Source organism: Amblyomma mixtum, chromosome 3 (assembly GCF_055824585.1).
Source record: "Amblyomma mixtum isolate Tamu chromosome 3, ASM5582458v1, whole genome shotgun sequence".
Taxonomy (NCBI): Eukaryota; Metazoa; Arthropoda; class Arachnida; order Ixodida; family Ixodidae; genus Amblyomma; species Amblyomma mixtum.
Window position 1 is genome coordinate 34,356,750 of NC_143014.1, and position 144,179 is coordinate 34,500,928.

At 45.7% G+C, this 144,179-nt stretch overlaps 1 protein-coding gene and 1 non-coding gene across 2 annotated transcripts; one reads left to right on the plus strand and one right to left on the minus strand.

Annotated features, from left to right (window-relative positions):
• The first annotated feature begins 14,770 nt into the window (after positions 1-14,770).
• On the plus strand, positions 14,771-71,236 carry LOC149349629 (uncharacterized). Its single transcript, XM_089576805.1, has 4 exons — positions 14,771-15,214; positions 61,421-61,514; positions 64,540-64,733; positions 70,845-71,236. Exons 2-4 carry the CDS (start codon positions 61,511-61,513, stop codon positions 71,097-71,099), a joined length of 453 nt encoding a protein of 150 aa, XP_089432931.1. The 5' UTR covers positions 14,771-15,214; positions 61,421-61,510; the 3' UTR covers positions 71,100-71,236.
• Positions 25,266-25,338, minus strand: TRNAA-GGC (transfer RNA alanine (anticodon GGC)). Its single transcript has one exon. It is a non-coding gene; the product is annotated as a tRNA-Ala (tRNA).
• Positions 71,237-144,179: the final 72,943 nt, after the last annotated feature.

Sequence of the window (144,179 nt, forward strand, 5' to 3'; positions counted from 1 at the left end):
CACGTGCGTCCTGTGCAGTAAAGGTGCTGTGCTGCATCAGTTACTAGCGGTGTTGGTGCAAGATTTTAGTTCATCTTTCCTCGCAAAAAAAAATTATTATAATTTTGCCCACAATAAAAAGTACGATAAAATAAGAAGCTAAATTATTATGTGAGACGTCTAACCGATCTAGTGAGAAAAAAACGGAAAAAACAACCCTCGCAATAAAGTTTTCTAGCCATTTTAATCGTAAAATTTCTTTTCGAATAGCACAAGCGTATAGTAAGTTGCTCTTATTAATATGTGGTCATTCTGAAAACGCGCGGAGGACGGGACATAGAAAGACAGGTTGGATTCTCGATTTGCACCTCGCTCTGCCTCCCTGCGCATCCTCCAAAGAGCCTGCATGTGATGACCTTCTTGCAGAAATATTTTCGCAGCTTTTTAATTACACAACGGCAAATACGAAGTATCCTTGTTTCAAGAAAAAAAAAGTGATTGTTGGTATTGTCTAGAGTTCGAGACGTTTCGCTTGGAATGGCACTACTAATAGTGATGGGAATTGTTCGACAAGCAATCTGATTTAATGAAGATTTTGTATTGCAAAACGTAACCGCCCCTATGTGGTTTTAACTGTTGTTTCTCAACTGCTTCTTGTGTAATGGCCTGAAACTGTCGGCCACTATTGCATTGTGCTTCAGGATGCGATGTCCTCTAAGATGCGCGTAAGCGACCTCGAAAGCGACTTTCACATCACATTGCACAGTATTGCGTTCCCAGCAATTAAAAAGAAATATTTTTGTTTTGATTCCGTATGACCTTTTTATGTTATTTAAGCCACCGCGGTAGCTCAGTGGCTACGGTGCTCGGCTGCTCACCCGATAGACGCGGCGGTCGCATTTCGATGGAGGCGAAATGCTACGAGCCAGCGAATACTGGGGGATGTAAGGGCACGTTAAAGAACCCCTAGTGGTCAAAATTACCTGGAGCCCTCCACTACGGCGTCCTTCATAGCCTGAGTCACTTTGGCACGTTAAGCACCATAATCCCAAACCAAACCAACCTTTGCACATTATGAAAGCCTTGTCGGCCTCTTGAACAATTGCATTATAGATCTCCATGTAGAGCCACCACAGTCTCTCTGTCGAAAGCAGGAAGCGGTGGTGAATAGCCTGTAAGAGGCGCAGTCAACCTCATGAGAGGTTGCACCATTATGACGCATGCGTTTCTCTTCTTAAGTTTCGATTCCGGCTCCCTTTCAGTGGGTGCAACGTGCGGTGCCGTAGGCGAAACCACTCCAATAAGGATGCGCCTCACTGGCATCCTGAAAGACGTGCATGGATTCCGACTTTGCTGTGGCAAATTTGTTTTTAGCTGGTAAGCCTCTTTCATTCCTTTACTAGAGAGGGCCCCCTCAAAGAATGAACTGCTGCGCCGACAGCGAAAGAGCCATGCACGCCTCAATGCGCGCTGCAGAGCAGTCGATGCAGTAAGCATTTCGTACTAAATGGGACAAAAATGCTGAACGCCTGCTCTTGAATCACTTCCGTCCGTCTATAGAACGTGCCCTTAGCGACAAGTCAGGTCCTGTCGCGAGAGGCATCATGTCCTACAGTCTCCTCATGGGTACCAAATTCTAGGGGCAAAAGAGGAAGAAAGAATTGTCAATCCTCAGTGGTACTCAAGGGGACGCCTAGCTAGAAAGTTTCGGAGAGCCGCAAGAATATCGTCCAGGGACAAGACTGCAGGAGACCACGCTGTACCGTCACAAGGCATCCGAGTGTTATTGAAAATTGTTTCAAGACTGCAAAGATTCGTGTAATATAATGAAAAATATTTTGAGAACATTCAAGGCTCAAAAACATTTCGCACTTCGTCTTTTCCAGTATCTCAAAATTCCGTTATCCCCCTCGAACACTAGAAAGCACTCGGAAGCGAATACTTGAATACGACCGAGCACACACAGAACTCGGAGACAAAAAAAAAGTAATTGAAACCTTTCTTTGCGGTTTCCCAACTTCATTCTTCCTCTCAGCAGCTGTGCGGGCTTTACCTTTGCGAAGGCAATCTCGGCGGATGACAGTTTTTCCCACTGTCGGCAGCCGTCTCAGACCACCGCACACGAACTCAGCGAGCTTAGCCCACAGCATAGTGACCGTTTCAGTGTCATATTTTATTTAGTTATTAACTTAATTATTACCCTAAGGGTAGGAGCATTTCAAAGGGGTTGAATACAAAAACAATACAAAAAATGCACAGCAAGAAATACAAAAGTACAAGCAACGTGCAAGTAACAGCTGAGGTCCACATTGTACGCAGCATTACTTGCTACTGCGTACAGGAGAGTTAAAGTAAAAATGTCATAACAAAATATGCAGGCTGTAAAGTTTCAGGTACGCAGCGTGGCGAAATGAAATACGGTAATGAACACACAAAAAAGTAAGGCAATTTTATAAAATATTAAGGAATATTTGTCCGCTAAACGTTGCGTATGTCAGACTAGAACATTAGGGATATATTGTTGTAACCGGAGAGGGAAATCGGTTCCATTCTTTGGATGTACGGGGTATGAATGAATTAGAGAAAGTTTTAGTATTGCACGAAATAGTGCCAACTTTTTGATGTGGTCTCTACGTATTCATACATAAAAAGGCGGAACGAGCAGTTCATCGCGTAAATTACTGTGGTAAAAAATCTTACGAAAGAGGTACAACCGAGGGAGCTTTCGACAAGATGCGAGAGGTAATAGTTTAGATTTCGTTCCATATAGAAAGGCAATACGGTGACAGAGAGGATGAAACGATTTGGATTGTTTCGAATCATATCTATCTGGTTAATGAGATCATTAGTGTCTGGATCGCAAACTGATGATGCGTACTCAAGCTGCGAACGTGCAATGGTTTTGTAAAAGAGAAGCTTGGTGTTAGCAAGGCCTGAGTGAAAGTTCTGCTTTAAATAGCATAGCACGCGGTTATCTTTGTTGACGATGAATTCGACGTCAGTTTCCCAGCTAAGGCTCTGTACTTGGGCCGCTTTTATTTCTGATTTATATTAATGATATAGTAGCAGATCTGAAATCTAATGTTAGGCTTTATGATGTCTTACCGATATGTCTGCTTTGCAGTGCGACCTAGATAAAGTAGCTGTCTGGTGCAACCGGTGGCAGATGGCCCTTACCCGAAAATGTTGTCATGTGCAGTTTGCCAAGAAAAATAAAAAGTTACCCAGTGCATATAACGTAAATAATATTCAACTTCAGACCACATACCATGTTAAATACCTCGGAGTTACGTTTACTAAAACTCTTGACAGGACCAATCATATTGACTTAGTTGCCGCGAAAGCTTACCGTCTCCTCCACTTTTTCCAGTAAAATTTTAAGCAGTCTCCGTCATCTTTTATAGCAAATTTGTATTTGACTAGCCTTAGGCCTGTTTTAGACATGCGTCACCTGGTATCCATACACAAAAAACCTCATGGCTAAAATAGAACGTGTCCAGAAACAAGCAGCACGATTTGTGACAGGAAATTATAATTTTACAGTGAGAGGAACCGCTATATGTAAAGGATTAGGTCGGAAAACACTCTCGTCGCGCAGAAAAATAGTAAGATTAAAATTCATTCACAACATATACAGGAACAAAACAGTTATTGACAAAAGAGCGTACATAAAGGAGCCGGATTACGTCTCCTCGAGGTGAGACAATACTAACAAAATTATACCTTATCAGTGCCGTATTAACGTGTTCCAATATTCACTTTTTCCTAACATGATTGATGACTGGAACGAGCTCCCGAACAAAGTGATGGATGCGCCTGGTTTCGAAAATTCTATATAGAGCCTTATTCATTGAATTTATCTGAGCATTTTTTTTTTCTTATAAAACTATAGCCTTTACTACTGTGTGAGCTCTTCATATGTATTTTATTTGTATTCTTCTACATCGTTATTGCACTCTCTGTATGTTTTCCAGTAATTTTGATTTTTGTCTTGTTTGTTGTTAACTGGTGTATTCATGTGCATTATCGCGAACTTTTTGCCATTGTGTGACCCCCATGTACTTAACCCCCCCTACAATAAAGATAACGCCTTCTGGCGATGTAGGTACCTTGAATAAACAAATAAACGCCTAGGCGCTTGAATGACGCAACAATTCGAGAGTGATATTGTTAAGGTGATATGTAGAAAGTTGCTAGTCGACCTTGATGCAAACATGAATTTACATTTACCCAGATTTAATGCCCTTTACCATGTTTTTTCGCCAAGAGAATGCATAAATAATATGAGTTTGAATTGCGCGTATGCCATCAGCAGTTATTATTTCATGGAAAGGAACACAATAATATGCAAATATATCAATTGATGAGGTCAGAGAATTAGGCAGGTCATTCATGAATATTAAGAAAGGTGAGGGCCCAAGGACGGTACTTTGCGGAGCTGTGGAAAGAACGAGGTGTAAACGAGTCAGTGCCATTAGCTGCTACAAACTGCTGACGTCCTTTTATAAAGTACTCAAACCATTTTAGTACACTAGTATCAATCCCTATCATGAGTAGTTTTAGTAGCAAAAAATAGTGACAAACCTTATCAAAAGGATTGGCGAAATCTAAAACGATGCAATCCGCAAAAACATGATGATCAAGTATTGCATACAACCTATGAGTGAATAGGACAAGTTACGTTTCACACGAATATGACTTACGAAAGCCATGTTGTGTATGATGAAAAAAACGAGTTTGATTTCAAGAAATTTTCTGTATGTGTAAAAGGATGTGTGCGTTAATCTTACAGGAGTTGCTGACGATTGAAATAGGGTGATAGGTATGAGGTGAGTGCTTGTTCCCAGATTTATGTAGTGGAATCACGTTCCCTACCTTCCAATCCGCTGGCATCGTACTACTTTCTGAAGATTTATGAAAAACTTCAGACAGAATGACTGAGGAATGTACTTCAGAGTTTTTTAAAAAAAAATTTCATCTAATGCAGGCGATGCCGGCAGTTGAAAATGACTTCAAGCCGCCGGCAACTCAGGCGATTCCATCCGGGTTTACCATAACAGAATACATTGGTAGAAAATTGTGATCGAAACTATCTGGTAAGTCGTTCGAGAAGGGCTGGCATCCGGTCATCGTGTGTGGCCGGGCGGTATTCCCTGGAAAGTTCCTCTAGCTTCCTTCTATGAAGTGCGTATAAGTCTATCACCCCACAAAGCAAGAGGCGAAATGCGCCACTATACCGGGTGTTTTTTTTAGAAGGTCCAAAATTTTTAAAGAAAGGCAAATTCCTTTAGATTTATTTTAACCCTGGGGCTATACTGAGGGCTACGGCGGATGCCAGGTAAGAGGCAAACTACTTTAATTAGTTCGCTTATTAAGTGAATACGTTAATTAACTTTTATAATTTTTTATTTTAGGGGATATGTTGTATTAGCAGAATTGGAGATCGTCTTCCAAACAGTACAGCCAAGAAAAAAAATTTTCATGAAAAAATTTTTTGCGCGCGTTACGAAGCGAGAAACAGTCACCCTGGTAGGCAGCTTCACACTGTAACGCAGCGTCTGTGAGCGCCTGTGACGTAGTTCGCTCCGCCCTGCACTTTTTGTCAGTGCGTTTTTGTTCCAACGCGGCATTCCGTGAGGCCGCGGAGCGAAGCGAGATAAGCAGCGATAGCGCAGGCCGCTCGTCCGGGCCTCAGGTGATATCAGCCGTGGGAGGCAAAGCGCAGGGCGGAGCGAACTACGTCAGAGGCGCTCACCGCCGCTGAGTTACAATGTGAAGATGCCTACCAGGGTGACTTTTCGCGCCTCGTAACGTGCGTGAAAGATTTTTAATTAAAATTGTCTTTTCTCGGTTGGACTGTTTGGAGGACGATGTCCAATTCTGCGAATACAACATGTCCCCTAAAAAAAAATTAGAAAAGTTTATTAACATATTTAGTTAATCGGCGAACTAATTAAAGCAGTTTTCCTCTTTCCTGACGCCCGCCGTAGCCTCCAGTATAGCCCCAGTGCTAAAATAAATCTAAAGCAATTTACCTTTTTTTTATAATTTTGGACCTTCTAAGAAAAAACACCCGGTATATAGACCACGGTACTTGTTCGCGCGAGACGCCAATATTTGACACTTCCGACAAACGGTCCGCACTGGTGCCCCCTCTCGGAAAGCGTGATGTGTCATCTTTCAACGAATTTCCGCGCAAGTGCCACATGAGTTTTTCTCTTGCAAAGCGCAGCCATATTTCCGCAGTTTCTGTTTTCCTTAATACGGAAACAACCGGAAATGGTAGAGAGGGAGGGCGCCGAAAAGCGAGGTTTTGCGAGCCCGTAGCGAGTGGCTCGAACAGACAAGCGGAAATGATAGCGTCACAACTAACGTCACTGCTGCGACGTTAGCGCAGGCAGATGTGGAAGCGGCGCCTGTTTAACCTTCCTTTGACGACAGGTGCCGTGCGGCCTTTTTAGTACGAATTTTTCCATTCGTTTCTGTTCCGTTTGTGAAAGCTTTGCTCCAAACGTGAGCCGAGAGAAACGCCGTGCATACAACATTCGCGCGTTGAGACTTCAGGCTATGCCGCCCAAATTTTTGGCAATGGCCTTTTAAAATTTCGGCGACGAATAAATCTGTGAAAATCGATGCCTGTATACTATGTGTTTGTTTTAGAGAATGCGTCAAATCAGGGAATTCCTTTTCGCTGCATGAGAACGAGGTGCATCCAACAGGCATATAATACAGTACATTTTTCTATTCAGTGAAATTTTTCGCTGGATCAAAAGTTCTAGTAGATAGAGTTTTATACCGACTAAAACCAATGCCGTGCTTTCAGGCATCCCAGCTCAAAAAAAAAAAAAATCAGGCCACCCTGTCTTCTTAAAAGTGCATCAAAGTCTAGGTATGTACAAGTGTTTATACATTTATGAATTCACGAGCCGCCGGGACAGGACCCGGGGCTCATGCGCAAAACATTGTAGATAATGAGACATCAAGCCCATGCGTCGAAGTAATATAATTATCGAGACAGAAACCACGAATTGTCAATTTTACTATTTCAAGGCGAAAATTTTCTCTTGAGAAAACTATAGCACACAACTAATCCTGGCCGCTGCGCCCCTCAATCCTTTAATCTAAAGAATATTTATTCGAAGCAACATTGAATGTTGCTTCGCCTAGATTGTGCAGTACTGCTTGCAATTAAGCATATTTTGGCAAAACGGCCGACATCGCAAAGTATCCATCCGTTGCGTTTCTTTTATGCCCGGCTTCCAAAGTCTCACGTAAGGCTGCGTTAGTGAAAATAAAAAAGTGTATAAAAATGAAATGCTTCAACACCACTCTCATTCAACACAGCCATACACCATGCGTACTAATTACGGAAACCGAAAACTTCCGCTCGCTTCCACAAGACCAACTTATGTCTGCACTGGAAGTCGGCTTGTCTCAGCTATACCCATTACTTCCGTTTCGTTTTTACTCCAGCACTCACTTGTTCGAATCGTTCCTTACGCATATGTTTTTATCTCGTTTTAATCGCAAGTTTTCCTTTGCTTTTCTGACTTTGCAGTTTGGTTTGTTTATTTATTAGTGCGACTCATTTTTGTTATCCGCTAGTATAGCAAAGAACAGTGCAAAGGACGGGACTAAAAAGAGACAATGGACGAGTGCTCGTCCTCTTGTCTCTTTCTTGTCCCGTCCTTTGCGCTGTTTCTTAAGATGAACCCACACCAACTAGCTGTACCCTTATAGCAAAGATTTAGCTACACAATTAATCAATTAATAATTGATTGCGCATCTCGGCGGCAGCGAGCCATATATCGGTATCCCATAAATAATTTCTGGGACATAAAATGCGTTCCCAATGCGCTTTCATCTTAATTTCTCCCACTATGGTTCTATGTGTGCATGCTGCGCGTACGCATACGCGCTCGCGCATTCGTGACAGCCCGGGTGGACGGTGCTAATTTCATCTTTTTTTCCGGTCACCAGAACCACGATGTTACAAGTTCTAATGCCTCTACTGTGGCTCCGCATCGAGTGAATAGCAAGAATTTCGAGCAAATAAAATCACACGGCAACTCAGAAACGCCTAAGCAACCTCTTTCAAACAAATAGTGAACCAGGACCTGCAGGTGAGAAACCGGTTCAGAACCAGACAAACGGTGGAATGATGATGATGATGATCATCATCATCATCATCAGTCTGACTACTCCAACTGCAGGGCAAATGACTCTCCCATGTCTCTCCAATTAACCCTGTGCTTCGCCAGTTGCGGCCACCGCATCCCCGCAAACTTCTTAATCTCATCCGCCCACCCAACTTTCTGCCGCCCCCTGCTACGTCTTCCTTCTCTTGGAATCCACTCCGTTACCCTTAAGGACCAGCGGTTATCTGGCCTTCGCATTACATGCCCTGCCCAAGCCCATTTCTTCCTCTTGATTTCGACTAGGATGTCATTAGCCAGCGTTTGTTCTCACGCCCACTACGCCCGCTTCCGATCTCTTAACGTTACACCTATCATTTTTCTTTCCATAGCTCACTGCGTTGTTCTTAACTTAAGCTGAACCCTCTTCGTTAGCCTGCACGTTTTGCGCCCCATAGGTGAGTGCCGGTAAGATACAACTGTTGTAGACTTTTCTCTTGAGGGATATTGGCAAACTGCTATCTATGATCTGAGAGACCCTGCCATATGCGCTCCACCCCATTCATATTCTTCTAGTTATCTCCCTCTCATGATCCGGATCAGCGGTCACTACCTGCCCTAAGTAGACATATTTTCTTACTACCTCCAGCACCTCGCTACCAATTGCGAACTGCTGTTCTCTTACCAGACTGTTGAATATTACTTTGGTTTTCTACATGTTAATTTTTAACCCCGCCGTTCTGCTCTGCCTCCGGAATGAAAACGCACCGAAATCCGGCTACATCATGAACACACGTAGACAAATCACTTGAGAACGTGACTTTCAAAGAGCAGCTTAGAATTGCTGTTTATTTCACATGACAAAAAATATCAAAGAGAATTTGGAAGCTCTCTTCTTGGCAGCTGCCGTCAGTAAAAGCACTTGTGGAGAACTTTATAGTTCAAGTTTGCTCTTCTATTAGCTCCTAGTCCCGCAATGCACAGCAGACACCGAGCGTGGGATTTCGTGATGTCCCAAGCATCGCTCCACTAGAGTCCGCATGAACAAGAAGACAGCTGCGATTTAATCCAGCCGCCCTAATTAGGCTTAATCCCGGGATTACATTGCAGCATATTTGGGGTTGCTTTGGGACTGCCCAACTTTTGTTGGATAATTAGTGAGTTAGTTTTAACTTTATTTGCATGGTTGGATGAGACCTCTCTTCGCAAGGTAACAGACAAGATTAAAGCTCATGTGAATGTCCGCATGAAAGGTCAAACTTAGCTCCGAAGTTGCTGGCTCTAGTGAATAAGAAAGACGCCGAAGAACACAGTGTGTGCGTCATTCTGCTTTACTCTCTCCTGTGTGTCGACTACGGCGACGCTATGTGTTCTTTCTCCTTGTTACAGTAAGGCCAGCCGTGTGAATGAACAACTGCCGAGAGAGTCTTCCGTGATGTTTCACTTTTTTACTGCAGCCAAGGATGTCGTCGGAAGATGACCTGAGGCATAAAACCGCAGGCCCCCCATGGCGCATGCGCAGGAATAACAAACCTTTGGCACGCGCTCCGATTAATTTTGTTTTTGTTTTTCTTTTGTGGCCCATTGTACACTTTTCAACAAAGCTATTATTGACTTTATTTGAAGGCTGCATTATGCACTGTCTTTCTAGATGCGACAGTTTAATTTTGGGGCCGTTGTTTCCGCAGGTGTTTGAAGGTTTGAAGGTTTAATAAAACGAAATACAAATGAGTTGTAAGTTTCATAAAAAAGTTAGTACAGTAGGAGGTCCCAAAGTGAAAACTGTCTGGGGGACCTCCCATCAGGAATACGTAAGGAAAGTGCATAAGCTTGGCAGAGGAGCTGGAATAAAAGTATACAATCAAGTTAAAACCTATTAGTGTAATTTGCGGCAATGAATAAGTTATACAATAGTTAGCGGGAACAAAAAGGCATAAAATAGCAAAACATAAGAGCAATAGAAAGAACATAAAAAGACATCCGATAACAATGGGCATTGAATAAATGCAGATATAAAACACAGGCGAAGAAAGAAAACAAACAAAAAAAGAGGTTCCAGATGATTAACAATATGACCGTTTGCTGTCAGAGTGGGGAACAGAAAATAAGATCAAGGCAACCTTAAGCATGGCATGAAGCTGAATGGGTTGATAGGAGATGTTTTTTTAGTAAAGTGTAGAAAGCGGGCTGCGAACGTGCGGATTTGATTGCTAGTGGTAATGAATTCCAGGTTTTGATGGCGGAGAAAAAAGCAGTTTGTTTTCCATAATTTGTGTTCACTTTTGGTAGAAGCATATTGTTTTGTTCAGAGAATCTAGTGTTATTGCTATTAGAAAGGAGAGATGCGGAAAAGCAGAGAAGTTGATTGTTATTAGTGCGAGCGCGGTAGATTAGAAGACCTAACCTAAGATTAGGGAGGCATTTCAATGGCAGAATGTTTAGGTCACAGTAAAGAGGTGAAGCAGTGGCTGTGTATGGGCTGAAAGATAAAATTCGAAGCGCTTGATTTTGAAGATGAGAAATACATGACATATGGCATGAATAGGTATTACCCCATGATGATAGGCAATAATTAAGGTGACTGTTAATGAAAGCATAGTACAGGGATAAGAGAACATGGCGTTTAAAGAAAAGTCTAGTTTTTATTAACACCCTTATTCCAAATGAAATTTTTTTTACTGATAGATTTCGTGTGTAGATGAAATTTTAGATGACAGTCAAGCGTGATGCCGAGAAATGTAACGGATTCGGAGGCAGTGATAATATGATGTCCCAGATAAATGGCTGGGCTCAGGATGGCATGCTTTTGATGAGAGCGGAATATCATGAAAGTGGTTTTTGTAGGATTAAGTTGTAATAAGTTATTTTCACACCATAAAACAATATTCTGTAAGTCCATGTTTAATTTGTTTATTAGGCTTGTGAAATTGCTATCCTGAGTGAATAATGTCGTATCATCCGCGTAAAGTATACATCTTGTGTTAATTAAGGACAAAGGTAAGTCATTGATGAAAATGAGAAAAAGAAGCGGACCTAAAATGGAACCTTGCGGCACTCCTAAATTAATAGTTAAAGGGGAAGACAATGTTTCTTGTAACTGGACAACTTGTATACGGTTAGTGAGATAACTGCGTAAAAGAGCTAAAGCAGGCCCACAGATGTCTAGAGGTTCTAATTTAGTGTACAGTATAGTGTGGTTAATTGTGTCAAATGCTTTGGTGAAATCTAAGAAAACAGCACCGGCAAACAACCCATTATCAATATATTGCTTAATACTGTCTGTGAATTCGATTAAAGCTAGTTCTGTAGAGTAATTAGGCCGGAATCCAAATTGCTGATCTGCTAACAGCTGGAATTTAATGAGGTAGTTCATTATGCGATTAACAATTAACTTTTCTCTTATTTTACTAAAGAAAGGCAATATAGTTATTGGACGGTAGTTACTTAGGCATTCTTTGTCGCCTTTCTTGAATATCGGCGTCACCTTACCTTTTTTAAGTTCAGTTGGAAAAACACCAGTCCTAAATACTAAATTAATAATGTGACTAAGAACATTAGACAGCTCACGACCCACCAGCTTTACTTTGAAAGAAGGAATTTCATCGATCCCAGGAGCGGTATTTTTTAGGCTAGAAATTATTTGGAAGACTTCGTCTGGTGAAGTAGGGCGCAAGTAAAAAGAGTGAGGGCATCGACGAGGGCCACAGTAACTACTTGGAGGCGGGGAACCGCGGCGCGAGAAGGAATTAAATGCATTAGCAATGTCAGTTTGATCAGTTAAAGTACACTCACCGTCAGAGACTTTCGTTAAGCTCGTTTTGTTTTCAGCTATATTCAGAAATTCCTTAATTGTTACCCAATTCTTACGAGTGTCATTTCCATTTCTAAGTATTTCATTTTGGTAGTAATCTTGTTTGGAGCGTTTAAGTGCTGCGGGGAGAGTATCCGAGTATTTTTGATAGCGCTGTTTTAGGTGCACGTTAAATGGCTGCTTTCTAACCTTTTTGAGAAGGTTATTTTTTTTGTCAAAGTCTACAATGCAAGTTCGCGTTATTTGGCCGTGCTGATCTGTTACCGGCAGCGCCCTCTCTACGCCTGTTCTGGTGATGACATGCATGAATGATGCAACACCACCCCAGTCAATCTCGCCAGTGTATTGTTCTCCAGTTTCTGCGTATAGAAAATAAAACATCCTTTTAAGGCGAAAGCCTTTAATGCCTCATACTGTAGTCCGTTAACAAAGCGTGTCACACGCGTTTAACTCGGGAACTGAAAGAGATAGAAGAAAACCAATGGTTGCTTCAGAGAGAGGAGGAAAACATGAATGAACATAGAAGCAAATTTTCATGACTGTAGATTAATTGGTTAATTAATTATACACAAAAATGCCGAAATTGCGTCGAAATAGCGCGGACGTCGATATAGCCACGAAAACGGCGTGACGTCACATCCACCGGAAGTCGTCACTCCATAGTGAAAATTGTCACAGAATAGTCGGAAAATGTTTAACTAAGCGTAATTAACACTTCAGATTCCCGAAATATGTATAATTTGGGTATCGATATAGCCACGGGAACGGTGTGACGTCACACCCACCGGAAGCCGTCACGGCATAGTGTCCTCGGCTTTCGCCTCTCAACACTCTAGTTGCCAGTGTCCTCTAAATTTTTATTCATTCCCCCGCTACTATTCGCATGCAAAATTCACTTTCTTACCCACCCTGTGATTCTCGTTTGAAGCATGCGAAATGTGGCTTAAGTGCACCAGACCACGCAGCTGCTTTCAGCGTAGCATTTTCGCTGATACTATTCCGGATATCGTCCTCAGAATCTATGACAGGTCACCTTCTAGACGAGAAACATTTCCAGTTTCATCCACTTGTCCCTGTCCAACGCAAGCCATAGCCACTATATTCCAACGACGCAGCCTACAAGACATCCTCCCCTTCCTCCATCCCCTTCCTCCATCCCCTTCCTCTCCACCTGGCCCTCCATTGACCTTTCGTTGGCATCCGCTTTGTCACCGTGAGAGACAATCAGTCACTTTCTTGAAGCATTGCACGTCTCATCTCAGTTCATTTCGTCCTCTAAGTTTCGGCTACATGATATCACCAATTCTCGTGTGGCCTACGATGCACAGTTCGTGTCTCAAGGCTTCCTGTCGTTTTCTTTCCCATTGCACGCTGACATGTACAGTCTTTGCCAAAAGTAACCCGGCAACTATGGTTTGTTTCCAAGCTTCGTAGCGAAGCACCTATGGCAGCCCTTAATCGCCGATTCTGTGCAAAGTAAGGTGAACCCTTGTCCTGACGTTCTGGCACCTTTCGGTCTTTAGGGGTGCCGTAAAGGCTCCGTTATACGGTTGAGAAGTAGGGGTGTGCGAATATTCGAAATTTTCGAATATAATTCGAATATAATATTTTTAGTATTCGTATTCGATTCGAAAACCAAGTATTCGTGTTGTCTCGAATATTCGACCCGACGCGAATATTCGTATCTAGCCGAATATTCATTGTGAGCACCGGCGTTCATTTCGGTCCGCAAGCCCTATTGACAGAGACATAACAACAAGGCGGCGCCCAGAGCAATGCGCATTCCTTCCTCCAAGGGCCATGCCGTAGCTGACTGCGCTGGTGAGCTTCTTTGTGGCTATACCTGTGAAGCTGGTTTAGTCAGAGCTGTGCACGAAGTACCTCGCAATACGTGCCAGTTCAGTGCCAATTGCGAGGGCATTTTCTGTGGCTGGAGGAGTCGTTTCAGCTAGAAGGGAACTACTTCTGCCTTACCATGTGGAGCAGCGGGTTTTCCTTCACGACAACCTTCTATGTTCATCCCAGGAACGCGCGTTCGTGCTGATGGCGAGCTAGCATTAATCAATGCTGTGTACCAGCCATCTTCTATGATATTTCCACTCTTCTAAGAATAATGTTCGAGTCTGATACTTTTTGTGCAGCCACACACACCTTTTGTGTTCATTTAATCATCGATAGTTGAACTGTGATGTTCTTGGGTGGTAAAATAAATGTTTTGTAGTAGTTAAATGCGTCTGTCCTTGATTATTCGATATTCGATTCGATATTCGGAGCCAAGTATTCGTATTCGATTCGTATTCGAAGAATTTGATATTCGCACACCCCTATTGAGAAGCAAAAACCTGTTGTTCGGTTACTTTTGGTAAAGGGGGTACTTGCTTGGTGTCAGCGCTTTCGCTTAGACCCCAATCTTCGGAAACATAGGTCCGTACTGAGAGGATACATTCGCTGCATACTTTCCTCTTCAAGCAATAGGGACAAGGTACCGTTTCGTGAATTCGGAGCTTTTGCCAATGCCATCGCATTCTGCCGTTAATGTCTTTCTTCAAGGCCCGAATCTGCCATGACGGACCGAATTACTTTAGATAGAATGTACTCCTCGTATACTTCTAAAGCTTCACCATACCTATCGTTAACTGATGTTTCGAGTATAATAACTCCCGAATAAACCGAACAGACAACTACCAGATGATGCCGCGAAAACAAGCTACAGTTGAGCAGGCGAAGGTAGAGGTCGCTTTCATTCACGCAATTCGCAGAACTTTTCATTTTTGAACGGAGCGCACGTCAGAGACCTTGACCGAGGCGCATTTTGTGTGAGGGAGAGGAGCAGCGGATGTGTTACGGAGCGATGGAAACAAAGCGGCCTTTCGGAACACGCGACTCGGTCCCGGGGCCCAGGTACGTCGGCGTTACGGAAGGGACCGCGTTGTTGGTCGCCTGGGGGCCACAGATGACGTTAACGCATCTCGGACGCGGCGCACACTCGCCCCTATTTTAATGCGCTGTACACCTACATACGCAGACTAAAAACAGAAACACTGGGCCGGTGACAGAGACATCCTCTCCCGACACAGCCAGTGCAGGCACGCGCCGATCTTCCCGGCACTAACAACCGCAGCTGTTCGAGAACGACGAACCTCATCGAGCGCGCCGTAGCAGACGCGGCAGCGGCGCATTTCTCTCGCTCGGCCCCACGTGGAGAACGCGCGTCGGTGAAGTTCGCTGGTTCTCGCTACACTTGGCGGCGACACCAACCCCTCAACTTCGGGCTTCTCCTACCCACACGGTAAGTCTGCCAGTGGACTGGGGAGCGAGACCTGGGGAGAACCGGTCTCTAGTGAGAGTTTAGCGCACGATTTTGTAGACTTGTATACACAGACGGATCGAAATAATGAAGCTCGCTGTGAAAGGCGAACTTCGTTAATCCGACCCGGGATAATTACATTTTTTGCTTCCCTAGCTCTCCTATATCTGAGCCGATGACAACGCATCTATTAAATTCACGAGTTCTTGCTGTTGAGACGAATGACATTGCAGCGTCACAGAACCCACCTAACCACCGCGTTGCCTTAAGCTATTCTGTCCCCACAATATTTTAACCACTTGGTCCTCAGAACGTTCTAACCTAGATTCGACGATTCTTCAAGCTATTTTCATTTCCTTACTCCGCGACCACAAAGTATGTTTCTTAAATTTAAGTATCTCGAATGATGATGAAAACGTTTATTAAAGCCACAATGCCTTAGTTGAAGGGAAGGCTGATCGGGTCCCTAGTCCAAGTATCTCGAATAAAAAAAAAAACAGATCAATAGAAATTTCAAGTACTTGACGGTGCTGCTCCAGCATTCCCGTTCTAGTACATGGGAGGCCATGGACGATCTTAAGTTTTGTTCTCGAGCGATTTCAATTAACCTTGTGAATCAAACAGGGATCACTAAGCTGCGATGAGCGCTGGCAAATAGCCGAACGAAGCGAAGCGCTAGAAAACAAGATTAGAAAGTGGTTCATTTTTCACTGGCGCACTGTTCATAAAATATTGCTTGTGCTTGATTGACGCTCCACAGCATGACCCTTCGCAGCGAGGTATGAAATTCTGAGCTCTGCGTCCTTTATGTTCGCTGGTTGATAGGAGTTTAACGTCTCAAAGTGACTCAGCCTATTAGAGGCGCCGTAGTGGAGGCTGCGTGTAAAGAACCACAGGGGGTTACCCTGTGGTTCTTTGACGTACACTGACATCACACGATACACTGGCTTGTAGCATTTAACCTCCATTGAAATTCGACCGCCGTGGCCGGGATCGAACCCGCGTCTTTCGGGTCAGCAGCCGAGCACCATAGCCACAGAGCCACCGCGGTTTTTTTTTCTTTATTGCATGAATTGGCGTAAATACATCAGTAAAAGATCGTAGTTTCCATGTCCCTTGGTAGACAACCGTTTCTAATCGACTTTAACCACTGAGCCAGCGCGGTGGCTGTCCGCGTCCTTCGTTAAAAACCCACTTGTAAATGTTAGTAGACATGCGTCCTCAAGGGGGCGCTGAGAATAAATCCTGTATAGATACAGTACCGACTTCGAATTACAAGAGGACATTTTAACTGAAAACGGAGTTGATATATTTACATAGAAGAGGGTCGAGAAACGAAATACAGTCGTTGCCCCAATAGACGTCTTCGCAAGCTACATGTGGTCACGGTGAAACACTTTTTTTTTTTACGGATCCTTAAGACGTCGGCATTCATTTACAGACTGTGATCACGGAGTTATTTCTTGTTTTTGGCTTCACGAATGTCGGAATAAAGTAGGGGACTAAAAAAAATTCGTATTTAAATACGATTTTCGCAGGCAGCAATAAATGCGTCTTTTGCTGACGAACAAACACCAACATAGCCAGAAAGAACCATAGAACCGATTTTTATCACGGAAAAAATTGTATGGAGTTGCCCTCAGTGTCAATTTGAACTTAAGCTTCAGCGTCAAGTTTTCGAGTCATTCAATCCGCAACCAAAAGTCCGGAACTTTCATCCGTTGCTTTGGTTGTCGCGACGAGGAATACATGTGGTTCAAAATCTATGAAGTTTCCTGCTTGAACTTTACTGCACAAGAAAGCGGTATCAAAACTGCGTTTTATGTACAACTGATAGCTTTGTACACGAGACTGCACTGTGTTAAGTACGTGCGCATTGTGAAGTGCCCATGGTGAAGGTGAAGTTAAATAGAAACATTCGGAAATGTTGCTTAAACGCTGCGCACCTGAAATGCTGCGGATGCTCTACGCTTCAGAAATTTGATTATGTAAGCCCACAGCTCAAGATTTTTCACGCGCCCCCAGTGTAAGGGCGGATATCGTGAACTGAAACAAAAATTCTACGCTTATCAGAAGGTACAACTTAAGTTTTCAATGAAAAACCTTGATTGCGTGTGGGGCTTTCCTCAGGAGAGAATGAATGCATGTCTGACAATAGATGCCGCAAGACCGACTGACACAAAAACAGCGCGAAGAAAAGAATCCTGTTACAAATGTAGTAGTATTTCTTAGTGAGACTGAACCAACTGACTAGTTGTTAACAAACTGAAAGACAGCCCATTGTTTTGACGAGTCGTTCGCGTTTATGACCAAAAAAGAATGAGATGGGCTCCGTTCACAGCGTTTTAATTCGTGCAGGCGCTGCGAAGCTTCTCAGCAGGACCAAAAAAGTATTCAAACGATTCTACAGCTTCCACAAATGAGTAGGAACAGTGTTTTAACTTGCAAAACCTCCTCGCCGTCGTATACACCCTGTGTGAGACTTTGTTCAGGGGTACGGTCACCGCAATGTTATTACAGCCTGCCACTGCCTCATGAGAGGAAATCCAGCAAATATCGAGAATGACCGCTAGTTTTGTAATGATAACGTGCCTACATTGCTTTTAAACTTTGTAACAGGCGCTGTACTGCTCAATAGAGTTGTTATCGCGATGTGGCTGACAGCCAATTTTGCCTGCTTAAGCGCCGGGAATTTTGTAAAATGAGCGGTGCTGCATGTCAGACATGGATCAACTCACGGCAGGTGTGCTTTCTATCACAGATAATACATTTTCCTTGATGTGTCACCAGGTAACCTAATGCAACATAGTGGTAACTATTCAGCACGGCCATGACTTTGTGTGGGTTATCTTACATACGCCGTGCAGGTATTCTCTGCCATGCGCTCCCGGTAACCTGGATAAAAACCCGCATATCAAGATGTTATCTGCATTGACTTATTCGTTCATGTGTTTTTTTTATTTACTTTCAAGCAACGCAATCATTTGTTTCAGTCGTGTGGGTGGGCCACTGCATATCCCCACGCATATCCGTTAATGTATATTTTTACAAGTCGGGGGAAAACGAGGGGGGGTGTACACAAGAGAAATGAAGCAGCTGCAAGTGTCTTGCCTCAAACCTGTCAATCCTGATTCGCATTTAATTTTAGTTACTTATTATTTTGTTGTCCACACTTAGCAGTGAAGTCTTTTTAACTTGCCTGACGATCATAAAATAACCACCACGGGAGTTCACGTTTCATTTAATTTTGGCTGCACAATCCAACACCCTATATAGCGCGGAGTAAACAGATAGTTTGGGGAGCTAAGTGTTTTTGAGATAAGCATTTTTGAGCAAGATGTGTGTCCAATCTGGCCGCTAGTATGTCACTGCCGGAGTGAGACTGAAGTCATTCGGCTATTTTTTTTTTAAATCTTAGTATTCACCGACACCTTGACTCGTATCTCGCGTTAGCCTTAAAAAATGTGGAAGCTTTGTTACTGACACAGGAATTCACGCACTCATTAAGCGCAGTTCTGGCCTCTCTTGTGTCGATGGGCTGTGAAAAACGTAACAATTTAATGTCATCAGAGTTACGTTGAACCGGAAAGCTGTTCGCACCGGAGAGATAACAGCTGCCATAACGCGAACATTGATCTCCTTGCTGCGACGGCTGAATTACTTTCGTGGTATAAGTGAAGAACAAAGAGGTGCTCGTTATGGCATACATGACAGAAGCCAACAGTCACCCTGTCGACAAAGCAGTGCTAGAAAGTGAGTGCTGTTCACGGAAAAACAAAACAAAAACTTCAAAAAGAGGCTCTTTGGGTTTACTGGCCGTTCGTGCAAAGTGATTAAGCGAATTACTGCTCGGTGTTTTACGGAGTTTAACGTCCCGAAGCGATACATGGGCTATGAGGGACCACGTATAGTGGAGGGGTCCGGATTAATTTAGACCACCTGGGGTACTTTAACATGCGCTTTAACATGGTACTTTAACATTGCATTTCGCCTCTATCTCATACCGGCCGCCGCGTTTGAGATTCGATCCCGAGACTTCGGGATCAACAGCCGAACTCCAAAGCCACTGCGCCACCACGGCGGGTCGAATTGCTGCTTGCAGTTATAACCTCTGTGCGGTGATCTGCTGGCTACAGCGGTTAGTTGAGCAGCAGCATCTCTAGACGTCCTGTATAAGTGGGCATATCTGGCAGTAGTTCATAATGAGGCTCCTACAATTTCCAATTTTTTCACCGACGATTCCAAGTTATTTTACAGCGACGTGGTTTCTGGGGTCTGGTCTTCCAGCATCCGTACTTCCGAGGCAGTCTCATAAAGGGCATAGAGTGAGCTGATGGGCTCGTTAATGCTCCGTTGTGACAACAGACTGCAGAGAACAAGGACAAAATTAAAAGACAAACACACGAGCGCTCGTGTGTTGTCTCGTCTTTCACTGTGTTAGTAGTAGAAATATCATTTGCCAAAACACCGGAGTCCTACGATTGTTTGAAGCCGAAGCCTCAGCGAAGGAGGGAGAGAAGGAAACGGAATGGGAAGGAGCGAAAAAAAGTTACCGTACTTGTTGCCCCGAGCAGGATTCAAACCGGTGGTGGCGCAAACAGATCAGCTTAGCTTCCCGCTGCTGTAGACTGCTCGGCCGTCGCCATTTTTACTCTTTTCTGCCTAAATTTACAAAAACATGTTGCAAAACAATACAGAGAATATAACAAATCAGGAAATGGACTATGGGACCATCATTATAGCTTTCCACTCCGGACAGCACCGCGGCGCACACATCATTGCATTGTGCTCTTCAACAAACGTGATATATACTCTCGGAAATACAGCCTCGCGGCCCTCGCGTCCGGATCACAATGAAAACCGGCTACGTGATACCGCTATAAAAGTGGAGGTTGGTTGGCAAATAAGATCAAAGTGAAGCCCGTCGTAGTTTCTATTGCCAAATACAGAATACCGTATTATCGAAAGAAAAATCTTTCTGGATTGTTCTCAGGAGAACATCGTCTTTTTTTTTCCTTAAGCATGATTATATTGCAGTGAAATAATGTTCCATGTACGTGAACTATTTGCAAAGTCTTTAGGAGGTAGTATTAGATCCAGTTGGAAAGAAGACATGCCCAGGCAACGAAGCCCTGGAAGTATTCACAAATTAACCATCGCCGCAGCCTTTCGTGCTGTGCTTTGGATATCGTCGTATTCCCCATCTTTCATCCAGTCGCTCTGCGCCACGTATGATTGCGAAGGCCACTAAGCAAAAAATTGGTTTTGAGGAAATGAAAAGCGCAGAAACTTATCTACTTCTCAGCATACACCTCAAACGCGCAGCACGGCCCGTCGAGCGGAGCAACAGGGACTTTGGTGCTAACGCCAATCATCTCGTGCAAAACCGAAAAGGTGGAAGAGCGAAAGGCAAAAGCGAACCTGCTGTAACCGCTAGGCACCCTGGACAATCCCCCGCCGTAGGTATGTGCCATTAAGCCTGAGGACGTCATCATCATCATCATCGAACCTGCTTTAGCAGGTCTGTCGCACCACGCTGCGTTATCACCTGTCTATGTTCTTTTTTTTTCTCCTCGTTCTTTGTGTTGCGCTGTCACAAGGTACCGAGCCACTGCCCTCACCACAGGCGCAGCGAAGACAGGGAACAATCGAAGCGAGTGCTTAGCTCTCCCAACGACGGCTGACACCAGTGGCCCACCCTTAGACGACAGGCATTCCTCTCATCTTAGTTTTTTACAAAACGCGGGACGCTTCAACTGTCGAGCCAATCTCGTGTTATTGCATTCGAAGTGCGGTGATGGTCCTCCCACAGGAAGTGCGGCGGTAATGACGATGAACAGAAAAGTGTAAACCATCCTTTGGGAGCACCTGTATGAAGGCAACGATCACGCTAGTCAGTGAGCAGATGAAATCTGACCCCGTATTTTCTTGTTTCATATTTTTTTTACCATCGCTATGTCGAAAATTTCTTCAAGCGTGTGGGCAACCTGTGCTGAACCTGATGTACAACGATTGTTTCCGACAGAAACGGAGCTAGAGAGTGCTGTTCTGAAATATATTAACACAGCTAACAGAGCCGCTGATTTGGACGGTTGTTTCGCACTAAACGTGCACACATACTGTAGAGTAAAGTACAAACCAAGACAAAATTTCGTCGCTTAATCTGTGTGGCAAGAACGAAGTTTGGCGCTCGTTCTCCTTAAGTGAGAAATGTGGAAACAGAACGGGTGTCCCAGGCATCTGCTCAGGAAGTCGAATCCTTCAATTTTAACTTTTACAGATATTATCGGCAGTATTTTAGTGAAAGTCAACTTTATGCTTCTTTCTGAATCAACTTGAACATAATATAATTGATTTATAGTGGCCTAAAAACATTTTCATCCAGTGCCGTTAATAAAAGCGCCTAAAATAAAAGTATGACGCAGTGTCAGTTCACGCATAGCGAGCGTGCCATGCAATGCCAAGAATATGGCAGTATATTGAAGCCAAGTTACCCCGAAATAGCTACATTTCCTGTTTCGTTTGTATAAGCAGCATTTAAAAGCACGACCACTACTAAATAAGTTGAAAAAATAACTCTAGTCATTACGTGCCTGCAAGCCATTGGAACTTGTATCTACTTTCGTTCGCGCTCGAGCGTATTTATTCCAGAACCAGTTATATATACTCGTCAGACCCGAGCAAAAGTTCCGCCTGTCAGCGTTCATCTAAACACATACGAGGGTCGTTCAATAAAGATTTCCCCTGACCCACTTCCTTTGGACGGAGAGCAACGAAACTTTGCAGATTTATTAGTCCTTCTGTACATAGGTGCAAGGGCGTCCGCAGAATTTTTTGCAGGGGGGGGCCCATTGGTTGTTGGCGCCGGAGGGGGGGGGGGGGTATATTCGTAGCGAAAAGGCACTATTTGCGGAGTAAATTTATTTCTTTATATATAAATAAAAAATAAGTAAAATACACACATGAAAGAAAATTACAAGCAGCAAATTAAAGCGCGGATTGTAGAGATACATTGGAGTTTATCAACAAAGAAACAATTAAAATTAATAAAAATGCAAAAAGATACTATCAATACTCGAAGTGCTCAGTCTTACTGCATACGGGTTCTCGACTCACCCGAATTGATGACCAGCACACAGCGCAATATGTTCACAAACACGCAACTACAGTCACTCAGTCAGTCTTCCTTGAACAGCAACTGTAGGCGCCTTGGATTTTTCTGGGCGAATTGCGTAGTTACACGGGTGATAAATTCATTTCTGTGCTTCATTACACGCTCTCAGTGCACAGTCATCATATATATTGATTGGAAAAATGGTTGAACGAGTACGTTGAAAACAAAAGATGACTATATATACAACGAAAACTTATTTACAAGATATATGCACGCTCGCAGCTTCATACACCTCGCTCCATCTTGCTCGCGCATCCGCACAGTCGAGCAACCGCACACACACTGCTCGCCGCTCGTCGTTTTCTCGTCCGCTGTCTTGGTTGTTCTCACCTTCGTTGACAACCCGCCACTAAAAACACCGAAGCACAAACACAGAGGCGCGCACACGTGCAAGGGCTTACTTGCCACAATATCCACGAATGCGCACTTTTGGGGTGTAAGGAACGCCGCGCGACTTCCGAGGGGAAGGGACACCCGCAACTAATTCGGCCGGAAAATTTGTTTTTGTGCTTTTATGGGGTTCAGAGCCCCAAAACGACTCAGGCTATGAGGGACGGAGTAGTACAGAGTTTCGGATAATGTCGACCACCTGGGTCTCTTTACCATGCACTGACACGCACAGTACATGGGCGCTGTTGTGATTTGAGGCCCAGCCAGAGGTGACAGGCGAGCCAGGCAGGCGCCATCGGGCTGCGTTGACCAAAGGCGCTGGTTTTCGGAGAAGACGCAAGGAACGCTGGTGTGGGGGCGCCTCTGGAGACTGCGTCGCCGTGAACAAAAGCAGCTAATCCCCTTTGCCGAAGGTTCTGAAAGCGGCGCTTCTACCGCACCGAGCTCTCCCGTGGATCGGAGGAGACAGCGCGCGGCGGCGGCGCCAACTCGTCGCCCGCTTGCCCCTGAGCAGCCCGACAAAGCGGGGGTGGACACGGCTGATTTGTCCTTCCCCCCTCAAGAAGTCATCGGTGGCCGGCGTACGAACGTATCATGATTATAGCGAGCGACCTGTGCCCTGTTCACTGTCTGCCTCCGTGTCGCTATCTCTCTAGAGATCAAAGAAACAGGCACCCATCTCAAGACGGCTCGAAGCACATGCTCGCCGGTGCCGCTGCATGTCTGCAACAGGTCGTCCTTCAGCAGAGCTGGCGGTGGCGTGGTTTGAAAACGGCGGAACGACGCGCGCCCGGACGCGGCATTTCGCAGATGTGACCAAGCGTCGAAGCGGGGCTGCTTTTACCCTTTTGGCTGAGCGCACCACCGCCCCTGGCGTGCGGCCATCACTCACGGTTCGAGTGAGTGATTTTCCAGGGGGGTGCAGCCGCCCCCCCTTGCCCCCCCCCCCCCTCCGGACGCCCATGCATAGGTGCCACCCAGGGACACACACTTCTCCCATTTTTTTATGCATCTGTAAACACCTTGCTTGTAGAAGTCAACACGTGGCTCTAAAAGCCATATTGTGACTTCGGAAATCAGAGTCTCATCATCTGGAAAATGCTTGCCCTTCAAATATGACTTCATTGTTCGAAAGAGGAGGCAGTCCGATGGTGCGAGGTCGGGTGAATAAGGGGGATGCGGTAGAATTTCAAAGCCGCAGCAGCGTGCTTCCATCTGGGCAACATGAGAGTTGTGAACTGAGGCATTGTCTTTCAGAAGGCGGACACCTTTGGTGAGCATGCCACGTCTCTTGCTTTTGATGGACTCCCGCAATTTCCGCCGCAGTGAAGCATAGTATGCCCCAGTAATCATGGCACTATTTGCTAGGAAATCCATCAAGACTACTTCGTGCTGGTCCCAAAAGACTTTGAGCATGACCTTGCCCGCCGAGGGCTGGGCGCGTGCCTTCTTTGTAGGCGGTGAGTCCAAGTGCTTCAATTGCACCGACTGGATACTAGTCTCCCGATCATAGTAATGGACTCAGCTTTCATACTGTGCAATCAGTCTGTTGAAAAAGTCCTCCTGGTTTCCATGGCACATGGTCAAAAGAGCCTGGGAGCATTCGACTCGTTCCTGCTTTCGGAAAGGTGTGAGCAGCCGGGGAACCCATCGAGAGGATACCTTACGCATGCGAAGATGGTTCTGAATGATTTGTTCCACGGACCCCACACTAATCTTGATATTTTGGGCTAGGTCTCGAACGGTTACGCGGCGAATTTCTAAAATGGCGGCCTCTACTTGCTGGATGGTGTGTTCATCGATAATGGAGTGAGGTCGCCCTGCAATCGGAGCTGTTTCCACCAAAGTCCGACCACATTTGAATTGACGATGCCAGTTCTTTACTACACCATATGATGGGGAATCCTCCCCATAAACTTGTTTTGTCTAATCGAAAATCTCCCTTGGAGTGCGACCTTTCAAGTACAGGAACTTGATGACTGCTTTGTATTCCACTGCATCCATTATCACACCTCACACCACTTCAGCACCTGTGAAAGGAAGACCGTTATTAGTTAAGAGTTGCATATTAGCACGTGACCTATAGGGACTTAAGTCATTACACATGCGCAGTTTCAGCATGCTGCAATAAGTAGAAGTGAGTCAGGGGAAATCTTTATTGAACGCCCCTCGTATCTCAAGCCTCGGTGCTCCCGTGAATGTACGCACAAAATCTGACAGCCGTAGGTCCAACAGTTTCCTTATTAGTTTTCTTTTTATTTATTTATTTATTTACTCCAGTAACTTCAGGGCCCCTGGGAGCATTACAGAAGGGAGTGGAACAAGCCAACAGCCATAGAAACCAAGGGAACACAGGGGATTTTTTTTTAATTTTTAATTACTTTGTGGCGTTGATCAATGAAGAATATTGCTGAATGAGATATCGCTTAAAGATAATTGATTAAAAAAGCAGAAGAAAAAACAACCACATGCCGCCGGTGGGAACCGAACCCACGACCTCCGAATTGCCCGTTCGGTGCCCTACCAGCTGAGCTACGGCGACGGCTGTCAGATCTTCTGCTTTCGGAAGTATTTATGTTCACAATTTACTTAACCTTGAGAGTGTTCATCAGCGCCACCCACGTTCATAAGCGGCGGACGTAGTACGTCCTGAGTTACCGCTGGTGTGACGTGGAACGTCATTGAACGGCGAGGGTGGAAGCTGTGTGAGAACCCTCTTATGCTTCCTAAGGCATCAAGGCTGCCAGAACCGAGGCCCTCGTTAAGAAATTAAGCAGACAAGGAAAGGGGAATGAGGGGCTCAGTATACATATGAGAGAAGCCAACAGCAACAGAAACGAAGGGAACACAGGGGCTTTTTTTTAATATTTAATTACTTTGTGGTGTTCATCAATGGAGAATATTGCTCAATGTGTTATCGCTTAAAGATAATTGATTAGAAAAGCAGAAGAAAAAACAACTACATGCCTCCGGTGGGAACCGAACCCAGTACCTCCGAATTACGCATCCGGTGCTCTACCAACTGTTCAACACTCTCAAGGTTAAGTAAGTTGTAAACATAAATACTCTCGAAAGCAGATGATCTGACAGCCGTCGCCGTGGCTTAGTTATATATATATCTCAGGAAATGCGGTACTGCAGAAAATTACCGAGAAAAAAATAGGAACAACAAAAATAACGCGGCACGCTGCAGATCTGAGCAAAGCAGAGTCGGTAACTATGGCAAATTGGCAACCGAGGTGGCAGGCGGTTCCGTTCATTGCTTGTCTTGGGCATAAACAAATGCATGCTCTCTGCTACGGGCCTCAGGGCCTACATGCAACAAGGATTTATGGCGTATATTTAGTTAAATACATTCACGATAGAATGCGCATTTAAATCAAAGTTACAAGATATCTCATGGAAAAGCACGAGATATTAGGCAGCTGTTTGGTCACTGGGAGTAGAAATCTGGTTTGGCCAAATCAGCCAACTTGGGAGGCTGCTCAGAGCGCCTCTATCGTTTCGCAATCGTTGGAAAGCTTACTACGTGGGTAGTACGTGGGAGTGAATGCAAATGAAACTTAGGCCGCAGGAGTGATGCGTGTTTTAAGAATTTCGTAAAATAGAAATGAGCTTTATAATGTACGTGGGATCTGAGGAGAATCTAATACAGACGCGCAAGTATTCAGTCCATTTCCACCCCTCAGGCATGTGCCACGCCACACGGGAAATGTTGCCCTGCTGCTATCGCATGACATATGTCAAAAGATGGGACATAGGCAGAAGGGTTACATCTATGCGATGTTTGTAGATGACTGCGCACGAAAGAGGAATTCTCACACACAAAAGCAATCATCGGAGATCAAAACACCGCTCTAACATTCCGGTTGTTTCTCTTTCGTTTATATACGGCAAGCAACCTTGCGACCTAATCAACGGTATTTCTCGCAAACTTTTTTTTTCCTGCAAATACAACGGTGATTAATAAATCACGGTTTCAGAAAAATTCACTGAATAAGTTGTGTCATACGCAACAAGTGTGCGGTGCCACACTCTCCCCACCAGAAAGAAAACTGCGCTGTACTTCTGGCTCGTAATTTCTTTGGAAGTATCTTCAATGTATACTGCGCACACAATAACAAGGACGTGAAGGTACACACAGCAAGCGCAGTTGTGTGTCTGTGCTTGTTGCGTGTACCTTCACGTCCTTGTTTTTTTGTGTGCAGTATACTTTGAAGATATGTGTGACCGACTCGACCAACAACGCACTCAACCTTCGGAAGTAGTCAGATTGTCATTCTGAACGTTCTTCTCTTGCCGCGTGGATGGCGAAACACGCATGACGCAAAAGCATTTTCATTACTTATTAGAGAAAAACATACCAGTTTGTTTGGGAATTCCGCTCTTGATACGCTTTGTCGAATATCATTTCTAAAGCTCGTGAATTTTTGTGCAGGGCTCAGGCGGCTTTCATCCTACTCTGCGATGGGTGGTGAATTATCTTTGTTCATTGCAAATTGAGAATTTCATCATGTGACAAAAACTTATATGATGCTGTAGCCATAAGTTAATTCGTCAACTTAAGACACGCACTGCACCTTTGTGTACGCGTCAGGGCACGCCAATAAGAACATTATGTTATTCTTGCCACCAGCATACGCGTGACAATGTTGTTTGCATCATTTAGTCCCCAGTTTACTTGACCGTATATTTTGCTACCTTTACGAGTGTGTCAGCTGGTGCCTGAGCAGCGGAATTTAAGAAGTACGAGTATATACTACGAGTATATTCTTCTTTAGTACTTACCTATACATCTGGCTACATTTCGTAAGCGAAATACACAGGAGAGGCGCAATCATTAGTTCCCAGCCAACGTTCTAGCCTCATTTTTTTACTTTCAGAACTCGTCCGACGGGCACGTTCTAGCTGTGATCGATATGCAAGGCAAACAAAAATTTAGGCAATCCCCTTTTCTAAAAGGATTGGCAATAATACAAAATATGGATGTGGAAAGGTAAAGTGTCTGCGTGTGCGCATGTATATGCGTTTAGAGCGAAAATAATTCTTGAAAAGACACCAGTCAGCTCAACGTATTGATTTGCCGGGGTGCGCTAGCTTCATACAAAGGGCAAGACACGATGACCGGAATAACACAGAACAAAAAGAACTACAAACTTTACCACGCTTATTTTGGACAGTGCTAATTTATGCTTGAAAGAAAGAACGAAGAAGGAAAGAAACAATATACAAAACAAGTGGTGTAACGTGGCGATCAGCCGAAGTATGAGACGAGATGTCTGATGGCAATGAGGTGATTTAATGGCCGTTGGCCCAGCGCGAGCACTCTGTCCCGCGCCAGTGCCAGCTTCGTTTTATCGTCGCACAAGAACGCCATTGCGCATTCACAACCGCACACACGGTAGTAAAGAAGTTGAGAATTTCTTCTCCTTCCCAGAAAACAAAACCCAACGGTTCGCTAATGCAGGCCTCAGGGCGTCAAAAACGCCTCCCAAAGCTCTTTAGCCTACGTAATTTTTTTACCGCAGCAGAACCGGCGTGCCGACGTGCTATCAAACTGTGGCACGAAACAGCTGCGCAAGTTCGTGCGTGCATAAAGCCCCCAGTACACAAACTGCAGCGGTGGTAGATGCCTGGGTTATGAAATAAGAGACAGATGTGTCCAAAATTGCCTTATGCATTTTTCCTCTTATATATTTCAATATATAATATAGTTGCCAGCTTAACTGACATCCGCCACGAGATTTCGCGCAGCGGTACCCTTCTGCTAGCGTTATGTGGTATTCGTGCCTTTGCCGACCACCCGAACAGCATGCATGGCGCGAGAAAAATATCCTATGGCCGAGGTCAGAGTCCGTTTTCGCAGCTGCGGGTCGTATCAACGCGCGAAAGTAGCCAAGGCATACCGTTGTAACCGCACGATGCGACCAAAACTATGCGGCAAACATCTCTTGTTTTTACGTTTTTCGCGATCATCGCGCGTTTAATTTTTATGTGTTTTCGCTGGTGGAGCGGTAATTTAACCGTCAAACTGAGGCGCCGCTATGACTTTAAAAAACAAAGTTGCGAACCCTTGAGCACATTCCCTGATCTCTGGTGCCGAACAACATCACGCAGTGCTTGTACTCAGCTTGATCCCAGGTGTGTGAATATTACCTTAAGTCCTTCAATACAACGAATAAGCCGCCGGGGCATTAGTTTCTCAACGCAGCGAGTAAGTATCTAGCATGTGAGTCGACCAGCATTCAACTCAACGCGGCAAAAAGTGCCTGTCTAGAAGCTTGAGCACCAATATATAGGCCACAGCTGCGCTCTAATATCATATCCCAGCCCTACATAAAGCGCCAGGTATGCAGCTGTTTGCGCTGTTGCCGAGGTATTTTTGCAAAAAATAAACGAGCACACACTCCCTCTTCACTTAAGGCACTTATTGCAACGATCATCTATGGTTCATGGTTCATGGGGGTTTAACGTCCCAAAGCAACTCAGGAACATCTATGAGAAATATGTATACCGAGGAATCAGTGGACAGCGGTCACAAATTTGTGTGGTCTTGAAGGTTTGGTTTCGCTCTGCTTTAATTAGTATACTGCAGGCAAATTGAAGTCTTGCGCACATCACACTCTTGATTTGCTACATCTATAAGGAAGACAATGCAAAAAAGAGGTAAAAAAGTGGTCAGTTTGGACGCCCAAGAACTGCCAGTAAGATTATGTCTAGGTAGACTGCACTGGGAATTGCTTAACATCCTCCTTTCACCTCCTTGAGGCTCGGTGGCTAAGGCGATCTGCTACTCCGGCTGCACCGGCTCACATGCATGGGGGCGAAATACAAGTTGAGGAGGTGGCACTGAGGTGGCGCTGCGCGACAAAGGTCCCCAACCGGCCTAAATTAATGTTGAGCCCTCCGCCACGTCACGACTTATAATCTAGGTGTATCGTTTTGTGGACAAAAATGCATTGGTCAAAATTAACCCCAAATTTACGTAATTTTGCATGCTAAGAGAACCGCTAAAATCAGCCAAGCTTGGTTCGGAGTCCAGCGAAAGGGGCTACTGGATAGTTCGGGCCTGTTTCCATGACTCAACCTTCTGTTGCATGGTGCACACTATGCCTCACAATTTGATGGCGCTGAAGTGGAAGCTACGAACGCCAGCAAGAAACCGTACTATCAAGTTAACTTGCATGTGAGAACATCTTTGGCTGCAAAGCTTGCTCCCGGGGCTGCTGCAGTCTTGGTAGCACGACGTATGGATAGCCAAGATGCCGAGCAGTCATAGGTCGTTCTTGGCAGCTTTGGACATTTCAGCCTTCACTGCTGGCTGCAGCTGTCACCTCCACTGCCAAATTATGAGGCAGAGTGCGCAGACGCGATAGCAGCAGCAGTGCAGAGTATTCGGTAGCGTGTGCGCTTTTGCAAGCTGCGCTGTAGTGGAGGGGCGAGAGTCGTGGAGAAGGTTGTTGGTAGAAGCACAAACGGCCAGCGAGGAAACAGTGTGGCCAGTTGACGGCCTGGGAAGGACGTGAGCAGGATGCGAACTTTAGTGTCGACATTAAGTTGTACAGAGTTCGATCGTCAACGAGGCGCATGGAGTGAAAGAACGCGAAGCAACGTTTTTATGTCTGCTGGTGCACGAGGAACAGCCTTTTTCCAGCGCCTTAGTTGCGATGAACCCGAAAATTTGCAGCTAAGCCATATTGGCTAGCTACCGGCCTAAATAGTAGCGCTTGGGACTTTTCTGCGTCATTCTTAAGCAGGAAGTAAGTATTTCGCTATCGAATGAGACTTGATACTTGATACGTGTACAGCCAAGCTATTTTTCCCTTGCTTATTTCATTTTTTAATTAAACGTTTTCTGTGGAACCGTTCTCTCCTTTTATAATAAATGCGCGGTAAAAAATGAATATAGGCAACAGAAAAGATACAATGACTCCGAAAGGAGTCACTGTAGCTGTTACGTTATGGTTGTTACGTTACCGAGATGAAAGCTTTGTCCAGTTCGCGTAACACACCACGATCAGAAAACAGCGAACAAGGTTGTCAGTGTACCTTCTTTTCATGTTTCCACTTGCGGTTTGCGGTTGTGTTCTCCGTTTTGCCATTGACTTCAGCAAGAGATCGAGCACAAATTCCTGAAAGCTGTTGCTGCTGAAGAAACTATTGAGCCATGCAATTATTTGGAAGTTTTGCAAAGCAGTGGTTGATTTGACAGCTTTAGAATGCGATGTACATCGCTTATCTCTTTTTAAAAAAGCCTAATCTACTAACCAGCTATGATTTTTAAGCGATGCCGTTATAGAACTGTCTCACTGCCATCCCAACTTAACATGTTAATGTCAACTTGCCACGTGTTTCACGTGTAATGCTCAACAGCAAAAAAAAAAAACGCTTCCGTTAAGTCTCGGCGAGTCTTTACCTCTCACCTTTAAACATGCAAAGCGAAGGTCAACAGCCTCGAGAAAGCGAGTGCAAACGACTCCGATTGCCCCCGCTGTACTGCGTTTACTTTTTTACTATGCTTTTGTTCAGCAGAAACGGCTCAACAAAATGCTACGTTTGCTCGAATTCGATTCAGCATTTCTCCCAGGTCTGTTTGCATTCGACTCGCTTTCAAGGTCCACTAATTATCCCGGTACGGCGGCACTAATCCCCTCGAGTACGAAGCTCAAAAAGAATGGGGGGACGAACAGCTCAGACACGTGCACGGTCGCGAGAGGTCGCAGTTCTGCTTAAGTGGGCGTTAGCTTCCGATCATTAACCTGTTGCGCTCATCCCGAGGAAAGTCAAAGCTGAACTTGCCAATTTCGCGCAACAACGTCCCCAGATTTTGTCGTTTTGCGCTGTTTGTTCGATCGGCCGCTTTGTCTTGCCTCCTCCAACTGAACTTTATTTCTGTCATGTGTAGAGTGAACCAGGCGACATTTTAGCCGCCTGGACCGCTTGATAAACATGTGGGGTTATGTAGGCGACACGGTTGTTTGCAATGATTGTAGAATTAGCAGGCGACATAACCAGTTTACCAAGAAGATGATCAAGGCCTGTTTACAGAGCAAGCAGAAGAAGTGCAGAATTGCATGACGGACATTTATAGCTCAGGCCAACGTATTGGAATTTCTTTGGACTGCATAGAGGACAGCAAGAAAATTCTCACGAATGACCCGCTTTGTGAAAAGTTGGCACGTCATTGATCGAAAAGCCAAGCCGTATATTCCGTCGTCTAGGGCCGGCGTAACTCTTGTGGCCTAAATGAAGCGGTCAGTGCGCTGCGAAAAAGACATCTTATTTAATTTAATGAGTACCTACGTGTGTCACGTATGCACGTGTGGGGTATGCCACTGACCAGCATGGCTGTAAAAAGTATGTCACGACGACATTTGCGAAAAACGAGGGCAGAGCTGGCATATTAATACTGACACGTGAAGTGACAGCAACTTTTGAAGCTCAATAACCCTATGGTCCACTACGTGAAGCTGTGCATCACGTATCAGAACATTAATTGAATGCCAAATGTAAACCCCTTAACATACTTGATGGCCCACATACATGAGACTCAAAATTCCACTCAAGTTATGGAATTGAGATCACAGAGTGACCAGAAAAGCTGAACATCCACTTAATGAAATCAAATGAGTGCGTATCACTGCGCAGTGATATTACTCTACGCTTTTCTCTTCCAAAAGAGACACGGAACCTTTCTTCTGGAATTTACCAAAGGAGTGCTTTAGCTAGTATGCTGCAGTGGTGAAAACATAACACTGAGGTTAGAGCGGATCAATGTTGTAATCTAATCAGGGTTCGTGAGTACCACCCATGGGGGCACTACGAACTTGGCTTAGTTCTCGCCAAACGTCCGCAGTGCGCTAAACACAATACGCCAATCAATCCTCTGAGAAAGTGGATACGTTATCAGATCTGATAATCACACACGCGCAAACACTTCCACCATTTCAGAATTAATTTGATTCGGAGAATTGTGCGTGAATTCTAATTGTTATCATCTTAGGTGGACGTCTTTCAAGGACAATAAGGACAATTTAATGAAGTTGGCTGCATATAAATGCTTCTGTGATCGACGAAACATGAAGTATCCTGTAGGCTGAAGCTTGGATTTGCTTGGAAGAACGAGGGATTGACATTCGCTGATCTCATGCCCATTGCGCCCTTCGACGGCACGAAAATCATGTCGCTGCTTGACGGGGCACTGCCCAGTGTCAAGCGGCGAATTACAGATCCGTGCCCTGTAGAGTAGGAAAATCCGCAGTCTAGAAAAAGTAATCTTTGTCCCAAAATGTTAAGCTACAGGCGCAACAAAGACACGGGCCAGACCACTTTCACAGTCAAATTTAATCAGCATATATGATGAGAAAGTGTTATAAAACCTCGAGTTCCGCCTTTGGTCAGTCACCAGAAGCGTGCGAGAAGAAGGAAAAATACAAAAACTAATTACTTGTTTCCGCTCACACTAAACAGTACAAAAGGTGACCGCAGCATGGGCCACAAGCATTATAAATACGTAGTGTCATGCATTTTGCAGATTTTGCATTGTCTACTTTCCACATGCAGACCTAGTCAGAAACGACCAATGCATAAATTTTCGCCTTGACGAACGTGCGTGATCGCATACCGCATACAAACGATATCGGACAAATGTCGTCTGGAGGAGTCGCTCTTTCTTTCCCAACCGGGAGCATGTAAGTCGGGCTCCTTCCTCTGTTTTCAACTGCAGGGAGGTCAAAGCACCCATTGACACTGGCGCTGAGACCATATGCCAGCGCCGAACCGATGAGAACGCTGCATATGCGAAATGGGACAGAAACACCAGATCACTTATGCATCGATGCGTCTAAGCACGGTTTTTCTTCACTTCTGTTCCTCGGCGTATTCTGGTCTGTTTGCGTCGTCAAAAGTTCATACGCCTCTCCGGACACCTATCGGATAAAAGTATGTATTTTTTTTTATAAAACCCTAATGACTGAAAATAGCAGACAGCGTGGAGGGCAGGTTTTCAATCGCCAGCTGTTGGTGGGCCAGCAAAAGTTTCAAAATAGCTTGAATCACTTACGCATAAAATTACGGACCTGCCAGACCAACACTGCGCCAGACATCTCTCTTTTTTTTTTAAAGGAATGTGATAGCTATTTCAAAATTTCGGTCATTGCGGTCGCTTACGTCGGGTCATTCCGGTAGCGCTGATAGCTTACAGTAACACGCGGCTGTAGAACAGGTCGATATGAGTTTCTTTTTCATTTTGGCTTCAAGTCAATTCCCTCCTCAGGAAACTGCTTTTTGACCATAAAGAAGTGCTACTGTACATACTGACTTTGTTCGCCGTAGATTACGGGGTGCCTCAGTGGATGTACGGCATTCTGGGGCTGAAAACGCGAACCCGGTCGCATTTCGACTCAAAGGAAATTTAGATGCCCAGTTTACTGAAATGAGTGAAAAAATCTGCTTACTTGTACTACAAACTTGCCGATAACTACCATAAATTGTGCATGTCTTCGATCGATTTAATAAAGAGCCCCTTTGCAGACCACCTAGAAAGCTTCGTGCTTCCCTCTAGTCAGTCCTTTCTTATTGTAAACAGAGAGGGGACGGATTGTGCATCGGTGTTTCTCCGGCTTTGCCCAACGTACCCTTAGGCTATTCGGAGACAAAGCAACAAGTATGAAGCCCTACCGGTGTCAGGCGCAATAATGGGAATATGTGCTGGCTTGACCTACTCGGAGAATACTGAATTTGAATGAAAAAAAACAGCGCAGAAACAACGGAAATAGGGCAAGAGACACCCACGAAGCGCTGATGGGCCATCGATATGACGCGTCCGCCTCTTGTGACCACCCCTGTCCATCGTGCCAGCCGACGGATCCGCGGCCTGTCCCCCGCGGTCCTTCCTATTGTCAACGCGCCTTCAACTACCACTCCACTCATGGCGACGCCACTGCCCGCCCTGCCTACGACTGTCCCTGCAGCCAGCCCCACCTATCTCACCCTTCAGACTCCACGCACGCCTAAGCCCTTTCACGGCGACCTGTTTGAAGATGCCGAAGACTGGTTGGCTCAATACGAACGGGTCGCGACCTTTAACTGCTGGGACGACGCTACAAAGCTGCGTAACGTTTACTTCAGCCTTGAAGACTCTGCACGAACGTGGTTCGAAAACCATGAGCCTACTTTCTCTACGTGGCCGGACTTTCGACGTCAGCTCCTGAGTACGTACGCCAACAGCGACCGCCGGGAGAGCGCAGAGCGTGCACTGTCCTCTCGAATTCAGCTTCCCAATGAGGGTGTTGCCATGTACGTCGAGGATGTGAAGCGTCTTTGCTATCGCGCCGATCCGGCCATGCCTGAAGAAAAAAAGCTGCGGCACCTGATGCGCGGCGTAAAAGACCAGCTCTTTTCCGGCCTCGTGCGGAACCCGCCCAACACCGTCGCGGAGTTCCTGGCCGACGCCGTGCACATGGAGAAATTGCTGCGGCAAAGATCCCATCAGTACGACCGGCAACTGCGCCAAACGTCGACTCTATGAACGTTGGACCGGTTCGACCATGATCCCAGGACGAATCCAGACTCCCTTCGCGCACTCATCCGTTCCGTGGTCCGCGCGGAGCTGCAGCACCTTCAAGCCACCTTTGCCCCTCGCGTCGATTCCGTCACCAGCGTCATCCGCGAGGAAGTCCGACAGGCACTCAGGGCACAAGACGCTGCAGCTTTGCCGGCGCCGCAACCGACACCATATGATCCCGCGCCGTACCCGACTCCTGTCCAGCCAGTCACGTACGCGGACGTCGTGCGCCGCGCGGCCCCACCTCCTGGGCCTTCGCCTTACACCGCACCATTGGTCGCGGTGCACTCTGCCCAGCCGACTCCTTACTGGGCGGATCGGCGCCAGGCACCGCGGAAGACTGACCTCTGGCGCACTCCGGATCAACGCCCGCTCTGCTACCACTGTGGTGAGGCCGGCCATCTCTACCGGCGGTGCCCCTATCGCGAAATGGGACTACGCGGTTTTTCTGTCGACAGCCCCCGTCCACGCCCTGGAGAGCGCCCTCAAGACATCGCCGAGTATGTCACCCGCCAGCGTAGTTCACCATCTCCTCCGCGCCGCGAGTCGCGATAGCCCTCTCCACGCCGGTCTTCGCCCTCTGGGTCCCGTTTCGCCTCGGGACAACGTGGTTCCTCGAGCCCTCGTCGTGAAAACTAGCTCCGGCGGCCTTTGGAGGCGAGGCCGCCGAACGCCGTTCCGACGCAAAGCTTCCACCGCCGCAGCAACTGAATCGCCCCGACGTCGCACGTCGCATCGCTGCACAGTTTTCCCCGACGCGCCTTTCGTATCGCCGCGCTGCCGCAACCCCAATCGCCGACCCGCTTCCGCCGCCGCACCGACCCAATCGCCCCGACGCCGAACGCCGCATCGCCGAAGAGTTTCCCCCAACGCGCCGCTTGAATCGCTCCGACAGCGCAACCCCAGTCGCCGACCAGGTTCCGCCGCCGCACCGACTGAATCCTCCACAACAGCCATAGACGGGCCGTGCTGAAGGCAGGGTCTCCTTGGATATCCCTGTTCTCGTCGACACAAAGGAGGTCAGCGCGTTGGTTGATACGGGCGCAGATTACTCTATCCTTAGCGGACGGCTTGCGACGGCCCTGAAAAAAGTGACGACACCCTGGGACGGTCCCGACATACGCACGGCAGGCGGACATCTTGTCGCACCACTCGGCATGTGTGCGGCCCGGGTTACGGTTCGAGGCTGCACATTCGTTGCCACTTTTCTTGTTCTCCGCGAATGTTCTCGCGATGTCATCCTTGGCATCGACTTTCTTCGCGAGCACGGTGCGATCATAGACCTCCCGAACCGCTTGGTGACGTTTTCTACCGCAATGGCCACAGAAGAGCCTGCGCACCAGGGTTCTTGGTCCGCCCTGCGAGTCGCCGACGATAACGTTACGGTGCCACCACGTGCCAGCATTCTCACGAGAGTTACCTGCGACGAGCCACATAGGGGACTCCGGGTTGTCGAGCCTAATGTCTCCCTCGTACTCACTAAGGGGGTTGCGGTGGCACGGGGCCTTGGATCCTTTCATGACGGTTGTACAGAGGTCCTTCTCACCAACTTCTGCAACGAACATCGACATCTGTTCCGTGGCACAGCCATCGCTTACGTCGACCATGTTCAGGAAGTGGCCGAATGCTTTGCTTGTGCGGAGGACACACCTGGAGCTGACGCCGAAGCGGTCACCAGCGTAGACATAAATCCTGGGCTTCCACCCACTGAAAAGAGGCAACTCCAGGACCTCTTGCGGGAGTTTGGTGCGTGTTTCACGTCGTCGTCCAAAGTGCCCCAAACGTCGATAGTTAAACACCGCATTATCACGCATGAAGGAGCCCGACCCATCCATCAGCAGCCCTATCGTGTGTCCCCTCGTGAGCGAGATGCTATTCAAACACAGGTCGAAGAGATGCTCACGGACGGCGTCATCCAACCGTCAAGCAGTCCGTGGTCGTCTCCTGTCGTCCTCGTGAAAAAGAAAGACGGGACACTACGGTTCTGCGTCGACTACAGGAAGCTAAACAGTGTGACCAAGAAAGACGTGTACCCGCTCCCGCGTATCAACGACTCCCTCGACCGACTTCGTCAAGCCAAGTACTTCTCTTCGGTCGACCTCAGAAGTGGTTATTGGCAGATAGAAGTTGATGAGAGGGACCGTGAGAAAACCGCCTTCATTACACCAGACGGGCTGTATGAATTTCGGGTCCTCCCATTCGGGCTCTGCTGTGCTCCTGCCACGTTCCAAAGAATGATGGACACCGTTCTCACCGGTTTGAAGTGGCAGACCTGTCTTGTTTATCTTGACGATGTCATCATTTTTTCCGCAACGTTCACGGAACATCTGCACCGCCTCAGGACTGTCCTCAAAGCCGTTCGATCCGCCAACCTCTCCCTCAAACCAGAAAAATGCCACTTTGGGTTCACCGAATTGAAATTCCTCGGGCACGTCATTAGTGCTGACGGAATCCGCGCTGACCCAGAGAAGCTTGCTGCCGTTGCTGCCTTTCCGGTCCCCTCCCACAAAAAAGCAGTCCGACGTTTTCTGGGCCTGTGCTCCTATTATCGCCGCTTCATTAGAAACTTCGCCCAGCTCGCCAGCCCTCTGACGCTCCTAACCCGTGATGATACGTCATTTTCCTAGGGCAACGAACAACAGACTGCCTTCGACGAGTTACGACGCCTACTCCAATCACCGCCGATCCTGGCACATTTCGACGAAGCTGCCGATACGGAGGTGCACACGGATGCGAGCAACGTCGGTCTTGGCGCCGTTCTAGTTCAGCGGCAAAACGGTGTCGACAAAGTAATTGCCTACGCCAGCCGCGCACTGTCGCGTGCTGAGTTGAACTACTCCACCACGGAAAAAGAATGTTTAGCGGTAGTCTGGGCCGCCGCCAAGTTCCGCCCATTCCTCTATGGCAGACCGTTTCGTATCGTCACCGACCACCACTCGCTGTGCTGGCTGAAAAATTTAAAGGACCCTTGCGGCCGCCTAGCACGTTGGGCATTACGCCTGCAGGAATTCGATTTCACCGTCACCTACAAGTCAGGCCGGAAACACACCGACGCTGATACCTTGTCACGCGCTCCCGTCGAACCTCCTCCGCAAGACACCACCGACGATGATAGCTTCCTTGGAGCGGTCAGCACATCTGAGCTCGTTTCCCGACAGCGTGCCGACGCCGAGCTCCGTCTGCTCATCGAACATCTCGAAGGTGGTTGCCCTGAAATACCACGAAACCTAGCTCGTGGACTATCGTCGTTCTGCCTGCGGAGAGGGGTGCTTTATAAAAAGAACTCTACTTCAAGTCCGACAACTTACCTGCTCGTCATACCATCTGATCTGCGGGATGAAGTCCTCCTTGCCTGCCATGATGAACCGACTTCCGGCCACCTTGGAGTTACCCGCACCTTATCCCGAATCCGGCAGAACTATTACTGGCCCAACCTAACTTCAAGTGTCAAGCATTATGTCCGGACATGCCGGCAATGCCAGCGGCGAAAAAAACCCGCGCTCAAGCCTCCTGGACTGCTTCAGTGCATCGAGCCGCCACAAATACCATTCGACAAAGTCGGCATGGACCTTTTGGGGCCATTTCCTCTCTCGTCTTCCGGCCACAAGTGGATCGTAGTCGCCACAGACTACTTGACCCGCTACGCTGAAACGAAGGCCCTAGCGCGAGGTACTGCCGCCGAAGTTGCCTACTTCTTTATGCACGACATCGTGCTTAGACACGGCGCCCCATCGGCCATCATTACTGACCGGGGCAAGGCGTTTACAGCCCGACTCCTACGTGACATCTTAGCGCTTAGCCATACTGCTCATCGACCAACAACAGCGTATCATCCCCAAACCAATGGTCTAACGGAACGGCTCAACAAAACATTGGCGGACATGATCTCGATGTACGTCGACGTTGAACACAAAACCTGGGATGAGGTCTTGCCGTACGTCACCTTCGCATATAATACCGCGACGCAGGAAACCACCCAGTTCACCCCGTTCTGTCTCGTGTATGGCAGAGAGGTCCGCATGATGCTAGACGCCATGCTGCCGTACGGCGACGCAGAGCTTCCCCCTGAAGCTGGCCACTTCGTGGAGCAAGCAGAGCAGGCCCGTCAGCTGGCCCGCTGGCACATCAAGGACCAGCAATCCACCGATGCCCGACACTATAACCTTCGTCACAGGGACGTGCACTACGAGCCGGGCGACCACGTGTGGGTGTGGACACCAGTGCGCCGCAAGGGATTGTGCGAAAAGCTTTTAAATAGGTATTTTGGCCCGTACAGAGTCCTGCGCCGCCTGAACAGCGTCAACTACAAAGTTGTCCCCCATGGAACTGTGGTCGCCGGCCCTTAGCGTCAACGGCCTGAAATCGTGCATGTAGTGCGCTTAAAGCCGTACTTTTCGCGTGACTGAGCGCCGTGTTCACGCTGTTTCGTACCTTTTCCCCTTACCCCACGTGTGAACTTGACTCTCCCTGCATGTCATCTAGCGCGCACTGTATAGTTCACCTCACCCCCAGTCTTTTTTTTTTGTTCCTCCTCCCCTCACTGTACATACCCCATTCCACATCGAGACGATGTTTGCTTTCGCGGGGGGGAATAATGCCACGCGTCTAACGCGCCGCGCGACCTCCGCGCTGAGTCGAAGACGACGACGAAGCGGCGGTGGGCTCTCGTGGCGCGCTGTTCTGTTCTGTGTCGTGGAAGCTGGCTCCATAATTAAAAGAAGGCTCCCGGTCTTGGGTTCTTCCCGACGTCTACCTTCACGGCTCCTCTGGTCGTGACAATATTTACTGACCGTGAAATGCTACATGTATGCCGACATATGTAATCATTTTACAGGAAGCATGCTTGTGATTGCAACACTTCCGCAAAGGAAGTAATTCACAAAATCCTACTAATAAGCGCACGATGTCGCCGAAAGAGAACGCTGCGTTCATGGCCTTTTCAAATTTACCCTTCCGGGCGCAGCCATGCACACTGCCACTGGGGTGTGGCAGCAGCTTCGTTGAATTTCACAGAAGCAGCTTATTGAGCATGCGCGACACAGCCCAGAACGCATGTGTTCGGAATGAAGTTGTACACAGTGCAAATTCCTATAGGGAGAATATCAACCCCGTAAAATGAGCGCTCGGTGTACAGCCACCCGATAGGTCCCGTTCGCAACTGGAGGCGCAGCCCGCAATGGACAATAGGGGGATGTTGCGGCGATGCCGCAGCCAAAAATCACGCAACATCTTTTGGGCGTTCGTCATACACAAACACGGTGAAGCATGTGTCAGTGTGCTTCTAGTTTTTCTACCACAGAAAGAGTTCGTCTATCTACAAGATAGTTCACAGTTGCTCCACCATTATATTTGGCCATTTTTGCACCTTTTCTCGCCTATATAGGGTATTTCGCTTAAGACTTTACACAATTTTTAAAAATACGTTTTTTGAGTTAGAAGATTGCTTTTTTCGGCACGGCATTGTCCGCAGAGAAATACTTCACAATACAGCTAAGACGTGCTAACTAGCAGGCTGGTTAACAAGTACCGAATAGTTAGCTTTTTAATTATTACCGTTAGGGTTCTTAATTATTAAGAGGTGTGTAGCCCACCATAATTAATATCCTTATCAGTTTTTGGAACCTCGAAAACGAGGTTACCCTCGGCGGTGTGGCCCAGCAAATTTTGGCTATCTCTACGTGTTAGGTGCACTGGAGAGGTTGCTTTCCCTGCAAGCTTCTAGAAAGTGCATGTATTTTGGCGCGTTTTAGCCAAAATTGGTTGGTCTACCGCGCTGAGGGTAACCACGTTTTCAAAATTCTGAAAACTGATATAGATATTAATTACGATGGCCTACACGCCTTTTCGTAATTAAGGAGCCTAAAGGCAATAGTTAAAAAGTTAACAATTCAGTATTAGTTAACCAGCCGGCTAGTTAGCACGTCATAGCTGTATTTCGATGTACTACACCGCTGACAATGCTATGCCGGAAAAAGAATTTTTTCCAACAAACAAAGCCTATATTTAAAAATTGTGTAAAGTCTTAGGTGAGACGCCCTGTATATGTGACACGCGTTAATGATTAGTCAGCATATCAGCTGCTATTCAGCGCTTCGTTCGTGTATATGTTCCGTCGTTCAGTTGTTCCGGCACATGCTTCGCTATTCAGGTTCAATAACGCTAGAGCGTGCGTCTGCGCGATGAATATAACAGAGATCAGCTCCAGCTGAAGAAAGCGCCCGCGTCTGTACGGTCTGGTCCCGAATCGTCGGCAACTACACTGCCATATTTCTCAAAACTCCGGCAGGGACGTCTCGGCGATTAGTGAACTATTCAACTATTCACTAGTGAACGATTAGTGAACTCGCTCAAGCCCTCACTCTGGTTCTGCGTACCTCGACGGAGTGTGAGCACAAAAAAGCATCACTGCAGGTACCTTCAGAGGACAGCATTCAACGTCAGCCGTCATGTTGACCATGACTCACCGTAATGGCTTCCTTATTGCGTCAGCCTTCGTTAAACGAGCCGAGTGCATGCGTGAAAAGACTTCACACGTGTTTGATGGCGGTGACATCCGCCTTTTTCTGCGCGCAACCAAATGCTCCGTATACTAAGCGTCACCGAGTATATCCAAGCCTTCGCAAATGTAGTCTTATAAAATGAAAATAAGCCTTTCTTCTGTGGCTTCTACCACGCCTGTCCCTTCTTCAAATGCGCTCTCTTTAATTCTTTCAGCCCGAACAGAAAAAAGCAGGGCACTGCATGAATGTTTTATAACGCGAATACATTCGTAAATCAAAGAGGATGGACTTAAAGCCTAATTAAGTTAGCGCGGACCTCGTTACGAGCTTGCAGGAAATGCAATTTGCTTAAGTCCTGCCCCGCTTTTATCGTCTTACTGCGCAATCATATTCGAGGCAGTCATTTGCAGCCACGTGTCGGAGACAGTCCCGGATTCGCGCTTACATAATGACTAGGTGCTTGGGTCAGCAAAAGGGGATTTCATTTCGGCGCCGTTAGTGAAAATAAAACGGAGAAAAAGTTTCTTGGTGGATAGGATTTTCACTCAGCTTTATCTAAGCACTTCACGCAAAATGACAGCAGCGCTGCAACATTGAATGCACATCACTCAGGCACCACAAAAGAATCCTTAGGAAGAGACGAGAATGGCGAGAGCTCACGCTAGCAATAGGTTGCGTAGAGTGAGGAAATGAGAACAGTTCGACGCTCTTTGGCGGAAGCATAATGGTTTCTGGGGGTTTAACGTCCCAAAGCGAGTCAGGCTATGAGGGACGCCGTAGTGGAAGGCTGCGGAAATTTAACTGTGGTTCTTTAACGTGCACTGACATAACATAGTGCACGGGCCTGAAGAATTTCGCCTCCAACGAAATTCGACCGCCGCGGCCGGGATCGAGCCCGCGTCTTTCGGGTCAGCAGCCGAGCACCATAACCACTGAGGCATCGCGGCGGCTCTTTGGCGGAAGCAAAGTGGGGAAGGGGGTGGGGGGGAGGAATGTACATTTTGTGCTGGGTTGTTGTATGCCTTGACCCCAACTTAAGGCACGTGGCGGACCGAAACGCGTCATAAAGTGGCGCAGACTTACGTGATTCAAAAAATAAAAAAGTTGGGAATAAAAAGGAAGGAGAAAGATCTTTGAACTACACTTGGACAGCACGCGCGCTTCGCTTCGCATTCCAAGAAGCGCAGACTGCAAGTATTTCGCGCGCCTTATGCTCGGAGTGGGCAGGTGGATTCGTTTGGCAGCCAACGGCGCATAAGTAAACAGGCCGCCCTGCAGCCCTCCCGCTGAACAGCTTGCGTCGGAAGACGGCAGCACTTTTGCCGCACATTACCGACGCTGTCTTCATTTCGCGGGAATAATGCAAATTCGGATGCCGTTTCGTATAGCAGTGCGTGTGCGTTCCCCGCGGGACCGCGCACTTCGAAATTGGTGAAGAAGACTGCTGATGCAGAAAGCAGGAAGCTGACGCCCCCCCCCCCCCCCCCCCCCCCCCCCCCCCCCCCAATATAGGCTCTCAGTTTTCCTTGGGTGAACCGCATCGTGCGCCACGTGCTGGGCGACGCGACGTCAGCTGTTCCCTTCCCTATAATCGCTGCCAAGGCACTTCGAAACGCGCCCGAGGTTGACATTCGAGAATAATGTAATTAAATCCCGCACTTTCCCATACCTCGTCCCCGTAGTGGTGTCAAAAACAAGACGCGCGGACGTGCACAAGACTTTCATATCCGGTAATTTTAGGCCTGCGGGATACGTGACACGTGCTCGTTGTGCGTACCGTGGTCCAACACAATGCTAATTTTACCGCCGCCGCTGACTATGCTGATGAGGAGGCTAGGATAAAGCGGACTTCTTACCATTTACTTTTCCCCTGAAAACGCGGCACATTATGACGTCTTGCTAAACCTTTCACTTGTTTATCTTTGAAACAGCGCGAAGGAGAGGACACAAGGAAGGGGACACCATCCCGTCCTTTGTTCTATTTGAGATATGAACGTTAACCAACAAGCCCAATTCAAAACACTTTGGCTTGTTTGACTCGGCAACGCGGTGAGCTGTACCTAACGCTTCGCGGTAGTGCGTACAGGCCTATAGTTTACTAACTGATAAAATCATCTTTTCTTTTCCTTTGATTTTCTGTGGCTGCTGTATTTTAGTGCGTGCTTTTCTGATTTAAGCATGAAACTCTAATATGAAACGGAACTCGCACGGTTAAACGGCGGCTTTGCTATATTCTGATCAAACGTCTAGCCCGTAAAACGTCAACGAGGCGCGAACATATTAAAAAAAAAGTCGCCTTCGTAGCGGTTCCCGTACTCTTAGCCCTCTTCCCCTTCGAACTTTGTGAAGAGAACCCGAGGAACTGCTACAGTGAGGAAGAGGAAGAGAGTAAAAAAGAGAGAAATTTGGAAGTTTGGGGAAAGCGTGGTACTAGGTTAGAGAGTGGGTGTTAATATGGCCATGTCAGCACTGTCTCCTGCATGACGTCTTCATCGATGAATTCTCAGTGCTCTCGAGTGTTGCAGAGCGTTAGATCCTCAGGAAACAACGTATTTTTACATGGAAACTCTACCGCATTGTGTGACTCATTACAGCTGGTGTTACATAGGCGATCCAAAAGCGGTCGCTGTTAACCGCCCTTCAGCATTCCACACTGCCACGTGTTTGCCAGTCAGTGTCACAGAAACTAAACAATACGATCCCTACGTGTGCTGAGCGATGCGATGGAATTTCGTGAATGAGTGGAAAGTCGCAGGTTCTGATCGTGATGAATGAACTCTGGTGGGAGTGAAAAGCAGAACTGTACATGCGCTGAGATTCTGATGCACTCCACAAACATCTAGGCGATGTGCATTAATGCGGAGTCCTTACCTAAGGCCATCCCTAATTGTCAATGTAGCAGCTGGATAAGAAAATAGATTTAAACAACGATAAACATGAGTCGCTCCTCACCCGTCGCTTGTTGCTTGATGCAATACACGTGAAGGAGCTAGATTGGCGAATTAATAACTTTGATTCTCATATGTCCAACGCCCTTCCCGTTGGGTACCATGATTCGGCGACCGTATTATTGCCCATCGTTACTGGCTAACGCTTCTCTATACCGGCCAAATCCGCAGCGGCCTTATGGAATAGAACTTTCCTAATGCGACCCCTTATACCCTTGCCGGGGAAATAGGGAACCAAACGGAAAACAGAAACAAATTAGAGGACATGCGAAAAGATCAGATGGTCTCTATGTCTCTAAGTTATTTCGGGCACTGCTTCTCATTTCTTCTGCAAGATGTGCAAGCCGGCTAAGACAAGCGTGTCCCTAATGCTTTCTCCTTCTCAGTAACTTCGTAATGCGTGCAAACGTTTCTGGCGCTTGTGGGTATTTTCGCAATGCGAGATTCAACAGATGGATTGCTAAGCACTCTTCAATTCAGTCGTCTGTGATGCACAAGACATAGTTGGGTAAATAATGGTTGCAACCGGCAAGTAGTGCTGCGTATTGGTGGTTCTGAGGCCTCCTTCCTCGGTAACTTACTTATTTAAACCATACGCCCAGAGAATTTTCGTCCTCATGCGTGGTTCCGCTCTTGCTGCTTCTGTTGGCAATGTCGTATTTGGATTGCTAAGCACTCTTCAATTCAGTCGTCTGTGATGCACAAGACATAGTTGGGTAAATAATGGTTTCAACCGGCAAGTAGTGCTGCGTATTGGTGGTTCTGAGGCCTCCTTCCTCGGTAACTTACTTATTTAAACCATCCGCCCAGAGAATTTTCGTCCTCATGCGTGGTTCCGCTCTTGCTGCTTCTGTTGGCAGTGTCGTATTTGGATTGCTAAGCACTCTTCAATTCAGTCGTCTGTGATGCACAAGACATAGTTGGGTAAATAATGGTTGCAACCGGCAAGTAGTGCTGCGTATTGGTGGTTCTGAGGCCTCCTTCCTCGGTAACTTACTTATTTAAACCATCCGCCCAGAGAATTTCCGTCCTCATGCGTGGTTCCGCTCTTGCTGCTTCTGTTGGCAGTGTCGTATTTGGATTGCTAAGCACTCTTCAATTCAGTCGTCTGTGATGCACAAGACATAGTTGGGTAAATAATGGTTGCAACCGGCAAGTAGTGCTGCGTATTGGTGGTTCTGAGGCCTCCTTCCTCGGTAACTTACTTATTTAAACCATCCGCCCCAGAGAATTTCCGTCCTCATGCGTGGTTCCGCTCTTGCTGCTTCTGTTGGCAGTGTCGTATTTGGATTGCTAAGCACTCTTCAATTCAGTCGTCTGTGATGCACAAGACATAGTTGGGTAAATAATGGTTGCAACCGGCAAGTAGTGCTGCGTATTGGTGGTTCTGAGGCCTCCTTCCTCGGTAACTTACTTATTTAAACCATCCGCCCAGAGAATTTTCGTCCTCATGCGTGGTTCCGCTCTTGCTGCTTCTGTTGGCAGTGTCGTATTTGGATTGCTAAGCACTCTTCAATTCAGTCGTCTGGATGCACAAGACATAGTTGGGTAAAGAATGGTTGCAACCGGCAAGTAGTGCTGCGTATTGGTGGTTCTGAGGCCTCCTTCCTCGGTAACTTACTTATTTAAACCATCCGCCCAGAGAATTTTCGTCCTCATGCGTGGTTCCGCTCTTGCTGCTTGTGTTGGCAGTGTCGTATTTGGATTGCTAAGCACTCTTCAATTCAGTCGTCTGTGATGCACAAGACATAGTTGGGTAAATAATGGTTTCAACCGGCAAGTAGTGCTGCGTATTGGTGGTTCTGAGGCCTCCTTCCTCGGTAACTTACTTATTTAAACCATCCGCCCAGAGAATTTTCGTCCTCATGCGTGGTTCCGCTCTTGCTGCTTCTGTTGGCAGTGTCGTATTTGGATTGCTAAGCACTCTTCAATTCAGTCGTCTGTGATGCACAAGACATAGTTGGGTAAATAATGGTTGCAACCGGCAAGTAGTGCTGCGTATTGGTGGTTCTGAGGCCTCCTTCCTCGGTAACTTACTTATTTAAAGCATCCGCCCAGAGAATTTTCGTCCTCATGCGTGGTTCCGCTCTTGCTGCTTCTGTTGGCAGTGTCGTATTTGGATTGCTAAGCACTCTTCAATTCAGTCGTCTGTGATGCACAAGACATAGTTGGGTAAATAATGGTTGCAACCGGCAAGTAGTGCTGCGTATTGGTGGTTCTGAGGCCTCCTTCCTCGGTAACTTACTTATTTAAACCATCCGCCCAGAGAATTTTCGTCCTCATGCGTGGTTCCGCTCTTGCTGCTTCTGTTGGCAGTGTCGTATTTGGATTGCTAAGCACTCTTCAATTCAGTCGTCTGTGATGCACAAGACATAGTTGGGTAAATAATGGTTGCAACCGGCAAGTAGTGCTGCGTATTGGTGGTTCTGAGGCCTCCTTCCTCGGTAACTTACTTATTTAAACCATCCGCCCAGAGAATTTTCGTCCTCATGCGTGGTTCCGCTCTTGCTGCTTCTGTTGGCAGTGTCGTATTTGGATTGCTAAGCACTCTTCAATTCAGTCGTCTGTGATGCACAAGACATAGTTGGGTAAATAATGGTTGCAACCGGCAAGTAGTGTTGCGTATTGGTGGTTCTGAGGCCTCCTTCCTCGGTAACTTACTCATTTAAACCATCCGCCCAGAGAATTTTCGTCCTCATGCGTCGTTCCACTCTTGCTGCTTCTGTTGGCAGTGTCGTTTTTGGTACCTTCGTGGTAAGAAGGTCCTTCAGAGGCAGGAGGAGATCCATCTCTGATCCTCCAGTACAGATCAGTTACAAATGATTAAAACTATATTCGCAATGAAGATGCAAGGAAACTAAGTCAGTCCGCTGGGAAAGATTAGGGTATAGCTCCTGGGTTGTCGGTGAGGGTGCGCTAGTCGTCAGCCTGCGTCTATCCAGCCAATCTCTCCATTTTTCAGCGAGGAGACCAGAGAAAGGAATAGAGAGCGCTGTGTATAGGGAGCACCATAGTGTGAAGGTTGGGGGGGGGGGGGGGGGGGGGATCTCCGCAGTATTCTCATCGGGCGCCAGGTGGAGCCTAGGGGCATTGAGCGATTAATACACGTGTGGCGGTACTGGAGAATGTTTCTATGGTACTGTCATGCTCTTTATATACTTCCTGTGTTGCTTCTGCTGCAGCAGTGCCTCCCTTCTTACGGAAGATGATATTTTAAGCTTTGCAAGCAGCCTCAGTAGCTTTTGTGCTATGTTCTGCATTGCAACTAGCTGTTCAATAAAGCAGTGGGCTAACCGGTATGACAGGGTGCTGCCGCTTGGTTAGTGTGATAGCCGGACATTCCTCTTTGGAGCAAATCCGGTCAACCGCTATTTGTCTCTTTAGCTGCGCAGTACTAGCAGTCACAAGTTGCCTTTTCACATTGTATAGTATGTTGCCTTTACACAGGTACACAACATATTACGCAGTTTTTTTATAACAAGCTTGAGCCAACTATTTAATTAGTGTTTCACTCAGATTGCACCCAGATATACCACACGGCTATTATTCATCCCGACCTCTCGCGTGCGTTGCGAAATATGCACCCACTATAAAGAGAATAACTCAACTGTGGGAAACGCTTGAAAACGAGGCTGACGTTGTGGGAGGGCTTATATTGCCAACCATTTGACGGTGTGGCCATGGAATGGCGCATAATAAATATGTGCCCACGGTTAGGACGAGTAAAGGCTGGTCAATTCTGGTAAGTGAGGGTGAAAGTAAGGCGAGACAATATTGTAAAGGGTGAGGTGATAGGGAGAGAAAAATGTACTTACAGATATTCAATCTTGACAAAAGAAACAGTGAAGGTAGAGATGCTTTCGTTGTATGCAACCCATTTCTAACGTTTTAAGAGTTTTGTATCGGTATTTACGAGCCGAGATAAATGTAGTTTCGAGAAAAATGACCTAGTTACAATAAGGTGCGATGACAAATTTTTAGGATGAGCAAAATAAATTAGTTCTATAATTGGTGTTGGTGAGCTCCGGCAAAAAAATGCAGTTATAGACGAATGAAATTTATAAAATATTCTAGTTTGAACAGCCTATACACACAGTTAAAAAGCAGAGCCAACACAGCTGGCAGGGTGCCTTAGAGACAACTTTCTTCGTGACTTCTGCGTCAGCTTCACGGATACTTGTTTTTATACAGCCTGCAGGAATGATAGCAATAATTGTTCAACTACATCAGTCAACCACAAAGTCTTATGCTCAGCAAAACGTGCTAATTCATTTCCAAGCGGGGATAGAGCTTGCAATGTCGGCTGCGCAGCCTGACAATTATTTCCAACTCGTGTAAAGCAGGAATTCTCTAGATCGATCCCAGCTGCGGTGGCCGCATTCCGATGGAGGCGAAGCGCAAAAACGACCGCGCCCTCAGATTTCAGTGCTCATTAAAAAACCTCGGTGGGTTGAAATTCTTCCAAAGCCTCCATTGCGATATCCTGCTCGGAACAAGTGTGAATTTGGCACAAAAAGCTTTATTATTTACTTTCCATATCGTCACACGAGGTGCGGAGGAGTTTTATTATTATTATTATTATTATTATTATTAAAATGGGAGCGTTAGTACCCCTTGACGGAAAAAATTGCCCGGCGTCGGCGTCGGCGTTGGCGTTGGCAACCTGCAGTTTGAAACCTCGCTGCCGGAGCGGCTGGTTGCTCCGGCCGCTCCGACGACCTAGGTGGGCCACCTGAATCACGTGACGTTATGGCGGCATCGCAAGCCTCAATCATCACAAGATTAGTGATTGCTTAATCCTCGCAAACCTGCCCACTGGATTATGAGCAAAGTGGTCACCGTTGCAGGTGGCACTTAAATTAATGATTGCTCGCGAGGGTCTCCCAAGCCCCACCGGTGGCAGCACCTTCCATCGCAGGGCGGTGGCGCATCGCTTAACCACTGCATCACACCGCAAGGAGTGGTACGAGGACTCCCAGGGATCTATGTATGTAAAGTCGAGAATGACCGATTACACATATATGGGCATCAACTCATTAGCCCTACCATGTCATACCCTTAAGGCGGAGCTTAGGTGTCTTCTCAATTTTTTTTTTTACTTTTGCAAGCGAAGCCAGAACTTCTTTACTATAGGTTTACAGGGCGTACCGCGCAACATTGCTCATAAATTAAAACTCTCCCGCTTTACAACAAAATGTAACGCGTTGTTTCTTCGTGAAATCTGAGCACACAAATCCAATCTTCTACTGCTCGTTTTGCTAGCCTTTGTTCCCTCACGTGGTTTAGAATTGAGTGGAGTTGTAAAAGAAAAAGCCGTGATAACCAGACAGTGTCAAACAGAGCTAAATAAGACTGTGCTGCGCAAAATTTGCCTGAAGGTGTGAACAAGTAGCAAAAAGTGGAAAATGGCGCACATTTAAACTCCACAACAGGAACGCCCGCATGACTGGCTCCGCAAATCAAGCCATTAAAAGTTATAAATCAGGACAAACGTGAGGTACCTGAAGAAGGCTAAAAGAAAGGCGATCATTAGAACAAGTGTAGCGCTTACAAGTTAAGTGAAGTTGTTTGGTTTATCGGTTTATTGGTTTATTGGAGTTTATCGTCCCAAAGTGAGTGAGGCTATGAGGGACGCCGTAGTGAAGGGCTCCGGAAATTTCGACCACCTGGGGCTCTTTAACGTGCCCTGACATCGCACAGTACACGGGCCTCTAGAATTCCGCCTCCATTGAAATTCGGCCTCTGCGGCCGGGATCCAACCCGCGTCTTTCGGGCCAGCAGCCGAGCGCCGTAACCACTGAGCCACCGCGGTGGGTCTAAGTGTGTATCAGTAATCCGGCAAGCCGCAATTCCTCGTAAAGCTTGCTGTAAAAAAGGAACAGAAACGTACCAGTAAAAATATACAAAGTAATGGAAGGATACCTTATAGCATAGGCAATGCAACTGGTCAAACAAAACTGAAACTTGTGACGTGTCAGCCTGTGTTTGTACTGCGAGCAAACAAACAAATTGGATATAAGACCTGTAGAAGGAAAAGGACCATAAAACAAAGAGACTGAGAAAATCAAGAAACATGTGGTAAAACAAGATTAAAATTGAGCTTGAATCATACCCGTTCGCCCTTGCTCTTCTGTAGGATGTGTTTGGTCATAAATGGCTAACATTCGTGCCCGTGGAATAGTATGCGTGCGAAGCTTTCTTTTTTTTTTTTTGCGCAGTATAGCAAACTTCGCTATGTCAGAAACTGCTTGCGCTGAGCGCCTGGGTTCGACTGCTATACTTTGTCCTTAATGACATTGTTTTAGACGTCGTTTAAGTGCAGGTAACAGACGACAGGCTGATGATGACGAGTCCAGCGAGTTGCGTGAGGCAACAGCTCGATGTCGCATTCATAAACCTGCTACGACGACGCGTGACATTCTGACGGGGCGCGTCGTTGTCATAGCCGCTGTGCGTGAGCATTGCGACGGCCAACTCAATTCACTTGTTTTCTCCACGGGTCTTTAGCACTGGCCCTCTAATGGAAGAAGCGCGTCACACTCAGAGGGGGCGTAGAGGTCTGAGAATGCCATTTACCTGGGACACTTCTTTCACAGGTTAGCCACTAATCTGCAAATAAATCTTGGGTGCCCTGGTCACAGTCCTTGTTGTTGTTGACGGCATTCCTTCGAGCGAGTGCAATTTTCCGTGGAAATAAAAGAAACGCAGCGATACAAAATAAACTCTCGATATTAGGCTCCTTTGTTCAAGCTTTCCTCAAGACCAATCCACAGCTCCTTTCCTTTCCGAGTGCTAAGTTACTGCAAATAAGGTAGTGAAACGATGCATCTCATATTACATACGCACATCTGGCCAGCTGTCTTGTCTATAACAGTGGTGCTCGCCGTCCAAACTGCTGCGCCAGTCACGCGCCAGATGCGACATGCACTGTCCTCTTTATTACGGAGAGTTCTCTTTGTTGCGTAGCTATTCCGCCCCAGTGATTCCAGGTCGCATGGGTGCAAGCTGCGCTCCGCGTAGCGAACAATCCCCGGCATCGCTTTCAAAAGAAGGAGTCGTTCTGCATGTCGATGTCGTTCGTCTGTCCAAGACAACACTCCAGAACATGAGGTTCGCTGCAGTGAGCGGCTCAAGTTCGTCCACCTGGGTTTCTTTAACGTGCACACTGGCATTTTTGGGTGCTGCCTCCGCCTAAATGGGTCCGTCGCGGCTAGACCCGAGCCGGCGAACACGTGTGCTCAAGCAGCTGAACGCTATAGAAACCGGGCCACCGCGGCGGGTTGCTCGGCTGGGTCACGTTTTCGCCTGTGCAGAGAATTAAGTAAGGGTCGTTGGATTTAGCACGGCTTTTGAATGCGAGTCAAATGCGGAATTAAGTACTGCTTTAGCCTACTTTTGCGTGTAGCACACAGTCGCTGCATTCGTACCGGATTTCTGGGTAGATGCAGCTCCCGCTACCTTGCAATTCGGGATTTTCTCTCGAATTCGAAAATTCTTTTCGCTGTGCAGCAGCCAAGAGGGAAAGAGAGCTTTTTTAGGAGCTAAACGCTCTTGGTTAACAGTGGGTATCATTGGTCAACAGCCCTGTTTATTAATGTGGACAAGCTTCAAAAAAGAGCGGCTTGTTTACATTTATCCGAAGAAATGGCAATCGAGTGTTTCGTAAACACTGTTTTCACCTTTTGTCAGATGCAGTGTTTTTAGCGCTCAGTAAATAGCAACATATTACGCCTGTGTCAATGACTTCAGTAAATTATTGCTAAAAATGGAAATAATAGGAGTCCTGAAAGATAATCCCTTATAAAAATTTCTATAGACAGTCCATAGACTGTCTATAGACTTTAGTCTATGAAGTCTATAGACTGTCTATAGACAAATCCTTTAGACTGGTCTATAGACAGTCTATAGATTTATGGCCATACACTTTTAGTAGACTTTTGTCTATAGACAGTCTATAGACAAATGTCTACTGAAAGTCTATAGGTCTATAGGAAGTCTATAGACACAGGTCTATAGACAGTCTATAGACGATCTATAGACTTATGGTCATACATTTCCTATAGAGCTGTCTATAGACCGTCTATAGAGACTTGTCTATAGACGGACTATAGACGACCTATAGACTTATGGCCATAGACTTCTTGTAGATTACTGTCTATAGACAGTCTACAGACAAAAGTCTACTGATCCAGTAGACATATGTCTATAGACTGTCTATAGACATTCCATAGGTGTGTGGCCTGGCAGTGCTTTAGACCTTTGTCTATGGACAGTCTATAGACCTCTGTCTACTAAACTATTAGTAGACCACTATCTATAGACTGCCTATAGACTGTCCACAATCATTGAAAAAGTTCGCCAGACAGAGTTCACACATGAAACAATCAATATACTTACAAATTTAGTTTATTTCCAAGCTATCCAGGCTGGGAATATGCAATACATGCACCATAAGAATTCACCACAGTAACATAAAAGTTGAAAGTAACAGTCCGGCTAGTATCCTCAGAAGCATTCTTGTGGCCTGTTGTCTGCAGTAAATCATCCGGGCATGTTCACCTGTACAGCACAAAGGAAAAAAATAATATAAGAGGAACTGAAAAAAAATTCCCATTCCATCTCTACACATGTACTTTACAATGCAAGGCATATCCTGGCTATGCCATTCTAGAAAGGCAATCTTGATCTTTTGGTTTGATTTTGTGGGGTTCAAAGACCCAAGGCGACACAGGCTACGAGACGCTGAAGTGAAAGGCTGAGGAATAATTTCGGTCACCTGTGCAGAGTACACAGGCCTTTAGCATTTTGCCTCTATTAAAGTGCGACCGCCTAGGCCGGAATCGAACCTGCATCTTTCAGGTCGCCATACGAACATGATAGCCACTGAGCTATCACGCCGGCTCAATCATTTCAGTAAATACATGTCAGATTATAAGTGTCGTCATAAAACATTGTAACAAAGAGTCCTAATCCCTGGAGCTGTCTACTCTGAATCCAGTACTGATATTGATTTCTGTATGGCAATACTGTTACAGCCAATACTGATCCCTTTATGGCAATCCTTTTACACTATTTGTGACACAAGACTTCGAACAATTGTGCCACATATCTGCATTGACTCGCAAGGTGCTGTTAAGAATGCCACTTCCATAAAATACAGATTCAGTGCACCTTACAGAGGGATCCAAAAAGGAGAATATTGCAGCATTTATTCTTATAACCGCTATAGAAGACGCGCTTCAGAATATCCTGCGTGAATTAAGCCTGGTACACCCGGCCAAATTTTTAACTGGCTCGGGTGTGCATCGCTAAATGCACCTTGTAAAAAAGCTGCCTTTCGGCTACACTGCTGGCATATTCATGCTGCAATTTAACGAGTGAAATGTAATTTCGTGGTTCCTTTTTGATCATATAATTTTGAGTGCAGTACTTGCGTGTTTAGATCAACGTTATCACAAACATTCGCCTGCCACTACGAACAGCTGAAATAAGCGGCATACGCAGCAATGGATCTGGTCCATATGGCCTCATCCTCTGGGTAAAGTACCACTCCTTTCATGGCGGAGAAGTCGTTTACCCAGATTAGTGCAAATGCGCCACCAGAACCATTGCTGCGTATTCCGCTTGTTTCGGCTCTTCGTAGCGGCAGACGATGAATATTTCTGATAACTTTGATCTAAACATGCAAGTACTTCACTAAAACATTATATTAACAAAAAGAAACTATGAAATGCCATCCCACGCGCCAAATTACAACATGAATATGCCAGCAGTGTAGCGAAAAGGCACCTTTTTACAAGGTGCATTTAGCGATGCAACACCTAAGCCAGTTAAAGATTTGGCCGAGTGTACGTAAGCCGATACTCAAACGGGCACAAGCTATACAAAACCAGCAGGCAGAAGCAACCAGTTCACCACAGATTTGCGCCTATAACTTGAAGCACAAAGACGGAAGAGCATACTCGTACATCTGTCTGCGCGCGCTCTTAGAAACAAGCGGGTTGCAGCGCTTCCATGCCGCGCTCATTATTCAGAAAACTAATACAGCACACACAGGCTGCAGCTGCGCCGTTTCAAAAGCAGTCGCGAGGTTGAGACAGCAAATTACTGTCACGATAAAATACCGCCTGAAATTCACTTAGTTTTTCCTTCAAGTGCAGCTCCAACAGCGCAGTAAAGAGGTGTGTTTCTTGCATGGAGGCAGCCTAACCCAACGCTGCTAGAAAAATCAGCGAAAGCATTGAACGTGCTCAAAGTAGGAAGTATTTCAATGAAACAATTAACGCCTTCAAAAGGCGCAGCTATAATAACACGAGAGCTTAATTTAATTTTAGGCGCAAATAAGCGGCGAGTCAAATAGGCGCTTTCGTAACGTAGCAGTCTGAAATCAGAAACACATACTTTGCCTCTCGCGCAAATGGTATTCTAGAAATCTGTGCACGCGTGAGCAGGATTCATGAACGAGCCACTCGGAAAGAAATGTAAGCCACCTCTTGTCGAGCCGACCTTTACCCAGCTTTCAAAATGAAGTGCCCGCAAGCCAGCGGCGGCGGCCAACGGCTCTGATGACAGACACGGACGAATCCATACGTGTGCAACGAAGGGGAGATGGGATGGAGCTCGTGGGTTCTTCGCGGTGTTTGAGCACGCCGGCCATTCGCGCCGGCAACGAATTTTATTCACCCATCAAACTACAAGCATTCCTCCAGCGCCGCTCGAGTACAACTTTGACAAACGTCTCGCGTTCCAGTCTGTAGCGTTACAAGACACCTTTGCTGAAACGTCGGTGTCCACGACGCGCACCGAGCGAGCGTCCATACGTAGCAAGCAATGCACACCTCAAAAAGAACAGCACTCCATGGTCCAGACAGGCGATCACACAAAGATAAGAAAATAAATGTAATCCACCACTGAACGAGACTGTATGTAAGTACGTTTTCGGAGGTGCAAAGTAAATTGAGCTCACACGGCGCTAACTAACACACAGTTCCATTTCGGCCGTCATTTACAGGCTAAACGACATTTCTGGCCACGCATCTACCTTGAAACACGAAAAATCTAGTAGACAGCTCGCGAGGAGCGGCTTATCATCAAGGGCATCGCACAGACTGCCTTTCCGCGCGTTAGTAAAGACAGCGGGACAGAAATAAGCGGCATTAGTCGAGAACCCGATGGCTTCCGCCTTAGAAACGAAGATAGGACGTTTGTAACTGCGCACATAATCTGTTCTGCACACACAGCTCTGCTTAGAGTGGTTTAGGAGACCAAATGAATAAAATATAAACGTGTAGACTTACCGTAAGCGGACGATGAAGCTGGATTTTGAAGAAAACGTAATCCGCGAAAAACACGCCAACGCCATTGATGCAGCCACGGACAGGGTTGTTTGCAGCCCGAATGATTTTCCGCCGTCTCGCGTTAAAATGGGTAAAACGTGAAACAGAAACCCATTTCACGGTCGTATCTTTATCGCTCGCACTCTTGCCGTGTGCAGCTTGATCTGATATCCAAGGCCACAGAAGGCAATTGGTTTATAAGCTTAAATTCTTCGCTTACCATCTAAAAATCTTATTGTTTTCGTGAAAACAGAACCGAAATCTAACTTCTTGTCGGTATACGCGCCGCATCTCCCACCGAATAGTATGTGGTACAATTCTCAAATAATAATTATAAGGTTGTATAGCATAACGTCTTTTTTTGCGTGTGTTCGTGTTTAGAAAACTGATATGCGCCACATCAGCGTGTCATCGGCTCCGAAGCAACAGGTGCAAGGGTAGAAACGAAAAAATACTGGCTTTGTGATTGTTGCGTCGCAGCACTTATTCACGTGAATACAAACTGCAAAGGCAGAAATGGCAGATGTTAATCGCACAGAGGACCAGGCTCTTCGAGATTAATCTAAGATGTTTCTAAGGGATGGGCGCTTCCTTGAATTCTCACACCCGTATTTCCCCCTTCATTTTCAGGACGTTTTAAAGAGAGATGTAGAACCGTTGATGAAATGTTTCTGATTTCAGCGCGTTGGACAGTAACGATCGAAAGATGGAATGGAATTGTGTAGAGCGATTCCTTTAAGGGACATCGTATTCGTTCGATGTAGTACAGTTTGCGGGCGCCCTTACTTCAAGAACTGCTGCCTTTCCTCGGCTTACTTGTTAGCATTAAATATCAAATTGTATTGACAATATACGTCACGGTATAACAAAAAGGAGCTTGTCAATGCTCCTGAAAACAATATACAGGAGGGTGTTGTAATGGCCTTACGCAATACTTTTTAATTTCCGTAATAGCGAAGGAGGTGGGGGACTCCCGACATAGTTGCGGTCACTAGATGCAGGTCCCCTCAACATGCAGTGCAAAAAGAAATTTACATTGTTCTGGACTTAGTCGAAAGTCAGTGTATCTAACATTGTTAGATAAAATTACGATTGTTATAGACTGGTCTATAGGCAGTAGACTATCTATAGTGTACAGTCTATAGACAAAAAGGAAATTGAGGCAGCTATAGACCTTGGTCTATAGAGAGTCTATAGACCGTCTATAGACGAAAGGACATTGTGGCAGCTATAGACCTTAGTCTATAGACCGTCTATAGAAAAAAGGAAAATGAAGCAGTTATAGACTTTAGTCTATAGAGAGTCTATAGACAAAGGAAAATTGAGGCAGCTATAGACCTTGGTCTATAGCGGGTCTATAGACCGTCTATAGATGAAAGGAAATTGAAGCAATTATAGACTTTAGTCTATAGACAGTCTATAGACAAAAGGAAATTGAGGCGGCTATAGACCTTAGGCTATAGCGAGTCTATAGACCGTCTATAGAACAAAAGGAAATTGAGGTGGATATAAACCTTAGGCTGTAGCGAGTCTATAGACCGTCTATAGACGAAAGGAAATGAAGGTAGTTATAGACTTCAGTCTATAGAGAGTATATAGACCGTCTATAGACAAAAGGAAATTGAGCCAGCTATAGACTTTAGTCTATAAAGTGTCTATAGACAGTCTATAGACAAAAGGAAATTTGAGCCAGCTATAGACTTTAGTCTATAAAGTGTCTATAGACAGTCTATAAACAAAAGGAAATTGAGGCAGCTATAGACCTTAGTCTATAGAGAGTCTATAGACAGTCTATAGACTAAAGGAAATTGAAGCAGCTATAGACTTTAGTCCATAGATTTTCTATAGACTGTCTATAGACAAAAGGAAAAGTCTATAGGATGGCTATAGAGTCTATAAAAAGTCTATAGAAAGTCTATAGACCATTTTTATAAGGGATGGTGGTGTAACGACGAAGAAGTTCTTGTTCCGGCGAAGACGACGACGAACTTCTGACCGTTGTGTTGAGCGGCATTGCCATCGCTTTGTGTGTGAGCTCTCGGTGCTCGACCTGTGTGTCTACGAGGCCTGTGTCTCTGCGTCTACCACCGGCGCCCTGCTCCTCTAACCGTCCCAGTGCCCATCTTACAGTGGATATATCGACGCTTCAGTAAAAAAGTCTTAAGCTTTTATTGGCGTGTGACAAACCAATCACTATCAAACCATGGCGAGTATTTTTTTTATTTTTAGATGTCTAAATATAAGCACATAGAAACTTAAAGTGGCTAAGCAGCTACTAAGCTGTAGAAAGGGGGACTTTCTTGTGCAGATAAAAAAAGTAATATCCTTACTATAAGTTGCAGCCAACTTTATCCGTGACTCGACTACACTACCGAGTAAATTTGCCAGGGTATTCAAAGGTGTACGAACTGCACAGAAATGGAAAAGTCACCACACATCAGCGCGACAAAAGATCAAGTTTTTTGTTTTGATTCAGTAGAAATAAAATACCCACACGGACTGCTTGATAAGCATTTTCTGGCGAGGACATGAACTTGTTGGAGCGTTGTCGAAAGTAAACAGGTGCAAATATCGACAACGGTTGAGAAAACACGGAACGCAGCTCAGCGTCCAGCTAGTTTTTGCTTAATGTCCCACTTTTATTTTTTATTTTGCTCTGTTTTCTTCCCACAGTGAGCAGATGTTACCGAACGAACCATAGCTGGGTACCACAGATATTTCTGCCAAATTTGAGTGATTCTGTGGCTTTTGGACGCATGCGCAATTCAGCATGTCTGGAGTAAAAAAAAGTTTTTAAAAATGCACCGGTTAAACAGTTTTGCTGTTTGTTTTGTTATTCAACAAACAAACTCTTTGGATATCATAAGCAATGTCGTTACGCTACTGCGAGTAATCTCGCTTAAGCCTACAGCTCTCCTATGTCGCCCACGCTTCATTCATACTCGTTGGGAAACACAGGAGAATGCTTCGGCACACACTACGACATTGAAATATGGAGAGATCCTCAGATCAGAAAATACGCAGCAAAAAGAACAAGGTCAAGGTCGTTTCGGTCGAGTAATGCCGCAGTTACCACACTCCCCGTCAGCAAAGCGTGCAAATGAAATCTCCAGCTGAACAAACAGTCATCAGCAGCCGCGGATAAAGTTTAGCGCAAAGCCTACCCAAACGGAAGTCAGATTTCAGGCTGTTTTTTCTCGCCAAAAGATTAGCTCTAAAAAACCGCTGAAAGTAAGCTAATGCATAAAAAGAACAACAAGCAGCGAATCAGTCTGAGCTAAAACGCTATTTTCTGCGACCCTCCTCTTAGCAGAGGATCAACATGTGCTTGTGACGCAACGGAAACAAGCGGCACAAGGATAGAAGCCCGCCTACACGCAAAGAACAGCTTTATGAACATGTAACTTCGGTCACAGCGAAGCTCCGCCGACGTTAGAAATTGGCTGACGGCAGGCGGTCTGTTGCAGACACACGAGTACTCCTCACAAGGCACTTGCGAGAGTTTCGTTTATTTTCGGCGTCTCATTTCAAGCAAGCTGTTGAAACAGCGGCGGATGACGTCAGTGTATGCTAGTATAGTTTGGAATATCCCATGATTGCTGTTTAATAAGCCATAGAAGTGCACAAATGGCTCGCATTACAGAGCCTGCCGAAATAAAGACATGTTGCACGAAAAACCACCCGCTGAATGCAGCACCAGCCTGAGAGCGTAGCTGCGCGGAGCAGCAAAAGGGAAATTGCGTTGTTCCCAGCAAGCGAATGTCTGGAACATGTCGCTGCCATGCCACGCCATGCCTCTTCCCTTCTTTTCATGTCTCCGACCACTCTTCCCTATAGGTCTCCTCGCTCACGGACGAAGTTGGCAACGCTGTACAATTATGGAAATCATGTGTGCATGTTCTTTTTTTTTCGAATTCAGCCCCTCGTTCTGCATCAAATACTCTTCTCTTTTCGAGGTCTGAGAGCCTGGCGTGGCTCCTGTTCTTGAAATTATCTCGTAGCATCTTAACGCAAACTCAGATATGGTGCAGTATCAGAAATCACTCTAAACGCCATGTCTAGGAGTGTTAAATTCCGCAGATGACCGGCAGCAGGAGTGGGATCGTGTTCCCACAGCCCGGCATGCGTATTGTGCGCATCAGCTGCGGACTGTCGTTAAATATAAGCCGGGAATAGAAGAAAGGCATACATGCCAGGTCAGCAGCCAGCACGATACGACACCTGCATTGCTCTATTTTGTTCAATTCCAGGGATGTTCATTTTGTCACACGCATCACTCACACGCTAGTCGTTGCTCGGACCCAAAAGCCCCCAAACGGCTCGTTCCACGTGCCGTAGCGCGCTTGTGCGGAATGTATTTCGGCGTTTGAGTGTGACGCAACGGTGGTGCAAATTCGTACGCGACAGATCTCCTGAAACGATGCAGAATACGCTGAAACATTAGTTAATTTCCTTTTGTTGCTGTTGTTTTAACTGCCGTACTGCTAATATTGCTGTTATGGTAGCTTTCCTTCCCCGTAGTAGCACGAAGCAACCGCGGGACATCATAAACAGGCCGACAGTGCCCGCTTGAGCACGCGCCCTGCGCCCCGTGGAATGTGCACGACACACAGGTGGCCTGACCGCGACCCAGACGCATTTGAAAACTTATCCCTCGCTCGCAGTCAAGCAGGGCGCGCTTCTTGTTGCTGGCGAAAAGCTGCTGCTTACTCCATACACAAAAACGCTATAAGTTCTATACTCAGAGCGAAAAGAAACTATTATTAAATTATTTTTGCGTTTGTCTTATTTCTTCTAAGGGGCTTAATGCATGCACCCGTTCAACAGCGATTTTGGTTACTCCATATTCAAGAATATAACGCAGCATTACCGGGCGAAAAACTAAAAAATTGAGCTCGTTCCTAGCATCTACCTTCAAATGGCCTAAAAATACGCTTAGCATAGTTACAATTGTTCGTAACACGACTTTTGCCATCACGCGCACCTATGTTCCCTTCCGAGCGCGCGTACACACACACACACACACACACACACACACACACACACACACACACACACACACACACACACACACACACACACACGCACGCACGCACGCACGCACGCACGCACGCACGCACGCACGCACACACACACACACACACACACACACACACACACACGCACGCACGCACGCACACACACACACACACACACACACACACACACACAAAAGCTGCTTGAGTAGCGCCCGCATATTTCGAACTTAAATTTTACTACGCATGTCTTTGTGCAGGCATTCCGAATTATGCAAGTCAAGCCCTGATTCCGTCGTTGTGGTACGGAGAGCTGGTTCCGTTATCGCTGACCTCAGTGACCTTCAAAAATGGGTGAGTTCTGACTTCAGCATTAGTCCGTCTGAGTGGTTTAGTTTAAGAGGTTTGACGTCCCATATCTACTCAGCGAGGGACGCCGTAGTGGAGGGCTCCGGATAATTTCGACGACCCGGGGTTCCTTTGCGTGTACTGACTTCGCACAGTGCATGAGCCGTGTCTTTCGTGTCACCAGCCGAGCACTATAACTACTGAGCCACCACAGCAGCAGTCCGTCTGAGTGGTTGCACTTTTTATAGCAAAGTCAAGCGATCCTACTCTCACTGTCTTTGGCTTCTAGCGACGATCAAGGAATTCGTGTAATTTTTATGTGCACTGTAAGAGCCCACGAAAGGGGACACAAGGGCTCAGGGAATATTCTTATTACTTGCGGTACGAAGGAAAAAAAACAGTGTTTTATTGCTGGGGAACTATAATTATTATTCTTATTCGGCACAGAATTATTTTATGCCTGACTCCTTGCAGTCTTCTGAGCATAGCATTAAAGAAACACTGAAGAGGAATCTGAACTCGTCTTTTTGCCACGGGAAATCGATCTACACGTTCCCAGCATTCTTAGAAACTTCGATTTATTGTTAAATTGAATTCAGCGCAAAAAAACAGACAAGGGACAAAGAGAGACACACTGAGACAACACGTCTCTTTGTCCCTTGTCTGTTTTTTTGCGCTGAATTCAATTTAACATGCTTCACCAACTAGCCCGGCAGCTTGCTTTCGATTTATTGCCCTGTGCGGCAGGTTTTCCTAATTAAATCGGATTAACGTCCGGCTCCCGCCTTTTTTTTTTAATTCCCCGCATACGGCGGGAGAAGTCGCCAACGCATGGAGTGCCTTTCAGGCAGTCGCGTGGCAGCTTCGCTTTTATTTTGTTTCTTTTAGGTTTCCAGTGAATAAATAGGTCTAGTCAGAGACTACATAGCTGCCAATTAGGCCCACAGAAATAAAAATACGCGTGGACTCTTTGCTTTCGCCGAGCACTACGTATCACTGCGCCGATGGCAGAGCGGCAAGCCGCCACGGGACTGGTTGAAAGGTTGGTCGACTCCTCCCACCGTTCGCGGAAAATTAAAAAAAAAAAAAACGGGCGAGAGCCCGACGTTAATCTGATTTAAATTAGTGAAATCGGCCGCACCGGGAAATAATTCGAAGTTTTCAAGAACGCTCGGAACGTGTAGATCGAGTTCCCGCGGTCAAAATACGAGTTCAGATTCCTCTTCAGTGTAGCTTTAGGTAAGGAACGTGACATAAAAGAAGAATGAAAATATAGGAGGGGCCACAAATAGAGACGAAAGTTGTTGCGTGCAGTTCTCAGAGTGGCTCGTTTCTTTTCCTACTCAAAAGCTCATTCTCAGAAACAAAGTCTTGAAGGAATCTTTGTTTATACACGAAGTCGCAGGCGCGCAGTTTGCCTTGCGCTTCCTCTGTATGCATAGGATTTCACTTGGCGACTCGCGCTCTTTTCGATTAAAAGTGACCACGTATACCTAGATGGTTGTGGCGTTCTTAAGCCGGGGAAGAGTCTGTGGTAAAGGTAAAGCTAAAGGTAAAGCTAAATTAGATGTAATTTTCCCTTTATTGTCCAAGCAGTTGCGAGTAGCATCGTTCTAACATTATGCAGAGTGCGTAGCTGGAGTCTCTTATAGCTGTACCAGGTGTTTCAGGAAAACCCGTCCCTAATTTATAATGTTTTTTTGAGGTAGAAGACGCTTTTTGTGGCAGAGTAATACCAGTATTAGCGGACGTGAGATAAGAGACGAATCATCTAAAGTAATTAAGTGATTAAAAAAATTTAACAGATAACTTTTTAACTATTAGATATATGCGTCTGGTTGCAATCAGATATTCTTTGCTAGGCAACAGTAATAGCTATATTAGTTTTCCGAATTTCGAAAACGCGTTTCCCTCGCCGCTGTGGCTCAACAAATTTTGGCCGTTCCTCGCACAATTGCGCCCCTGCGAATGCGCGCACAGCGGCATACATCAAATCGCGTCGTCACTCCGTGGCGCACATGCAGCGTCAACTTCTCCGCCCCACCAGCGCTGCGGTGCTGACCGCGTCTCGCTGGTCCAGCAGATAAGATGCGTGCTCGCACGAATGTAAACGGGTCAGCGTAAAACGCGAATTGCTGGAGCTGAAAAAGTGAAAGGACGTGGTCGCCATAAAAAAAAAAAAAGAATAACGAATGAAAGGGACTTTTAAAGAAGATTTCGTCCGCTTCTTTACACCGAGAGCGCCATGAAATTCAAATGCCGCCTTCAAGAAGTGTCCGAAGCCCTATTAAAGCTCACTATTCTTTTTCCTAACCTTGCTCTCTCTCTTTCTGTTGGGGGCAATGACCTTTGCAAAAAACGGAGAGCGTATTTGTGTTGCTAGGTTCTACCAGTAAGGGGAGTTCACACAAGGGCCGCGACCTATTGTAGTAAAGTCAACATGCGCGCATTGATTTTCTATTCTGAGCAGGTTGATCGCCTACTAGCTTCTACTGCGGCAAACAAAAATAGCTGACGTGGCTGGCGTCAGCTCAAAGCTCACAACTTTTGGGCTTTCTATACGGACAAATGTGTCGACAGTGTAACCTTCATGTGTATCATGTGTATATTTCTAGATTTTCTGCACAAAATACGCCGATATTCAGCAACCCGGATTTACGGGATGTTTCATCGTTTTTGCGAATCGCTACGCACGGTTTCAACCCACAGCTTTACGCGTAGGATGACCCCGACCCGAATGTAAGCCATGTCAACGATCCACGCCCTGTCATTGCAGCGGTGCTTCGGACCCAGAACACAGCGCTTTATTTGCAGTAGCGTTGGCACGCAGCTGACGAGAGTGCATACTAGTTTCTCAACATAAGTACTGATCCTCTCTTCGACTTAAATCTATAGTGTGTGCAACGCCACATCTTTTCACCAGTTGTTAGCACAATTGTGCCTTAACACTACGATTGATCGCATCCTTCCCCTAATGATCACTGATTTGAGCAGAGTGTGCTCACTCTTGGGTCGCTCTGTTTGCTCCCAGCTTCGTGGACCGTCTCCTACACAGAATCGACGCGCCACCACCCGCAGCGGACGATCATCCAGCCTCCCAGCAACAAGTACATCTCCTTCTGGCTGCTGGGCTCGCTGAGCGCCGCGCTGCTGTTGCTCATCGTGCTGCTCGGCTGCTGCACCAGGCGCCTCGCACACCGCGCAAGGAGGGCCTCCAGGGAGCAGGTGCGTACACTCGGCCATTTCGTCGCACGGTGCAGAGCGCTCGGCCTTCTAAAACCCCTGACACTCTAGTGCCTGGCTGACTCCGCGATCCCAACTGAAGTTTCGAGCGCGCCCAGCGTTCAACTCTGCGACTCGCTCCCACCCGATTTCATTCGATAATCTGGTCTGCTGGATGTACTCGTAGTCACAGGAGTTGTTGCAAAGAAATGAGTTTATGGTCGAGTAAAATCAAACAAAAACTCTCTTGATTGAAAAATTTCCGTCACCTGATTTCGCAAGCAATATGTGGTGCGCCGACACAATTTTTTTCGCAGATCTGAGCAGAGGGTATACGCTACATCACTGTTTACTTCAAAACGGTGATCAAAGGTTGTCCTTACAGGTGCATAGACGGCACGAAAGTTTTAAAATTCAATCTTCTCAGCAATAAATGCGTCTTTTACCGAAGGACAAACATTCACATAAAGCGTCTTGGGATCAATTTTTCACGAAATGTAAAAAATAGATGAAGCTGTCCTCAGTGTCCCTTGAAAGCTCAAGCAAACGCAGTAAATTTCCACCGAACACCTACGCTGTATGCGGTGTTCGTGTACAAGCACGAAAGGTTTCAATCTTGGATTGCGATATTTGCTTCAAATCTTACAGTTTTATCAGAAAGTAACAACGCTTTTCATCGCTTACTGCTTGTGTGTGCACGTACTATATATTTTACCTTTAAAAAAAAAGTAAAGCAAGGTTTGGGTCGAAATTTCTGCATGAAAGAATGCCTTCGAGTGAAACAACCGAACATAACAAAGAAAAGGTGAACGAAGGCACCGCAAACAGTATTTTTAGCCCTGAAGCTGTGCTACTAAAAATAGTAACGCAAGGAATGCACTGAATTCGCTCGATTTTCGGAGGAGCCCTTCGTGAAGGCATAGAAGCAGATGAAAATGTTGCTCGTGCACCTGTAGATTGCGATCGGAGTCCGGCACTGTAATGCGGTTCCTTCGAAGGTAACGCGATATTGAAAAGCGCTGGGGCAGGATACCGCTTTCGTTAGCAGCAACCGAATAAAGTCGAACACCTGGCAGCGAGATAGAGGAATTTCCGAGGCATTTTACTGAAAGCATTTTATTTTCTATCATCATTACAGTCCTTTCTCAAACTCCTCAGAACGTTCGCTGAGGCTCTCAGCTTAGCGTTGACGAGGAGCCCACCCGAGGTTTCTTGCAAAGGGGCATGCTGCTGTATTAAGAGAGAAAATAACGCTATGAAAGCAAATGCAGAAGAGTTGGCTTGATACAGATCGGCACTCGTTGCTGCAAGTGGGGAAAGGGGAGAAAAGGGATGTCAGACGCAATAGGTTCTGATGCTAGCTCAAACTATCATCTGCCGTGCGCCAGTCCGAGCGGCAAAATCATGCATTGTACACTCTAAACAGAAAAGAGTAAAAACGGACTAAGTTGCCTTTAGGTGCGGTAGAGGAGAGCTTATTCTCTTCATACTCCCACATAGGTGCATTCGTGTTCAGAGTATACCTTGTAAGCCGAGAAGAGGTTTAGCAGCCGCAAATTACACGCAAAGTCGATGGTGATTAGAGTATAGGTGATTACTCTTCCTGCTTCTCGCCTACACACATACACACACACACTCTCTCTGTGTATGTCCTAACAAACCAACCACACATGGTATCTCTTCCCGTTCCGCTCCATCGACAGGCGTCCGTAAAGCGCCCGCGTGGAATAGAACACCTACTTGAAACGGCACATGAAAGATCGACGACCCAAAGTCTCTGAATAACCTGTCTGTTTGCTCAAGACTTTGCGATGTGTCAAAAATACGAGCAGCGAAAATACGCAGATGCGTCGCAACCGCGTAACTGCTGCCGTAGTTTTGCTGCGGGTGGCAGCAAGCACGCTTTTATCCTTTCCCGCCTCCGCGCGAATTTCGCGAACGCGTTGCGAGCACACCCGGAGATTTGAAAAGGCGCAGTTATAGCTGCGACGTCAGTCGGTTGCCCAACAGTGTGTACCATGACGTTCGTGAAAAGCGAACGGAGGAATTGCGTTGGTCGTGGTTTTCAGTTGCACGACTCCACACACCTCCTTCCCCTCCGCGTATCCTTTCATTTGGACAACAGCGCAACTTGGCAGGGCTTTTTTACAGAACACGCGTTCTTATTTTCAGGCACAAAACTTTCAACGTAATGCTTAACGAGAGGAGGGAAGCCCTCATGAGGCTTTCGACGCACCATCATGGTGGAAAAATTGTCGTCGCTAAATTAAAGTGGGAAACGGAGCGGAGGCACGTATAACAAACGCCGAGTGACTCCGTGTTTTCTATGCTGACAGTGAAGAAATTGCGTGAACATTGCATGAAATTTGTGTTCGTGTCTCTCTTTTTCTTGGTCCTTCGTTTTAGTAGCGCTGTTTCGTTCTTTAAAGATGAAATTTGTGTCTTGGGGAGCTGCCGTCACTTTCATACAAAGCCACCACCGGTACTGTATAAATGGTGCACCAGTACGGCTCTACGTACACGAATGGCAGCTCATCGATGCGGAATCGCTTTGGCGTCCACTCGGTGCGAGCAAAATTTCCGCGTGTTTCCTCGAGCCGCATGCGGTTAGCCTGTTTTCGGTTCTCGAGGAAGATAGAGGGTGAAAAGGTAGGAAGGGCTGCGCAAAGACGAGAGAAGGAAATCGAGGAAGATGGTGAGGATGCAGAATCAAGGATGTTTCTCGTCTTAAGTGGAGCGCAATGCTCTGACACTCCGAGGCAGCTGTAGGTGAATAGAGCTTCAAGTAACCAGCAGACTCTCCTCAAGGGAGGAGAGAGAGACGCACGAGAGCGTCTGAAGTGGATTCAAAACAGCCGGCGGCTTTTCAGTGAATCTCTCAAGAGCAGGTAGCGTCTGGATGTGCATAGCTAAGTCAGTGTGTGAAATGACGAAACCGGTTCCCGGTCGTGTCGCCACAAGAACAGATTCGACGGTGTCTTGCTCCGCTGAAACTTAATGCCAAAAAAAGGGAGAAGAAAGTAAAGATTGAATTCGAGTTCTCACACGAGTGTACACGGCGAACCAGCGCTCTACGGCACGTGCTGTCTTTAAGCCCCCTCCGTGGCATGAAGAAAATGTGCCAGCTTATCTCCTCCCACCATGCACAGACATGTTGCTGCAGGCGAAAGATGCGCGAAATTGTTTAATTTTTAAGGTGTTCATAATATACCCAAACATCAGTTAAGTGTGTCGTGACAGTACTGCGTTGGAGTCACTTCAGTAATTATTAAAATCAGCTTATTTCATTATTCAATAAACTGAAGCGATGTTCACGGTACTTCGCAGCAGAACATCAAATATTTTTTCGTGTTCTGGCGTTTATTTTTTCTGAAAGTGCTCCCCAGTGGGAAGTTCTCGCGGGGCGGCCTTATCGACCTAAATGTATTTAAGCTGGAATGCTTGGCGAAGCAATCGCAAATCTTCGACAAAAAGGCTCTTCAGCCAAGGTTTTCTATTGCTTAACGAAGTTTGTTCAGCTTAATTGTAATTAGGTCGACGAGGCCCACCCGCGAGAACTGGGTGAGTCGAAGGCTTATTTAAGTCGCTTTTTTTTTTGCTTCGCCATACAGTAGATATGTTCATAATTTATTGCCGTCTCGTCTATTTCTGTTTACTTGACAGCTCATACAGCCACTGAAAAGTACATGCTGACAAATCGGAACTATAAAAGCCACTGCGGTAACGCGGAAAGTACGCATGGGCAGTGGAATTACATGGCAATGCCGAATTCTCCCCGAAGGTTACCATCCAGTATGCCTTCTGCAAGCACCAGTGTGCGTGGACGTATAAGCAATTCATGTTTAAAGCTCAAAATTTTGCAATAAACCATTAATTTGTAAGAAGTCTAGGTGCCAAACGATATCAAACTAACGCATTCGTATACTGGTGCCTCGGAGAAACGTTGATGAAAAACACAACAAAACAGTGGTTGGGACGAAGTGCGGCGGTAGGTGTAGTACACTGGGTGCGTGATCAGTCCTTAACTTGCTCAGCCATTTTTTAACCAAATTTTGGGGTTTTCCTTTTACCTGGCACGCTAGCACCCTCATGCTCTCAGCGAGCAACTTCCTCATCAACAGAAAATACGCCCAGGAGGAGCCGCTGCGAATAGCGCAGTAGTGCTCGCGTAATTTTGCAATTGCTTCTGGCGGCCCTGTAACGAACGCCCTCGAGAGAGATAGGAGGCTCCGACATGGGACAGGGTTGTAAACGGGAGAGTTTGCGCTGCTTTTACCATGCAGTTCCGGCGTGACAGGAACCGTACAGCCGGGCGTGTTTCGGGTTTTTAATCTTTCATTGCGTCTCACCTGTGGACTGTCCTGCGTTTACCGATCCGTTGCTATGCGTCGCGTGTCTTACTATGTTACTATGTATGAAAAGCCGGCGGAGTCTGAACGGAAAATCCCATTGGTCGAGAGAGCGATGCAACGCGTGACGTGACCGCGATACGAAATTCATAAAACAGGAGAGCGCGCAAGCGAGAAACAGTTAGGCAGGACGCGGCTCACAGCCACCTGCGCAGAAGCGGATAGGGTGGTTGCGGTAACAAGTTGAAAGCGTTGAAATAAACTTTCCAAGCCCGTGCAACATTAAAAAACAGCGGACTTAAGACTGCGTAACTCTCAAATGTAATCATGGTTGAAAAACAGCGCACAAAAGACTAGACACAAGAGTAAAGGCGACGACAGGACAAGCGCTGAACTCACAACTAAGGCTTTATTTCGAAAACCTGGGTATATAAGGAAGGCATAATCATGAAAGCAAAATTGAACAATTGCTTTAAGTGATAACGAGATCACGTTTCTTGGCGGTTTCTGGGCTTCGGGCGCACGATAGTTTTATCTTTGTCATAGTTTTGTTTGTTCAATTTTGTTTTCATGATTATGCCTTCCTTATATACCCAGGTTTTCGAAATAAAGCCTTAGTTGTGAGTTCAGCGCTTGTCCTGTCGTCGCCTTTACTCTTGTGTCTAGTCTTTTGTGCGCTGTTTTTCAACCATGAACCTATACCAACTCGCCCAACTTAACGTTCTACTATCTCAAATGTAATACTTCCTCGTACCTGCAATGGTAATGAAGTTAATTAAAATTTCTGATTTAGCTGTTTATAAACCTAATATAATCCTTTAGTGCTTGACGAGCTAGTACCTAGACCACACTATCTGTCTCATAGTGCAGATCACCGTCATAATGTCGGATTCAAGTCGATTCCAAAGTGTTTTTCTGCAGTCTTTTTGCCCCGCACATATATTGAATGCAACCGCCTTCTTGCAGAAGTAACTAAAGGAGCATAAACAGGGAAGTTGAGGAGCTCGTTAAGATATGTTTAAAAAGAAGCCAACAGACAGTTGGTTTCTTTCTATTAAACTGACAGCGAGGTTGGCCTTTATCGATAGATTACTGTGTTCTGGTGAGAAATACGCCGCTTTCAAGGAAAATGGGGCTTTTAGAAGATATGAAACGTAAAAAAAAAAAACTAATTGAAGACGGGTGTCGCCGTCACCGACAGTTTCCGCAGCCAAACTGCAGTGCTGGACAGTTCAGCTTTCTTGGGTGCGGAACCCCTGATGCTAAGCTACGCTCCTTATTCGCTTCCAAAGAGTGGTCACGGAGCCCGCGGTCTTGACGTCACGATTTTCAGTAGAGTTACGGGCAAAGTTTTAAATCCAAATTTCTCGGCATCAGATGTGTCTTTTGCTGCCGGTCAAATATCAGCAAAGACAAAAAGAGCCACGGAGTTAATTTTTACAGAGAACAAAAGTTGGACAGAGTTGTCCTTTTAATGATTTGTTGTTTCGCAACATCTTAGGAAATGTTGAACGTTGAGAAACTGTTGTAATGTCATTAGTTTCACAGCTGGCTAGTCCAGTAACAACTTGCCTCTCCAGAGGGGAGGGTTTGCCTAAAAATAAATAATGTATCGCTGGCCGCAAATTAACAGCGCTATGATTCCCGCGAGACGATATTTAACAACGCTGCTTCAGTCCTGCGCTCACTCAAGGTATATCTCCATTTTTACTGTGCTCGGAACAGCACTGTCTGAAACTGTACACACGGTCATCCTCTTTTCCAGGTTCGCGTTCTACCAGGTGGGAACGCAGCCCCCAGGCTCCCGCCGGGCCGCCCTCGGCTGCCCGTTGGCGACCCGCACTCGCGCGAGATTCTGCTCTGTCCGGCCTGCCGAAGAGCCCAGGAGGAGATGTTCCAGACGGCCAAGGCCGCGCCCGCAGCCGCTTCTCCCGCGCGCTGGAGCCCACCGCCCCCCTACAGTCCGCGCCCGGCGCTGCTCGTCGAGTCCCCACCGCCGGGAGTCCACTCTCACCTATGACGTTAAAACCGCGCCGAGCAAGGCTTCGCAAACACAGTGAACGAATGACGCCGAAACTCACTGCCTCGCCTGCCCGCGCACCTAGAGACCACTGTCTCCGCTGGGCCTTCCTGTGCTATACGTGACACTGGTGGCGATCTAACACGGTGCACCTCCCGTCTTTTCTCGTTTCGCCTTCGTCGTTCTTCTGCTCGTGTGGTGTGCTTAAAAACGAGAAGTCGGGTGATCGCCTGGCGCCAGCAGAAAGGAGCGCTGCGCACGCTCGCAATTATTTTTTTTCTTTTTTAATTTATTTTGTGCTTGTTGCTTTTGGGTACGAACAAATGTTAATATAAAGCCTCATTGACTTGGAACTCTTATACTATATTACGCGTAGGAGCTCCCAGACAATACGGGCTGGCACGGGCAGGGACACTGCATTTTTCAATCATTTTGCTCGTCCAAGAATACTCTTCGTTTCAATAAGAGGCTCCCACTGGTGTGTTTTAATATGCTATCGCCCGCACAGCTCCCCTTCGAACCGCGTAAGAATGACGCAACGCTTTTGATTTTGGATAACTTGTCTCCACACGTGGCGCGACTAGCCGCACGACTCATTTAACACATAATTTGCTTAGGTTTTCCGCAGGCGTTATGAGTAGTTGACTTTCTAGCCTGGCCTTTTACGTGCGCTAATAGGTAGCATAAGACATGGGGTGTCTCTACCGAACTACACTTACTGGTGAAATATTCGGTGCGTTTAACTGTCAGCAGCAAAAATGCGACAAGAGAAGCATTTGTCTCGTGAAGGCAAGTTGTGGTGTCCAGATGTCCCCTTTTTGTCAATTTTTTTCCTTTTGCCAACATTCTGGACGGGCGATGCAATTAAAGTTAACGCGAACACATTACTGGAATTTTAGTTGTTTTTTTTTTCTTCCCGAACAGGACATTGGTTTTCCTGTGACGGCGCCGTACCAAGCAAGTGTTAGCAATATGTGCAGCTTTGTCACAAAATTGTCATTGTAATGTTTCTTTAGGGATAGAGTGTGGTTGAGTTGCTCGCGGCGTCCGAGATGTGTGAGCAAGCGCTGTCTTTTCTTTTGAGACTGTATTACTTGCAGTCCGAAACTGCGCCTCCCATTATCGAACCAAGAGCGCGATTGAGAGCGAAGAGACAAGACAGCAGCGTTGGTGTTGGTGGTGGTGAAGTGTTGAGGACAACATCACGCAAAAATGACGTTCAAAGTGGTCCACCTAAACATTTGCAGTGCAAGGGCAAGACGTAGTATAAGGTCCATCGTGCACCAAACAGTGCCCGAAGTGGAGCCCCGCATGAAGATCGAGAGGATCCGTGGCAAGGCGCTTCTACTAAGCCGCACCATGCCTGGGACCATGCTCAGCTGAGGTGGAAAAAGCGGACGGCAAGTTTGACAGAATAAAAACTATTTATTTGCAACCATGGTATGTGCACGACGATGGCTCATGGTCTGAAAATGTTCGAGAAACGACACATAGACGACGGAGGAGGAACGAAAAGCGACCACTGAGTACTTGCTTTTCTTTTTTCCTCCGTGTATTAGCGCGCCAACTTGCAGCCCTGATGGGATACCCAACGTTACATTCCCTCGCGTGCAGTTTGCTTTCTTCGGATCTCAATGACCACGATGTCGGGTGGGTTGAACAGTCGTGCTTCGGATTTTCGCACTTAAATTTGACACATAATTTCCAGCGAGCCAGCAGCCGAGTCGACTGCCAGCCGCTGTCTTCCTCTTCGTTTATTTTTTTTTGCTTCTCATTCGAGGTAGACCTACGCGAGATATTTGTTAGGGACTGTATTCCTCATAACTGCAGCCGCGGGCTGCAACCGCGGGCTGCAACCTTTTCGTGCGCTCCTAGCTTGTTGTATCTGTTGTTGGCACTTCGTCGACGGTACACCTCTTGGCGTTCGTATTTGCAATTATTTTATAAATTTTTTGAGTGCATTTCACTTCGACCTTCTCGTGAATGAAATAAAGGCAGGCGAAATTTCTACCGTATTCTAACCAAACGTGGCCAGCCACGTTCGTCCCCGGTGTGCAACATCGAGCCATTCGTATGGCGAATTCTGCTGTTCGGGACCCCGTGACGGCGTGAGAATTTTCTCGCAAATACGAATCAGGGGGGAAATGTAGACAGTATTGGGAGCGGCGTGTGTACGTTGGCATTTCAAGTGCTGTTTCATTCCGTGTAAAGTTCGCCGCCAAAAACACATACCGAATCAGTCAACGTGCTCCGCGACGCACATTTTATGCTGGATTCTTTAGTTGAGTTTATCCGTAGCGTGCTTGCAGAGAAAGAACGTCTTCGGAAATGCATGGCACGACGCTGCTGTCATATGTCTTGATCACAAACGTTGCAATTCACAGCCGGTTGCAGTTAGAGATTTGTAGCCGATCGTTAATAATAGTCATATCAGTTTTTAGAATTTGGAAACACGATTACTATCACCGCTGTGGCTCGCCAAAATTTGGCTGCATCGTGCGAAAATACATGCGCTTTCGAAAGCATGCGGCAAAACAACCCCTCTAGTGCACGTAACTAGTCGAAAAAAGCCAAATTTTGTCCAGCCACAGCGCCAAGGGTAATCGCATTTTCAAAATTATAAAACCTAATATGGCTATTACTAAGAACTGGCTAGTTGCAATCTCTAATTGCAACTAGGCGCCTAACTCTAGCTAGCCAAGTATTACCTAGCACAGTATTACCAGTGTCCGCCAACACTGGTGATACTGTGCATATTTTTACCTCAAAAAGCATATTTTTGAAACTTTTTGTCAGTGTTCGCTGAAACAGCCGGTATATCGATTCTATTCGGGATAGGAGGTCCCATTAGCTTTTCCTCTGGGGCCTTTTTCTGTATATTTTGCCTCGCCGTACACTATACCAATTCAAAAGCAGTTAACTCTAACTCAACTGCTGTACAAAATAGGTACAACGCACATGAAAAAAAAAAAAGATCGCAACTTCGAAGAACTATACTGCCCCGCGGGCTTTCGCCACGCTGGGCAGCGCCTCTGAACTCAGCGCCGCATTCCTACGATCCCACCTTTCCGTACCATCATCATCATCACGTCAACGTAGACAGTGCTTGCCTGAGTTCATCGTTTTCAAGTCTCTAAGAAAGTCCACCGGTGAATGTGCTCTGCCACGCCGTGACTTGTAGAGCTTCGCCAGACATCCAGGCGTCAAGGACATTCTCTGGTCGTACGCCTGCTTTCCACGGGTACTCGGTGGCTTCAAAGTTGCTGTGGAGTTCACCCGCTTGGTCACGTGCCCGTCTTCCGATTCTCTTGCCTTCTTCTTTACTTCACTCCCTCCCTCTCTCTCTCTCTCTCTCTCTCTCTCTCTCTCTCTCATTCCAGGATAGGTACCTACAGCTTTCTGGATGTTTAATAATATCACGCGACGTGGACCGCGCCGCATATCAGCGCCTTGCAGGGGCGATAAACCGGGAAATCGGCGAATGTTCGCTCCAGCGAACAAGGACTATTGCGAGCGTCGTCTACTACGCTGTTCCGTTCACGAGGGCGCACGCCCTGCTGCATTATATTATTGAAAAACACCATGCGAAGTAAAGCTCGTTCATGACTAAGATACGTAACTGTGACGTGCGTTCCCCTCCCCCCTCCTGGTACCCCAATACCATACGTCCCAAGGAATAAATTCCGAGGGTTGACATTTGACAGGTCACTGTCATGGTCCTCACATGTACAGCAGCTGAAAATCAAGCTATGCTCTTACGCATTTATCTTTCGTATGCTCTCCACCACCAGAAGAGGCTGTTCTATACCTTAATTACTACGGCTGTACGGAGCGCTCTGTGAAGGCCTTCTGTGCTAGTCTCCCATCTCTTCAGGGTATCTCGCAAACAAATATCAAAATCCTTGAAGCTCTGCAAGCTAAAGCATTTATTTATTTATTTATTTATTTATTTATTTATTTATTTATTTATTTATTTATTTATTTATTTATTTATTTATTTATTTATTTATTTATTTATTTATTTATTTATTTATTTATTTATTTATTTATTTATTTATTTATTTATTATACCCTCAGGGTACAAATGTACATCATAGAGGGGAGGGGCGGATGCAGAGGCATACACATTGCACACAAAAAGGTTATTAGTAAAAATATACACAATCTCTGTAAAACCAGTACAAAAACGAAAGTAAGCATACAAAGAGAATGAAAAAGAACAAAGGTACAAAGAGTAAATTACGAAATCGGTAACGGTGTTAATAAATACAGAAAAATATGACAAGGAAAACAAATAATAAACAACGAATACAGTTCCTAATAAACAAACAGTCGTAATGGAAATATGAACACCATCTATGAATGCCATGATGATGATATGAGCACTAGCTATGAAACGAAACTGTGTAATGCCGATTTAAAGTTCTCAATTTCAGATATGCTTGTTAGTGATGCTGGTAGGTTATTACAGTCATTGCTTGTCCGAGGAATAAACGAGTATGAATATGCAAGCGTATTTGAGTGTGGAATGTGTACCTTTTTGCTGTGGTCACGGCGAGTTGAAATGTATGACGGTGGTTGAACCCAAAAATAGCGCAAGGTTGTGTTATGGTGGTATATTTTATGAAAAAGAGGCAGGCGAGATAGCTTTATTCGGGTCGATAAAAGTGGTAGTTGTAAGTAGGTTTTCATATTAGTAACACTAGCGGTCCTTTGGTAGTTGTTTAAGATAAACCGGGCTGAGCGATTTTGTATTGCCTCAAGAGAATGTATGAGTGTTACGTGACCGGGATCCCAGACAGATGACGCGTATTCAAGTTGTGGACGAATGTAAGTTCTGTACAATAATAATTTTAATGATGATGGTGCAAGGCGGAAATTACGGCGTATACATGTATATCCAAGGGTGCTACTGGCTTTAGAAGTGATATAATTGACATGCGATTTCCAAGATAGATTATTGGTAATAAGAACTCCCAGATACCGGTATGATGTCACCGATTCTAATGAGACGTTATTAAGCATATAAGCATTGAGAATCTCTCTCGGCCTTCCTAAGAACACCTCCACAGTGGGCAATCTAGCAGAGAGCAGACGTCTATCTGTATAAGTACTAGCTGCTTCGTGCCCAGATGCGGTTTGTGGCTCGTGTACGAAAACGTCCACTCGCAGAGCACTGCATAGAGGAAGTTTCGGACCTCCTCCCATCACAGTACCAGCGCCCTGTCCCAACCTCCTCCCCACCTTGGAGGTGTGCAGCATGGCAGATCAAGACCAAAGTCCCTGGCATTAAAAGAAAAACTAGCACCCCTGATCCTGCACTTAAATGCTTTGCTCTTGAGCACATTTATGGTTGCTGCAGTGCATACCGCCACATCTACACTGATGGATCTGTCACATTCATCTCATCAGCGATTGGCGGGATTCCGTCAACGCGCACCAGAATTTCAGCGCACAGTCACCGCACTTCTACTACTGCTACCGAGCTGGCTGCTCTGCGAGCAGCATTTACTTACATTCTGCAACAACCGCGAACAGCGTGGGTTATCTTCAGTGATTCTCGTGCTGCACTGCAATCGATAAAGACATCAAGAAGCCGTCAGGTGCAGATCGTCGACTGCTTGAACAGATTACACACCGAGGCCTGTGAGCTACGTCACCGTGTTGCGCTGCAGTGGTTACCCGCTCACTGCGGCCTGCTCCTACTCACACCCTTTTCTCGTAGTGATGGCGCGAGACTTCTGACTACTAAATCCTGGCAAACACAACGCTCTTTACAGCGTTAATATATACCCCTTCTTCCTTATCGCCCCTACTCGTGACTTCCGCATGCCACGCAATTTAGATAGACATGATCGCAATTGCCTGCACTGAATTCACCTGGACGTTGCCGTCACTGAATTCTATCTTCATAACATTGGTGCATCAAGAAGCCCTCTGCGCCCGACATGGGTTGTGCGCGAGTATCTTCAACATTTGATCTGCCACTGCCGAATCTTTAATAGCCATCGCAAGGCACTGTTAAGTCCTTTAGGACTCCGTCAGGGCGACCCCATGCACGTGGAGCATGCCGTTGGACCCTGGGCTGATGCGGCTTCGGCTGCGCGAGGGACAAAATCATTATTAGATTTTCTTGGGGACACGGGTTTGGTGGACAACCTTTGACAATCATGTGTGTTTGTGAGTGCGTGAGTATGCTTGATGTCACCTTTCACCTTTCCTTTTTCTCTTTTCCTCTCTTTTCACCTTTTCTTTCATCCTCACCTGGAGTAGCATGCTAGGCTAATTAACCAGGCAAACCTCTCTCCCCCTCGTTTTCTTTTTTTACCGCAGCGTCTGTAGGCGCAACTGAGTGGATTAAACGTGTTTTCAAACTAACCCCTTTTTCTTCCGTATACTGGAGCCCGCGCACGGAGTAAAGATGAAAAAAGACAAGAAAATACACCAGCATGCCCAAAGTATTTCCTGCAATGTGAACCTTTTCATTTACTGCAGCCCATCGTAAAGCGGGAACACAATCACGCAGGCAGGCACATGAATGTGTAAAAAATAAACGTACCTTTCAAATACATCTCTCTTCAGGTCTCCACAGGGGTTCTTTTGCGAACAGACTGTGTGGAAGGGCGTGTGTTTGTGAAGGTAAAGGAGTAGCATATTTAAGGTCCCCAGTTTGCGATTCCTCGAAAAATAGCGGAGTTAAGCATTATTCTCGGAATTGCGTGTTACGAGCCACGTTCTCTCCTCTGACGGTGTTGTTGCTATTGACATCAGTAGGAATAGCAGTAGTATAAAAAGATGACAAGTTTAAATTATTTTCACGAATATAGTCCGAGGAAAAGTTTAATAACTCAGGAGAAATCTGAAAGAAATATTGTTACGTTTATTACGCAATGTCAAACTGTTCCGGCCAACCATAGCCGAGGGCTAACAAAACAAAAAAATATGCGGACAACACGTTAAAATGCGGCGGCAGAGGATACGGCAACGCTATTATTCAAGCGCAGCCAAGCCTCCGATACTTTAAAGCGCGCAGCCTCCCATGCAAGCATCAGCAGCAGCCGCCACCGCTGTGCTTCCAAGTCCTGCGCCCGTTTGCCCGTCTTTGCTATCCATACTCTGCTCAACTCTTTCAGTGACTTGTCTCTCTCAGTGACCCGCACCGCCTTCTTTCTATATTCACAGCCACCTTCTCCTTTACACTTGCATGCCACGCGCTTTGCCCAAAGGTCGCAAAAAGCTGTCTTCTTCTAATATCTTTTAAGTCCAGTGGCGAAGTTAACTTGCGCTGTCTTGAAAAGGTCAAGAGCTGCATTCTGAAGTAATATTTGATGTCTCCCGCGGAATTTCGCATATTATTTGTTCTCAGTTCGCTGAATTAAAAATTTCCCTCCACAGGAAATGAGAGACGTTAAGCATATTCGACTCCCCCAAGGGAGAGCACTTTTCCCGCTTGCGCGAGCTCTCGCCGACTTCCCCGCTTATCATCGTTATAAGGTTTTCACGAGCTGCACTGTCGACGGTTGCGCGATATTAATAGAAATACGGAAAGCTGTACGTCGTGAATGGGTTGAAGCAATATAGCAATCACCATTAAAGCAGATTTTACAAGAGGTACTTTTGCACTTCGCACAAAGTTTCGTCAAGCACATATCACTAAAACTAGCGCAAAAGCATGGTACAAATGAACCTGCCAAACTCAAGAGTGGTCCGAGACTGTGCGTAGCTTATGGTGGCATGAAAGGAGACGTGTGCGTTGGACCGGTCGCGAGGCCTTATTTCTTTGGCTACATATCGCTACGTACTTTTACTGCCATGGTCGCTACGCAGGTTTTAAAGAACGGAATCAAGAAAGTAAATGCTCGCCGCTGGTTAATTATTCAGAAACATGTCAAGAACCCAGTGACCGGAGCGGCTGTCATGAGCACCTGCGGACAAATTTCTCATATGGAAAATAATTAAACGAAAAAAAGGACTTTATTTAAGCAGGAGGGAGTGCGAAGACTGCAGGTTCTTAGCCTCACGCGTAAATTGTCACCTAAATCTGTGGCGTTGAGATGGCCTATCAGCCACCGCCTCCTCACCCGGTCTTGCGGTGAGATTTGTGAACTATGTGCATCAGTGGCTAGAAAACTAAAGGCACGGTTCAGTCGAATACAGCACTGTAAATGAATGAAGCGTACAGCAATTTCCTGCGCAGATTAGGCTTCACCAATAGTTAAGACCTTAAAGCAATTATAGCTCCCTTTTGTGGGTCTTTATGTAAGCACAATAATACACACATAGTTCTGCTACAACGACGTGCATTCATCAACGTGACTGAACTTTCAACTTCTCCACATTTGCTCTAATTAAACTTCGTTTTCTCTCTCTTTCTCTCTGCGCGACTTTTTTCATTTGCATTTGCTCCAGCCTAGAGTCATTTCCAAATATGCACTGTGCGTAAGTGTTGCGCATTCATGTCGAGTGACATGTCTCGGCTTAGCTTAAAAAAAAAACACACACACAAAAGAGCCGGGACGACCACCAGAAGGCGGGCCTCAAGAAACGATACATCACGCTTTATCAAGCTATCTACAAACACATTTTCTGATCCCCCGCGTCAGCTGTACTGCAAACACTGCCACCCTGCTCGAACTATTCGCCAAGTTAACACGGCCCCAGGTATACCAACTAGGTCTCCCCTTCAACATCTCCTGAAAAATAGCGAAAAAGAAAAACCTCTGATACCGGACCCGAGCGCGTGTGTCGCAACCGAAAAGCCAGTTCACTGCCTGCTTTAAGAACCGCCTATTTGTCTTCGTGCTCCTTGTCTTATACGTACGGCCTTTATTTTCTTCGGAGTTCCAAGAGCTAGTGCTACCATCTCTATATAAGATGTCTATATTGCGCAACAGTCCCGTTGACAGCGCTGCAAATGGATTTCTTGCTACTGCAGACCGACAGCGTAGCATAGAAGTGAGACTTCGGTGCTCCACTCTGCATCTACCGCAGCGACTTCCCTGGCCGCGTCTCTTCTGCACGCCAGGCCTTAGGGGGCAGATCCCACGCACTTCACGGCCAAAACAGATTCTTCAGCCGAGCGGTATTCCGCTGCGCAAGCGGGTGGCCCATGCGTGCTTTCTTTTATTTGTTTGTTCATCTGTTTATTTTATGTCCACGCCAGTTCTCCCACTCCAGTTCGCCACGTATCTTCGATAAGCCTACACACATTAATACATTTTACGATACGTTTCAGCTACAACCAAGACAGCAACGCGTGCTCAAGTAGCGCAAGCGATAGCAGGAGACGGCGGAAAGAGGAGTGGAATGAGTAGCGAATGTTTCAGGACGGTCCATGTCGGCGGCCGCATGAAAACAATGAGGCGAAGCCAATCCAGAAATGCGGGCGAAAATAAGCCGGCCTGCTCATCATCGGCGACTGTTGAACCAGAGGAAACGGGGCGTTGTTCAAATATTTATCCAAGTGTTTCTCGGGGACCCGCGGCCCCGAGGGCAGAGCTATCACGAGGGGCGCACGACGAGCGGGTGGGCTGCTCCGTCAGTGCGGGTGTCGGGCGACGATCCGCTGCTGCCACGGCGCACATACGTTGCCCCATCGCGCGGCAGCGATGTCAGGCCGCGAAGGAGACTGCGTTGCCGTGTCACCCGCCCAGAGATCCTCACGGACAGGCGGTGAAAACAATAAGAAAAATATTTTGTCTTCGCCGTCAAACGCGTGAACAGGGACGTTAAGGTGTCGCAAACAGAACTGCTTCTAGTGCGCGAACAATCGGCATTCGCACGTGTACTTCTACATGGCCGCGAAGACAGCGGTATCGACACGTGGGGAGGCTGTTGGCCCACGAACATGTTTTCCCGCGGTACCTCTTTGCTTGAATTTCGCATTCTTTCTCCGTGCGGAAACGAATAGCTCGCGTTCAACCCTTCAGCTTCGTCGTTCTTTGCAGGAGACGAATTTCTGCGCTGCCTTGTCTGAAGACGCACACCTCGTGCGGCATAGACGAGAGAATCACGGTCCCCTTTCGTGCAAGGCGGTTCTGCTAGCAGAGACATCGGCAAAAAAAAAAAAGCGAGGATAAACGAAAGGCCTTCGCCGTCTCGACATGAACTTTTAAAAAAGTGAAAAGGTACATACTGACGTTGTTACAAGCAGGTAAAAAATGAAGTTTTGTTGCCATGCCACATGCAAATTTATGGGACAAAGCCTATGCCGCGATTGAAAATAATTTTAAGTTCTTATCATTTGTTCCGAACAGTCAAAAACAAGCCTGTATAAAAATGTTCAACGAATGCAATCTAGGCAATGTAGAGAAGGCAGAAGAGAATCACACGTGGCAACAGCATGTGGCTAGTTATTTGCAAAGTCACCTGTGCTGCTTGGCTGGAGACAGTCTCCCTGGCGTCAGAAGTTCGCAGTAAGTTCATGCACAGCGCAAAGGACGAGGACAACAACAATGAAAAGAACCCACACAGCGCTGACTGACAACTATCCTGCTGATTGACAACTGATCTACTCTCAGAAATGGACACGAATATATACATGGCTTGATTTTTTTTATTTTTTTTTTTATTCAAATACCCTAAAGGCCCTTTACAGGCATTACATAGGGGGTTAAAGAAAAACAATAAAGCAATCGTATTACATAACACAGTGGCCGCAGCGGTGGCTCAGTGGCTATGGTGCTCGGCTGCTGGCCCGAAAGACGCGGGTTCGATCCCGGTCGCGGCGGCTGAATTTCTTTGGAGGAGAAATTCGAGGCCCGTGTACTGTGCGATGTCAGTGCACGTTAAAGAACCCCAGGTGGTCGAAATTTCTGGAGCCCTCCACTACGGCGTCTCTCATAGCCTTAGTCGCTTTGGGACGTTAAACCCCATAAACCAACCAACATAACACAGTGAAAAATATCACAAAGCATAAACAAACATGAGCTCAGATAAATAGGGAAGACAACAGGATAAATAAAGTATTTTAAAACACGCACACACGTGGACCACACTGTTCAAGACAATCTAAAAAAGAATACACTTCTGAAAATATTTCATTAAGGGCCAGCAAAGAGTAAGCTCTTGAGTTTGTTAAGAAATGCGTCGTAATTGTTTTCGAGCGTGGCAAATGAAAACAGGTGCCGTGGCAGGTGCCGTGAAATGCGTGGCAAATGAAAACAGGTGCCGGTAACGCGAGGGACGGGGTGTTAACTCAGCGGCCCCAATATCTAAGATTCTTCGTGCTTCAATAATCTCTCTCGGGATACGTTCTTTGATTTTTGTGCGAGTTCTACGAACTCTTTTTCTGCGTCCCTTTATGCATTCCAGGCAGTGAAGTGGTAGGTTGCAGTCCTTAGAGTTAGCTACATTGTTTCTTAATCTTTGATTCAGGCATCGCGCTTTGTTTGTCCCAAATTCGTTCTCGTCCTCATCCTTTGCGCTGAGCACAAACATCGTACACCAACTAGACCGTACAGTCGGGGACAAAAGTCTCCGGACCACGTGTTCCTCTAACAAAGCCGATAGCTCTGCTATTAGTCGGCAGCTGGAGACCACCCTTGTGGAGGTGAAATTTAAATTTTTGTTCTTTCATAACCACAAGTGCGGTCTCCAGCCGCTGTCTAATAGTAGAGCTATAAGCTTCGCTTGAGGAACACGTGGTCCGGAGACTTTTGTCCCCGACTGTACATCAACTCTTGTTCGCAATATGACTGCTATACTTCCAGAATGAAATGCAGAAAGCAACTACGGCCATCCGACTTGATGTGGTTGATTTATTTTGTTCTGCACCGGGCATAACGGTCTTCTGGTATGCATTAAATACAGGCTAAACGAAATCGGAGAATTCGGGTTCCAAATTTGCACCTGTGTCATCTATGATCAATTCATGGGTATCCTGGAATTGTATCTACAATCTACGGTGATCAACTTTGGTGATAAGTTTTCCGTACAGGACTCTGGCATATGCATGGTTCCTCAGTTGTTCCAGTGGTGAGCAAGATCTTTCAGCGAAGGACTGAATAATTCAAGCGAACCTTATCGGCCTACCTGTGATCAAGGCGTTCCAGTATGTGGGCGATTACCTTGTCGCCTTAAACGATGCGCAAATTGGCAGCATGGTGATTATGTACTCATGTACTCAGCATTTACTCACTGCGTCTAGTCCTCTGTATGCTGTATGTATCACGCCAGGTCTCAGAAAAGCGTCTTGATTGTCAAAAGTGCTTATTCTAGGCTGGTCACACGGGGTATGGCTAATAGTAATCTTCAGGCTATTCTCAAGAATTGCAGCCCACTCCTTTTTTGAGTCAAAACTTCAACGACCAAGTGGCCCGCCTTCTGAGGACTGGTTAACCGCGTACATTTATTTCTAGCATTTGTGAAAGCCTGCTTCCCAAGAAAAAACATAGCCAGAAAAAAGATGCGCGAAAAAGACAGGAATAAAAAATTTGTCCACCTTATTTCGCGTTTCCTTGGGTGTTGCGCCACTATAAGAACATGCCAATTCATTAATGTGTTTTTTCCGGCCCCATGCAAGTTTGGTAAGTTTGTGTCACACTCGGCGAATGAAATAGCAAATCATGCTCGAAGAGGCACGCCATCATATACACAGAATGCAAGAGCAAGCTTTTCTATCAAATTTTTCTTATCTCTGCAATGATATTTATTTGGGAAAATGGGGCGGTGCTTCAATGAAAGAGCCAGAGAACGCAACATGCACGTAAAGAAACGATTCTGCAGGTTCCTATAGCAGACCACTGCAAGCGCTGTGGATGTAAACCGCTTGTGGAAAAAAAAAACAAAGTTGCTTGCATAAGCTAGGAAAAAATGAGAGTGGGAGTGTTCACCGAAGCATTCTTTATCGCAAAAGCGCGGGACAAGTTTGTCAGCACATCTTCGGTATAGCTCCTTGATAAAAAAAAAACTAGACGGACAAGTTTTGGTTTATGGGACGTCCCAAAGTGACTTTTGCTATGAGTGACGCCATAGTCAAGGGCTCTGGGAATTTCGACCACCTGCGGTTTTTAACGCGTACTGGCATCGCACAATACACGGGCCCCTAGAATTTCGCCTCCATCGAAATTCGACTGCCGCGGCCGGGATCGAACCGGCGTCTTTCGGGTCAACAGCCGAGTACCATAATCACTACTGAGCCACCGTGGCGACTAGACTAGACAGACAAGTGTAATATGGTCATGTTCTTTGGATCATGATGTAAAAATAGCGCACAAGGAACACAAATGACGGATCCTATCCTATCTGTCCTTGTGTTCCTATCCTATCCTATCCTATCCTATCCTATCCTATCCTATCCTATCCTATCCTATCCTATCCTATCCTATCCTATCCTATCCTATCCTATCCTATCCTATCCTATCCTATCCTATCCTATCCTATCCTATCCTATCCGTCCCTTGTGTTCCTTGTGCGCTATTTTTACATCATGAACGTTATCCAACTTGCCCAACTTTCGGCTTTGCTTCATGTTCTTTGGAGCTGTCTTTATGACCATTTTTCCAATGACCACTCCTGTTTACCTTTGACTTCGCTTTTGCTATGGTTGTCCACTGATTTGCAATTCAACTGCCAACCCTGCTCCACTGTTTTCGCTTTAAAGCCGTCTATCCATTTTCCAGCCGTCTTGCCGAGATTTTACGACAGTCTGTCTTTTTCTTCTGGGGCCGCATTACGGAACGGTCAAATCAAAATCTTGTCAAAAATCTCTGCCTCTCCCATAACCTAGAGTAGAGTAAGCATGAAATGTTTACGGGCATAACACATTGGTTGTAGATGGTACTGTCAAAATCTTGAAATGGGTCTAGTATTCAACACACCACACCACACCACACATACTGTGCACTGGTCCATGTGGAGAGGGCTGAGTCGGGCTGGTTGGTTCATGTTGAATGGTACGGCAAAACAGCGCTGACGGACGGGACGGAAGAAGATGAGACAAACACATGCGCTGAGAGCGCATGTGTTCCATGTGGACGCCATCGTTTCCTGTAAGTGTATGGGAATCTCTTCCGCCCTGCCTCGTCAGCTGTTTCCGGTTTCTGTCGGGCTCCATTGCTCGGTTTAAGCAGCTGTGACGGTGGCGGAATTGAAATGCAGGACGATGCAGAAGCGTACGTGGACACGACGAGACGCAGGCCTGACAAGAATGTATATGCAGCGCGTTCGAATACTCCGCGAGCGTGTATACATCTGCCTACCAAAGGGGGAAACGTCATGAGCTGAAGGCCCAGCGGCCGGTCTTTTACATGCGTGAGTGTGGGACCGCTGCGCCATCCTTGGGGACGGCGCGGAAGCAGTTTTTCCGCCCAAAGGCCTTCTCGCCCTGGAGCTCCCCTCTTGCTCTAAGCGGCCCTCTCTCTTAGAGAGTCTCGTTAAATCTCGTACGGGGCCCGGATGCTCTCGTTTCAGTGCCCGGATGAGTGGAATTCAGTGCCCGGATGTTGGCTCTCGGTCTCGGCTTGACGTCACCACACTGCCGGCAACGGGAGCTAAAAGCATTTCATGCTTAAAACGCGTCAATTAGCCCCGTCATGGCTCTTCTCCTATTGGGCGCCGTGACCGGCGGCCATATTTTGTTTTTGCGTCACTGGTGGCTGTCGTTTACGTCACGGACATGACAGAAGTGATGACGTTGCACACCTTCAAGTCATCTATGCCAAAGCCTGCAGGTCACTAGGGTACCTGCGTCGGAATTTGCTAACCTCCCATAACAGCGTAAGAAAACTGGCATATCTCACAATTGTACAGCCGCAACTAGAATTTGCATCAACTACATAGTCTCCATATCAAAAATACTTAATCTGCATGTTAGAATCCATCCAGAACAGAGCGGCTCGCTTCATTACACGCAAATGCACTACAGCATAACAGCGATAAAACTTGAGATTGGCCTCGAGCCTTTAGACACTCGCCGTTCCATTGCGCCTTTGTGCTTATTTCATAAATATCTTTACAGCACAAGGCCGTCTCCATTACCTCTTGAAATGCCGACACGCATTTCACGCCGCCTACATAACCAGAACAGCATAAAACGCATTCACAGAAGAACCCTCGCTTTTAATTCATCTGCACTTCCACGTGCCATCGCTCTTTGGAATGATCTTCCTGACAGTATCGCACGCATCAGCAACCATCAACCATTGCAGGATCAGCTACGTAAATATCTCGCATGACATCGCTTTTTCTCCTATCTTTGATTTTCTTTGTCGCAGTGTACTTTTGTTCCTTTCTTGCCATTGCGTTTTGTTTTTGGCCGTATGTCCGGCATTCATGCTACTAATGGTTTGGTTTATGGGGTTTAACGTCCCAAAGCGACTAAGGCTATGACAGACGCCGTAGTGGAGGGCTCCGGAAATTTCGACCACCTAGGGTTCTTTAACGTGCACTGACATCGCACAGTACACGGGCCTCTAGAATTTCGCCTCCATCGAAATTCTAGCCGCCGCGGCCGGGATCGAACCCGCGTCTTTCGGGACAGCAGCCGAGCACCATAACCGCTGAGCCACCGCGGCGGCTCATGCTACTAATGCCTTGTATCCTATGTATAATTTCGCCTTTAAGTTTTTCCTTGTACATTAGTTTCTTTTCACTTAATCTTTTAATTAAGGCTGCGATTTGGGCTAGTTGGTAATGATTCACGGTGAAAACAGCGCGGGAAAAACGAACGGACGACGAAAAACACAACACAAGCCCTGACTCGCAACTGATTTTTAACCATCAGCCATCAGAGTCGCTTTGTCCCATGCAGTGTAGGGGTGGTGTACAGGATCCCTTGTACTTGCGGAGCTGTTTACATAAGCCAGACGGGGCGATGCATAAATGTTCGTTTGAGTGAACATTACAATTCCTGTCCAATGATTCTTCATGCAATCTTGCCCGTCATTGGAAGGAAGGCACATGCACTCCTCTTTTCTCTAACACCGTCATCCTCGCCAGGCATAAAGATCGATTAACACGTGAAATTATAGAGGCATTTCATATTCACGATAACAGTGGCGGGTGCATCAGCGATCCTTCCATCGCTCTCAATGATAAAGAGCTCTCCTATTTATCCGGAAGAGACGTCTAACTGTCTCACGCGCATGCGCCACGGAGATGGTGTGCGCGTCTTGTCGCCGTCATGTATGATCAGGATTTTTGGTTGTGCTCTTTCACTTTCGATGTTTTCCTGATTAGGAAAGCATTTAAAGGACGTCTTCTTCCATTAAATATCAGTTGCGAGTCAGCGCTTGTGTTGTGTCTTTCGTCGTCCATTCTTTTTTCCCGCGCCGTTTTCACCACTTAATCTTTTGTATCTCATGTTGTATTAATTAGTTTCTTTTGCACATTTTGTTGTTCTTTGCCCCCCTTACTCAATACCCTTCTGGGCCCTGTAAGGTATTATGAATAAAAAAGAATAATTATGCAGGCGCAAATTGATGTTTTTTTTTTTTGTGATCACCTCGAGGCGGTCAATTTGACCGTCGCGTTTGTGACAGAAAATGACGGCGGCAGCGGCGGTGTATGTGGCGATACGACTGAGGCGGCTGCGCCGGCGTGAGCAATGCCGAAGGAGGGCGCACGAAGACGCGTTCGACTTGCCGGACGAGCTGTTTCGACGCCTTTTTCGACTGGAGAAGCAGACTGCGGAGTGGCTGTGCGGCGAACTAGCCGATGAACTGGGAGGTGTGCGTGCGAGTGCGCTGTCGGTGCAGCGGCGGGTGCTGTGTGCACTGCGGTTATTTGCGACCGACGCCTTTCATGCAAGTTGCGGTTCTCGATCGAGGAAAAAGAAACAGACGACCATACATCGCATACTGCAATGCTTCACGCTTTGACACTTTTGTCATCGATCGTAAGAACCGAACAACACAGACTTTAACAAGTTGGCTTCGTCGATTTTTCTGCGCACTTTGGTCAACCGCACAGTACGTTGATTTTAGACGCTAGATTGTAGCCTCTTTCCTGGAGCTACCGTTATTCAATTTATTGATTACAGAAAGAAAAACTCTCCGGCGGTGCAGCGCCTGAGTCTGCAAGCAAATCAAACTCATGCAGCCATTGCCCAAGGATGGCGATTCTAAAAAGAACGATAATGTGCGGCAAGTGGCCACAGCGTGAATGCTGATGTCGCAAGGCCACACTGCTCTGCGGCGACCCGAAGGAAACAAAATCATCGGTTCGAGAATGAAATCCGGTGCCTTAACTGCGTTCGTTTAGTCAGATTACATGCAATGTTTTACTGCAAAAGCACGAGGTCGAAAGCCGAACGTTTGTAATCGTAACGGTGGGGCCCTGCCAGGCCTCCCTTGCTTGGAGAGTCAAACAGTAGCGAACGAACAAATTGGCTGCGCCAAAGGGAACCAAAGGCAATCTGTTTTGCTTTGTGCTTTTTATTTTCCACACCGTTATATTTAAACAATACAAATTCAGTGCTAGTGTGCCGCGTTATCGCGCCTGTAGGGCGAAAAACCCAAAAGAGGAACGAGAGAATAGCGAAATAGCCGTTCCGCTGCACCTAAAAAGCAAATTGCGTGCATTAAACTTTCGCAACATAGGCCATATCACTGCCAAGACAGCGCACAAAACATTCCTCCGAGACTACACTCGAGGCCAGACAGCGAAGGGGGCAAAAAAGTTAAGGCACGTTGAACAAGTTGCCGCGATCGCAAAAGTGATTAGGAAACAATGCCCCTATGTTCGGCACACTCAAGATAAACTATAGAGTCAAAAACCGCAAGTTCTCTAAAAGGAAAGAACTATTACATATGCAGAATTCGAAACCAGCCTCGAAGTTTTTCCTCTTTTTCGTCCCGCGGGACACGACGAAATAGATGTATGAATAGCCGAAACACGTATTACCCTTATAAAAATCATTTTTGTCTTTCTGTTGACATTATATTCCTTTGTAGTTGAACCAATGAAAAATCAATAAAACAGCAAAAGTTTGGAATGCATTCAACACTAAATGAACGAAATATGTATGTATGTCAAGGAAGACTAAGTAATCTTCAGAAATAGGCTTTCTGGGGTAAAAACATGGCTTTTATAGCGTAGTTGTGTTGGTGGACACCAGAAAGCCGGTAAATTGTCTTAAGAAATAAAAAGTAAGTTAACTTTTTAACTATCACACCTGGCAACTGGTTGCAATTAGAGATATGCAGCCGGTCACTACAAAGAGGCATATCACTTTTTATAATTTCTAAAACGCGATTATTCTCGGCGCTGTGGCTGTTCAAAATCTGGCTACATCATGCCAAAATACATGCTCTTTCGAAAAGGAAGCAGGCAAAACAACCTTTCCAGCGCACCTAACTAGTCAAAAAATCCAAAAGTTGTCGATCCACAGCGCAAACGGTAATGACATTTTTGAAATTCGAATAACCGATATGGATATTACTAACGACCGGCTGCAAATTTCTATTTGCAGATAGGCGCGTAACTCTGGAAATTAAGAAGTTAATTATTAAAAATTAGTTAAACAGCTTACTACATAATACGATGATGCGGCGCTTTGTGGTGTCTCCCCTGTTGTCCGTGTTCGTCTTTGCGGTCTGTGAATGAAAGCATAATAGAATTCACCGGTTTTATGGCGCCCACCAACACTGGTAATACAATTCTGCACGGCCATACTTTTGCCTCAAAACCTATTCTCGAGAATTACTTAGTCTTCCTGGAACATCTGTGATATTGCTTCACGCGCAATACATCGGCTATTGAGTCGATGGCATAGTGTTTATGTTTAAGCGCGTATTGTCGCACAATATACATTGCTATCACACGAAACTCTATTCTACTAGGATGCTGAAGAGAAATATGCTTATTAGTGGTGCAGCAAGGCGTAAATTTGGAAGAGTTGGTGAGTATTCATGACTTTGCTCACCGCGCAACAAGAACGGGACACTAGACGAACGAGTGACACAAACAAGCGCTGACTATCAACTGGTTTTATTGAAGAACGAAAGGCGTATATATAGAAACATTAAAATACTTATCAAGACAACACAAATTATCCGGACGGCACGTGGGAGGTACGATAACTCAATTCCCTCTCGGATAATGCAATGGCAGGGCTGCTGATACACATTGTACTCTTTTGTGGTGAATATAGAAGGTCTTCATTGCCTCGCGTGCTAGTTTATCGCTGTGTCGGAACAGGATGCGCGTGTTCTTGTAATCAGGAACGCATTTGCACTCCTTGCATCGAAACGTAGACTGGGAAAGGGGGTCACCTTTTGCTCTCCTTTCTGCGTAATCTTCCTCATGCTTTCATTGGCAGGTCCTGCATTGGGCGCTTGTGTGGGAAACGCTTGTGTGGGAGCGCTTGTGTGCATTGGCCAAACTGCCAGGTGTGTCAGTAAGCGTCGAATGGAGCATTGGAAAAGAAAAAATGATCCCCTTTCCCACGCAAGAGCGCACTGCAGGGAATGTCAATGCAAGCATGAGGAAGATATTACTCAGAAAGGAGAGCAAAAGGCGACACCCTTGCCCAGTCTACGTTTCGATGCAAGGAGTGCAAATGCGTTCCTGATTATAAGAACATGAGCATCCTGTTCCGACACAGCGATAAACTAACACGCGAGGTAATGGAGATCTTCTATAGTCCCCACAAGAGTACGATGTGTATCAGCAGCCCTTCCATTGCATTATCCGAGAGGGAATTGAGTTATCTGACCTCCCACGTGCCTTCCAGATAACATTTGTTCTCTTGATAATTTCTTTCAATGTTTGTATATATACGCCTTTCGTTCTTCAATAAAAACCAGTTGATAGTCAACGCTTGTTTGTGTCACTCTTTCGTCTCGTGTCCCGTTCTTGTTGCGCTGTGAGCAAAATTATTAGTGGTGAACTTAGAACACTTGGGCAGTATTTATGAAATATCGACTTGAAGCATTAAAATATTCCTGCGTCGGGGAAAAAAAAACTTTCCACACAAGCAGAAGTCTTCTTGAAAGGGATGCAAACACAAAGCTTTTTGGTGCCATCATTTTGCCTTGAAAAAGGCCAACTGGCCTAGCAATCGGGAAAATGAGGTCAAAGCACCGATGCGCAGCGTGAATAATTAATTTAAAACCATTCTGTACCGGCAGTTTCGATCTCGGTCGGCGCCAGCGCTTGAAGTGCACTTTGGTGTCGCAGTCGAACGGCCAACCTGGACCAGGGGCGCTATGCTGGAAGGCCCGAGTTTGCTGAAACTCGGAATCTTCCCGAGTTCTGGCGACGCCCTCAGATGAGTGAACTAATGGTAGCAAGACAAAATCCCACTCTCGTCACGCCTCCAGCTTCATTGGGTTATCTGGATATATTCCGTGCTGTATCATCACATCGGCGCCACCTCATGGACTTCTTGGGCGGTCTACAAAGAACGGGTCACGTGAGTCAACCGCCGGTGCACTTTTCATTTGTCTGTCGCTCCACCAAGTGCATTGCCTGTGCAAATCGTCAAACGAGGTTTGCTGAATTTATAATGCACTTAGTAGACCTTTATAAGCATTTTATAGTGGCCAAGATTTGGATTTAAAGCGCTTTAGAGTGGTTCATGCATTATTAAATTTTGCTTTGTACCGCGAGGGAACGCTACCAACGCTACATCATGTGAAAAATGTCAAGCCTACGGAAGTAGTCCGCAAAAAAAAAATAAAGAGAGGTGTACCACTCCGCGCTGTTTTGTGGCCGTGTGGTCTAACGCGTCGCTCCGGAAAGTCGACAGGCAATGGGAGTGCGTGGGATCAAATCCCTCATGGGTAAACTTCTTTTTTCGCATGTTTTTTTTTTTCATCGAAAGTTGAATTTCGCGTCACTTGAATGAGAAAACCCGTTTTGTTCAGAATCGCTTGAATATTATGCCGTGTTCTGAAATGAACAACATGCATCTGTTCCTTTGATGCATATCGCATACACCATACACCATGCATACACCATCTCGATATGGCCTGTTTTCCCGTGTTAAGTGTTAAATTTTAAACATAGTGTTGATTCCCACAGTGACAGAAAATAGTACTGCCTCAAGAGTCAGCTTGGCTCGATTTCCCTGCTCTCCTAGAAGAGCAGAAGCTGCTCAGGCAGGATTTTCATGCAGCCAGATAAAAAGAGCTCCAAGCTGTGGGAGCGTCAAGTAAGAATGCAGAAAAAGTTGTACAACGCTAGGAAAAAATATTTCGAAAGAGCAAACAATAAATGAGACACGACAATAAAAAACGCTGACCCCCAGTGTTTGCCAGAAATGGTTTATTTTGGAAACAGCCAGTGGCATGGATCACAGTGCATAAAAATAAAGGACACGTGCAGTGGATGTACACCAACACACAATCAGTCAAGTGCTCCAAAACTGAAAAAAAAAAATGTGGAGCCACCGAACAACACTATTTGACAAAACGAAAACCTGACCAATGTACTAACAAAGACGTGACTCGAAACAAATTCACACTCAACTGAGCAAGAGCCAGCTTGAAATAATTCACACCTCCGAAAAATTAAGGACAAAACATACAGTACTGGCTACCTCAACACTGGCACTGCATAACATGTCAAAACGACCAGAGATTGACAGTAATGCAAGACAACACCAAATCAGGAATCCCTTTTCAGGACATGAAGATCAGACACCCATACATACCATTCCCAACCCTCACAAACAAAATGAGGCCAATGTCTAGGGGTTTGTGAATGTTCGATCATTTTGGACAGCATAATTGAATAAATTTCTGTTCAGTTAGTCGAGCGAATCAAACAGTATATGTTCAAAATTATTTTAAATGAATTCAATTTGCTCTCAAATTTTCAGATACTTTCCGAATAACTGACACAACGCTTCATTAAGCTCCACCGTATTTTTCTGCAATTAATCTTCCAAAAACTGCACACATTGACGACGTGTACCAGTATACATATTCTAATTGGGAAAAGTACTATTTGCACTCCCTTACAAATTCTACTTTTATACAGACACTAGTAACATGACCACCTACACTACGAGTTACTGCCCGATACAATTTGATGCAACTAATTGCAATGATGCAATGATTTGATGGAAATGTTACAATTTTCTCGATAGATTGATCAACACACACCCACATGCGCACATATTTCACTTTTCCACCCACACACGCCCAAAGGTGATCACAGCAAGCCGATGAGTCCTCTCTCTTTTCTCGGTAGCATTTGTATTACACATCAATTCGAAATCAGACAAATTCCTCGATGCCACTCAAGTCTTCATCACTGGAATCGATGCTCGACTCATCAGAGGAGGAGTTGCACGAGTCAGAAATGCTGAAAACAACCGGTTCAATTTCAACGTCGACAATCATATCGCGTTGCCATGCTTCAGCCTCAGCTTGCTCCACATGAACACAACAGTTTTGCCAGTTTTCCTGGCTTACAGACGCCAGTGCTTCCGCCAGGAGTTTTTCCACTTCAGCGAAAGTGAAACATTTATTTCGACTTGCGATTATGAATATTGCATAAGAATGCAATCTGCAAGTGACACAAATGCTACCGTTTAAAAACCATTAAAATGCATGCATGAAATAGCTGGAAAAATCCATGCAGTTATTACGTGCGCAAACATGAGGTAAAACAAAAAATTATCTACACTGTGTGTAAAACTGCTCAGTTACTGATAAACGGAAGCGGTTTTTGAGGTTTAATGCCCCAAAGTAACTCAAGCGATGAGGCATGCCATGGTGAAGGGCTGCCAATAACTTCATCCATATGGGGTTCCTTAACATCCACTGACACTGCACAGTACACGGACCACTAACACTAATCAATGGGAGAACAATCCATTAACCGTGACATGCATGAAAGGAAAAACAGAGCATCTTACAACCATTGTGTTCAATACATAATGTGCCTTCCTCGTGAAATAGTTGGCTTTCGCCACGTCAGGGCTGGACTTCGAAGGAGCCTTTACGCCAATGTAGGCCCCGTCGACGCATCCCACGACGTCTGTGATGCCGCCGCGCAGAAGGAAACGCTCCTTAACACACGCACGCTCGGCCGCAGTCGTGGGGAAAGCGAGCCACCGCTTCTGCACAGCCGCGTCGACAAGCGCGTCGGAGACGTCCCTCACGCAGCGGCTCACAGTGTTTTGGTGGCGTCCAATAAAGCGGTCTGCGCCGACGCTCCCCTGGAAACTCCCGGTCGCGAACAACCGGAGGGCGCAGAGGACTTGCTCTTCGACCGAAAGCGAATGAGGCCCGGTACGCACTCTCCGCAGGCGTGGGTCGTCGCCTAACTCTTTACACAACCATCGCACCGATGTTTTGGAGAGGCGAAAATGTCGCTGGAATTCGTCGTCGGCCATGGCAGTAAGCGGGTCCAGACGGCCGTACTGACATTTGCCGTCAGAGGAATCGATGACCCAGGCTGCTGCTCCTGCCGCCATGACAGTCCCGAGATGAATTCGGGGCACTTCACCGTTCACGAGTTTAGCTCCGAGTTCACCTGTCAATCAAAACCATTGTTCACGCCCCCGGCGTGCCGTACATAAATTATAGGCGTACGCGCTATGGGTCGGCCACTCCCAACATCCCTGCCGGCTGCAGGTATGCTGCGCGGCTGTGCTGATTGCTGACAGACATCGACGATGTTGACCATCGAAATATAACAGGCAAAACGGACGTCATCGCTGATTATTCTAAGCACCTCTGCGAAGGACACGCAACGTGGCGACAGCCGCCGATTTCTTCGCTCGCATACCAAGATTGCACAACACTATAGCCTGTTCCAACCACGTAAGACACAGAACAACGCTGACGGCGCGTCACACCTGCTTGCAAGGCGTCAAACACGGAGCACGATGACGAAACGGTGCTTGGAGCACGCCCTACTCCAACAACATCGCATCACAGGTGTTTGGCTTGGCCGTGCTTTCATCGGTGATAAAGCTCAGCATCAATGTGTCAAACACATCCGGGATCGACAATCGGTCGCTGCTCTAGACCCAGTGCAATAAAGACTTTGTAATTTCCAGCTCGCAAGCACTGCGTACTTCATAACCGTAACACCTTTCTCTGTTATAAACCCGATTCCATTATTACAAACAGGATCCCTCATCTGCCCGAACGATATTATTGCGATGTCACTGCGGTATACAACGGCGATTGACGTTAGTGACAAAACGAGCCCGCAAAACCTTGAAGTGCGCGACGTAAACAAATACTACGCAGATACGCGCGCCCCCACCTTCACAACTTTTAGTCAGCGTCTGATGACATAGGATGAGTTGTGTCGCTGGGTAGCGCGCTCTTCGCATCCGCAGTGCACTAAAGAGGCGTCACAAACAACAGGCATACGTAATGAATCATTGAATACAGCCAAACAGCAATTTTTTTCCCACACCGCATCACAGCCGCTCGCACGGCCAATTTCTACCTCTGAGATTCTCCAAGAGCGTACTAAACGCAATGGTTGGCCATAGCGGGGTGCGGCAGCGGCCGTAGCAGCGGAGAACTCCACCTGAGGTCACTGCAGAAAGCAGCAGCGACGCGGGGGGGGGGGGCAGTGCAGTTCAGTTTTTTGCTGTTGTGTATTATGCAAGCCAGAAGATGCATGACTTATATTTTGATATACGACACAATAAAATATATTATCGCAATGGCCGAAAAATAAGACAGATTTAGCGTGCAGTAGTTGCCCAGTCTTTCCAGTCGAAGGCAGCGCTACCGGCGGCGTGTCACCGCAGGAGCTCTCGTTTTCGGCACGGTGGGCTGCCGCTCTAGTTCGTATGCAAGCCACGCTGCAAGCAATGGCCTCACTATCGCCACTAGCGGCAGAAAGTGTCAAAGCTTTGTTAATTTCCTAAAGCTATGCTTTTCAACAACGCTTTATTGGATTTAAATTTCAAAATAAATTTGGAAATGAAGAAAATGTTCATAATATTATCTGCTGCCTTTTAACGTATTCGAGAGAAGAGAAAGGGTTGATACAAGAGTGCACCTAGTGCGCACTGTTCGTCTTCGGGAATGGAGAGACAGATAGAGCCTGAAAGAGAAGACACGCCTTTCACGTGCCCGAAAAGCCGTGTCAAACAGCTAGCGGCGAGTGTGCAGATAGATAGCAGAGAAGTCACGATTTCGCGAGTGCTGACATGGCGCTGATAACTTCAGGTAGCGCTGCGGCCTGTTATTGCGCAGTGTATTATGTTTGAAGTGTGAAACAGGAGCGCAGGGTGCGCTTGTATCGTCTTTACGAGGCTTTATCTCTACATTTTATTGTCCGCTGCCTGCGCACGTTCCGCGCTATCTTCGTTCACTGACTGCCGTCATCGCAAACTCGGATGAAACTCGGGCGAGCGCCAAACTCGGGCCTTCCAGCATAGCGCCCCAGCACAATACTGATGACGTCGGTGCGGCCGGCAAGCACTATTTTTCCTGTAAACAACCACTGCGTTCGGTGACGTCATAATAATCGAAGCAAATGCACCTTGACGTCACTCGAGTGGGCTGAAAAACCGAGCGGGTCCTCGGACAACGTTAAAAATCATATTAAATAGCGTTCCACTCAACGAACGCGATGAAACTTGCTGGATAGCACTTCTTTATGCCATTTAAACAAATCACAGCATTTGTTTGCGTTCGGAATTTTGTGTTTGTACCTCTCTAAGCATCGGCTTGCAAGACTGCATTTTATTTTTTTTCCACTGCTCCTGTAGTAAATATACACTTGGCCGCCGCGGTGGCTCAGCGGTTATGGTGCTCGGCTGCTGACCCAAAAGACGCGGGTTCGATCCCGGCCGCGGCGGCTAGAATTTCTTTGGAGGAGAAATTCTAGAGGCCCGTGTACTGTGCGATATCAGTGCACGTTAAAGAACCCCAGGTGGTCGAAATTTCCGGAGCCCTCCACTACGGCGTCTCCATAGCCTTAGTCGCTTTGGGACGTTAAACCCCATAAACCAACCTAAATATACACTTGGCCTTAACCTATTTGTTAGTACCAACCATAAATTGCGTACATCGCTCTAAGATTATTTTAGAATTTTGTGCCGATTGAGAAGCCATCGCCAAGATATATTGGTAAGCCCTTTAAGACATGAACGCGAAGCTTGAGTCAGATGAGTGTTTCATTCTGGCATCTGTTAGAGCTGTGTTGTAATGACCTCTTCAAGACTTTGCTGTTACTCGTTCCTTCTAGAGTGCTGATAGAGGGTGTTTTCTTTCTCATTTGGCGGGTCTGGTAATGAGAAGTTAATTAAATGCTCAAGCCAGAGTTGCGCGGATGTTGTTCGTTTTGTTGACATTTAAGAAATTATTATCATGGCGTTTTTGCCTAACATTATAATTAACGTTTGCATTAAAGCTTGCATAACCGAAACACACGTTGCAAGCACTGATTTTTTTATATACCGGGTGTCCCAGCTAAATGTGACCAAACTTTTAAAAAAGGCGAAGTGTCCTAGTCCAGTGAAACCAACTCAGGGTTGTTCACAGTCGCGTGGCCTAGTCTTGAGTATTTTTTTGGCTCTTCAAAGCTAATTAATTATTTAAGTTTAATTAGCTAACTTTTTAATTATTGACTTCAGGAAGAAAGTGCCAATGCAAAAGTTTTAGATCACGTCGAAAAACCGCTAGTAGTGCTGTTTCCGTCAAGTTACGATTTATGTAGCTTTATTTATTGGCCTTAAAAAAAGTTGTCACGTGACCAGCTGCTCGCTCATTTCTCTGCCCCAATGTGCACCCAAAGTCTCATCGAGGAGAGGACTTCAGGAAAAAACGGATTTTATTCTTTAAGGCGCATCTTGGGACGTTGAAGTGGCACAGTTGTCATGTGGAAGCTTTTTCTTATTGTGCGGGTTATCGTTAAAGGGTTAAAGGCCGGTAAAAAAACTACTTTACGTAAATATTACATTGCTGCAAATGTCTCACTAAGCTGTTTCTCAAAGCGAACTACAACTTTTCCATAGACACTTTGTTCATCAAGTCAATAATTAAAAAGTTAGTTAATTAAGCTTAACTAATCAGTCAACCTTGAAGAACGAAAAAAATACTGCAGATTAGGTCACGCGACTCTAAACAACCCTCATTTGGTTTCAGACGGCTAGGACACCCCGTGTTTTTTAAAAGCTTGGTTACATTTAGCTGGGACACCTGGTATATCAATAGTGCAGCTGCAAACACAGCACATATAGGAAGAATTGTTTTCTTTAAAGTGTTTTCTATAGATAATTAAGAGATCGGCAATGCAACGAGAATTCAATAGGGTGTCTACCAAAACCAAGCGGTCAATTTTCCATACAGCTCAACACAACGCCTTCAATACCCATTTTGTGCTGGAGCGATAAAAGGGCTGCAACTGAAATAGAATTCTTTAAACAGATCCGCAACAAAGGAGCAATTCAATTTTTTTTTTTAAGGGGACATTTGACGTTCCCATAAGAAAAAAGAGGGCATCTGCGAGTCATGAAATGAAAACCCTCCGCTCGATAAAACCTGCTGCTTGAATCAACGCAGAGAAGAAAAGGGGGACCTAAAGGCAGCATAGCAACGTCGATACTCCTGCGTGTAGATACCGGAGCGAGTCAGCATGTTGTGAGTTAATAAGTGCCTGCTCGCATTTATTTAAGCGAGCACGGCGTGTTTGGTGCATGATCAGAAATAACTCGCAGCACAAAAACAACACTGAGTAAATTTGTGCAATGCAAATAACATGCGTGCGAGTGTAAAAGAATGGCCGCTTTCGCCAAAGATTTAAACTGATCAGACCTTTTCTTCTCACAGCGACTATCAGGTCGTTCTTATGTTATTTTAGCGTAAACTCAGCCGTCCGCTGAGTTCCTCTAATTGGTAGCATTGTTGCTACCCTCATACCTAGGAACCATTACCCGTGAATCGTGATGTGTCGTGGGTTCGGATAGCACTGACGGCATGCGTTTTTTTTTTAAATTCTACTTTCTAATCAGTTATCTGTCAGCCATATGTTGGTTACATTACTGATTTCAAGTTGATCAACACCACAAATAAAAATAGAAACATTCCCCTATGCTTTGCATGGTTTCGGTGGCTATTGGCTTCCTTAATACGTATGTCATAACAAGCCCCTCAATTTCTTACTCTTCTTTGCGCAATAACTTAACGAGGGTCTCGGTTCTGGCAGTCTTGATGCCATAGGTAGCATAATAGGGTTCTCAAGCAGCTGCCGCTCTCACCGCTCGATGACGTTACACGTCCCACTCGCGGTAATACATGTAGGGCGTACTACGTACTCCGCTATGGACGATGGGGGCGCTGGTGAACACTCTCAAGGTTCGGTTACACTACACATAAATACCCACGAAATGAGAAGATTGGACAGCCGTAGCTCAGTTGATAGAGCACCGGACACGAAATTCGGAGGTCGTGGGTTCGGGTGGCACTAGCCGCACGTGTTGCTTTCTTTCCGCTACATTCTAATCATTTATCTCCTAGCCATATATTGATTGTGCTACTAATTTTCCATTGATAACGCCATAAATTAAAACAAATAAAACATTCCTTATGCCTTTGTGAATGTTGGCAAACTTAAAAGGCAACTCTGGCGTTTTTTGTACCCCCCAGGACTTCACTGAAACTTTCAGTGTAGGTTCATTGCAGTTTCCTGTTAATTTGTGCCAACTTTCGCAGCCGGACGACATCTTGATGGAGCGCAAATGAGTTCTAAAACTTTCAGTTTCGTGGCTTCAATCGGGGCGATTTTTACGGGCAAACTTTCGTTCGTGAAGTCACATGTTGGTACACTCATTGCTATTGTATCTGCATTTACTGAAGGATAAAACTTCGCGCTTGATTTTGGTAAGTTCAGAATGAGCCAAAATGTCGCTTATCGTCGTCAGTTTAGCCATTAAAGCACACACAATGAGTTCTGGGACAGCATCCGTGACGTCGCAGATTGGTATGCCGCGACATCACCGTTTGGATGAAACCCAATTTCTGTTTCGGTTCCCTAGTTCTTGCATTCTTAAAATAGTTCTACTCGGTATTTCTAAAAACGGTTTTCGCGCCGTAGAGAGGCGACTGTAAAGAGTACGAGGCGATTATCAACTCATAATGCTCAAAAACCCCCCGAGTTGTCCTTTAACACGTATGGCATAACTAGCCCCTCATTTCCTTTCCTCTGTTTGCTCAAAACCTAATGAAAGGGAGACAAAAACTAGAAACGGATAAAAAAAAGCAGCAGAACACTTCGGAAGTCAACGTGACATCAACGAGTGCTTTAGTATAAAACTTTTTTGGTTCCTGTCTCAACTCCCCATATTGCTCCACGTCAGCCAACGTTACGCACTTGCGAGGAATATCGAGCCTGGGATAGCTGCAGTCAGTAACACAAATTTTCTTTCTGATGTACGTAGATAAAGGTGCTACTTTTTTCCAGGCCTTGCGATGTGTCTGACGCCGAAAATTACTTTTAGTTTCACCCTGTCACTAACACAGCGAGCGGTGCCGTGGCTGTACGACTCCACAGTGCCCCAGCACTCTCGGCGAAAGCCCGTATGAGCAGTCGCGCGTGCAGTAACAATGTCGGGCTGAAATCTCGGTACGAGCTGTAGAGGAACGGAGACTTAGTCCCCTACAAATGAGACGGAGTGCGACGCGGGTGAAGCTAACAGGATGGTAACCAGGTGTCAAAACTACTTTACTTTCCTCGACGCATGGCTCCGCGCAGCCAGCCCCAGCGCATGTTGCGCTGCCGAGGCGTCGCAGCACTGATGACGGCGATAGCGCCGCTACTGAGTAATATAAATTTCCATTAGAGCTTGTCCGAGATTCGCAAAGAGTGCGCTGGATGTAATTAAGCTAATTGGCTTAAAGTGATATCAAACCAGAGGTCGCCTTTATACGAACGGCTTCAGCTGAAACGCCTGCCTTCGTTTGGTTTGTATGAAGCTGTAGACGTGTAAAACGGCGCCGCCCTTTCTTACAGCACTACACCTGTGCAAGGGTCGTTAGCCGGCATCACGATGCTGCGGTTCGCAGGTGCACAGCACCTGTGTGGTCACCTACACCGCGAAGTCGGCTCAACGTCCCTTGTGACAGCTAGCGCTGTCCAAAAAGTAAAATTATCAAGCGACCATCACAGATGCTGAGGCTTCCAGCACTAGTGATGCGCATTTAGAGGCGTTTATTTCCAAAAGAAATTCATGTTTGGTTAAAGGCGTAAGTTGTTGGGTTTATGTTCCGAAGCGACACATGGGCTTTGAGGGACGTCGCAGTGGAGCGCTCGGGATTACCTTAGACCTCCTAGGGACCATTAATGTGCGCCGAAATCGCACAGCACACGGGTGCCTTTAGCGTTTCGCCTCTATTAAAATCCGGCGGCCGCGGCCAGACTGATAGATACAGAGAGAGGGGAAAGGATGTATTAATGCGATAGCATTACAAGCCTCATAGGGCTTAAATATGTCGTCGATCATAAAATTCACCCATTGCCTGGAGGGAAGTGACGTCACTTCCGGTAACAGAATAAACAGCTTCTAATGCTATTGCACTGCCGACAGATAAGGTAATTAGGTGTCCCTGTTAATTTTTGTTTGCGCCTTACGATGGCTACAGTCAAATCATTCAGCAGAGCTATTCAACCCTGCCCGCTGAATCCTGTCGATCAAAGGTTCACTCGGGAGCAAGAAATGCTCTGGGAAACAAACCTCTTTCCCTAGCGTACAGCTGACGCTGAAATGTGCAGCACCTCTGACGGCCGTCTGAAATTTTTTTCTGGGAAACCTGCCAGATGACGGCTTCCAAAGGTTGGTGCGTTGAATACCGCAAGAATACAACGCGTAATACCCATGTACCATAAGTACACAAATGAGTACACCTAATGGCCTGAATTATGTTGATGTTTTTATCTGATGCTGCCTCAATGTGTAATTGCATTATGCCAACTGATTATCACAGGGCAAAGAACATGAAGATCCTCAGAAACCTTTAAAGCTGTGTTCATGCGCTAGAAGCAGCAACAGTTTGGTTGGTATGTAATTGTAGAATTATTTTGCTAAAAATATCTGGGTAGTGCAAGTTGGGACAACTCCTTGATTGTATTTTGGGCACAACGCATACGCCTGTTTGCACCCAGCCGGTCGCCTACCTCTGTCCAAGCGGCAAACACGAGAGGCGCGCCAATGGCTGATTTCACAGACTGCACCCCTTTCTCTGTGCACCGCGCGTGACTACAAAATGGCCAATGAACACATTCAACATTGAAATGTTCATTTAAATGAACAGTTCATCATCTGAAATGCTGACTTCAAAACAAGGAATTTAGCGGAGTAATCGTGTCTTGGTATGGGCTACTACTGTCACAGTAGTAATCGAAACGCTAAAAGAGTGAGGAAACAGGAAAACGCGTTCTGTGTTCTAGCGCTCGTGTTGTGTCCGTTGAATATTGTGCGCTATGGATCCTCATGTTCTGTGTGCGTTGTCTCTATTTAACATGCTGAGGTCTTTGTAGCTGACGTCATCAGAAAAGAGTTGCGTGGAAAAGCTCATCTACTTGCAAACAAATGGCATGCGTCTGTCTTCCGGTGAGTACCATTCCTTCCTGTAAACTATCCTTCGCCATGCATGCTTTATGCGCAATCCCTCTTCGATCCGTTAAAGCAGTCGCAAATTAGCAGTGATACCTGTACAGTTACGAAATTCGTATTTTTCGCAAGTAGGGCTAACAACACCCGCTCAGATGTACTACTGTGCATGTGGTGCCGATAGAAACTGTGAAGTGTGTTTAATGTGAGCCTTTGTGTAGATATAAGTTCTGGTTCTAGATCGAAATACGGGTTGGTTTGAAACCAAATATCCAAACTTATTTCGAAGTATTCCTCGTGAGAAAGGAAGCCAAAAACACTTAATGCTTCAAATGACTGATTATCTAGCTATGGCAGGAAATATCGCCTCGAACGAGTCCCTTCCCTCTTCAGAAACGAAACGACCGGGAAACTATTGGCGCCAAGCTAAACCCGCCAGAATAGCTTGATTGTTTCGGTACGTTAAGTACAAATGTTTACTGCCACCATGGATGATTAAATAATTTGTTTAGAGCAACTAGTCTTAATCGTATAGTTACTCAGGCGCAATGAAAGCATACTAAAGGCAAGTCCGAACAACATTTAGCGGTATACAGTATAACTGATTCTATCCCTATACAGTCTTTCGTTACTTGTTTATTCTTGGCGACTTCTACTTGGGGCAATCTCTGTATACGTCAATAAAGAGGAAGAAATTTCCAAAGCTTGTCAATACAATGACCCGCCTAAACGTTTCAGTTTCCTATCTTTTCTGTGAAATCCGGAAACGTTTGCGCGCATTAGCGGCCTGTGTACCGATAGATAGATGTAGAGTAGTGAGGCTCGAGCGATGTATACACAGTGCCCGACACACAGTATCAAACTACTTACTGAGTAATGAATTCAGGACATCTAAGTCAATACAGAAATTCTAGGTAATACGGAAATCGATGCCGTGTATCAAGTACGCCGATATGGCCTCTGTTTCTTTTCATTTCGTGAACACAAAACTTGCCGCTTGCTTTGGCAGTGTCGGCTAGAGTTCCCGCGTCACAGAAACGCGAAAGAAAATTTCTGTTCCTAATTTCGGCAACTGCAGCGCGCACTGCAAGATGCATTGCAAAATTCAACTTCAGTGAGGAAAAAAGTGTAGTGTGATAAAATCAAGGACTTGGCCATCTCCTTTAACCTTTTCGTATAAAACAAACAAAGGATTCATTCAGGGTTCCAAGGTACGCCCGATGGAAGCAGCACAAGGCAAATAGCACCAAAAGAACAATGTTCAGTGCCAGGAATCTCGAGGCAATATATTGTGCGTCCGAGAATTCGCAGCTCTTTGGTTGCGTTGTAATATGTTGTTTTGAGCTCGTTGTGTTGTCAGCCAGGCCACAACGACGTTACGATTTTGAAATCTACTGCATACGCACCCTTGTTCGCAATCGTGGACGCCTCTGCAATGCTTACTTGTTGAGGAGTAGGATGTGAGAGGGGAAGTTATAGACGACCTTCCCAAAAGGGAGCGGTACCTCCGTTTTTAGTACGCTATATTTGAAGCCGATCGTTCCTTCGAGACGCCGCTTGCATACGACGGTTGTTGTATAATGCGTTCGTTCATAGAGAAAAAATCTCGCCACAATTTTTACTTCGCTTTTAACTGTCGGTGAAGGCGCCTCTGAAGGAAAGGCTGTCTTAAGGCTCAGAACGCTTGTGATACTAAAACGGCTGTATGTATGTATGTATGTATGTATGTATGTATGTATGTATGTATGTATGTATGTATGTATGTATGTATGTATGTATGTATGTATGTATGTATGTATGTATGTATGTATGTATGTATGTATGTACAGTCTTTGTCAAAAGTAACCAGGCTGCATGGTTTTGCTTCTCAGTTGTATATTTAAACTATTATGCCAGCCCTAAAGCTCTAAATCTGTGTATGGTAAGGAGAACCCCTCTCCTCACCTTCAAATAACTTTTCGACCTTAGGGAAAGCCGTAAAGGCTCTACTATACAAATGAGAAGCAAACCATGCAGTCTGGTTACTTTTGACAAAGACTACGTACGTACGTGCATACATGTATGCATGTATGTACGTACAGTCTTTGTCAAAAGTAACCAGGCTGCATGGTTTTGCTTCTCAGTTGTATATTTAAACTATTATGCCAGCCCTAAAGCTCTAAATCTGTGTATGGTAAGGAGAACCCCTCTCCTCACCTTCAAATAACTTTTCGACCTTAGGGAAAGCCGTAAAGGCTCTACTATACAAATGAGAAGCAAACCATGCAGTCTGGTTACTTTTGACAAAGACTACGTACGTACGTGCATACATGTATGCATGTATGTACGTACAGTCTTTGTCAAAAGTAACCAGGCTGCATGGTTTACTTTTAGCTCATGCAGTGGAGCGCTTAAAGCTTCTCTGAAGCTGAATTGGTCGTTAAAGTTAAGGACTGGGGGTCTTCTTACCTTCCAGCACCTTTTGATATTTAGGAAAGTCACGAGGGCTCCACTATACAAGCTAGAAGCAAACCATGGAGCCTGGTTACTTTTGACAGACTGTACGTGCATACATACATACATACATACATACATACATACATACATACATACACATGCATGCATACATACATACATACATACATACATACATACATACATACATACATACATACATACATACATACATACATACATACATACATACATACATACATACATACATACATACATACATACATACATACATACATACATACATACATACATACATACGTGCATACATACGTGCATACATACATACATACGTGCATACATACATACATACATACATACATACATACATACATACATACATACATACATACATACATACATACATACATACATACATACATACATACATACAGAGTTGGTAAAAACTTTCCAGGCCACAGCACCTGCTTTTCATCGGCATATCCCTGGCACCTAAGTTGCCGATAAAGCTATCAAGGTTCTCAGTGGTTAGAACGATATTTCTTGCGCCCTCCACAGAGTTTGAAGCGATAGCTTCACTCTGCTAGGTAAAGCCGAGTATTGCAGTGTGTGCAGCATGACCTTCAGGAGAGCTGCGGGGGCTCTGGTCTGACGTCACAGCAGGCCCTGGCAGGTGAGGCCCAGAGAGCAGCCTAGGAGGCAGGTGGGCCGCCTAGGTCACGTGACCTTCCGGCATCACAACCTGCCCACCGAGGCAGGTAGCACTTAAATTAATGAGTGGCCGCTTGGGAAGAGCAACCTGGTTCGCATAAAGCCCACTGCTGGAAGCACCTGCCTTTCAGGGCAGTGGCGCATCGCTTAACCGGTGCACCACTGCGCCAGGAGGGGTATGAGGACTCCCAGGAATCTGTCAATGTAAAGTGGAGAATGACTTTCTGCATACATGGAAATGAACCCATTACGCTATCGCGTCATACCTCATACCCTAAAGGCGGAGCTTAAGTGTTCCCTCTTTCGAGCTTCGGGGTGTCGTAACTTCGTGACTATACTCCTCGGAAGAAGACTGTGTAGCCTGGAAATTTTTGACCGACCTTCTACATACGTTCGTCCGTCCATCCATTCTTTTTTGTTAGCCGAGATGTGCAGCGGAGCCTTTATGACACCCCTTGAGCTCTAAACCTGTGTAAAGTAACAAAAAACCTTGACCTCAGTTTCTGAGACCTTATAGGCTTTAAGGGTACCAAAGGGCTCCCTTATACGGCTGAGAAGCAAACCGCTTTGCCTGGGTATACTTGTGACGACACTGCACGTCTATGTGTACCTGAGCGAGAATTAAACCAGTGTTGATCTGCGTCGTGTCGTCTCATATTTCAAAGCTTCTTTTGGCACTGCTCACTAAGGCGTCTCACAAAGCCCGGGTGTAACTCTGAGACTCAATACCAACAAAAATTTTGGCAGTTAATAGCTCAAGATTTTAAGAAAGAAAGAAAGGTCCTAGTTGATACACTGTCACTTTCGTTCTCTACATTCTGTAAGGTGGAGTCTTTTTAGTACGCAAGCCCTTCTGTAGCAGCATTCTTGCCGCAGCAGCCTTGCTCCACCCATTGACACTACGTCCGGGAAATATTTTAAAACGGCGGCTATGGAAATGTTCGCACGTCCTTTCAGGTGCGCGGAATCTCCAATGAGACGCGATGTCAGCTGTGTCGTCGTTTCCAGCGGCCGCCTCTTATCGTCGCCGCGTTCTCATCCTTTTATTTGCTTCGGTGAACGTACACAGCTATGGGCCGGTGTTCTAAGAGCGAAGTTATTCAGGCCTCTGGAGCATTTAAATGCATTAGTTCAGCAATTTAATGAACCCTCGACCTGGACTCATGAAATATTCACGACCACCATTCCGCGCGAATAGTCAGCATAACGCTACGCTGCTGCGTGCGAAGGCTTATTATTGGCTACTTCAACGAACCATGCATTTAGTACAGAGCGCTGCAACAAATTGGCGGCCCGAATTCACGTCTTCTCAGTGGCCTCATACAATGCTATGACAATGTCCCGCATATCCTCGAGTAAAAAGAGATAGGTCCCTGTTTATCGCAAAATTTCTACTTCAGGAGTAATATTTGGTGGTGGACGCCGCTATAGAAGCTTCTCTCGGTGCCTGTTGATAGACGACACGCAGACGTTGGGCATAACAGAAAACTGAAGAGCCTGTTATAACGGTATGCAGAAAACATGTACATTCAAACTGATAAACAAATCAACTCGCAGATACCACACCTCACAGAGCTCGCAACACGCACGTTACGGCTTTCGTGATGGAAATCTCATGTTGCTCACTTCTGTAAAAACAAAAATTCGCACTGCATCTTGTTTATGATGCTGCGCGTTTTTATTTTGAAGGTACAAACCTTTTAAACATTGGGTTTTGATCTAAAGAGGAGCTTTTCGCGGCATAGTAATATCAGTGTTGACGGACATAAAAAAAACGAACAGGCGGACCAGGCTACTAGTAAAGTGATTAACTGAATTCTATGAACTTTTTAACTAACACGCGCAGCCACCTGGCTGTACTTAGATTTGTACCCGGTCGTTAGTCAAAGCCACATCAGTTTTTAGAATTTTGAAGATGCGATTACCATCGGCGCAGGGGCTAAAAAAAATTTGGCTATTTCGACTATTTACGTGCACTGTACGTATTGCTCTACCGGCACGCTTCTCGAAAGCGCATGTATTTTGGCACAATGTAGCCAAAATTAGTTCAGCCACAGTGGCGAGGGTAGTCGCGTATTGAAACTTATAAAAACTGATGTTGCTATTACTAACGGCCGGCTACAAATCTCTAATTGCAATCAGCTGCCTATGCGTAATAGTTAAAAAGTTAGCTATTAAATTTAGTTAGTAACTTTACTAGTTAACATGACTCGCCTGTTTTTTGACGTCTCCCAACATTACTATTATTATTCCGCGAAAAGTTTCTGTTTACTTGAAAACCCCATTTTTTTTGTAAATTTTGGACCCTCCTCTGTTCGTAGGATTATTGTACGCGCTTTTGGTACTGCGCTCTGCGATATGGCTTTAGAGCAAACGGGCATTCTGCGCTTCGTTGGCAAGGGAGAATTAATATCATTTAATTTGCTTGTCCCGGAATATTTAAGCGATTTAAGCCTTGCAAAAGATGCGGATATATTCAAAACTTTGTGATTACCATATTTCAGCGCTATTTTGACAGAGTCCGCTGTTTTGAAACACTTCTGGAATGATAGTTATAAGCATCTTTATATTCCTAATCGCAACCTTCGCTCGAAAAACCTTTATTGCATATCACGGCGCTCTGCAAAATATGGAAAAGGAATCCGCGATTATTATGTCCAAGCACTATTTAACTAACTTCCGCCGAGCATATATTCTGCAACTACCAGGTATAAGCTCAAGGAGGCTTTGATGAGGTCAGTATTTCGAACATTAACATATACAACTTTGAATAACTTGTTTTTCCGCAGTGCCATATTTTGCCTGCTGCCTGCCAGGCGTTGGCAGTCAAACCCACTGAGGCTTTGGCCAGGCTGTTTTGTAAATGTGACCCAATCTGTGCAATGATGACTGTTATTGTAAAAGATTTGTACCGAACCGCGAGAAATAAGGATTAGGCGAAATGCCACCCACAGTTGTGTTCAGACTGAATGACTGCTTCTCATCGGTGCCTCAGGCTATCAGACATGAGCGGTCCCGTTATCAGACTCCAGGGAACGTCACAGCTGACAGCCTACTTAGCGCTACTTGATAAGGTAGGCTTCGAGCACATACTACGGCCCTCTCAGAATAGGCGCATTGTTGGTGTAGATGGAATAACTTCAGATGATATCTGGAGTAACCTGCAGGTTTTTACGGAGCCAGTTCCTTTCATTTTGAGCGCTATTTTAGATTCAGGCCGGATACATGACGGTATGAAGCAAGCACGCGTCTGCCCCCTACTTAAAGCGGGCTTCCGTCGAAAGCCTAAAATTACCGCCCGATATCTGTACTGCCTATATTATACTGGAAAAATGGTAGGGATTTAACGCGGTTAAACCGAGCAGACGTGCGAAAGCATGTGTTTAGTTTGAGTGGCTCATGGTTTTGATTTGCTGGGTCGTCGGCACGTCTGGCGACGATATTAGACTCGATATTAGATCTAGGTTAAGCTGATCTGATCTTTTCACACCGCAGATGGAAGTTGATGAAGACGACGTTGTGCACTGCGATTATGCTGAGCTGGGCGTGTCGGCGAGGATGCACAGCACGAAGGTGTAATGCTAGTTTATTACGAGGCAGGATCAACTTAAGAAGGACGTTATAATCACACCCTACAGTATCAGTTTTTTGCCTGTTAATAAAAACTTGTGCCATGTGATCTATTTATGTTGATGGGGCTGTTTAATCTCCGGAAGCGCCGTATGATGAATCGCCACACCAAATCACTGCAGTCTTCGCAATGTTTGTTCCGTGAGCAGTGCGCTTTGGTGCGGGAAGTATATGCTGCCCTTGAAGAGCCGCCTAGCTGGCTTCCCTATCTAGATGCATGTATGTGCCGAAGATGGCGTTGTGCAATGCGATTATGTCGAGCTGGGCGACTTGGAGAGGATGCACAGCACGAAGGCGTATTGCAGTGTAACACGAGGCGTGATCGACTTAAGAAGGACATTGAAATCAAATCCTACAGTATCCGTTTTTTGCCTGTCGAGAAAAACTGTTGTGCCTTGTGATCTATTTATGTTAATGGGGCTGTTTAATATCTGGAAGAGCCGTGTGATGGATCGTCACACCAAATCACCGAGGTCGTCGAAATCTTTGTTGTGTGAGCAGGAAGAGCCGCTTAGCTGGCTCCCCTATCTAGATGCATGTGGGTGCCTTCCAGACTTTTGATGTTTGGAAAGGTGGTTACGAGTGGGGGCTGGTGGGCTCGTGTTACACAGCCGGGTGCTTTGTTGCATAAGCATACTCAGATTTTTCTTTTCGGCACGATTTTCATGCAATCAAGAAAAAAAACGGCGGTGAGAGCCTAGTGCTCTCGACCAGCGGCCAGCGAAGCTCATCAGTTCGCCGCACCGCGGGTTCAAATCCCAGTCCCGGATATTTCATTTATTTTTATTTATTTATTTCCCACACAAGAAATTTAACGTGACGTCGCTATTCTTAGGCAAAGGCTCAAGACTGTAAGATCGATTCATGGTCTTGATTGGTGAGCGTATGAGTGCTTTCACACAAGACATGTTTTCGACGTAATGTACAGTCTCGTAGAAAACCATAGCTTGCTTGCACCCTCTCAATACGGATTCACAGCAGGCAGTGGCGCTCACGTGCTTTTCAAAAGCCTGTCACATTTTTGCATGAAACTTTTGAGCAGAACCAAATCGCATATGCTCTTGGATTTAGCCAAGGCGTTTGATTCTGTTAGTAGGGATGTACTGTGCAGCAAATTGTATAGCTCTGTACCCTGGTCACTTTTATGATTTTTTCATAATTATTTGTCACGGCGGTCGCAGATAGTCTTTTTGGGGAATATAGAAGCGTCTTGAAGTTCACTCTGGCAGATGTACCCCAAGAATCAGTGCTGTCACCATTACTAGTCAATGTTAATATTAACGATTTTAGCTGGGTTATCCGGTACAGTAATATTTATCAATAAGCAGATGATACGTTTATAATTGCTAGGCACATAAATTAGGATAAAGATGTATCTCTGCTGCAGCACAATATTACAGAATCCAAGGCCTGGTTCCAAGACAACCGAATATAATCAAATCCATCCAAGACACGACTGGTATGTTTTCATGATCCGCTTGCAAATATCAGTACAAAAACACCTGTCTATCTTTATTCCCTCAAATTCTCGTCCTGCGCATGCCCTCCTGTTCAGTACACTGATTCCGTAAAATATCCGGGAGTCTACTTCGATTCAGACTTGGCGTGGAACACAACACATGTCTTTTATACGTACACGACTTCGCCAAACTGCTTGTATAATGTACCATTTGCGATCGCTTGTTCCACTACGAGTAAAAAAATGATCCTGCATTAGCTGTTCATTGTTTTGGAAAGAAAAAAATTAATGGGATACTCAAGAACCTTCCTAAATATATTGCCTATAATATCAAACTCCCTGCGTCTAGGACAATGTTGTTTAAATGCTTGAAACTTTCGGACTTTGGCACTCTATTTCTTTCCTTTATTGTTCCCAAATACTTTTGGAATACTGACTCTTGTCAGCGGCACAGCGTCAGTAGAGAATTACGTACCAATACTGGTTTTGTAATACCTTCAATAAGAACACGTTACGGGAAAATCTAAGAAAGAAAGTACTACATTCCCTGGGCTTTAAAAACCTTCCTAAAACAGTACTAGAACAAAGACCCGGAGTAAAAAGAACTTTAACTGAACTTCAAAAATAATTGAAACGTAGTGTTTTAATTGAGTGTTCTATGATGTTTTGGAGCATCCGATGCAATTACTTTCCACGCGGAGTATGTGCCAACAGAATTGATCAATGCGGTCAATGTTTCCTTTACTGTGTCTCACTGTTTATGTTAATTCTGTTGAAAGAGTGTTAACATACATTAATCGCTTATATGTTTAATATACTTATAAAATACTATTTTGAGCTTTCAGTGTTTCTTCTAACAGTATCTTACAACCTTCTATTGTACTGAGCAAGTACTTAGATGCCATTGTTTTTGAATTCAGAATCTACCCGCTGCTGGGCTTTGCCACAGACCATGTAGTGGCTTCGGCAGGCCCGGCAAGATGTCATATGCATTCGATGAGGACTAAGAAAGATATATATTATAATTGCTATTATCATTTTTATTGTTTCTAGTGTATTGACTTCTTGTTATCCCGCTGTTATAATTACTGAAACCTGGCTGTCTAGCGAAATTAACTTTCTCATACATCTCATACTCATGTCTCTCTCATACATCTCATAGACATATCTCTCTGGCTTCTTTCCTAGTAATTAATCTGTTTTTCGAAGTGACCTCCCTGAAACAGGACCTAAACAAAAAGGAGGGGGTCCGACCTGGAAACCGTCGAAGAATATGCCTGGTTAGAGCTCACTTTAACTCGACGAGAAAAACTTTTATTGTCAGCTTTCTACATTCTTCCTAATCTGCCACCTCCTACCTACGATGATGTACTCCACTCGCTAGAACATGTTATCACTTTTAAAGGCAAGCACATAGTCATTTTCGGAGATTTTAATACTCCAGATATTAACTGGAGCACCTGAACATATTCTCACTAAAATCATTATGTAGTAAGTGCAATATGCTATTAGATTTCATAGCTTTTACCTCTTTGCAGCAACACAGTTTAATTGAAAACTGTAGCGGTAATGTTCTTGATATTTGTTTATCTAATTTTGAAAGTGTTCCGAGTCTCGAGTTCCGACATATCACTGCCTCGCTGTGCTAAATTTCATCGTCCACTTATAATAACGACTGCAGTCTCTGCCCCACGTTCTACTGATTCAAATCGCGCGGAGAAATCCCCCCGTTTCGCGTATGCACGTGGCGACTATGTTGGTCTCTTCAACTTCCTCTTTTCTGCCCACTGGTCCGTTTTAAACGAAATCGGTGATGTCGACGAACAAGTCAGTTGCTTCACTGAAATAGCTCTTAATGGTATGCGCCAGTTCATACCACTGCATACTGCTATTCGCAGCAAGTTTCCGTTCTTGTTTCCCAGAGAACTAAGACCAGCACTAAAACTTAAGGAGTGGGCCAACTTAAAGCGAAATGCCCTGGGCTTGATACATGGGCAGATGATGACTCTCACGGGAATGAAATTCGGGATGTCGCTGACAGTTTTGCCCAAAGCTTTTCCTCTGTGTACAAGCCTCCACGTTGCGATTCCGTATGCCTTCCAATTGGCACACTAAATTCCGTTCTCTGTGAGGAGAAGTTGATAAGTGAGAGTCTTAAGCGTTCGAGACCATCTTTGTCCCCTGGTCCTAATAGACGATATGCGAAATGCGCAGCGCCATCTCTTGGCGCTCCGAGAACTAAGTCCTCCATGTTGGCACGGTACAGAAAACGAAACCGCTGCCCAGCGTTGGGTTAAAACGGCTGCGCTTCGTTTGAAAAGTAAAATGCCGATGCAGTGTTGCGCTACCCTCTCCACTGTGAAAAGACACTGCGATGCGTGCCAGAACTAGGTGCGTTCAAGCTTTTCACTTTTCTATTTTTTTACTCCGTCCCAACGTTTTAGTAACACAAAACGCCATGCGAGGTACCATGTGTCAGCACGCGGATCAGTGCGCAGCTTTCGCTTTCTGCGCTGATTTTTGACAAATCTCTCGAGGTGATTTGCGTTTAAATTAAGATAAGGACCACAGCCTTTGTTGTCTCTGATCAAAATTAGAAGCCGATTTCGTGTATTTATCAAATCTCCGGTCGGGTGTGAATATATATAGACGCATACTTGAACAACGTAATAGAAAAGGTAAATTTTTTTGAGCGGGCCAATCGCTTGTGCCGTGGCGAAATAAGTTCACTCGAAGCCTCCATATGCCGATTACTGCTTAGTTTGCTACGTGTTCAGTTAAGTTTTTCCCGTGTTCAATTAGTTTTAGAAGGGCGAGCAAACTCTCTGGACCATATACGAATATGTTATGCGCGTTAAGGAGTCTTTGTGAAGCAATACACCCTACGTATAAAAACTGAGGTGCGAATGGTTTATTTCTTGAGGATTCCTATACCTTCGATATCTGCGGCGACGAAAATCTAAAAAAAAAGAAGCGAATAATATAGCTACTTTATTATGAAGGAGGGACGCATGTCTAAGCTAGAAAGTACGTGCAACAGTGTTCTGAAAACGCTTCAGGCCATCAGATTTTATTATCGTTGTGGCAAGCTCCAACAGCTTGCTTCGCAACAAAGCCATTTGTCCAAGTTTGGGAGTAAGCTAATTAAGTTTCGGAAGCAACCGAACATGCTAATTTCGCCCCTGCACACACAGCTTGACCAGCGCATCGAGTCCGTGCATGCACCTACAGCTGTAACATCTTTCTCTAATCAAGCCGCCGCGGTGCCTCGAGCTTATCTGAAAAAAAAAAAAGCTGCGTCTTTGCTTACAATATTTTGAATTATATGTGCATGCCTACTTTCCTCTTGTTAATGTCGACTGACTGCGTCTTAACCCTTTGTTGCATGCTGTCCACTGTAGTGGACAAATTTCTGCGATTTTTAGAGCAAGTTCAGAGCACGCCAGGTGCTCCTGTGCATGCTGGTCACTACATTGGACAAAAAAGGTACGTTTTCGATGCGCTAGATGGCGCTACCATACTGCGGCTGCCTCGGAATTTTGCTACGAAGATGGCTGCCCCCTGCTCGAGTGGGTATGTGACGTTTGTCTTCACTTTTTGGCTTACCATTCGCACATTTGCCTAATTTGCGATGTATAATTATGCGGAAACAAGAAAAGAGATACTGTTAGTTACGCGCCATTGATATTACGACTGATTAAAACAGAGGTCGGTTTTCCGAACAAGTTCTTTCAAATGTCCACTGTGGTGGACACCATGCATTGCGGGAAAACGACATGCCCATGTGAGGCTTTTCGTAAGGGTTTACTGCTGCTGCTCAGATTTGAGTGCATTATTTATTGTGTTCTATATAGCTTTTAACGCAGCTTTACTTTGTTCTCATTAGGAGGATTCCGGCTCCAAAGAAGAAATTAACCGATGCGGAAATCGATAAACTATTGGATGTCCCGTTGCCACGGGACCAGGTGAATGCGCTACTTGGGGAAGACTTGCCATCTGGTAGTGACGATGATCGCCTTGACAGTGAAGATGATGGTCAGAACGAAGTAAAAGTGTACAGATGGAGTGATATAACCGATAGCAGTGCGAGTGAGGAGGAAGACGTTCACACTGACAGCGATGCTGAAGGCGAGGGCGCACCAAAACAGCGTCGCATTCAGAAGGAAAAGCCGAAGGTATGGCGTTTGGATAAGAAAGATATTCCTCATTGCACCAAAGTGCACAACGAGCTGAAGCCTAAGGCTGCAGCTGCTCAAGGCAAAACTCCACTGAAAATGTTCAAGCTCATGTATGGTGAGGATCTCATTGAGCTGCTAACATTTGAATCTAACAGGCACAGAATATCTAATCGTCCAAAAATGAAGGTGATAACAAAGAATGAAATGGAGGTTTTTTTGGGCATATGCATGTACATGTCAATAGTCGACATCTCCTTTAGGCGTTCGTACTGGTACTCAAACACTAGGCAGGACATGGTTGCTGACGCAATGACGGTGAACAGATGGGAGGAAATATTATCAGTTCTTCACCTCAACGATGCTGCTTTAGAAAAGAAGAGTTCTTAGGAAGGCTTCGATCGCCTCCAGAAAGTTCGTCCAATGAGCGACCAACTGAGCGCGTTGTCCTGTCTACCTTTCTTGTGTGTGTCGTATTTTGCGCTAGCTTTTGTACGAAGAAAAATGCACCAACTAGCCCAGCAACAAGTGTTACTTGAGTATCTTCATTCAAGAATTTGGCTGAACCAGAGTCTTGCCAGGCAATAGATGAGCAGATCATCCCCTTCAAAGGAAGGCACTCGCTAAAGGTGTACATAGCAAACAAGCCAAAAAATGGGGATACAAAGTCTGGGTAAGGGCCGGTCAGTCCGGGTATGTTCACGAAATAGAGTTTCACGGAGACAACCTGAAGTCCGACCCGGCTGCAAGCGGAAGACAACATACCTCTGCGGGAAGTGCAAAGTGTTCTTGTGCATTGACGGCAAAAGTGACTGTTTTTTTATTGCATAATGAAGACTAAAGTGCCGTTTTGTTATTGGAATAACTTTGCCTGGCAGTAAAGGCAAACATAAACATTTTTACTTTCCCCTACGGGAGCTGGTATTCATGTTGTCCACTGTAGTGAACATTCTGTATCTTCCAAAATAAACATTTGAAAGAGATGAAAAAAATTTTCCCGTTTTTTCTGATGCAGGAAGACACGAAACAAGAAAAAAATCACAGTTCGCGCACGTAATTATTCCGCATGCAACAAAGGGTTAAGCAGGACGCGGTTTCAACGAATTGTGGCGAAAATCAACCGACGCCGGGCTCTGAAACGGTGACGTTGAAAACCGCGGATGCGCATTGCACATTACAGTAAAGGAATCGAATTACGCAGCTGGTCGAGGGTCTTGTGATTATACTGCAATGCACGAAGCTCCTGGCGTCGGCGCGAACGAAAGTTCGCACTGTCACAGAAGTTTGTCAACACACGTGCGCACTCACCGCAAAATAGCCGCTCGCTACCCTACCAGATGAATTCGCGTCCACCTGGGAATAAAATAGCCATGATAATGCTTGATGCTTGAACTGGTGCTTTAATGCGAGCATTAAAACGACAACAGCACACGGTCACGGTTCGACTTTCCAACCCACTTTCGAGTGCGGATTATTGCGATCATCAGCGCCAGACTTCAAGCGAAGCTGAGGATGCGGTAGGAGTAAGCTGGCGCTTATTGAAAGCACCTACATTTGGTCGAAGATCAGCTGTGAAAACAACGCAGCAGCTGAAGCTTACCTGTTGAAATTCCACTCGCAAGAAGAAAGTACGCATAGCAAACGATGCACCAGCTCGACGAGCTCGACCGCGCCAAGATGGAAACCGGAAGTTGTGGGCGCGGTGTTGCCAGACCGCCAAGCAATTTCGCATATCGTCTATTGCATTCCAGCTCCCATAATAAAAGCCTTCAGTAATATCTTCGTGCCCGTTTTAACCACGATAGGTAATAACTGTTTGAAAAATTCTGCCTTCTCGCGCGTGTGGAAAACGGCACGTGTTTTTCTTATTTTTAAATCAGAAAAAAAAAACAGATGCTTCGAACTCAGTGCAACCTCTAAGGTTTTTTTAATTAGCTTTGAACAAAGTCATTTCCTTCCACCTCTAACATGTCATCATACCTAAACAGCATGGCTTCATAACGGGTCGTTCTACTACAACTAACCTTGCAATGTTCATGACGTATGCCTCAGCTAATGTCTTTCAGAGAGGTCAGGTTGACACTTCATATACTGTAGCAACGGAATGATCCGATCGGCGTTATTAATCACTCGCCACCACACACATTCTTTTTCTGTAACACAACAACCACAGTTTATTTCATGGAGGAGAAAGGGCGGCACACTACATCACCGACCACAGCAAGTCAACCGCACAACACAACACACAGAACTCCGTTCCCGTCCCCACCACGACTGTCCCGACCCTTTTCCCAGAAAGGGCATGCAATCTCCTCCGAGGTCGTCGTGCGGGAAGGTCCGGTGCGTCCGGCGCCCACTGGTCCCAAGGTAAAGGGGTAATGCCCTGTGCGGCTACCAACGCCTGTTTCAGCATATACTGCGATTTGAGCAAAGCTTTCGACGTCGTTACTCACTCATTATTTCTGGAAAAGCTTCTCCTCTCTTACATAGAGGTTTGAACTTTAGCCCTCTTACGCAGCTTATCTTCTTGATCGGTCCTGCTTCGTCAGTATCGATGGACAGACCTCATTAGTTTACACTGCAACCAGTGTCGCTCCTCAGGGCTTTTCTTCTTTTCCCTGTTTTTTTTTTTTTTAATGGCGTTCCCTCCATGAGCCCGAACTCCTCGTTTCTCCTTTCTGCTGATGATATAGAAATATTCAAGGTAATAGAATCTTTTTCAAGATTGCACGTAATTGCAATCGGACATATCTGTCTTCTTTAATTGGCGCTCGAAGAAAGAGCTTACTCTCAATGCTTCCAAAACCAAGGTTGTTTCACTTACGCGTAAGACGCACAACCTTCTCCGCTGTTATTCTGGGAATTGTATGCCGTTGTCCATAGTTGATTACATTAATCACCTCGGTGCACTTTTCGACCGTATTCTCAGCATCTCCTGTCATACTAAACGCACTTCTCTACTGGCTATGCGCACAGTGGGTTTTATCTGCAGACTTTCGAGAGGGTTCCGAGCTCCACTTCCTTTCTTAAAGCTCTACTTGTCCATATGCTTGCCGCTTTTGGAGTATGCGTCTGTTGTTTAGAATGGCACTTGCAAGCTGAACTGCGACAAAATCGACAGAGTTCAGCTAAAGTTTTTACGCATATTTCATTCTCTGTTTTCTTGCACAAATTACAGCCCTCGTTCCAGACGAAGTAACTCACCGCAGCTCCCTTCTCTTAACTGCCGTCGTCTGAGGGCAGATATAATTTTCTTGTATAAACTTCATGGTCACATTCTATGCCCTCATCCCCTGAAGTGTATCCTTTTGCGTATACTACGAAAGAGCATAAGGGAATTCAGACCATTCCAAGTTTCTGCGTTTCTGTTGTTTAATTCTCTTTGTCCTGATCTTGATATATTTGCCAACTCTCTTTTTCCTCAAATATATTATGATGTCCTTAGCGTTTCATTTTGAGCCGTCCTTTTTTCATATATAACTTCCCCTTTAAACATATTCTTTTTACTTCACCTGTGCATTTCCGCCTGTCTAATTTTTGTTCTCCTTATTCTTCGCCAGTACTGCTGGTTTTCATTATATTTTTATTTTAAAACCTTGTACTCGCGTCTTATTGGCTGTACCGCCTTAGAATTGTGTTTCTTTATTGTATTTATTTCTAACTTGCATTTTAGAGATTTTACATTCGTTCATACTTGGATTGGTTTATTCCTGATTGTATTTTGCTGTATTTATTAAGCCCTTATAGTCAAAAGTCGTTCTTTGTTTTGATTCCATTTGTTTGTTTGTTTTTATTATTCATGGGCCTGTTGGCCTGTTTCTGTTCGCTGACACGCCTTAATCTGAAGCAGAGGCCTAATTGATACGTCTTTTTTCTATCGCCTTGACTGCCACAATACTTCACTTGTTTTTTTTTCCTTTGTGGGGAAATGCAGGCAGATTTCTGTGCGCGTGCGTGTGTGGTATGCCACCACCAAGACCGAAAACAAAGATTTGATTGATTGATTGATTGATTGATTGATTGATTGATTGATTGATTGATTGATTGATTGATTGATTGACGATCGTCGATTGATTGATTGATTGATTGATTGATTGATTGATTGATTGATTGATTGATTGATTGATTGATTGATTGATTGATTGATTGATTGATTGATTGATTGATTGATTGATTGATTGATTGATATACAAAGCTGGGGATGGCCTAGCTCGCCGCACGAACCCTCACCGAAAACCTAATCGGACGCGGATGGTGTTGCTTCTGCAACCGTGCCGTGGTTGTTAGTCGCGCTGCACAAACCCCAGCCTTCTGCGCGCAAGGCTTCGTCTCCATAGCCGCGACATTCGACAGGAAAGCGCCAGGAGGGAGCGGTCGTGTCGATGCACGGTTATAGCCATATCGTCTTCAAGTCCCTCCTCCGGGCTCCCCCACAACCGTACCCGGTGTTTGTAAACACTCTGGGTGGCATCGGGCGTACCCCCGGGGAACAAACTCAGCACTGCCTGACCAACGCAGGGTCCTTATTGGTTGGAGCAGGCGGACACACTCTACCCGAATCGATCGCGACTACTTAGCAAGACACGCACTAAAACAATTTCTGCTTTTCTCCCGCAATGTACCGTATTTTCGCGAATATAGTCTGCAGCCGGTGTATAGACCTCCTTCACACCGCGACGTCACGAAGATGCGGTGGCGCTAGTGTCAGTAGCGACTTTCGCTCGGTAGGCAAAACAGGTTCCGCCTGCCCGTGCCTACCGCAGCTGCCGCAGCTACCGGCGGCTGCATATCGTGGCTGCGCACTGCAGAAGCAGCATGTACTGACCAGCTGCGTCACTGTTGGATCCACGTAGTATCATAAAACAGAAAATTAGATCAGCCTTAATAGGTTTCTCGCAAATAAATACCGCATTAGGAAGTGGGCCGCGATAGTAAAAGCGCGAAGTCTGGGTGTCGACCGGCGCTGCCAGTCAACGTACTTCATAGCAGGGAATTTGCTGCGCTTATTCACCTGAACAACAGCATGGTACGCTTAAAACTGCGCAAGAAAAAAAAAAGCGTGCATGTAGCTGCGCACGTATTTATCATCTTGAGCTGGTGTAAACGGGCGCCGGCAGGGTCAGCCACCACCAAGGAGTGCGTTATTTTGTTGATAGCACAGCATGTTTTAACGTGTGTAGAAGTTATACAAATCTATAATGACGCATTTTAGGGCATTTAATATGTACGTCAAACTATTTCTTAACATGACCGACATAATTATTTTATTCTAGCAGAAAGAAGTCTGGTAAGTTGTGACAATCCTTCGCGGTCACGTTGGCATGCTTCGAACAGCGTACTTTAAGTGTGCTAAAAGCCACATGCTTTTCATTGCATCCTGGATGCGCCATAAGCTGCTTCATGAAGTATTACAAGATCGCGAAGCCTGTTTGGAAAGAAGCAACCGCAGGTGAGCTACCAACAGAGGCACGTAGCGAGATTGACAGCGGATGAGACATTCAGAAGTGTTTTCTTTATTGATGCATGAGATATGTAGTCAAATTTGGTGCAAATATGAAACTGCTCTGCTAATTTCAGTACGGCATTTTATTTTCAGCTATACCCGGTACAGTTCTTGGGTAATTATAATTAACACCCTCGTCAAGTCACCCCGGGTCTTGAATAATTAAGCAGAAAGTGCGGACATTTGTTATGCCAGAATGTTCCCAAAGCCCTATTCTCTGTGATGGCGGTATTACTTTTATTTTTAGATTCTCAATACTTATGCAAGCATAGTCACATGAAAACTTTTCTTATAAAAGTAACTAATATACTACTGCTCCTGTAGGAAAAAAAAAACGAGATTTATTGCACTCCTCAACGTCTCTGGAATCGTCCGCGACCAATAGAGTCATTCTATTTTCATTCGTTACAAATTACGAAGGGGTGTGTGATGCCAATCGCAGAAAATGTGGTGGATCACAAAACCAACCTTTAAGTTTATGGCCTCTGAATTCGCTTTCGCTTTGGTCAAAGAAATGCGGCACTGAAATCAACGAAACCTCTGATCCCTCTTCTTCGTAGTGATGCTACCACTGTGGTGCTCCATCGTCGGAAACCGATAGAGCTCACGACGTGCCAGGACCATCAGAAAACCACTTACCTCACAATTTTTGACGACCACAGATATAAAAACCGTAACTTTATGAATTTCTCACTGAATATTTTGCTGTAATTTTTCGTCACTAAACAGAAGACCCAGGGATAGGAAAGAATATAATTTCAGGAATCCAAACTTTTCACCAAATCGATCAGTCTAAGAAGGAGAGAAGTCGGCCTGGCTGGCGCCTAGAAACAGCGGTTACGCGAGACAGATGAGATCGGTACACGATCGGCGCGCTGTCCCCACTTTTTGCACTGCGCGACACGTGTCAACAGGCGGTGAGCGCACGTCTGAGCGCACGTCGGCTCTGTCGAAAAAAAACGCCAGTGTTACCCTCACCACTGCCCCGAGGTAAAATCATTCTGGCTAGCGCAGAGTGTCAAAAACTTATTATTTTATTCAATCCCTAGGGTAGAAACCAACGGCCGAAAAGCTTTCTAGCCATAATACAATACACACTGTGGCTAAATACGCCGTACATGGCCAACGCGAGCCCGTGTACTTCGAGGAATACTTAGTTGAAAGCATCAACCCCTGCTATGATTCTCAGAAACTCAAAACGCGCATACAAGCCTTGAAAACCGGCGCCTGCACCACCGGAACTCGACGCCACTCCCTGGTCTCTTGCCTACCGCGAGCCCGCTAGCGACTGCAGCGCCACCTCGCTTGTTTGCAAACATGGAGGAGGTCTATAGTGCAGAAAGGAAAATTTCGCTCTAAAATAATTATTTGCTCAGACAGTCTGCACCCAGTGTGCATTCCACGGGGAGGAATTTCGGCTGAAGATAAGTGTTTTGCTGCGGGAAGGCTCATCGTTTTTTTGCAGCCATCGCAACCGTTCTTCAAGAAAATCTGCGACGCCTCTGGTGTTATTCAGCGAGGTTTTACGCGTGTGCTCACAAATCCAAGCACCGAAAAGCAGCCACTCTAAGTACCGCTGGTAGCATTTGCTTATGTAATGAACCAACTCGAATCACATCTATATCAGCCAGAATTTTAGATCATGTTTTGTGCTACATTAGCAATATATCTTCGGGAGTCTACAATGTGCCTATATCTGACCATTTACCTGTATTTGCATTCTTTCGCTTTGGAACCACTGGTGACAACCGTGAAAGGTCTCAACGAAAACCCAGAATCAACTACAACTTATTACGTAATGAACTCCTACGTGTGAAATACAGCTGTGACTTTAGCGATGGTGTTAATGCTGTATTTTCGAAGTTCATTACAAATTTAAGTGTTCTGATAACTCAGTGTAGTACGTATTGTAACCTCAGATATAGCGAGCCAATATGCCCCCAGATGACTAGAGTTATGCTTAATGCTATTAAAGAAAAAGATACGTGGTACAAAAAATGGAAGGCACAGAAAAAACAGCAGCTTCTATTTGCAAAAGTTTCGGGCTAGTCGGAACAAAGTGGTTGCTATGATAAAGAAAAGGAAACAAGACTATAACACTTCACTCATAGAAAAGACCCAAGGAAATACAAAAAAAAATGTGGGAAGTCGTTATTAAAGTAATAGGAAAACCAGTTCAGAAAACCGTAGCTCCTGATTTGGAAGGTGCCAGTGCAGTATAGATTTTTAACAGCTACTTTGTGAATATCAGAACTCAACTAGCTAGCCCTCTGGTCTTAGATAGGGGCATCCCATTTACTGATAAAGTAACATACAATTTTGAGCTTGATGCCACAGATTCTTTGGAGATCACCACCATAGTTTCTAGCTTGACCGATCGCAAAGCTCCAGGATCTGATGGCATAAGCGTAAAAGCTCTCAAAGACAGTGCTGACGTCCTGGCACCGATATTGGCGGAGTTGTTCAATTTCGCTATGCAACAGGGTGACTACCCAGATGCTTTAAAATTAGCAAAAGTTACCCCAGTTTACAAAGATGGAGATCATAACGACCCATGCAGCTATCGACCCATATCGGTGTTAAGCATTGTCAACACTGTATTTGAGAAAGTAATATCAGTACGGCGGCATAAATTTCTGCATGAAAATAATATAATTACGAGTTCACAACATGGTTTCAGAGCTCAAAGGTCAACGGCGACTGCGGTGATGGAACTTACGCAGACTATTTGCTCCTCATTACACAACGGTAACATAGCAGTAGGTATATTTTTGGACCTTAAGAAGGCTTTCAACACCATAGCGCATTCAATTTTGTCAGGCAGATTACAGCAGTATGGGTTTAGAGGAAGAACTCTTGGTTTTTTCACTAGCTATTTAAAGAACCGTCAACAGTACGTTCGTATAAACGAAATTTCATCTTCACGCCTAACAGTTCTAACAGGAGTACCTCAGGGTTCCGTTCTAGGGCCAATTCTGTTTTTCTTCATGTTAATCAGTTACCCTTAATTATGCAGGAATCTAAAACAGTCATGTATGCCGATGATACTGCACTCGTTTTTTTTTTCTGGGAAAACAATGGAACAGGTAGGCAACATCGTGAACGAAGAGGTAGTAAACTTGCCAGTGTGGCTAAGGGCAAATAGCTTAGCACTTAACACCTTTAAAACAAAGTACATAGTGTTTCGCTCTGCGTACAGGCATGATGGCACATATTTTCTACAAATTTCTTTCGACAATTCTCTGTTAGAAGAAGTTGGCACTATAAAATATCTAGGCATTGTTTTGGATTACAACCTCAACTGGAAACCACACATTGCGCATGTGTGTTCCAAATTAGCATCATCATGTTATGCTCTACTAAGATGCAGAGCCCACTTTGACAAAACTGTCCTGAAAATCATATACTACTCCATATTTCATTGTCACCTGGCTTATTGTTGTAACTCATGGGGCTCTACTTTTTAAACCTATTTCGATCCCGTTATACGCCTACAAAAAACGGGTGATACGTATTGTGACATTCTCCAACCGACACCAATCAAGCTGTCCGCTTTATCAAGAACTTAAAATACTTCCGTTCATGCTTGTGTTTCAGGTTAAAGTGTCATGTACAGTGCACAACATTATATCCAACCACTACCCACTCCCAGTCCATATTTTTGCTATGCCTACCAGTAACACTAGGAATGCTAGCCATCTCAACTTCAATCTCCCTGTAACACGCAACATTTATGGTCAGCGGCTACTGCAGTTTTATGGTGCAAAAATTTGGAATGACATCCCGCTGGAGGTGAAAATATCCACGAACTTTGAATACTCAGTAAAAAGATTTGTACTTAGGAGTATGTAGTAATCGCATGCAGTGTTTCCAATTTTCGGTTTGTTCCTTTCTTTTTTGTAAGTTGTCTGAGATGCATTTGCACTATTTGTACTTGTGATGCCAAGTGTGCGTAACTATGGGCCCAAACTAGCTATGGCTATGGGCCCAACAGTTTTTGATGTATGATTTATGTGTTTTGCTAAATAAATGACTGACTGATTGACTGACTGACTGATTGCAGATTTGAGCTGATTTCGCTATGTTATTTAGCCTGACAAAATGTCCCAGCCGCAGTCGGGTGCCGTTTTTTTTCCCCACTTCGACAGCCAAGCTGAGCTTCATCTGTGACAAAATGATCTCATCATATTAAATAATGTATAGTCCACACCCATAGATAGCCAGCACCACGCGAAATATGAGCTTTCAAACATGTATAGTCCGGAAAATGCGGTACTTACCAAGATAGCACGTCCACTGCTCACGACGGTCACAGGTGCCCCCTGAGATCTTGCTTTCTGTCGTTATTCCGTGATTCGAACTGACGAATTTCAGTTCGGGGGTGTATTCTAGTTTTTCTGCGCTACACCAAAAAATTACCAAGCTGCCGACTTCTGCATGCTCAGAGCCTGAGCTGTTAAGGGCATATGGCTTTCAAGCATTGTTTGACAGACTAGAAAGGTGTTTTTCATTCAAACTGACCTTTAACGGTCTTGTTTATTTGTTCGTTAAATGCATGATACGAATAAGCTCTACCTTCGGGTTGCAGATCTTTAATTTTCTACATCAGTTAAGTATCATTTCACGTTTTGCACAGCGTGTTTGCGTTAAACAGCAAGAGCAAACAAGGGGACTGCTAGGTTTCTCCGTTTAACGGTGGTGCGATAATATGAGGAGCCTGCCCCTCCGACACGCCTGAGCGGGCTACACTTACGTCCTCCAGGAATTAACCATGATGCACCTATATAGCCGCATTAAACCAGCGGCTAATCAGGAAGCTACTCCGCCTGCTACCACCTCCGCATTTCTTCAAGTGGTCTAGATTCAACGCCACACTAGCATTTGCAATGAGCAAGGGGTTTGTGCTGAATGCAAGAGCCGGAGAACTACTTCAAGTGCCGAACTTTCAACGCTCACACCGCGCCGCACACACAAACCTGCGGGAACGCACTCACAAGGACATAATACAAAAAAATTGCTGCAGCGAAACAAGATATGTTTTCCTTGATGTACCGAAAAAAAAACTAATTACTCAGTCTAAACCTCAGCAGTCATGCAGGCATTGCGGAATCAGGGTGTCGCAAAGCCTTATGTGAAAATATTGGAGGATATCTATAACGGATGCACAGCTACCATAGTCCTCTGTCAAGTCAGCAATAAAATTCCAATAAGGAAGGGTGTCAGGCATGGAGACACGATCTCGCCAATGCTATTCACCGCCTATTTAAAAAAGGCATTCAGAGGCCTAGATTGGGAACAGTTGGGAATCAGATTTAATGGAGAATATCTTAGTAATCTGCAATTCGCTAATGAAATTGCCTTGCTAAGTCACTCAAGAGATGAACTGCAAAGCATGATCAATGAGTTAGACAGGCAGAGCGGAACGGTAGGTACAAAAATTAATATTCAGAAAACCAAAGTAAAGTTCAACAGTTTCGGAAGGGAACACAAGTTCGCAGTTGGTTGACAGGTGCTGGAAATGCTTAGAGTATACGTCTAGTTAGAGCAGGTAGTGACCGCACATCCGAAGCACGAGAGCTAAATAACTAGAAGAACAAGAATGGTGTGGAGTGCATTTGGCAGGTTCTCACAGATCATGACTGACAGTTTACTAATATCTCTCAATCCCTCAAGAGAAAAATATATAACAGCTTTATTTTACCGGTATTCACTTAAGGGGCTGAAATGTAGAGGATAACTAAAAGGGTTCAGCTTAAATTGAGGACCACGTAGCGAGCTATGGAAAGAAAAATGATAGGTGTAAGGTTAAGAGACCGGAAGAGGGCAGAGTGAGTGAGGGAACCAACGCGCGTTAATGATATCCTAGTTTAAATCAAGAGGAAGAAGTGGGCTTGGGGCAGGGCATGTAATGCGAAGGCAATATAACCGCTGGTCCTTAAGGGTAACGGAGTGGATTCCAAGAGAAGGCAAGCGTAGCAGGGGCGGCAGAATGTTAGTTGGGCGGATGAGATTAAGAAGTTTGCGGGGATACGTTGGCCACAGTTGGCAAAGAACAGGGTTAATTGCAGAGACATGGGAGAGGCATTTGCCCTGCATTGAGCGTAATTGGGCTGATGATGATGACGATCTATATACCAGCAGCTTATTTGTGAACATTATTTTCGTTGCTTGAGACAAGAGTAAAAAACTGCTTGGTGGCAAAGCGCTTTCTGCTCAACGGCCCGAAAACACAACCTCACGCCTTTTTTTTTTGCATTTACAACGGCGCGTCATGCATCTCCGCATAACCGCCCGTTCACAGTAGTAGTTTTAGTAATCATTTTTTTCTCAGCTAATTTATACATAACCTGTATAACGCATATAGCATGCAGTTCAACATGTCGTGTGGCATTGACTTGTGCTCAAAATCCACTGCGCTCCGTCTCAAGACTTTTGGTCACTCATCTCACACATCCTAAAATTCTAATGCAATTGTGGACCGACTAACGGGCGAACCGGACCGTTCGTCGCTTCTTTTGGCCTCCCGTATGCAGGATATGGCTTGCGTAACTTGCCGTCTACCGCTTATACTAAAGAAAGTACGAGACAAGATGTGTTGTCCCTACTGGAGGTACTCGTCGTCACTTGGGTGAGTCCTCGCTGACGTTCATCCCGGTCTGCACTAGGTGGCGCACGCTCAAGCTTCGCTGCTCGGCAATTATCGTTCAATGCGGAAACTACAGCCCCCCTGAAACTCCGGTGGTTAGGAAGGACGAGGATGAGAGTTATCCTCGTTTCCCACAAATGTGAAACTCTGAAGGGGCCGCGAGTGCCATCTGCACAGCTCAAGAGCAAACTCTGAGGCCTGGCAACTCCAGACCAAGGCTTGTGCATAGAAGGATGTAGAAAGAAGGAGAGCCAAAAGACGTTCCACCCGGTTGCACAGGATGAGAGGCGCCCTTCTGGAGCGTTTATCCTCTAGCACAGCATGCCATCGCGCCGGAAAACGAAACATGCCGGTAGGCTCCTTGCGGCGCTTCCAGAGGAGCCGAGCAGTTTTCACGTACGAGGCCCATAATCTGTCATTGCTGCGCGAGCAAAAACAGGCCCGAACGGTGGAAACGTGGTGTTTCTAGCACGCGCACGCAAGCTTGTTCTCCACGTGCTGACACATAGCCAAAGCAAGAAGCAGAGGGCGAATGAAAAATTAGGCCCTTCGGCAAATTGATTATTGCAAGAGACACACCCGCACACGTAAGAGAGGAAAGAAAAGATTAATGGCAGCTTGAGGCCTGAACAGAGGGAACAATCTCGTAAAGAGGAAACTGCATTAAGGCTCCGGAGGGATCCTCAAAGGAAACGAGGCGGCAGCTTTGATTTTCCAGCAAGTAATGGCGGGATTCTGTCTAGCCTTTCTTTCGTCAGCACTGGAACACGAGCTTTCGGCCAGCCAAACGTGCGCGTGATAGCGAGGCGCCTTTTAGAAGCTGAGGCAAGATATTACTGACTACAGGAATATTTTATAAACAATTTGCATGGCTCACGCTTGTATATCTTGTAGCAAATACAGTGTACCGTCGAACCAAGTGCACTGCTTCCCCCTGGTCTTAGATATTGCGGGCAGAAACCCGCCCTGTTAACAGGCATAATGCGCTCTTATCTTGGTCATGCGGCCTTTCTGAAGCAACACTTGTCAATGTTTTAATGCGGAAGCATTATACGACTAATCTGCAACGAAACCGGGCGTCGGCGTTGACCAGCAGCAGTGGTACTAAATATCTCAGATGGAGTCACTGTGGAATCAAAGAAAAATAAAATTTCTTCCAAAGGTGTCTCAGATTTGGCGGCGAGCACGCGACCCATAGCCCACAAAACAGCGTTGCTTTCTCGCGAACAAAGGTCAACCTAATATATGCATAGCGATATAATAGCGCAGAGTAGGACAGGACACACGAAGAAGACACGAACAACACGAGCGCTAACTTCCAACAAAAATTTTATTTCACACATGCAACATATTTAACACCAAAACCACGTCATCACCTGTGCTATCAGTAACGTTGTCTGAGAAATAATAGCTCTTTATCCGATAAAAAGATAGAAGGAGTGCTTATACATGTCTCTCTCGAAGAATTTATCCTCTCTGCTTCAATTATTAACCGCGTGGTCATGTCCCTACTTTTTGCAAGGACAGCAGTTTTCTCAAAAAATGGTTTGCATGTTTTAAATTCGCATAAATGAATGTGATCAACAAGTGATTTCTCTTTCCCGTTCTTGACGTCGCGTGCGTGTTCCATCAATCGCTGATTGAGGCATCTCCCCGTCTGGCCGATGTAATGGCCCCCGCATGATAACGGTATTTTATACACGACACCTTCAATGCATGACACGTACGGCTTCTGATGACGAGTCGTGCATCCACGTGTTCTGTTGCTGTTGCTTTTCCCAATTTTTTTTCGGCGCCAAGTTTTTTTGGCGCCGAAAATACGACAGTTGCGTTTGCCCGCTGTCCAATCCTTTTCAGATTATGAGAAATCTTGTGCAGATATGGCAATACAATAAAGCGCTTCCTTTCACCGTGCATCGGGGCCTGTTGACATTTATCTTCATTCAGTTTTTTTAAAAGCTTCTCGGCAACAGACACCTGGACATCGGCGGGGTACCCAGCATCAGTCAGCCTTTTGGTCTGCTCCTTAAAACTTTCATCCATCCTGTGCGTACAAGATTTTCTCAAGGAGTTCTGAAAACACATGTTGACGATGGCTCTTTTTACGAGTTTGGAGTGTGCAGAATGATATGGTAATGCATGCTTGTTACTACGAGGCTGGTAGGTCCAGCAAATGTGATTAGGATGAAAGGTGAAGTTGAGATCTAAAAACCTGATAGAATCATTTACTGGAAATTCAGTGGTCAAAACAAGTGGGTCAAAACAATCCATTATGATAGTTAAAATGTCTACGGCTTTTGATTTTAGTGAGCCAGAGTCACTGCTAACAAGGATTAGGAAATCATCAACAAATCTGAAATTTTCAAAACATTCATGCCATCAAGGCGACTAATAACAGTCTTGTCAAGTTGGAATAAAAACAGGTTACTTAAAACCGGGGCTAAGCATGACCCGATACATATTCCGTCCTTTTGAAGGTACGGTTTTCCTTTCCAGTTTATAAACGTTGATTGCAAATAAAATGCTAAAAGCTCTAGGAAGTTGCCCACTGAGATACCCGCCGTGTTTTGGAAGGCAATGTACCCGAAATCTTCAATATATTCCTCAACACAGCAAAGTACCTTGTCATTTGGCAGCGAATAATATAGGCCCTTAATATCCACTGAAAACGCGTTAACATTGTCACCACGCCAGTTCCGGACAAACTCTATGATTTCACCAGAATTCTTAACAGCAAAAGGATCGTCATTCCGTAAAAGGTTCAACTTTTCTTGCAAATACATGGAAACAGTTTTTTGCGATGTGCCAGTTTCCGAAATTATAACCCTGAATGGTTGTTCTGGCTTATGCGTTTTGACGCTATGTTGCATTTGACGCTTATGCGTTTTGACGCTATGTTGCATGTGTGAAATAAAAATTTTGTTGGAAGTTAGCGCTCGTGTTGTTCGTGTCTTCTTCGTGTGTCCTGTCCTACTCTGCGCTATTATATCGCTATGATCATGCACCAACAAGCCCAAAAAGCTACGCTTTTGAACTAATATATGCGTTGCGTTACGACTGCATGCGAATGAGTATGTGTCATTAGAAATGATGATGTGGTCGATTAATTTGTGCTGATGATATAAAAAGAACTATGGGCACTTAAGCTTAAGTTCTGATATAAGGTGTTGGCTGTTTCTGTTTAAATGAAAAAAAAAGGGGATGAAAGTAAGCCGGAATCAGTTTGTGAAATTCAGTTTCAATGACATGCAAGGCATAGCTAGCCGGCTGTTGAGTGGCAGTTACACTCAAAGGAGAAAATTAACAAATTGCAGAAGCCAGAACCGCAGTAAGACGAAGATATAGTCGGATTAGCGCAGTTTTGCGCTGTGAGGCGTTGCTCCGTTACCTTTTATTCCTCTCCAGACTGGCTGTCTGGCTACCGAAGCGCTGTTGGATCGCTGTCATCACATACTTGGGGCATTTACTTGGTTAAGTAGGCTTCTCCACTGCATTCGAGGAGACTGTCATGAAACCAAGTATAAAGCGTCACGAAGACGTGTTATGTTCTGGCTATCGCGACGGTTGAGCGGCAGTTTCATCGCTGCCGTCATCAAGCGTCATCACGCAAACTGCGTGTACCCCATCCTATCGCTCAACCCAGCGCAGCGACCGGACGATAAACGATAACATGACCACCCAGTTTTTGGAAGAAAACTTTCAAGTACATTTCTGTCTCTCGGATGCAGCATTTAACCTAGATTTTTTTTTATTGGTGATAGCACTTTCTTCTACAGACGTCCATTACTTGTAATTCGGCTGGTAGAGCTGATAATGTGGACAGAATAAACTCTAAGTGACCCTTAACAGCGCAGGAACATAACATTATAGCATCCAAAAAATTCAGTAATTGACCCGAAGAAAAAAAAATATTCGCCGAAAAATACCGAAAACGGCTTTCGGGAATAAACACCGGAACAAATCCGCCAAAATTGAGAAAATAAAAACCAAAAACTACAACCGTTAGCTGCCGCCGCGGTGGCTCAGCGGTTATGGTGCTCGGCTGCTGACCCAAAAGACGCGGGTTCGATCCCGGCCGCGGCGGCTGGAATTTCTTTGGAGGAGAAATTCTAGAGGCCCGTGTACTGTGCGATGTCAGTGCACGTTAAAGAACCCCAGGTGGTCGAAATTTCCGGAGCCCTCCACTACGGCGTCTCTCATAGCCTCAGTCGCTTTGGGACGTTAAACCCCATAAACCAAACCAAACAACCGTTAGCTATGAGTGGCATTACAGCAGCGACACTTATAGGTAGCTAGTGCAACAACATCTTCGTTGAGTGACCGTGATGTGGACGACGGCTCGAGTAGTCGGACGTCAGGTACGCGTCTCCACGCGCAACATTGATCGCAAGCGCACTCAGCAAAGCATGCACGATCGCTGTGAAGGCAAATAAAACGACGCTGAGGAGCTCAGGCATGACCGTGTGCGTTTAGGTGCTCGTGGATGCGCGTTTTCTTGATGCCTGCGTGTGCGAAATTTGCATCGTCTGCAGTGGCCAATGCCTCGTGGTACACAGTTCGAGGTGGCCTCTCGCGACGCAACGGCAACGACGTGCGGCCTCCTTTGCCACTTCTTGCGCAATCGAGATCCCTCCGAGGCGCCCCTCCTGCAGCTTTTAAAAAGCGGCTAGCGCACAGCGTAAATAAAGCTGCCCGAATACCGCTCAAGAAGAAAGGGTGTGGAATGGATTAATGAAAGGCAAAGAATTAAGCCATTAAATTCTCCCGTGTGCTGTTGAAGCCGAGCAGCAGCATGAGAGCCTGTAAGAGGTGACTGCGAAGACGCAAAGAAAAGCGCCTCAGTGTGTAACCATGGGAGCATAAAAAGAAAATTTTCTTTTGCGCTGCGTTCATCAAGTACGAGCTGCTATCGCGTCACGTACGCTGCGACATTAAAAGCTGATCTTCGTCGTTCGAAGGCCCGTCCGAAGGCGTGAGTGCAGAAATTTTTTATTTTGTTTTCGTGGGGTTTAAAGTACCAAAGTGACCCGGATTACGAGGGACGCCGTGGTGGAGGGCCCCGCGTAATTTATACCACCTGGGGTTCTTTAGCGTGCACTGACATCGCACAGAACACGGGCCTCTAGAATTTCGCCTCCATCGAAATGCAACCGCCTCGGCCCGGATCCAAGCCGCAACTTTCGGGTCAGCAGCCGAGCGTCAAGTGCTTTCAGCAGGACGTTCACGCGCGCCTTGCCTCCATTGCGCTCGATAAGGCTGTGCCCGCGTTGCGAATGCATCAATTTATGAGCTCGTAAGCAATGAACTTTGATCAGGACATTGATTATTAGTGCCAGCTACAAGGGGAAAAACCGCTTTAATTACCGCAGTAACTTTCACACACAAAAAAAAGGCACGTTGGGAAAAAAGTTTCCTCACACGCACGCCAAGCATTCACTAATAAAATAAAAATTACTGCCTGAGTAGCACTGCACCAAAGCAATATTCATGGCAGGTAAAATGAAATTATTACTCGCAGGCATAAACCTTTTACTTACTCATGACCCTTACGAAACAAAGTAACACGATGACTTCGTCGCTTCAGCTTAATTAGCGTGTTAGCATTCAGTGCGCAAAGCGAAAAACTGCTGCTGCTTTTCATTGTGCTACCTTTCCAAGAACTGGCATGAATTTTTTTTTTCTCATCTGTTTTCATCAAGAGCGTCAAAAAACCCAACTATTAGTCATTGAACATAGATGGGCAGCCGCATGCTCAGTAAAGTAAAAAGAATGGTTGTGGAAAAAAAACTTATGTTCGCAGTACGCCCTGCAGCACTATCTATTCAATTAATGGCAGCGTACAAAGTGTGGCCGAAAAGCCAGCAGCACCAGCTAAACGAGTAACCGCAGTGCTCACTTCGGTCGAAGTGCCTAGTGCACTCCACAGTGAAGATTGAGCAACACTGAAGATTAAACGAGTGACGGCAACAGCAGAAACAGTTACCTCACACGCATTACCACAGCGGTGAACTGCGAACGATGCTGGCTCCTTTTACCGTGAATCAGACCTCTGAAAAGAAGTGCCCCTCTTCAAAACGGCTGTTCTGTCAGGCTTACCGAGGCCTAGAGCACATGAGCAGCTGCGCGTCTCCAGCTGTTCCCCGGGACGGCTACAGACTTTAGCGCGACTTTCTAAAAGAAAATTTCGTAAATAAAATTGTAAATTGTGGGCACATGGTCTATAAGGGAGAGCTCCGGATTAATCTGGACCACCAGAGATTCTTTAACGCGCGCTGGCATCAGTCAGCACACAGGCGTTTGTACATTTTACCTCCATCTAATTGTTTTATTAAGGCGGAAGCCTTTAATGCCTCATCGTTGTAAGCACAAGTTGTCGACAGAAATGTCACGCTTTTCAGTTGGTCGAAACGGTCGTGACGTCACAGTGCGCGAATTTCAAACGGGGCCAAATGTACTTTGGCTAGTAACCAATGCAACCACTTAAAGGGATTGTGTATATAGTGATGCTCCAAGTTAGTGGGACTTACTTAACCAATTAGCCTAATTAACCTTTCTAGTCAGACCAGATAAATAAATAAAACTGGAAAGGAAATTGGTTGAGTTCGGGAATCGAACCCCGGTCTCTGGAGTGCGAGACGAGCACGCTACCACTCCACCATGCCAGCTTGATGTTTTAGAATGAACAAAGGCGCGTCTAGTGAATACGGTGTCTTCGTTCACTCCCATCTTCCTCCATTCCCGTTACGGCGAGGTTTAGGTGCCCTCCGAGATATGAGAGACAGATACATTTCCTTTCCTCAAAAGCCAATTAACCGACGAGCAAGGCGTAGAACCTTTCCTCAAAAAGCGTTGCATTCAAAGGGCAACGCATCGCGCCGAACGGGTGGTGGCGTTCCGTGGACTGCCTGGCAGCGCTACAACACGCTGTCGCTTTCCACTCCTAAAAGCAAAGATTAAGCGTCATTAATTGGCAGTTAATTTATGCACCAACAGAACGTAAAGTGAACAATCGCGTAGCATAATGCAGCACTCAGGCTTTCGCCTTTCACAACTTTAGCCGCTAAAGTTCCTCGTATTTTTTTTCGGCTCAGTTTTGGCTTCCTTACAAGGAAATACGGAGAGCATACATGCATCTAGGACTGGCAGACCACGTGACTTTTAATTACAGGTGTAACCACAGTATGCAGGCCCACATAGATTTGTGGGTCTGTCGTCAGTTTGTATCCAATTGAGTAAGCAAGAAAATACACTTGGGGTCATTATCAATGACATCATGAAATTCTGATTGTTCCTCACCTCTGGCGTCGAAATAAATTCATATATAGTTCTAAAAAAGGGAACGTTATTTGGTACGTCGGCTACGCACCCTAAGATGATAAAACACTCACTCGCGACCGATGAGCTTAATTACTGTCACGCAGTAGATGTAAAGGAAGGAGAAAGGCACGTGCGGAACGGATGGAGGAAGGGAGGGAGGGATGAATGAATGAATGAATGAATGAATGAATGAATGAATGAATGAATGAATGAATGAATGAATGAATGAATGAATGAATGACCGCAATTTTCTAAATACACACCCGTCTTTTATACCGTGGCAATGCAGAGCATTTAAAAGCTGCAAAAATGCCTTCAGAACGTACATACTGTTCATACAATTCAAACGTACATACAATTCAAAGCATTAAGCATACATGTTTTGAAAACAAAATAAACTCTCTATTGGATGTTATCTTTTTTTCTCTTTTATTGTCGCGTTAGCACTTGTATAATGTTCTATAATGTAGTAATCCTTTGTGCATGTCTGAGCACTGTCTGGGTGACAGGGCCCTCGTCAGGCAGAGAACATCTGCCTTCAGCCCTGTTATCCTAGGCTGTTTGTGTCTGAAATAATGCTCCAAAATAAAATAAAAAATTAAAGAGACGATGGAGGACAGAAAGACGGTAAGAGCACGAAAACTAAAAAGGTGCAGCACTGAAACCTTAACAGTTGAGACATGCGATTCTCTTTCGCGACTCAACACCGAAAGGCTTCGTCAAGCGCGTCTGGCACTACCCGATAAATCATGAAATACTTGAATGACTTCACGCATTGACGCAAAACCTTGGGGCGATTTCAAAAGGACTCACGAGCACTTGAAATCTTTGAAGCAACCTCCTAAGCGCATGTTAGTGAATGAATTAATCTCTCTTCAGCAAAAGGACGGGCAGTAAAATTGTGAGACAGCGTTGTGTCGGTGCCGTCCTTGTGTATTCTTAGTGCGCACTCCAGACTTCGGCGAGTAACGTACCAACAAACCCAACAACTTGCCCATTTAATGAATGAATTCACTGCAGCAATTATTAATTTATTTCGTGGACACCACTAATAGCAATGGTTAAAGCATCTTGGAGTTTTTCATAGTAACTTTCAGTGTGCTCTGTTGACGACTGCGCCATGTATGTACAAACTGACGACCTAGATGCCAACAATGCGTTCTACTCCACTTTCGACTGGACGTACGCAGCACACTGGTCCTACACAGACGCGTCAGGCATTCCTTGAGACCAGCTAAGCGTCATTGATTTTTAGTACCACATGCCGGAACCAAGTGAAGACACCAAAGATGTTTCAATTCACGCACTCCCCTCACTCGCTGACACTCGGGCTTTATTTTACGCGGAAAGTTGAAACTAGGGTGGTATTCTCCCGGTGTCGCCTTTTGCGACATGTCGCATTCGCTCTTCACTGATTGGCTCGAGCCGCGGTGACGGCGGCGTGACGACACGGATCCGCCTTCCTGCTACGTCATCGTGACGTCGCCCCAATTTACTACGCTTAGTCGAACAACGGAATACGCTGAAGCGATTCGCGCGGGCGACGGGCTACCGTTAGCGTACGAACGCAATCGGCAGCTGCGGCTTTTGCGCCCTTAGCGTGAAAACATGGCGGCGTCCTTCCAAGCTAGAGCCGTCCGCTTCAGCCAATTCAACAGTCCTTGCGATTCCGGTCGGCATGTTTACCGGCAACTACTGGTGTTGTTGCTTTTCGCTATGACTTACCTTGCTTTGACGATAAAGTTTAAGCTGCAATTCAGCCTAGTTTTTGATACGCTCTCGATTCTGGAGCGCGCAAGCCTAATGGGACCTCCAGCTACACTGCTACCGTCTGCAACTGCCCGAAACGCAGCTGAAACCTAGCACAACCATCCGGAACGAAACAAAATTAGATTTGGAGCTTTTTCGCGGTGTTTTATAGACTTAAATGAAGTAAAGCGAGTTTATATTAAATTTGCAAATGTTTTTTGAACATTAGACGTCATGTGATGACAAATATTCTTGCTATGAAAGATACGAAACTACTGCTGCTAGTGAATCAGCAGTGGTAAATTGTCGCTTCTCGGAGTGAATGAAAGCACCGCAGACGAAAGTGCAAGGGGCGTTTTCCGTTTCCTCGAGCAACTGTACGCACTTTTTTAGGCCCCGCCCTAATGCGACATGTCGCAAAAGGCGACACCGGCAGAATACCACCCCTGATTCAAGGTAAAACATTATCATCATCTAAAGTTGCCTAATGCGGCCCTGGGGCTGTGGGAGGTGAAGCTGACCAACGCAGCCCTCGACGACCAGGCAGCGCTCCTTCTCATCGCCAGAAGGCCGGCAGAAGTCTCCGTAGCCGTGGACTGAGGGCCCACCCACATGCGCGCCAGCCACCATCTTCTTCAATAAACGTTCACTCACTCACTCACTCACTCACTCACTCACTCACTCACTCACTCACTCACTCTCACTCACTCACTCACTCACTCACTAACTCACTCACTCACTAACTCACTCACTCACTCACTCACTCACTAACTCACTAACTCACTCACTCACTCACTCACTAACTCACTCACTCACTAACTCTCTCACTCACTCACTAACTCACTCACTAACTCACTCACTCACTAACTCACTCACTAACTCACTCACTCACTCACTCACTAACTCACTCACTCACTCACTCACTCACTAACTCACTCACTCACTCACTCACTCACTCCCTCGGCCAATATAAATAATCTATTCATCCCCACTCTAGCACTTGACATTTAGAGCGGTTCACAAAAGCATTCAGATTCAGACCGCTGAAGTCACCTCTAAGGTACAGTCGGGGACAAAGGTCTCCGGACCACGTGTTCCTCTAACGAAGCCGATAGCTCGGTTATTAGTCGGCGGCTGGAGACCACACTTGTGGAGGTAAAAGTTAAATTTTTGTTCTTTCATCACCACAAGTGCGGTCTCCAGCCGCTGCCTGATAGTAGACCTATAAGCTTCGTTTGAGGAACACGTGGTCCGGAGACTTTTGTCCCCGACTGTACCTGCAACGAAGGTTTATGCGCGCGAATTGAAGGAAGAAAATTACATTTCAAATAATTTTCTCGTATACCGTCCGCGTGCTGCGTAGCCTCCGCCAGAATAAATCTTGGAAGAAAAAGAAATGGCTGGCGGTTTAGCATTGCTAAGCATTACTGATTTAACATGTGAATACAACCTTGTGGATGTTGGACAAGACAAGGGCCACGGTATTCCTTTTACTCATTTTCAGTGCTCCTATAGTGCTCGTCTTGACAGGATCTACGTTTTAGCAGACATGTTAGCCAGCGTTTTTGGTTACTGGGTGCGGCCCATATTCCTTCAGTGATCACTGAATGGTATCTCGTCAGGTAGGGAGGTACAGTAGGCGCATACTCCAACTTCGATGCGAGCTTTGGAGGTTGAATAGCCGTCTGCTCCCAGATGAAATCTTCAACGCGCAATATCGTCTTGCTTGAGAGGCGCATGGTCGCGCAGTGATCGCTCACTTTTGCAAAAATTGGACTTATTTAAACAGGAAACAAGAAACTTGGCTATTAAAGCGTCAGCAAGAATCGCGTTTCTGAAGAGACATCACCTTCATTGAGCTACATGTGTTAGAGAGGATTAGCCCACGTGCCTATGTAGAAAATATCACTACCCTAAAAGCAGAGCTTCAACACTTTGAAACCGAAAGTTACAAGGGGGCCTTGATAAGGTCTAGGTCCCCTGGGTTTTTGGATGAGAAACTATGTCGTCGCGCCGTGAGTGATGAAAGGCAGCCTGCTCTTGCTAAAGATATATTGGAAATTCAATATGGAGGTTGCAGATACAGCGATGCTCCTGGTATTCTTCATGCTTTCTTTTGCTATTATCGGAAGCTGTTTGGGGGTTGTGGCAGCAAAAATGGGAGATCAGATTACAGTTGTTTACTCGAAGCCTTTCCTCGACTTGACGATGGGGAGCGTGCTGTAGTGGAGGAACCTAACACTTTGGACGAAATTGAATGTGCCATTTTTGACCTGCGGGTCAGAAATCTTCTGGCACAGATGGTATTACTAGCGATTTCTTTAAAACGTTTCCCCTTGCCTTGCGCCTGCTTTGATGGAGGTTTTTTTTCAGGCATCTTCTTATGCTGGTTTTTTGCATCCCACTTTCTATTCAGGGCATACTGTATTAATTCCAAAAAGCACAGATACAAATCGATTTAAAGCAGTTGAAAGATATCGTCCAATTTCTCTCTGTAATGTAGCTTACAAACGTTTTGCGAAGGTTCTTTGTAACCTTGTGCACCTAGTTATCGCTGATTTACTAGGCTTGCCTCAGGCCGCAATAACCAAATCCATATTCATATTGCACGTTCGGTATTGGAAACAGCATCAGATGAGATCGGCCAAGTACCTCTTATTCAGATTGACCTTGCAAAGAAATTTGATGCAGTTCATCACGATTTTTTTTTTGCGGCCTTAGCACATGCAAATATTTGAGACGTTTTGCTCAGGGGCGTAAGACTGTGCTATAAGGAGTCTCCTATACAAAGTCAATAGTTAACCAAGAGCTAACCAAACCTAAACAATTTAAATCGTCTGTTCGTCAAGGCTATTCATTGTCGCAGTTGTTTGCCCTATATCTTGAACGCCTTTGCCTCAGTATTATTAACAGCGCAACTATCCGTGGTGTCTCCCTGGCACAATGTGAAATTGAGATTTTAGCTTATGCTGATGATGTCGCACTCTTTTGTGCCGACAAGAAGAGTGTATTGAAGAATTACATTTGACTGACCAATTTTGTGAGTTATCAGGTGTGGCTCTTAATTTCAATAAATCCAAGGGATTGTCGTTGGGTCATTGGGGTGCGAGGCCAAGTCATTTTGGTGGCATAAGCTTGGACTGCGGCGCCCTCCAGTACCCAGGGGTTGCTCTGCACCAAATTCGCAACAGTGAAGCTTGCTGGGATTCACAGTTAATGTCCATGAGGCGACAAACCTAGGCTTTGATGGGTAGGGAACTGTCAGTGTTTTCTCGGGCTCAGTGTTCGAGAGTTTTTTTATTTGCAAAACTTGCCTATGTCCTGCAGGCTCTTCATTGTGCGAGGAAGTGCAGATGAGGCACAGAATATTCGCTATCTTCGCATGGCGCTCCCAGTTATAGCCCATCCGTCGTGACAACGTGTTTCTTCCCCAAGGGTCTGGTGGAATAGGCCTTGTTCACTTATTCGTACATCAGCTTGTTACACGTTTTTTTTTTTTCACGTTTCTTTCGCGTTTTTTTTTCTTTTTCAAATCGGCGAACCACCCTTTTAGTAGCCGTGCTTATTAGGCGTAATAGTGCTCATTTGACTGTCTTATTCGCAACGACTGGACATACTCCTGAGAGGCCTTTATGGGGACTACTTAAGGAAGTTTCTGACACCTTCAATTTCCTCACTGAGCGCTTTTCTTTATCTTACCTGTATAGCCTCTCCGTGAGGCAGATTACTCAGGTATTTAGAGAGTATTTCTTTCCTATACCGTTGTATCGGCAACTTTTTCTGGAGTTTCTTGACACTAGTGTTATAAAACGTGTTAACCGAATGTGCATCTCACCTACTGCAAAAACATTCTTCTCTAAACTGCACACATGGACGCTGCCTGTCAAGGCATGGCTTCATGCTAAGGAGATGTTTGTGCCATGGACAGTGAATTGCCACCTGTGCAATGCGCCAGAGACTACTGACCATTGTTTTATTTTGTGCAATGATGCTACGCTCTTCTGGGATATATTACAGTGAACACTGAAGAAGGACATTGAAATCACACCCTACAGTATCCGTTTTTTTGCCTGTTGAGGAAAACTGTGTTCTGCAATGTAATCTGTTAAGTTGTTGGGACTACTTAGTCTCTGGAAGAGCCATATGATGGACCGCCACGCCGAATCACTGCGGTCATCGAAATATCTGTGAGCATCTGTGTGAAAATCTGTGAGCAGTGCGCTTTGGTTCGGGGAGTATATGCTGCCCTGGAAGAACCGCCTAGCTGGCTCCCCTATCTAGACGCATATGCGTGCCTCCCAGATTTTTGACGTTTTGGAAGGTGAGGACGTGCGGGGGGATGGTGAGCTCGAATTACACAGCCTGGTGTTTTGTGGCCTAAGCATACTCCGATTTTCCTTTTCGGCGCTATTTCCATGCAATAAAAAAAAAACTACGGCCAGAGCTCTCGGCCAAAGGCCAGCGAAGCTAATCTGTTCGCCGCACCGCGGGTTCGAATCCCAGTCTTGGATATTTGATTTACTTTTATTTATTTATTTGACTTGTAACAACCCCTAGCAAAAACTAATGTGTTTGGAATACACGCTGGGCTATTTAAATGGTACTTTAAACATATTTTGCATTCATGAATGCACTAAAAATATGTAGGAAATACGTTCCTGAAATTTCATGCTTGGTATTCGAAATATATTCTTAAAATATGCCAAAAATACCTCACTTAAAGCATACTTCGGGCACCTTTCAAATACATGAAAAAATATGTTTGCAGTTTTAGCATCTTGTCAGTCTATTAAAAGTGTACTTTCGTAAATATGAACTTAATTCATCCGAAGTATACTTTCAATTCGAACAAACGGCCAGTTCTTTTAAACATATTTCCAGCACACTTCTAGCTGCCGGTGAACAGTCGAGTGCTCAGAATCGCGTTTGGGAAATGGCATTTGCGTGTTGTCAACGAATTTGAAGTGTACCTCGGTAAATACGCAATTAATTCGTACAAAGAATACTTAAATTCTAAAAAATTGGCAGTCCGCCTTAGCATATTTGCAGCACACTTCAAGCTGCCGTTGAACAACCTGATCCTCGGAATCGAGTTTCAGGAAATCGCATTTTGGTGTTGGCAATGTATTTAAAGTGTACTTTCGTAAATACGCGATTAATTCGTCCACGTATACTTAAATTCTAACAAAAGGGCAGTCCGCGTAAACATGTTTGAATTACCCTTCAAGCTACCGTGCAACAATCTAGGGCTCGAAATGACGTTTCAGGGTGAATTACCCTTCAAGCTACCGTGCAACAATCTAGGGCTCGAAATGACGTTTCAGGGAACAATGAAAACTCTCCCTTTCCTGTCGTCCTTTCGTTTACGGCAACTTCTAGCAGGAAGGTAATCGCCACTTATTTACACTACGTGCAGAGAACATGACAGCATGATACCGGCAGAGGCGCCTTGGGTACTTCCGGGTCCGGATATGCCAGCGAAAAGGACCACGACCGGCAAGGCAGACCGGCTCCCTTAGACGCCCGTGTATCTGTTGGTTGACAGTTCGACTCCTGACCTATTTCTGACGCAAGTTTCGACTAGCAGTTCAGTTCTAGATCTCCCCCAGATTCGAACGCGACCAGTAGGGCACTTCTGGGGTAATTTGTGGGCCCACAGTCTTTGCGCAAAAAAACGCCTCACCGGGCAAGATAGTGAGGAATATTTAAGACACTGCTATGAACCTATTGACCGGAATGGTCTGATCTTCCGATGCGTAGCAAAATCTTGCTATTAAAGTTTGTCCAGCGCTCGCACCAAGTAGTTACGGCTGCCGTTGATACACCAATGGGGGGCGTCTTCGACAACAAATAGCAAAAAATGCAAATGCCCCGAGGAGGTATCTGGGAATATATTGATTGTTATGGTGCAATCTTACGGCAAGCGAAAAAAATTGTGTTGATAAGTACTTTTTCATTGAAAAAGTGTGCTAGTCTAGAATTTCTGGGTATATTCATGTCTTTTGAAATCGAGGCAGTAACTTTAGTGTCAGCAAGCACGCAAGAGAACCGCAGCGCAAGTATCAAAAACCTTTTTTTTTTGCGTTCGCCATTTCATTCTATATTGTTTGATACTGAAAACAAAAAAGAGTAGATGGGCAGTACACAGCTATAGATAATAAGCAAAGCGTGGAATTTCAACTCTTAAACGTTTATAGTTCGCAGACTGCACACGGGAAATTACTGCACATCTCGGCCAATGAATTGTCGTCCACAGAGTTTATTTTAAAACGCGAGGAAGCCGAAAGAATCAATGATGATAGAAGCAGCCTTTTCATCATCTGAACACAAAATCGAAAGTAAAGAAAAGCGACGCCTCCACGGTGGCTCAGTGGTTATGGCGCTAGGCTGCTGACTCGAAAGACGCGGGTTCGATCCCGGCCGCGGCGGTCGCATTTCGATAAAGGCGAAATGCTAGAGGCCAGTGTACTGTGCGATGCTAGCGGACTTTAAAGAACCCCAGGTGGTCGAAATTTCCGGAGCCCTTCCCTACGGCGCCCCTAATGGCCTGAGTCGCTTTAGGACGTTAAACCCTCACAACCCAAAAAGAAAAACGGCAAGCAAAAGGCTCTCGGAATCCACTCAGGCACTTGAAGCACACAAGAGCTAAAATGTGTGAAGCAATACCACTTCTTTCCGGGGGAGCATTTCTTGCAGCGACGGAGGAGCTTTTCATTGTGATTCATTGTAGATTTCTTTCTCGCCAAGCACACTCGGCCTTTGCAAACTGCTGTCGTCGCAGGCTGCGCCGTCGCGTCCTACGAATCGAGACGCTGCCTAGAAAGCGCGGCTGAGAGCCACGTAGTACGTTCTGCAGCTTGCAGATTCACGCTCATGAAACACAAAATGGAGGGACGAGCTTGAATTTTTCGAACGAGCACAATCAAAAAACAAGCCACGTTTTTATATGTGACATTTAGAAAAGGTCTCATGCCATGTCTTCCGGCTCCAGGTTCGCATTAAATGTGGAGAAATGCGACACTCGCTGTCACAAACAGACAGGTGGTTGAACCATACCACGAGGAAGGTCTGGCGAACGCGTGTGACTTCTTACTCCAAAACCTTTGAAAACAACGCAACGCTTTGACAGAGAGAACATACTCGTAGCTGGGCTAATACATTTCCAATTCTTAGATGACGCACAATGGCCCTCCAGCAGTCTGCGTTTAGCTCATCACACTGCGTACTGGTGCCATCCCCAAGGTGGCCCACGACAGAGAGCTGCACAACAGCCGTGATGACGAAATCACTCTCTCGCAAGAGCTCTGTAGCAGAGGCTATCGCCCCCAGTGCCTCGTGTTCACTTTGCCCAGAGGTATACATAAGGTGGGCAAGAAAGCTACGTCTTCCCGAAGAAAGCTCTAAGGCCTCTGCGCAACGCCTGTCCGTACCGCGCAGGACAACAAAGTCGAAGGCTTAGTTCTCAATAGCGAGCGGAAAGGCATGGCGATCATAGCCGTATGGTGCTCCAGATGTTCATCCTAATCGCCGAATGTTTTGTTTTGGTTTTGGTTTTAAGGGGTTTAACGTCCAAAAGCGACTCAGGTTAGGAGAGACGCTGTAGTGAGAGCTCCAAATAATTTCGACCACCTGCGGTTCTTTAACGTGCACTGACATTGCACAGTGCACGGGCCTCTAGAATTCCGCCCCCATCTAAATGCGACCGCCGCGGCCGAGGTCGAATCCGCGTCTTTCGGGTCAGCAGCCGAATGCCATAACCGCTGAGCCACCGCAGCGGCTGCCAAATGTTTTGAGCTTTTCTGTTTACCACGCAGGTCATAAGCGAGGGTTTCTATTTTGTACATGTGTCCCCGTGCGCTGTGTGCACTATGTAGGGGGCTAAGGCTGTCTCGGGTGGAGATTGATTCCAATTTTTGCCCGCACCTACCCTAGTCGTTTCTGACGAAAATATACACATGC

Bases quoted from the DNA above. Each gene is read 5' to 3' on its own strand.
- LOC149349629 (XM_089576805.1), top strand. The intron at 64,734-70,844 runs GTGCGTACACTC...CCTCTTTTCCAG, and splicing joins GGAGGGCCTCCAGGGAGCAG to GTTCGCGTTCTACCAGGTGG.